Raw genomic sequence first — 121,896 nt, 5'->3', positions numbered from 1 at the left:
GTATTATCAAGACCCATTTTCTTCTAATGTTACAGGGGAGGAGGGGTATGTATAATAGGAATACCTGTGCATAATTATTATTGGAAGAAAGACACACTGTAGACCATTCAAATGTTTGGGGCAAGAGTTGTGTGAATCCACTAGGACCTACAAACATTTTCTTGAGTTTTAATTCAGTTTCATCTTCAAGGAACTATATCGTGGTCTCTGCTTTTAAAACACAATGCATATTTATTAATTCCATCTATTCGTCATTACACCATGTTATACTCGAAAATATTTCCCAGGTACAACTGTGATGAGTTCATTCAGTCAAGATACTGCGTAAAGCCACTTGGAGCTACTATGCAGTGCATGAGCGAACCAGGTCTCCGGAACAACCCTCCCAGATTTATTTGCTCCTCCAACGCTAGTATCTCATGCATTCCTTTTTTTAAATCAGAGGCTGCTGCATCAAACGCCCTAAGGCCTGAACATTTCTCTCTAAACACTGTACTTCCTTTATAACGTACAGTACCAATAAACGCACATATGAATTATGAGAGAACCATTCAGTCCCTCAAACTTGGTCTGCCATTTCATACAATTATGGCTCACCTGTTATCTCTGCTTTCATGTCTACCCCCATCTCTGGTCTGTCAATAATCTATCCAACATAAAATCAAAACACTGCACTGCTGGAGATCTGTATTAAAAACAATGTGTTGGAGAATTTCAGCAGGTCTTTGAATTGAATTTATTGTCACGTGTACCGAGGCACAGTGAAAAGCTTTGTCTTGCGAGCAATACAGGCAGATCACAGAGTTAAGTAGCTTAGATAAGTAAATAATGGGTAAACAGCGGCAAAAACAAAACACAGGTACAGGCGAATGTTAAGAGTTTGTGAGTTTGACACGCAAAGAGAAAGAAGCAAAGTTAACTTATGGAGTCCAGTATGACCCCTTTTCAGTTTACTTCTCTAACTTAGCGTTAAAAGTAATTATGTAATTTATCTTGACCAAACCTTTTGTCACCTACTCTAGTATCTCCTTATATACATATCCATATCAAAGTTGTTTGGTAATTGCTCCTGTGACATTTGGACATTTTACAATGTTAAATGTTGTATATAAACGTAAGCTGCTGTTAATTTAGTCACCTTGTTCCACCTGCCTCAAGAAATAGCGATTATGGGTGGAAATAGAGTACAGGTACACAATCCTTTATCCAAAATTTTTGAGGCCAGTTGTTTTTCGGAATTTGGAATTTTTCAGATTTTGGAATAAATTACATTTTCACAACCAAACTAAATTACCTAACAGCGGATGCATGTGTGAATAGTACGAGCGCTGAGACACAGTTGATGTCTGCCCATGCTGGGCCACCCCACCACGTCACATCTGAGTGAGGTAGTTCGAGTGGGTGTGGAGTGGGGTCACCTGTTCTCACGCCAAAATGACGCTCCACCACTGCATGAAAAATCTTTTGGATTTCAAAGCTGTTCAGATTTTGAAATTTCGGATAAAAGATTGTGTATCTGTACTGGGTACAATTGGACTTCTTTTTTGTCATTTTGTGGATAGATGGAATTTTATTCTCCAGATAATAGGTGACATGACAAAGATAATATTTATTGCCCCTTGACCTAACAAGGTTTGATGGGACTCCTCCCTTGAAGCAGGTGTATAAAATAAATATAATATATGTGGAGTGGCTTCCTCAATCATTTCATATCGTTATTGCCAGTCATCTCTCTTACTGAGATGGCTGGCAGCATATTAATGCAACCTTTCCGAAACCATGAACAGACTGCTACTAGGAAGAGAATGTATACTGGATGGCATACAGTTCCTCGTGGGCTCCAGCAACACATCCTTTCCCGTTGTGGGCTCAACAATCCATTTGAATGCACTGGAAGGAAAATACAAAAGCAAATGCAATAATTCAAACAGAAACTTGGAAAATTTAAAAAAAAACAGTCAAGGTTTATTTGAAAATTTTAATCAAATAATTTAGTTTTTTTTCAATTTAGTAAATCAAAGTATACTAGTCATATAAAATACACAAACACAGCTGTTGGAGGATGCATTTTACAATTCAACGATGACCAAATCCATTTGAGGGTAAGATTCACTACAGACTGTTTTTGCTGGTTCCTACGGCTCGTAGGTTCAGCCTCAGCCCATCATCAAAGGGGAGTTCCAAGGCCTTTGGAATACATTTTGCTTTAGCAGCTTCCTGGGGTTGGCAGGGTGGGGAAGGTGCAAGTGTCAGTTTCAGCCCAGGATTGTTTTATTTAATAATTTACTGCAAAGAGTCCAAGTTAATATCCCCAGAATCTTTTCTTCTATTAAAAGTCTGTACCAGAAACATTCAGTGAAATAGCTGTGTGCAAAGGGCTTGAACATTGGAAGTGCCTTCTTTTCCCATGTTCCTTTTCCTTCCTCACTCTTTCTGGGATGAGAGTTCTTGCCTTTAGGAAGAAGGAGCTCAACATGTAGTCAATTAAAACTCAGTGTTAATGAAAAGTAAATCATACAGAAAAAGGTCAAAATTCATTCCATCTGGGTATAATGCCACTACCAAGTGCAAAAGAAAAGTACCCAGCGAAGTTGTGCCTTGATATCATCCTATGGGATTTGTCCATCTCTGCCACAATGCAGTCGACTTGATAATGCCATCTCCTGGTGGCTGCACCCTCTCTGGCATAAGAAGATATTGCACCACAGTTGGAAAACTGACAGTCCAGTCAATAGTCATCACACAAGCAGTCAAGCTTACGAGTCCAAACTGAAGGCTGACTGGGAGAGCTCTAAAATGCAACAATGGATTTCAAAGGAAGTTGTGGAAAAATACCAAAGTTAACAGCATATCTTTTATTACGGAACTAAGAGTGGTAAGGGAGAACACTGCCATCAATGACAGATGCAGGTAAGACTAGAATGAAAAGCTGCATTAAATGAACGTTAATGTCCAATGAGAAAAGAACAAATTGCCAAACGTTCAAAGGGAACCTAAAATTGTGGCCAGGGGAGTAATTTATTAATTTAGTATAAATTTTAAAAGTGTAATGGGTAAAATAATAGGACTTTAGATAAATTACAGAAATTGAAGGAAAAGGTGCAGCAATTGGTCAGAATTTCCCAACGTAATCTAAATTTGAATATTAGTGGTTTCAATTTGAAAAAGTGTAAATCCCCACTCAACTATGTATTAATGAAACTACGTGGACCAGTTAATTGTGGAGAGATTAGTGGAATCTATTATCAGAGACACAACAAAAGAATCAAGGTGAATTGGTAAAATAACTGTCTAATTTAGATGATGTTATCTCAAGAGTTCATTATAATCATTGTCCTCTCTTTCTATCTTGTTCTTTTGTTGCTACACTGTCCCTCATGAGTAGTCCTTGTTATTTTAATTAGTCACACAAGTCATTTGGTGGTGGCTTATCAGAAAGAATAAAAGATAGAGTGTTCATTATTATGGTGGACTGCCACAAGACACTTGAAAAGATTGTGCAACATGTGTAAACAGAAATAAAAGCTCACTAAAATAGAAAGTATCTCATAGAACAGGCTGCTGGTTGGATATGAAGCAGGCGATTTTTGTATAAGGGTCTGATCTTAGGAAGGAGATATTGGCATTGGGCAGGATATAGCACACCAGAACAATACTAATGGTTGAATGATAAAGTGATTAGGAGGCATACAATCACAACCTACAAGCTCTTGAGGTTAGATAGTTGAGGGCCGATCTCATCAAGTGTTCAAAATAATTAAGGGGCAACAAAAGGGAAATTATATTCTCTGGTGGGAGAAATCAATAGCAGGGGGCAATATTAAAATTAGAGCTAGAGTGAAATCAAGAAGCACTTTTTTGTCCACACAAGAAGTAGTGGTAGTGTGGAATTCTCTCCCTCAAAAGGCCATGGATTCTAGCACAATTTATGTTCTCAAGACAGTGGACTTTTACTAAGTGAGGAAGTAGGGATGAACATTTTTAAGAGAAATTGAGGTGCACATCACCCAGGATCTAGCAGGTGGGCAGATGAAACTAAACTACTTCCTGTTCTGATACTCCTACGTAAAAGGCTTGTATTAGTCTGGTACATATTTATTTCCTAGAACTGCGATGTTGCGGCTAACGTTCAAACAAAACAGACAGAGGGGCAAATATACTATGCTAAATTAAACCACTACATTACCATTGTCATTGTTGCAAACAAACCTAAAAGACATTCAATATATACAGTATGCAGTGCTGCCCCGCACTCCATGCAACCCAACAATTTAAATCCTATGAATCACGACTTTATAAGGCTAAATGTCACAGTGTTTTAATACTTGGATTCCAGACAAATAATACTCAAACAAAATCTTTCAGGCTTGTTTAGGGATATGGGAAGGGAGGTGTTCTGATGCAAGGAGGAAGGGTTTGTGAGGCCATCATTGTCTCCCTTACCAGGTTGAAGAGAGAATGAAACAAGACAGTGGTATCCACAGCAACTCAGATTCAAAACTCAAGTTCAAAAATAAAAATAAAAGCACATCAGTGATCAAAAGGCATTTGGATTCATACACAAGAGCAATGCAACATTATAGCCATTTGGCATTGGAGAAGTGCATAGTTGCTATTGGATCAAAGTTGGCTGTCGAGTGAGACTGAGCAGACACTCACACAATGACACAGTATACAGACAGCAGGAGGAAGCTGGCAGAAGTTTCTCTCCCTGAATACACAAGGCAAATGCTCAGCTATAAGTACAAATCCAGACCATTAGCATCCTGGAGCAGAACCCAGAACATGCATGCTTAACAACTTGAAATAAAAAGTGAAAAGTTTCATATTCCACACCACCCCCTTTTCCCTCCCCATTTATCCTCCCTCCTTCCCTCACTACCCACCCAGTATATTGTACAGCTGTATACTGCTGCTGAAGTGTGCTATGCTGATCTACAAAGGTCATCCATTTTTGGTGAGACAAAATGTCCATTTGGTGTCTCAATAAAACCATTTTCCATTTGCTTAGGCCAACAGCTTGGGAATTCCCTCAATCTTACTACTTTCTTTCAGATCCTTCATAAAGCCCATCTGTTTTGACCAGACGCTTTGGTCACCTGTTTGTCTTCATGTGCCTTGGTGCTGCTTTATGTTTAGTTACACTCCTGTGAAGGGATGTTTACCTACCTCATAGACATTACACAAACACAGTTATCGAGATTGGTTGTTCAGCCAGAGAGGGAAGGTGAATTAACTCACTCTAACGGCATCTGCATGTCCATATGTTCCAGCATAGATAACTGGAATCAGGCAGGAGAAACCTGCAAAAAGCTGTTTCCCTGTCCTTGTTCAGGAACATCAAGGCCAATTGCAATATCTCGCTGAGATTACCAAATAGTGTTGAATCAAGGACAAACCCTGCGGGCACATTTTGCTGAGTGTAATTTACCATACCAAAGCTCAACTGCACTGAATAGTCTATTGGAGAAAAGCCCGGCTTGAGGTTGTTGATTTTCAGTTCAATTTAGTGAAATTTTAAAAATTTGATCTGTAAAAATACTGTGTAGCACAGCAAGAATACAGTGACAAAGGAGTGAGATTTACACCAGTATGCTTACTACAGTAACAGACGTAATGTATCTGTTCATCAACAGTGAAGAACATTTCAGCACCTCTTTACTTGCTAACTTTTCGAGGAAGCTATTGCCTCAGAGTTTAAAATAAAACTGCTTTGCCCATGTTCTCATTTATATTTGTCCCATTTCCATACCATCAGATGTGGATAAGAAAAAAAATGGCCACAAACCACTTATATAGAGACAGTGTGTGGCTTTTCCCCATTGTTGTGAACACTGTAGTGTGCATAGGATCCATCAGAAATGTGTCAGTAATCATTTTCCAGTTAATGAGAAGGTGGCAATGTGATGGCATTGACTATTTCCTCTACTCCAAATAGCCCTTGCAAGCCATTGAGTTGTAGTCAAGAATTAACTCACCACCAATTTCTCAAGGGAAATTAGAAATGAGCAATAATGTCCAATCATAAAAGGATCTAATTCCGTATAGAAGGAAATCCGCCATCTTCACCTGGTCTGGCCTACAGGTGGTTCAAGACCCAAAGCAATGTAGGCGGACTCTGAACAGTAGCCACATGGTTCAAGGGTAATTAGGGATGTGCAACAAATGGTGACATTGACAGTGATGCCCACTTCACATAAATGTGGTTGTCAGAACAAATGTGAAAGAAACAAAATTCTGGAAGGGATAAATGAAAACTTGTTTTTTTCTTGATCACTGAACAAGTCAAGTGCTGGAAATTAATGTCAGGCTTCAATGGAGGTTAATAAATGTACATAAACCAAATACCCTAATTAGCCTTCAGCTTTGCAACTTACTCCCAGGCATTCTCTACCTTAATTCTCTAATATATCACAGAAGGCTTTACTTTCTCCTTTAAACTAAATGCCATGGCATACTATGTCGCTTCCTCTGATGATAGTACTTCCCTTCAGCGTTGAACTATGGGGCTGGAGGCAAAATGTACCACCTTCACCAAAATCCACCTCAGACAGCCAATTTGATTAATTTCTCATGTATGTCTAATTTATGGGAGATAGTGAATGTTACTTTGAAGTGTAGTGTGTTTTCCTGTTGACCAGTATAAGTACGCACCTCCTCCATAATCTGTTACGTACCAAAGGTTGTAAATTGCACGACTGCCTGTTTGCTGCTTTATATTTCTGTCAGTTCATTCTCAGCTTACAATAAGACCGGTTGATTTGATATGCCTGCCAAGACTTTGGTCTTTCCTTCCCAATTTCTCCCTCCTGCCTTGAAGCGAGTGACTCTTCAACAGACAGCATTTCTATGGTTGACTTGTAAACTTTGCCAAGGTGGCCATTTTGGATTTTTAAATCATGTTTGGCATTGCTAAGCAGCAAGCATTTTATTGTCTATCATTAGATAATGCCAGAAGTGGGCAGCAAGGTGGCACAGTGGTTAGCACTGCTGCCTCACAGCGCCAGAGACCCAGGTTCAATTCCCGCCTCAGGCGACTGACTGTGTGCAGTTTGCACATTCTCCCCGTGTCTGCATGGGTTTTCTCCGGGTGCCCTGGTTTCCTCCCACAGTCCAAAAAAAATGTGCAAGTTAGGTGAATTAGCCATGCTAAATTGTTCATAGTGTTAGATGTAGGGGAATGGGTCTGGGTGGGTTGCGCTTCAGCAGGGTTGGTGTGGACTTGTTGGGCTGAAGGGCCTGTTTCCACACTGTAAGTAATCTAATCTAACTTTGTAAAAAAGGTGATGGTAATGGGGTAGTATGTCCTTAAGTGAAACAGATTGACACAACAGTCTGTGAGGCTGCTTCAGGGGCAGTCAATTGACCCAGGACTGGAGTCACACAGTGGCCAGAATGGGTAAGGATGACAATGTTCCCTGCCCTAATGGACATTTTGTTTTGCAGCTAAGTGAAATACATATGATGGCTTTTACTGATATTAGTATGTCACTATGCCTGCCCCATTGGTCTCAGCAGATGTGTGGGAAGGAAACAGGAAAGAACATCTTAACGGAATCGGCCCTCATCTGAAACCTGAACTCATTTGCTTCTGACAGGGAATCACTCAATAGTAATCCAGATGTGAAACACTGGGTGTCATGGGGCATCAAACTGTAGCCATCTACTAAAATCCCAGCTTTGATTGGCTGGTGTGAGGAAAACTTCGAGCCTTGTTCATCTGTATGATTAAGTTAGCCATTCCACAACCTCACTGTCTTTGAAGGAATTCTTATTGTTTCAGGTTAAGTTAATCCTTAATCCAAAATTGCATGGAATTCAAAATTGGAATTAGGTTTCTGATAAAAGGAGCTTTAAATTCCAATTGGAGTTGTTGATGACAGAATGTCAACTGTGCTGCGATTCTAGCATTAATCTTGATTGCTATCTTGGTAACTTTCTCACTGTGGATTAGATGAACTGCCGGTTCTCTGAAAGGATGTGAAGGTTTACTCTACCCACAACTAAAAGCAGCATCAAAATAATGACCAAAGCTTCAAATCAAATATTGTCACTGAATTTCACAGAAGTAGGAGGGAATTGTCTTCATCCAACACAATCACATAGCAACAGACAAAGACAGCTCACCAAGAAATTCTGTCAGCCTTACAGTAAAGCATTTAAAGATGGGCAACAGTTCCATAGTTACTATTCCCATTCCACTGTCTAGAAAGAAGAAAGGATCTGAAAGTATAAGGATTACTTTTGAAAAGACCAGATAATTTCAGCCAAAGTGAACAAATGCTGCATCAGCAACAACGATCTTTAAATCATTTGAAATTATAGGCTGCTAAATTAAGGGTTCATGGTGCAAAGGCCCTACACATACCTGCCTTCCCCTCCAGTTTCTTCACGGAAACAAGATTTAGTGTTGCATCAATGGCAGGGTTCTCTCTCAGTCAAACACCTACCAAGGAATACATTCAGCAATCGGTAGAATGGGCTAGCTGTGTACGATAACTCTAGAACCATCTTTCCCAGTTAAAGCTTCTCAGTAGCGCTAGTCTGATAATCCAACAGCAGGAAACTGCAGTTCTGCCTGAATACCTGCCCATTTTTCCATTACTGTTACCATAACCCAACCAGATCCAATTCTCACAGATCCTTCATTTCTTTTCCAGATCTTCTGATGAAGACCTGCTGCAGGCAAAAAAATACCTTTTTGGTTTCTCACAGCGATAATAACTGCTTAATATATAAACACACATACACACACACTCTCACATACGCACACACACATATATATATATATTTTTTAAATTAGTACAGTCCTGCCTGCATGCCATATCCTTGGCAAATCCTACCCTGACGAGCACAGATCTAGCCCCTTGTTCATGCCAGTGAAAAAATTGTGAACGTAGTGTTGCTACTTAAATACTAAATGCTTAACTGGACATCCAAGTGCATCCAGTTGCATAGTAACCCCAGTAAAAATTACTTTCCAAAGTAATGCCATTTTGGTGTGAACTGTCCCACATAAAGTGAGTGGCGTAAAGCTCAAAAAGAATTTGCAACAATGTTGTATTTTAAGCCCGACTCAAGAGCTCTGCTGACATTAAGAGATGTGACTGAGATCAGGGAATCTATCCACCTCACCACAGTCCTTGCACTATCGTGCCCTGCAAGGTTGCTTTCTACTTCATGTCTGATATTTCACTTACTGGTGCATGCTCTACTTCGCCATACAGCCATTAATTGCCATTGCTATTCATCGATGGGAATTGGTTCAATTGTCCACTGTTCCACACATAAAGTGCCATCTGAAGCACAGATACAAAAAATGAGGGGGAGTGAGTGGGAGATTTGAGGGAAAAATGTTTCAGGAGAGGAAAGAAGGAAAAAAACAGGTTAAATATCAAGAAAGTAAAAATTAAACTGATGCTGGTCTCACTCCTTGCGCAAGCAGAGATTTATGAAATGATTTTACTAACAGGTTTCTCCCTGATGAGGAATGATGACTCAATAAGAATATCTCATAGTGCTTGGCTCTGTTTCAAACATCAAACGTCTGTATCACCACTTTCACTATTATCTCAATATGGATTCAACTGATAAAAGACATAATTTTACAAACATGTCAAAAAAATTGCTCTTTGACCTGTCACTTACAAAGAGCTTCGTGCACTGAAGTGAATTCCTTGACTGTGGCAACTGCTGGGCGCTAAAAATGCAGGTGGGCACCTTCTCCTTCCTGTGTCAGTTATGTCACTGTCTATTTACAGTAATGGTGCCATGACTTACACGCACACACACATAAAACCAAGTGTTTGAACCACAGCTGCAGCCTCCCCAAACAGCATCCGATCAGTCAGAGTAGCAGCTAGAGGCAGCTTTAGGCCCCAAAAGAGTCGAAGACTTTCTTCAGCCAGAAATAAACCACAGCATCATTCCTTTTCTTTAAAGGTGCTCAACTCGCATCACTCTGCTTCTGCAACAGGAAATGGAAAAATAGCATTGTAAGAGACGCTTAACAAGGCATGCATGAATGTTGACTGTTACCAGATTTTTGGAAGTCAATGGACAATGTTTTTCTTTCTTCGTTGAGCACTCAACATCCATGAGGCTAGGAGGTGATGGCCGAATGGCATTATCTCTGGACTGTTAATTTAGAGACCTGGGAATGCTCTAGAGGATCTGGGTTCAAATCCTACCACACCAGATGGTTAAAATATTAATTCAATTTTTTTTAAGATCTGGAATTAAGAGTCTAATGATGACCACGAAACCATTGTTGATTGTTGGAAAAACCTGGTTCACTAATGTCCTTCAAGGAAGGAAACTACCATCCTTACTTGGTCTGGCCTACACGTGACTCCAGAACTACAGCATAGTGGTTGACTCTTAACTGTCTCTCTGGGTAATTAGGGATGGGCAATAAATACTGGCCTAGCCTCATCCCATGAGTACATTTTTTAAAAATGAGGACTGCTGAAGTTCAATAAACAACTTGAATAAATGTATCACCGGGTATGATGACTGTTACCAGATTTTTGAAAGTCAATGGACAATGTTTTTTCCTTTCTTGAGCACTTCCTCAACTTCTTCATCAGATCAATATAAAGCTTGCCAACTGTTCAGGATTAACCCTAACTCCAACAGATGGAATTAAAAATTGATATATTCTTTAATGGAACATGTGTGTCACTGGCAAGTCCAGCATTTTTAAAGTCATAAAAGTAATAGAAATGTACAGCACGGAAACAGACCCTTCAGTTCAACCTGACCCTGCTGACCAGTTATCATAACCTAATCTAGTCCCATTTGCCAGCACTTGATCCATCTCCCTCTAAACTCTTCCTATTCATATACCCATCCAGATGCCTTTTAAATGTCACAATTGTACCAACCTCCACCACTACCTCTGGCAGCTCATTCTCCTGTCCTGTGAGCTCTCCCACACAAGTTCCTCCAAGGTCAGCTGTGAATTTTGCTGTTCTTTAATTTTTCCTAGATGCACGCCAATATCCAGAGACACTTGGACTCAAACAGCAAAGGCAGTAGCTGTGCAGATTCACTGCTGTGTCAGACAGCAGTGCAGGTTTCACTCTCTGACCATGTGGTCGCTGCCTTTGTCTGTCTTCCTCCCTTTAAAGTGTCGTTGTTTTGATCTTTCTTCCTCAAAGTTCCAAAACAACGCAACACAATAAAACAGTAATTGCTGTTCCTGGAATTCGAGATGTCCATCCCTAACTCATTCATTGATGGCCCCTCGCAGACAACGATGACTTCCTTCCACTCTCAGGGTGAGTCCATAGGTGGGTGTACAGACTGATGCAGCTACCCCAGGCTCAGTTACACTGGAGGCAGGTGGTGGTCATGGGAAGGGGATGGGACATTGGTGTGGCAGCATACTATTAGGGGCCAGCTTCCATTTTTTCCCAACAGCAAGTCTTGAGGTGCTCGAGGCCTTCCCGGATGCTCCTCTTCCACTTTGGATAGTCTTGGGCCAGTGATTCCCAGATGTCTGTGGGATCGGCGTATTTCACCAATGAGGCCTTGGGGGTATCACTGAGAGTGCTTTCTCTGTCCATCTGAGGCTTGCTTGCGGTTTCGAAACTGGGAGAAGAGCACCTAACTGCCCGTCAATTGAGTGGCTTACTTAACCATTTCAGTTAAAAGTCAATCACATTACTGTGGTCTGGAGCCATGTGTGGGCCAAACCATGGAAGGATGGCAGATTTCCTTCCCCAACAGTACATTAGTGAACCAAACAGTTGAACAACAGTTGATGATAGTTCATATGCTCATCATTCCTTAGTCTACTTTTATTGGCCAAGCTTTATCAACTTATTTGAAATTCCACCATCTGCCATTTCGAAAACAGACCCTTTGGTCCAACTCGTCCATGCCAACTAGATATCCCAAATTAATGTTGTCCCATTTGCCAGCATTTGGCCCATATCCCTCTAAATCCAGATGCCATTTAGATGTTGTAATTGCACCAGCCTGCACAATTTCCTCTGGCAGTTCTTTAGATTACTCGGTTGTCACATAGAGTCATAAGAGTCATAGAGATGTACAGCACGGAAACAGACCCTTCGGTCCAACCTGTCCACACCGACCAGATATCCCAACCCAATCAAGTCCCACCTGCCAGCACCCGGCCCATATCCCTCCAAATCCTTCCTATTCATATACCCATCCAAATGCCTCTTAAATGTTACAATTGTACCAGCCTCCACCACTTCATCTGGCAGCTCATTCCACACACGCACCACCCTCTGCGTGAAAAAGTTGCCCCTTAGGTCTCTTTTATATCTTTCCCCTCTCACCCTAAGCCTATGCCCTCTAGTTCTGGACTCCCGATCCCAGGGAAAAGACTTTGTCAATTTATCCTAACCATGCCCCTCATAATTTTGTAAACCTCTATAAGGTCACCCCTCAGCCTCCGACGCTCTGGGAAATCAGCCCCAGCCTGTTCAGCCTCTCCCTGTAGCTCAAATCCTCCAACCCTAGCAACATTCTTGTAAATCTTTTCTGAACCCTTTCAAGTTTCACAACATCTTTCCGATAGGAAGGAGACCAGAATTGCAAGCAATATTCCAACAGTGGCCTGACCAATGTCCTGTACAGCTGCAACATGACCTCCCAACTCCTGTACTCAATACTCTGACCAATAAGGAAAAGCGTACCAAACGCCTTCTTTGCTATTCTATCTACCTGCGACTCCACTTGTAAGGAGCTATGAACCTGCACTCCAAGGTCTCTTTGTTCAACAACACTCCCAAGGACCTTACCATTAAGTGTATAAGTCCTGTTAAGATTTGCTTTCCCAAAATTCAGCACCTTACATTTACCTGAATTAAACTCCATCTGCCACTTCTCAGCCCATTGGCACACCTGGTCCAGATCCTGTTGCAATCTGAGGTAACTCTCTTCACTGTCCACTACACCTCTAATTTTGGTGTCATCTGCAAACTTACTAACTGTACTGCTTATGCTCACATCCAAATCATTTATGTAAATGACAAAAAGTAGAGGACCCAGCACTGATCCTTGTGGCACTCCAGTCTGAAAAACAACCCTCCACCACCACCCTCTGTCTTCTACCTTTGAGCCAGTTCTGTATCCAAATGGCTAGTTCTCCCTGTATTCCGTGAGATCTAACCTTGCTAATCAGTCTCCCATGGGGAACCTTGTCAAACACCTTTCTGAAGTCCATATAGATCACATCTACCACTCTGCCCTCATCAACCCTCTTTGTTACTTCTTCAAAAAACCCTATCAAGTTTGTGAGACATGATTTCCGACGCACAAAGCCATGTTTACTATCCCTAATCAGTCCTTGCCTTTCCAAATACATGTACATCCTGCCCCTCAGGATTCCCTCCAACAACTTGCCCACCACTGAGGTCAGGCTCACTGGTCTATAGTTTCCTGGCTTGTCTTTACTGTCCTTCGGAAACAGTGGCACCACGTTTGCCAACCTCCAGTCTTCCGGCACCTCACCTGTGACTATTGATGATACAAATATCTCAGCAAGAGGCCCAGCAATCACTTCTCTAGCTTCCCACAGAGTTCTAGGGTACACCTGATCAGGTCCTGGGGATTTATCCACCTTTAACCAGCACTTCCTCCTCTGTAATCTGGACATTTTGCAAGATGTCGCCATTTATTTCCCTACAGTCGATATCTTCCATATCCTTTTCCACAGTAAATACTGATGCAAAATACTCATTTAGTGTCTCCTCCATTTTCTGTGGCTCCACACAAAGCCCATCTTGCTGATCTTTGAGGGGCCCTATTCTCTCCCTAGTTCCCCTTTTGTCCTTAATATATTTGTCAAAACCCTTTGGATTCTCATGAATACAGCTGACCAGAACTGCAGCTCTCTCTGTCAAAGAAAAGGGGACGTCTCTAACCCAGTCGTACGCTATTTCAAAGCTCACACATATGAATTCCCCAACTGGCACACTGGGTAGGAACGAAGAACAGGAATCAGGGATTTTTACCCCTGTACAGAGTCTACAGATATTGAAGCCAACTACAAGGCAGTTTCCAATTCCCAACATTGAGATGTTACTTTAATAGAAATTTGGCCCTGAATCAGAGTCGATAGGACTTAGTGCCAGCATCACTGCAGATAAGAGTGCTTTTCTCTTTCAACGTAGCCATTACATTTATGGTGTTAAGCTGAATTACTACTGTCTTAACAAAATATCTCCACAGTCACCATTTGTTACACAATCAGAGTGCCAATCCTCCATCCTTAGGTCCACAGGCTTGAAAAAACTATTTCCAAGACATGGTTACCAGCAACCGAAGGGGAAGAAAGGCAAAGGTCTAATAAAACATATTTGGGCTCTTTGAACATGCTCTTTGTTTGTTGTAAGAAATGAAGGAAAGATGTTAGAGTTACTGTCAATATTCATCCAATCAGGTCATGAAGACAGCATCCACATTAGATTATCTTGAAAGGACTGTGTGAATGTGGTACAACATGTCAGCTGACCCATGGGAGGGAATGTTGTGGAAAAAGAGGAAAATGAGGAGGTCATGTAATGACCCTTAGAGCAACATATCCAACCAAAGTTGGCAATCGTAAGGACAATACTTGTCACATTCACGCTCAGAATGAATTTATAGGAAAAGACCAAGTCTCCTTGTAAATGCTGGCAGAAATGTTAACTTTTTTTTTACAAAGTGCCAATCATAACTTACTGTTTTATAAAGTGGGCACCATTCTGCATGATCACAGTGTTTTATAAACGTTAAACCTTTTTATGGCTCTGTTACACTTATGCACTCTTGGCATTACACATGGTTGACAGGAGACTCAGAGTGACTCACAACTGAAAATAAAATGCATTTGAAATGTGTACAAAATTTGGTTTAATTCATTAGCAGTAATCTAGATCGGTGCTTTCGAACTGTGTGCAGAGAGATGGTAAGAAGTGTTCCATGAAATGTCAGGGAAGCAGCACCACCTAAACTGAGCATCAGGGCCATATCTAAGCTTCTGATCTCCTCTGGAGACTCAGTGTCTGTTACTGAAGGCAATATCTGCTGACATTGGGCACTCCAATTAACAGCGCACGCGTAAACGTCCAAAGCCGCATGTGCAGATTTCTGATTCTACACATGTGTAGAAATTTGACATGTGTCCCAGAATTATTTGTTTCATTGAAGCGTGCCTTAGATCATAAGACCATAAGACATAGGAGCAGAAATTAGGCCATTCAACCTATTGAGTCTGCTCTGCCATTCAATCATGGCTGAGAAGTTTCTCAACCCCATTCTCCCACCTTCTCCCAGTAACCCTTCATCCCCTTGACAATCAAGAACCTATCTCAGTCCTAAATATACTCAATGACCTGGCCTCCACAGCCTTCTGTGGCAATGGATCCGCCATTCTCTAGCTAAAGAAGTTTCTCCTTATCTCCTTGATACTGAAAAGGTTGGGAACCATTGATCCATACTTCATGTGAAGAGTTGCATCTCCATTATTTTCCTCTAAATATCTGTACTATTGGTACAGATGCAACGCTTAACCATCCCTTAGTTGGCCTGAGAAGGTGGTGGGGCCTTCCGAACCAGAAATTATTTATCCCCATTTAGTAGATCACTACTGCAAATGCAACCCTAAAGCAGCAACCAGTGAGAACTGAAGTCATGCATTACAATACTGACGATACATCAAATGTACTTAATTGGCTGTAAAATGCCGAGATCACGAAAGGGAGTATATGAGTATGGTTAAAAGCAAAATACTGCAGGTGCTGGAAATTTGAAGAAACACAGAGAAGGCAGGAGAAATGCAGCAGCTCTGCAGCATCCGTGGGGAGAGAAAAAGAGTTTAAATTTCCAATCCGACATGACTGCTCTTCAGGAAAATTAAATAGGTCAGTTTTCATTCATTCTCAGGATGTGGGAGCTGCAGAAACCTGTCATACATTGGCCATCCTCCTAGTTGCCCTTGAGAAAGAGATTGTGAACTGTCTTCAAGTACCACTGCATTGTGTGTGCTGAGTACACTGTTACATAGGAAATTCCAGAAAATTTAACCCCCCCAAAAAAAATCAACTTAGGTATAATTTGTGCATCTTGGAGAAGAAATTGAATAGAGGATTCCCATGAGCACTATCAGGAATACCAGTCTACATTCAAGGACAGTTTGATTAGATTAGATTCCCTACAGTGTGGAAACTGGCCCTTCGGCCCAACAAGTCCACACCGACCCTCCGACGAGTAACCCACCCAGACCCATTTCCCTCTGACTAATGCACCTAACACTAAGGGCAATTTAACATGGCCAATTCACCTGACCTGCACATCTTTGGACACGTGTGAGGAAACCCACGCAGACACAGGGAGAATGTGCAAACTCCACACAGACAGTTGCCTGAGGCTAGAATCAAACCTGGGACCCTGGTGCTGTGAGGCATCAGTGCTAACCACCGTCCCACCGAGATTCTTCACCACCACTTTCCCAAGGGCAGTTAGGGCTGGGTGATGCAAGTTGATCCAACCAGTGATACCCAGCTACATTCCATGAAAGAATAATTTCAAGAAAAGGTACTCGCACAGACTTGCCACTACTCTCCTTCTTTATGATTAAGAGGTATCAGGATCTGATACCCGGAGGAGCAGCACTTGAAGAACAACAGAAGGCCCACTGGGGTCAATACAGTAGCTTCAATAGCCATTCCTCTCCTGCAAACGGCCAGTATATTGAGCTTATGTGCTGCAGCAGAATCTGTACACACACAGTCTGGTTTGCTGGTGCACTACCATGATCACTACATCACCAGACACTGCATTGCACAACTTACTGCTAGTTCAAAACTGAGAGTAAGCAAAGAACTGAGAGTAACCTGTAATTCCAAGATGCCAAAACTCCATGCAAAATGAGGAATGGATTGCTTTGTACAAACGTCATGTGAACTGTTACACACTATAATGTGGCAATTTTTTTTTACAGCAACTCATAATATTCAGCTCAATGAAAAGCCCTCAGAATGGAAGGGGACAATCTCTATGAATTTGTTGATGGCCATCTTAGATCTCCATTCTAACAGCTTGGCTAGGAAACTGATTATAACAACCTTTCGTGATCTGGAATGCATTGTGTGAAGGAATGGTGGAAATAGATTAAACATTAACTTTCCAAGAGGGGATAAACAGCAAGGTCACTGGACTCGTCTCGCTAACTTTTGTTTCTCTCTCTCTCTCCACAGCAGACCTGCCGAGTTTCTCCAGCACTGTCCGATTTTGTGCCTTTTGAGGGGCTCATCTCAGAAGCATCCCTCTCTCTCCAGTCTGGAGCCAACACCTTCATGAGTTGGTTCTATTCTCACCATGGCGAGAGACTGGGCCCTCCCCCTTGTTTTAAGTCTGCCTCAGATCATTTTGTTTTTAAACCTAGCCTGGTTTTTTTAAAAACAGTAAACCGCGCTGCTCCGTACTTCAGGCCTCACCGGAGACGATCTCGGCGTCGAACTCGTTCAGCTCGGCCTGGCCCTCGCGGGTCGACGGCACATCCCAGTTGTCGCTGTTGTCCGTCACGTCCGAGTAGGCCTCCTCCACCGCGGCAGCAGACGAGGAGGCGGCCGCCAACCGCGGCGCGCCGCGGGCCTTCTCCGCCTTGTCAGCCTCGCCGTTGGTCGACTGCTGGTCCTCGTTGCTGAAGTCGGACATGTACATGGCGTCCTCGGTCTGCTTCTCGGCGAACCAGTCGCGGACCTGCTCGTAGCTCATGCTGGAGCGCTCGCAGAGGCGGTCGAGGTCCTCCTCGTGCAGCGCACGGTGCTGCGTGTAGTACTCAAACAGCACCGCCTTCCCGCCCTTTCTCGAGGGCGTCCGTTTGGGCCGGTAACCGTCGCACGGCAGGTCAGTGATCAGGCTGTTGCTGCCCGAGCGGATGGCGTAGATCCCTTTCTTGTAGTCGTCGTACCACTTGAGTTGGCCGTTTTTCAGGGCGTAGCGCGCGTCGCCGAACCAGCGGACGACCTCCGTGCGCGGCAGCCGCGACTTGATGGCAAGCTCGTCGTACTCCTCGACGGTCGGCCACTGGGTCCGCATGAACTGCAGCTTCATCAGGTGCAGCTGGTGCACCGTCTTCTTGTTCTGGCCTTTGTACTTGACGGGGTTGGGAGGCGAGGTGCCTGGAGGCTGTGAGGCCTTGCTGGCCTTGGGCGGCTGCTGCTGCACGCACAGGCCCAAGCCGTCCCTCACGTTGATCTTCATGGGGCTCCCCTTCAATCGCTCCGGGGCCACGATCAGCCGCTTCATGTCCACCGAGCTGCTGTCGCTCGGCGTCCCCTCGCCGTCAGACTCCTCCTCGTCGTCCTCCTCCTCGTCCTCCTCCTCGTCCTCATCCTCCTCACCGGAGTCGGCGTCCGCCCGCCGCCGGGCCTTGGTGGCCCTGCTGTCCGGCTTGGCCTTCCGCCGCTCGGAGAACCAGAGGTCGATCTCCCGGCGGGTCATCTTGGTCTCGGCCCGCAGCCGGTCCACCTCCTCCTCGGGGGGAAAGGGGTTCTGCGCGTAGCTGTGCTCCAGGGCGCTCAGCTGCTCGGCCGACTTGCCCTTGAACTTGGGCGGGGTGAACTCGCAGCTGGTCTGCCACTGGCGCCGGGCCTGGGGGGCCGGTGAGGACTGGGGTCCTCCCGCCGCCGGCTGTGGTGGAGGAGGGGGGGTGGACGTCTCCTCGGGCACCGTCTCGGCAGATGTGCAGGTGTTGGCGGTGCTGGTGTCGAAGGCCTGGTTGCACTTGAGGTTCTTGTAGTTGTAGCGCCGGTCGCTGAACCACTTGCGGATCTCTTTGCCCTGCAAGCCGGTGACCCGGACCAGCCGGTCCACCTCCTCGTGCTCCGGGAACTGGGCCCGCAGGAAGCTCTGCTTCAGCGCTGCCAGCTGCTCCTTGGTTTTCTTGTACTTGTAGGTGCCGAACTCCGAGACCAGGCTGGCGGTGGACGGGTGACTGGACGAGACAGCGACTGCCCCTGGTTGGAGACCTGTCACAGAGGGAGCCGCCAAGATCTTGACACTGGACCCGACCGCTGAGCCCACCGCCTTCTGCGGCTGAAACTTGGGGGAGTTCTGCGGCTTGGGGAGGGTGGCGAGGCTGACAGCGACAGGGGTGCCCGACACGGTGGCTCCCTTCACTATCCCGCCTGGCTGAGTGACCACGATGTTCCCCCCTTGGGTCAACAGCTGGCAGGGGAAGTTGGCCTGCAGGACATGCTGGCCGCCATTGGCGTTGGTCATCTGGGTGGGCAGCACCGTGATGGTCTGCTGAGGCACGCTCTGGATGATGGTGTTGAACATGTTCTTGCGGGCATCCTCGATCTCCTCCGGCGTCCAGCTGATGCCATGCTTCAGCCGCTGGGCAGTGAACCAAATCTTGAGCTGCTCCTCCGGGTACTTGGTCACAACTGTCAGCCAGCACAGCTCAGCCTTCGAAGGGTAGGGGAACTTGTTGAAGGAGTTGTTGAGGAAGCTGTTGGAGTCCATGGCAGCGTTGTACGAGGGGATGCTGCTCAACGGGATCATGACTTTGGGCAGGGAGCTCGAGCTGTTGCTGGATGCTGACCGTTGTATGACAGGGACTATCTGTGCCATGCCTGCCTGCAGGACAGGCACAGATACCACAGCCGTTCCATTGACAGGATGGGAAGGTGCTGTCAGACCATTGGCAGACAGAACCTCCACTACATCCCCACCCTCAGTTTTTTTCACAGCTTCATCAGCCGCCCCTCCTTCATCATTGGACTCTTCCCTTCCAGCATGAGAGACTGTGATCCTCTTGCCCTCCGGCTTGGCCTTCAGCATCTTCATGATGGGCGTTTTGCTGATGGAGATTTCCGACTGCGTTTCTGCTTCCTCACCGTTTTCCTTGCCATCACTGTTTTTGGTCTCGGTGATGCTCTGCTCAACAACTGTCTGGCTGTTCTTTTTGATGACACTCACTTTCAGGTTGGCGTCATTCGGGTGGCTCAGGGTGTTGTGCACTGTCAGGGACTCCTGACTCTTGGCACTGAAGTTACACTCAACACAGACATAAAGTTGGTCCACACTTGCGTCAGAGTGCTCCGATTCTATGTGCACAGTAAACGTGTGATAGTCCTGACTTGTGTAATTGCAGTACTTGCATTCAAATCCACCACGTTCTGCAACATCATTATTATTGATCACTGTGAATGCCTCCTCGCTGGCAGAAATATCCTCAACAGGAAATGCTTGTGGAGAGGCTTCATCATCATCATTGTATTCTGGAGTAATGTCCATTTCTGCTTCGTGCATGGTCAGGGATTTGGCTGGTATCATACAAGGAGTTGTAGACTTTCTCTTACTGGCCATGATGAATAGCAACAGTGTTGAAGAGGGAAGTGGGGGCAGAAGTCTTCAACCTCTACAAAGCACCAACCCCACCCCCTCAGTTCAGAGTCCTCCTTCTGCCATTAAACTTGTGCTGTTTCCAGTGCCTCCAGTTGGGACAGTTCGCCAAACACTGGATATTCAGAACTGCTCAAGGAAGACCCTACCTGCAAGACAGAAGCAAAAAAAAAGTTAGAAATAAAAACAGAAAGAGCTGAAGAAACTCAGCAGGTCTGGCAGCATCTGTAGAGAGAAACAGAGAGTTAATGTTGAGTCCAATATGATTTTTCAAGTAAACAATGCTCAAATCTTTACACTTTCCCAATGAATTCCTTTTGTGAAATTTTCACATAGCTTCTTTTTTTCTGGAAAGGAATGGACAGTTGGCATGAAGGGGCTGTGAACATGATACAAAATATTCACTGAAATGTAAACAAAGTGCAGGAGAAATTCAACAGACCTTGCAGCATCAATGGAGAGAAACAAGAGAAAACATTTCAAGTTTAATATGATTTCTGTTCCGATCATAGTGGACTCAACATTAACTGCATTTCTCTCTCCACAGATATTGCTAGATCTGATGTGTTCCTTCAGTAATTTCTGGTTTTATTTCAGATTTTCAACAATCAAAATGTTTTGCTTTTATTAGTAAAATGTTCATAATTCTCAGTGGCTATATTGATACCAATGCAGTGGGGTGGCTAGCACTGCTGCCTCATGGTGCCAAGGACCTGAGTTCAATTCCAGTGTTGGGTAAATGTTTTTGTGGAGTTTGCATGTTCTCCATGTCTGCATAAGTTTCCACTAGGTGCTCTGGTTTCCTCCCAGAGTCCACAGATGTGCAAGTTAGGTGGATTGGCCATGCTAAATTGTCTAGAGATGTGCACACTTGGTGTATTTGTCATGGTAAATGTGGGGGTACGGGGATAAAGTAGGACACTGTATTTGGTGGGATTCTCTTTGGAGGATCGTTGCACACTTAATGGGCCGAAAGGCCTCTTTCCACACTATATGGATCCTATGATTCTACTGTTGGAAAAATCCATACTATGTTAAACTTTTTTCATTCATCACATCAATTTGCTCCTCTCCCTCAATGTCGAACCATTCAATTTAGTCATCCCTGGCCCAGCAGTAGAACATTGGTGCTGAGTAAATTAGCTGTTTGATTATCCTGCATTACAGCAATGTAATCCAAAAGTAGCAAATTGAATTTGGACATCCTCTTTTATTTTAAATATTTTGTTTTAGTTTGACCTAGCTTAAAATACTCTTTTCTGAGACAAAATCTTAACTTGTGAGCACAGAATTAGAAACTATAGAGTTGGCTGTTTCTTCCAGAAATAATTTTTCATGGATCTTGTTACATGTTACAGAGGCACTAGCAGATGAAAAATACAGCCTCAAAGCTAATTGATTGGAAAATGAGATACACACAAGAGCATTCAGGGAAAACAACAAGTACACTACCTCCAGAGGAAGAGACTCTTCATGGGGCCAGGTGTCTTTGAATGTATTTGAAAATACTCTTGTTGCCACCCAATGGTGCTACTCCATTAACTAGGTGAGCATTTAGTGCTATGATGCAGACAATACAGGGGGCACTTAGTGGCATGATATATTGGTAACATCAGAAGTGAGATGAGAATATAAAGAAATTCACAAAACACTGCAAAATAGATTGTAACATATTTGGACCTCTAGTTCACAAAATACACAACTATGAGAAATTCTCCTCGTGCCAAAGCGGGTCAGTATAGGATGACTAACAGATGTTGCTTTCTACAATCAGTGAATATCTTCATAAATATTGTATCACATAATTGGGATGGTAGACGCTAAACTAGATAGCCCTGTATCTTCTTTCATATATTTAGATTAGATCCCCTACACTATGAAAACAGACCATTTGGCCCAACAAGTCCACACCAACCCTCCAATCGTACATTTACCCCTAACACTATGGGCAATTTAACATTGGGCTATTTAACATTTACCCCTAACACTATGGACAATTCACCTGACCTGCACATCTTTTGGATTGTGGGAGAAAACCCACACAGACATGGGGAGAATATACAAACTCCACACAGACAGTCACCCAAGGCAGGAATTGAACCCAGGTCCCTGGCACTGTGAGGCAGCAGTGCTAACCACTGAGCCATCCTGCCACCCTTAAGTTCATGGAATGTCAAACCTCCAAAAGCCAAATAGATGCATTGACTCCCAACATGTCCACAAGTTGCAAGTGACATAAAATGAAGGGATCAATGACAAATATTGCATTGACAGTATACTGTCACTAGTGACTTCCCAACCATTGGGAATGAGCGGCATGGTGGCACAGTGGTTAGCACTGCTGCCTCACAGCGCCAGAGACCCGGGTTCAATTCCCGCCTCAGGCAACTGTCTATGTGGAGTTTGCACATTCTCCCCGTGTCTGCGTAGGTTTCCTCCGGGTGCTCTGGTTTCCTCCCACAGTCCAAAAACAAATGTGCATGCTAAATTGCCCGTAGTGTTTGGTGAAGGTGTAAATGTAGGGGAATAGGTCTGAGTGGGTTGCTCTTTGGAGGGTTGGTGTGGACTTGTTGGGCCAAAGAACCTGTTTCCACACTGTAAGTAATCTAATCTAATCATTCTCAAGGATTGGATGGCATACTGCTGTAACAGCCTATGAACTACATGTTAACATCCATATGCATTGGGAGAAAGTGAGGGCTGCAGATGCTGGAGATCAGAGCTAAAAAATGTGTTGCTGGAAAAGCACAGCAGGTCAGGCAGCATCAAAGGAGCAGGAGAATCGACATTTCAGGCATAAACGTCGATTCTCCAGCTCCTTTGATCCATATGCATTGGTCTTTTCTCACGCAAAGGTGTCTGAGTTCACTAACAGAGAGTTGTGTGCACTTTATTTGGTATGCTCCAAGACCAATTTGTTCCCTGCAATGTACCCACCTAATGTCAGTTACACATTGCAGAACTGGCCTCTCTCAACATCTGTTAATTGCTGTGATATTGATTCATAATCTCTTTGTTTAAACTCCAGGTATGGAAGGGCACCTATCATTAATGCTTCGGGCATGAGCCCTTCTTGGATGTTGCCTGACCTGCTGCGCTTTTCCAGCAACACATTTTCAGCTCTGATCTCCAGCATCTGCAGTCCTCACTTTCTCCTACCCATCATTAATGCTCATTATCCAGTTTCTTTTTATTACATAAGTACAGGTCATTCTGCTATAATGTGCATTTCATTAATGCAAATTCACTATAACACGATTGATGAATTGGGAACACTGTTTCTAAAGCGCAAACTTTTAAAGCATGTATTGGTTATAGCGCAATTCCATTTGTTAAAAGGGGCTGCTAGTTTGCAATGTTCTTATAACAGAAGGTTGCGTGAGAACGGAACTACCACGTTATAGCAGAACCAACTGCACAAGGTGCTATTGTTTCAGAAAGTTAGCACTAAGCAGAGATATTGTCTGTCAGTTTTCTTCTCTGTTTTGCATTGCTTTCCTCTGCATCTATGATTTGTTTAAATGATAAAGAAGGTAGTCATCCTGAACCTTGCGCTAGGGTAAGAAACAAATAACTTGTTCACTGGTTGAATAATTGGAAGGTTTTAAAAGAGAAAATTAAGTCATATCTCAAAATTTACCTGAAAGGGCTTTAATATTTTGCGGTTGCTGTGAAATTGAATTTAATTCCCTGAATCACTTGAGTTATTTGGGATATTGTTCACCACAAATAGCCTGGAATGCCAGATGTGTTATCATCATGTTGATCACCTACCAAACGTGTTTGACAGAATGGGGAAAATTCAGCAACTGAAAGATAGTGGCACCTGTTGAATTGATGTCCATTCAGAGTTGACAACAAATGTGTCAGCTAAACCCCCATAATATCTCTCTTACCAGAGTTCTCTCATTCAAAGCGGTTTGACAGCTTGTCAAGCCAATTTCCAATGCATGGAAGGTGACGATATTGATAGATTTTGCTAAAATGTCCAACTAAGCATAATGACAGACAATGCTATTTTACTCATTATGCTAACATAATCAACTTCACTTAAAACTATGTACCATTCGTTCATATTCAATGTAAAAAAAGACATTCTTTTATGTAATACAAGTAAAACAAATCAATTCATTGATTCACAATTAGCCTGGTCTCACTTGAATGCTCATTGGTTCACATTTCCAAAGAAATGAGGAATGTACATGGAATTGCATGAGAGATCATAGGATTCAGTGGACACAATGAGAGGCCTTTACTTTTAATAGCCCTTGCATCAGGCTGTTCAGATGTTGAGCAGCAACCATAAATTCCAAAATCTTGGCATTACCTGACTCACTGACAGTACAACAAATGATACGGAACTAGAGACTATCTAGTAAATATAGAACATTTGGGAAAAGAGAAATAAAACAAAAAAATAAGCACTAGAACAAGCAACCTAATTTTTCTTTGTGGGAAATTATGAGAATTATATTTAAGGACCAAATGCATGTGCAATTATTTTCACAAGTTAAGGCACATGGAGTCACAATTGCCAATGCGCTATTTGCATCATTTCAAGGAACTCTTGATGCACAATGCCAAGCTAATGATTAACACCATTTGCATTCATAGGTTTGAGTGGCAGCAGAAGCTGATGGCGTAAAAGGTCAGAATGACCACATAAATCAACCCTATCTCCAAAATCAAAAAGGCACCTTGGGCAGTTTGCTGCTGAATACAACAAGCTGCAGCAATGGGTCCCCAGACAGAAGGCACCAATCCAAGGGCAATGCAGCCAACAACTTCATTGTTATTCCTGCTTTTTCAGAGAGCTCAAACAGCAACCTCCAACAGAAATTTCTTCATCAGGACCTACTTTAAAAATTGAAAGCAGATGGGATCGTAGTATACTTTTAAAAAACGTACAGCAGAAAAAACGAAATGCCAAGTCTCTACAAATCATTTAATCAAGTTACAGTTAGAATTTACAACTCAATTTACAAGGATGTTCCAGCCTGGAACGGATACAGAAGAGATTGACAGAGACAATCCCAGGGTCAAGAGGCTTTATATTATGATGGAGGAACTTGAAAATTTTGAATATTATTCATAAGTGGGAAGTGTAAGACACTAGGACACATGGGTGTCACTGGCTAGACCAGCATTTCTTGTCCATCTACAGTTGCTCTTGAGAAGGTGCTGGTGAACTGCGTTAAAATTACTGCAGTCCATTTCACAAAGGAACAAGTTTCAGAATTTTGACCAAATAACACAGAAGTCAGGATAATGAGTGATTTGAAGGGGAACTTGTATCTGATGCTCTTGTCCTTCTGAGTCATAGTGGTTATGGGTTTGAAAGATAATATCAAAGGTGTCTTGGAGAGTTCCTGCTGTGCATCTTGTAGATGGTACACACTACCAGTACAACGCATCGATTGCGGAGGGAATGAATGCTTGTGAATGTGGTGTCAATCAAATAAACTGCTTTGTCCCGAATACTGATGAGCTTCTTGAAGGCTATTGGAGCTGCACTCCTCCAGGCAAGTGGAGAGTATTCCATCACACTCCTCAACTACTCTGTAGCCACATTATTTCCATGGCTAGCCCAATTTAACTTCTGGTCAATAATAACTCCCAGGATGTTACTTGACTCTTGCAGTCTCAAACTTTGTTATGATTAGATTAATCCCCTACAGTATGGAAACAGGCCCTTCAGCCTAACAAGTCCACACCAACCCTCCAAAGAGTAACCTACCCAGACCCTTTCCCCTACCCTATATTTACCCCTGCCTAATGCACCCAACACTATGGTCAATTTAGCGTGGCCAATTCACCTGACCTGCACATCTTTGAACTGTGGGGGAGAACCCACACAGCCACGGGAAGAATGTGCAAACTCCACACAGATAGTTGCCCAAGGCAGGAATTGAACCCAGATCCCTGGCACTGTGAGGCAGCAGTGCTAACCACTGAGCCACTGTACCGCCCATTATTATTGTGCAGGTCTTGCTACATTTGGACATTACTTCAGTTCTTGAGTCATGAATGGTGTTGAACAATATGCAATTATCAGCCAACATCCCCACTTCTGACCTTAAGACGGAGGGAAGGTCACTGATGAAGCAGCTGAAGATGGTTGGGCCAAGGACACTACTCTGAGGAACTCCTGCAATAATTATCTGCAGCCAAGATGACTGACCTGCAGGAATCACAACCATTCTTCTTTCAGCCAAATATGACTCCAACCAACAGACAGTTTTCCTTCTGATTCCTACTGACTCCAGTTTTGTGGTTCTTTGCTCCTTAATGCCACACTGTCCCATGCAGCCTTGATGTCAAAGACAATCACTTCCATCTCATCTCTGGAATTATCTCTCTTTTCTCCAGGTTTGAACCAAGGTTGTAATGAGGTCAGGAACTGAGTGGTGCTGGAGGAGCACAAACTGAGCATGACTGAGCTGTGTGCTGCTTGATAGCACTATTCATGACCCTGTCCACGTGATTGAAGGTAAAACATAGGTGGCACAGGTATTTGGCTGGGTTAGATTTATCCTGCTTTTGATGTACAGGACATACCTGGGAAATTTTCCACATTGTTGGGGTGTAGCTGTACTGGAGCACTTTCGCTTGGGATGCAGCAAGTTCTGGAGCATAGCCTTCAATACTACTGGTGTCAGGGCCGATAGCCTTTGCAATATCAAATGTACCCTGATATCACATGGCACATCACAAGTTGATTTGGCTGCAGACTGGTATCTCTAATTCTGGTGACCTCTCAAAGAGACTGAGATGGATCATCCACATGACACTTGAGCCTGAAGGTAGTTGCAAATACTTTGCCTTATCTTTTGCACTGATATGCTTATTTCTTCCACCATTGAGGATGGCGGTATTTGTGGAGCCTCCTCTGGTGAGTTATTTAATTGCTAATCACTATTCAAGATTAATGTTGCAAGGCTGTGGAGCTTTGGTCTCATCTATTGGTTGTGAAACCACTTCAGTCTGTCACTTTCTGCCTTATGCTGTTTGGCGTGCAAATAGTCTTGAGTTGTAGCTTCACCAGACTAACAGCTTTTTAGACGTGCCTGGTCCTGCTCCTGACACATCCTCATGACCTCTTCAACAATGCAGAGTTGATTCCCTGTCTTGCTGGGTAGGGTATGTCAAAGGATATGCCAGGTTGTGTTGGAGTACAATTCTGATGCAACTGATGGCCCACAAAGCCTCATGGATGCCAATCTTGAGTTGCTAGATCTGCTGTATCTACCCCATTTAGCACAGTGATTGTGCATGATGGAGGATACCCTCAAAGCAAAGATGGGATTTCACATCCACAGGATTGTGCAGTGTTCTCTCCTATCAAGACGGTCATGGACTGATGCATCTGTGGCAGGCAAACTGGAGAGGATGAGGTCAGATATACTTTTCCCTCTTGCTGGTTCCCTCACCACCTGCTACAGTCCCAGTATGGACTCAAGACATGTTGCTGCCAAGCCGCTCTTGGTGATAGATCTTGAAGCACCCCCACCCAGAATATATTTTGTTCCCTTGTCACCCTCTACTTCCTCCAACAGGTGTTCAACACAGAGGAGTACTGAAGAAGGGCAGTACTGGTAGGCAGCAGGTGAATTCGTCACCCAGGTTTGACCTGAAGCCTGTGGAAATAGGCTTCTTAAGACACAGGAACAGAAGTAGGCCATTCAGCCCAACGAGTTCGCTCTACCATTCAATGAGGTTATAGCTGATCACATAAACCTCAAATCAACTTTTCTACTTTTTCTCCATAACCATTGATACCCTTATTGATTACAAGTCTGTCTAAATCAGTCTTGGATAGATTAACAGCCCAGCCTCTACAGTCCTCTGTGGTAAAGAGTTTCACAAGTTCACTGCACTCAAAGAAAGCAATCCTCCTCAGCTCTATCTTAAATATACAACCACTTGTTCTGAGATGATGCCCTCTGGTCCAAGACTCTCTCACAAGTGGAAACAACCTTTCTCCTTCTGCCCTTCAAGTTCCCTAATAATCTCGCACATTTCAATAACATTGCCTCTTATTCTTTTTTTTATTGGGTATTGGCACAATCTAGACAACCTCTATTCATAAGATGATCCCTCCACATCTGGTATTAACTTAGTGAACTTTCTCTGGACTGCCTCCAATGCCAGTGTATCTTTCTTTAGATAGAAGACCCAAAACTGTTCAAAGTACTCCAGCTGTCATTTGACTACAGCCTTGTATTGTTTTAGCAAATTTCCCCACTTTTGTACTCCATTCTCTTTAAAATAAAGACCAATGTTCCATTTGCCTTCCCTATTACCTGCTGAGCTTGGATGCTAGCATTTTGTAATTCATGAATGAGGACTCCATGATTCCTCTGTTCCATCATTTTCTGTAGTCTTTCTCCATCTAAATAACATTCAGTTACTTTATTCTTCTTGCCAAAGTGCATAACCTCGCATTTCCCTACATTGTATTATACCTGCCAAGTTTTTTTGCCTATTTGCTTAACCTGTCTTTACCCCTCAGCAGAGTCTTTGTGCCAACCTCACCACTTGTCTTTCCACCTATCCACTAGCTTGACTATAATATAGTCACTTTCCTCATTCAAGTTCATTTATATTGTAAATAGTTGTGGACCTAGCACTGATCCTTGTGGCACAGGTTACCATCCTGAAAATGGTCCCCCATTGCAATTCTTTTTCTTTTATAGTTAACCAATCTGCAATCCGTGCTAACATACTACCTCCAACACAATGGACTCATCTTACTGAATTAACTATTGTGTGGAATCTTATCAAGTGTTTCCCCAAAAATATATATCACATCCACTGTTTACCCTTTATTTATTCACAGATCAGGGCGTTGCTGGCTAAACCAACATTTGCTGTCAATCGCAGAGGTTCAATTAAAAGTCAACCACATTGGGGTGGGTCTGGAGTCATATGTAGGCCAGACCGGGATGGCAATTTCCTAGTAAACCAAATGAGTTTTTCCCCCAACAATTGGACAATGGATCATCATTAGATTCTTAATTCCAGACTTTGTTTTTACTGAATTCAAATTCCACCATCTGCCATAGCGGGATTTGAATTTGCGTCCCCAGAACATGACCTGGGTCTTGTGTTTAACAGTCCAGTGATAATGCCAATAATCCATCACCTCCCCTTAATTCTATTTATTACTATCTCAAGGACTTCTTGTAAATTTGTCAGGCATGATTTTCTCTTCATGAAGCTATGCTGATTCTGCTTAATCATATTCTGTATTTCTAAATAGAACAAAGAACAAAGAAAATTTACAGCCCAGGAACAGGCCCTACAGCCCTCCAAGCCTGAGCCGATCCAAATCCACTGTCTAAACCTGTCGCCCAATTCCTAAGCATCTGTATCCTTCTGCTCCCCACCTATTCATGCATCTGTTCAGACGCATCTTAAATGAATCTACCGTGCCTGCCTCTACTGGCAACACGTTCCAGGCACCTATCACTCTCTATGTAAAGTACTTGCCACATGTATCCCCCTTAAAGTTTTCACCTCTCACCGTGAAAGCGTGACCTCTCGCTATTGAATCCTTCACCCTGGGAAAAAGCCTATCTCTATCCACCCTGTCTATACCTTTCATGAGTTTGTAGACCATGATTTTTCAGGTCCCCCCAATCTCCTTTTTCCTAATAAAAACAATCCTAACCTACTCAACCTCTCTTCATAGCTAGCACCTTCCACACCAGGCAACATCCTTGTAAACCTTCTTCACACCCTCTCCAAAGCGTCCACATCCTTTTGGTAATGTGGCGACCAGAACTGTACACAGTATTCTAAATGCGGCTGAACCAATGTCTTGTACAATGTTCTGCTATTGCACCTTTTACAATAGACTCTAACATTTTCTGAGTAACATGTTAAGCTAACTGGCCAATGGTTGCCTGTTTTTCTTTTGCCTCTTTCCCTTCTTAAATAAAGATATTACATTGGGAATGTGCCAATCCTCTGGAACCTTTCTGGAATCTAAGATTCCTGGCAGAATACTACAAGTGCATTCAATATGTTTGTAGCTACTTCCTTTCATATGCATCCCCTCAGGGAACCTATTGGTCTTTAACTCTTTCAGTTTCCCAAGCAAGTTTTCTCGGGTGCTTTCATGGGTTCCAGAATCAATGCTGAGGACATGTATGAAAACTCCCAGCAACTGTTTAATACAGTGCACCATCTCTAAGCTAGATTTAACTGAGCTAGCCAAATGAATAGGACATACCCAGGGATGGTAATGGTGTTACTGGTGTAAGGTGTGACTCCATGACTATGACTGCTTCAGGCTATTGCTTGTCTAGTCTGTGAGGCAGCTTTCAATTTTGGCACGAGCTCCCAGATGCTGGTAAGGAGGACTGTCAATGTGGTTCCCTGTGCATAGGTCAAAACCAAGTGATCTACCCAGTCTCATTACTTTTTTGAGACTTACTAGTAATTGGTACAACCGAATGTCATCCTACACCATTTCAGAAGACAGAGCACAGCAGGTCAGGCAGCATCTGAGGAGCAGGAAAATCGATGTCTTGGGCAAAAGCCCTTCATCATCCTGATTTTCCTGCTTCTTGGATGCTGCCTGACTTGCTGTGCTTTTCCAGCACCACTCTAATCTAGACTCTGATCTCCAGCATCTGCAGTCCTCTCTTTGGCTCATTTCAGAAGGCAGTTAAGAGTCCACCACATTGTGGTTATGGAGTCATGTGTAGGCAAGGCAGTTTCTCTTTCACAGACATCAGAGAACTAGATGTTTTTTTTATGACAATCAGTAATGATTAAGTAGATTTATTATTGTCACATTTACCGACATACAGTGAAAAGTATCGCTTTGCGTGCTGTCCAGGCAAATTATACCTTGCATAAGTACATCAAGGTAATAGAAGAGAATGCTGAATATAGTGTTACAGCTACAGGGAAGGCTCAACCTAATATCTTTATTTAAGAAGGGAAAGGTCAACTCTGATGTATATTAGTTTCACAGTCATCATTAAATTTTCAGTTGCGGGTTTTTTTTTTACAAAATTGAATTCAAATTCCATTTTCTGCCATCATGGGATTCAAACCTGACTCCGCAGGATATTTGCACTGCACCACAAGAGCCCTTTGGTTTACTCTTAGGTTGACATAAGCCTGAGGACTATCATTACATGTTTTGTGCTGTATACGTACTTCACAACCTTTTACTATCACAGTACTGGTTCATGGTTGAGAGTGTAGTGCTGGAAAAGAACAGCAGGCCAGACAGCATCCGAGAAGCAGGAGAATCAACGTTTCGGGTACTGGTTCATGTCAGTTCACAGGTTAACTAACATCTCCCAGTGGTTATAAAATCTTTAGTGTGGGGCAATGAATATAAATGCTTATTTCTTTACAAGGGATTAAGTAGTTGAAGGAAGTAAAATGCAGTGGATGGATTTTTATCTGAGTATGTTTTTAAATGAATGTATCAGTTGGTACTTAGAACTTTGTTACATCTCAGCATGGTTTCTGATATCTGCCCATAAGAGATACTGGGTGAGTTGATATTAAAGAAATAAGGGCAAAGAATTGTAGTGAGGGAGTTAACTGGCTTCAGTTGGCGTAGGGACTGTAAAGAGCCATGGGATCGGGTAGAGGGACATAGGTTAGCATATAGGACCTAAGGATCCATGTAGGTATGAGAAAGGATGGGTTGACATGGATGGGGAATGATGGTTGAGGGCTGTTTTTGGTATTTTTTCCCCAGACTACTGATCCAGACGTTTCATACATTCTTCCTCCACAGCTGGCAGCTCCTGTGTTCACCTTTGAACTCTTTGTGGGGACAGCAGCCCTTCTCCAGTTAACACTCCTTCACCCCCAGAATAAGGATTAGATTATCTGGGACCCTTCCTGCAAAGCTGCAAGTTTTCCCAACTCAGTATGAAAGTTCAGGCCCGAGTCTTTAAAGAAAAGCAAGGAATAACTCAAGCACGCAGTTTCTTTTTATTATGTGTTGTCTATACGAATGATTGAGTGATACATTTTAATTCTTGGAGACTGAGAAAAATCCTCTCAACCGTAGACAATGCTGCAAGAAGAATAGCCCGTGGCATCATGCTAGTTCATTCCAGTGATATGGGCCGCCAAGACATCAATCTATAAAGCACTCTTGGTACAGGTAAAGCTAGGATCAGTCTGGATTATATTTGATAATAGAGCATTGTTGTGGTCAGGTGTTGATTTCTGCTCAGTACAATTCCAGAGATCTACTCGTTTCTTCTGTAACAGTACATGTTAATGGTCAGTCTCCAACTAGGGTCTATACTGTAGGTTTCACCTAATATATTATTTCACCCACCACAAAGACAAAGTCTAATGTTGAAGGAGAAAGCCAGCTATAATCTTATTGACACTCTGCTTTCTGATGTCCTTACTAAGATATTTGTCAATCAGACAATATGCACTGACAACATATATTTTTGAGGGTATGAGATTGGACAAATGTTGGGCTATTTACCTGCAGTGGCAAAAGGTGGTGTGGCATCAGAACCGAACACTCTTCCTGTTCATTTACCAGTGAAACAGAATGAGATCTGCTCAGTTCCATTCTCCTAACTTCAGATTGTCAGGTCATTGAAAGGCCCCAGTACACAATCGCTAACTCAGCATTAGCTGGTAATCAAATCCACTGCGTTTGGATTCTGCCTTTCACAATGAAGCCATTGCAGGAGATTTAAATTTTTATAAACATGCTCCTGCTATTCTTTGAAGGTGGTCTACATAAAATTGTAAATACACATCTCCCTTTGATACACGTTAGGTTAGTGTGAAAGCCTTGGGGGTGGAGGGGGTGGGGGGTTGGGGATTTGAGGATTTGGGTGGGAATTTAATTTAAAACCACTGAAGTCATCATAAAACAGCTGCTGCATCGGCATGTAAATTCTGCCCAACTACATCAGGTTTGATATATTGTTTCCAACAGTGAATGCAAGAGAATTGTATGCAGATCAGAAAAAAATGCAATCGTTAAAAAAAACCTTCCAGCAGACAAGCCAGTGTTAACAGTCTCACTGTGGTCTTCACAGGCAGTGGAAGGTGAATGTGCTTTAACCACTGACTGCCTTGGGGAATTAGATTAGCAGCTTGGTACTGCACTGCTTGGTGCTGCAACAGCAGTCTATCAATTTTTTTGCTCTCTCCACTTGATTGAATTGCTGCACTTATTAATAGGTGGACAACAGCTGTCCCCAGGAAAAGAGAACACATTTCTGTTTGCAGCTTGTCTCCACATCAAGCAGCTTGATTGATGTGGTCTGTATTTATCTGAAGGAGCCAAAATAAAATAACCTCTTAATGGGCCAAACACAATTATACCTTGCTACAGTGTGGAAGTAGGCCATTTGGCCCATTGAGTCCACACTGAATTTCCGAACAGCATTCCATCCAGATCCACGACCCTACCCCATCCCTGTAACCTGCATTCCCCATGGCTAATCCACCTAGCCTGCACACCATAGAATCCCGACAGTGTGGAAACAGGCCCTTCAGCCCAACAAGTCCACACTGACCCTCCAAACAGTAACCTACCCAGAACCATTCCCCTACCCTACTAGTCTACATTTACCCCTGACTAATGCACCTAACCAACACATCCCTAAATACGATGGGCAATTCAGCATGGCCAATTCACCTAATCTGCACATCTTTGGATTGTGGGAGGAAACTGGAGCACCCGGAGGAAACCCACACATACACAGGGAGAATGTGCAACTCCACACAGCCAGTCGCCCAAGGCTGGAATCTTGGGTCCCTGACGCTGAGGCAGCAGTGCTAACCACTGAGCCATCATGCTGCCCTGGACACTACAGGCAATCAAGCATCGCCAATCCACCTAACCTGCACATCTTTGGACTTTAATTGAGATTATGTTGAAATCTGGATTTTTATTTTAAAAGAAGCTGGCCTAATAGCAACCGTGTAACCACTGTCAATTGTCATAAAAACGCATAAGGTTCACAAATATCCTGGCTGTCATGTGACCCCAGATCCACAGCGCCAGGGGGGTTGATTCTGATCTCTGCCCTCTCTGGAATTAGGATCGAGTAATACGTGTTGGCATAATTAGTCATACCCAAATTCCATGAAAAAACTTTAAGTAAGCCAACATTTCAATTAATTTAGGAGCCTGACTGCATTGGTACTTTGGGAACAGAAGAGGATAGTCCAGTATATTGGTTAGTGAGGAATCAAAACATCCAGTGGCATTAAGGAGTTTAGCAGATACAAAGTAGATGGAGAGATTGATCCTACGTTTGACATGTTCTGCATTTGATCTGGGGTGACTAATGTCAGCATGGTACAACAAGTGGAAACGTTCTGTTCCAAACTACCAGCCTCTTGCACCGTGCCAAACCAAGTTAAGGCTGAAAGGCCATATTTTTACTTTATCTGATATTTATCATAAGTAAGTGGAATAAACAAGGAAACAAGAATAGAAGGAAGCAATAATGCAACTTGAGCTCCGCTCCCAGTCGGCAATCCTTCTCAACTGATAGCACTCTTAACTGAAATCACAAGTTGCTCGTTCAAGTCCAGGGTTTGAAACTGACACTCCCAGTGCGACACTTAGAAATGCAGTACTGTCAGGGGTGTTGTCTTTCACATGAGATGTCAAACTGAGGCTCAATGCACCTGCTTTGATGGATTTAAAAGAAAAACAAAAGAGGAGCAGGGTAATACTGTACTGGCCAGCATTTACATTAAATCATCAGAAGAACAGATTATCTGGTCATTACCATTTGCAGAGTCTTGCTATATGTTAATGTGCATATTGGCTGCCATATTTCCTAAAGATATAATCGCTATAGTCCCACAGAACTATAGACTGCTGTCTCATTGCAGCCGATTGGTGATGGCATAATCTGAGGGCCACCATACCTCAGGTGAGGGGAGAGAGTCCTTCATGGTTACCTCAGCCAGTGTGGGAAATTGATGGTCACTCTGTTGACCATTACTTTACATCACAAACTGACCATCCAGCCAACTTAGCTAACCAACCCCACTTCCTCCAATACAACTCAGTAGCTCAGTGATTACACTGCTGCCTCACAGCATCAAGGACTCAGGTTCATTTCCTCCGAGTACTCCGGTTTCCTCCCACAATCCAAAGATGTGCAGGTTAGGTGAATTAGCTATGCTAAATTGCCCATAGTGTTCAGGGGTGTGTAGGTTAGGTGCATTAGTCAGGGGTAAACATAGAGTAATAGGGGAATGGGTCTGGCTGGGCCAAAGGGCCTGTTTCCATACTGTAGGGATTTGATTCTATTCTATTCTTTTCAACAGTAACTACAGTTCAAAAATATACTTCAATGGCTGTACACTGCTTTGAGACATCTGGTGACAAAGACAAGCATTGCTGACTAGAAAGGTATAGTTACACACACGCACATATGTCAGTGCAGTTAATCCCAACACCGTTCTGGGTTAATGCACTCAATAGCAGGTTTCCGTTTGCAGCTGCCGAATGGTTGAAATGAAAGAATCATAGACCGTGTAACTGTAACTGACGCTGTGTCTGTGCAGGAAATGCTCTCCCTTGTGCTGTGGTACAAATGTACACAGCCTGCAGAGAATGTTTGTGAATCTTGTGAAAATTGCACCAGAGTAAAGGAATAAAATGAAAATTGACCTCAAAGTTTCCGACCAAGTTTTGAACGCCATAGAAATGCCTGTAATCCAATGCCAAGTGCCTCATACTGGAGTAGGCCAGGGGCTTAGCAACATAGGCGTAGTAGAACAAATTCTTGAGGTACAATTGGATCTGAAAGAACCCCAAAGGGGAAGAGGGGGGAAGAAAAGACTTGTGACTAAGACACAGTTGGAGCATCTTAATGGAGCAACTGAAGATTTGGAATGAACCAGCAGATGTCACCACTGTTTTCAACATTAATAGCACAGGGTCCCATCAGACATCTGTAAAGGATATCAAAAGGAGTCAGTCAATGTGCACAGAGGGTATAATTGGATGCCCTGGTTTCACTGCACACATACATTTAACTGTGACTGCTATCTGCAGCAGACGAGGCAACTACTGACTTTGTGAGGTTTTGCTAACGCAACTGTAACTACCAACAAAGCTATGACAGGCTTACATAGGGAGCAATAGGTGTCGACAAACATGCAACCTGAATGCAACCACTGCCACATTTTTGATGGATGCCCAAAGCACATTTTCATGGAGAAACACAATCGGTTTCATTCTAAGGTAGTCAAATGTAACCCAGCTCTTTACAAAAGACAGATGAATGAGCAACTGGCTCCTTGTGCGTTACGTGCTGCCTGGTATAACTGTTGAAGACTTTGTACTTTCGCCCAACAGTATTCAATCTGTACAAAGAATAAATATTCAGAAGCGTTTCCCAGGGTGGAAAATTGACTGCAAGTATATCACTAACTTGTAATACACTGGCATAGTTCAACTTGTAGAGTCAGAATGGCCCTAAAGTAAGATCAAGAAGATTAGATATACAAAAAAAAAGCTGGAAAAACTCTAAGGTCATTGACCTGAAACATTAACTGTTTCTATAGAGGCTGCTGGACTTGCTGAGGTAAACAAAATAGAATTGGAAAACCTTTCAGATTTCCAGTATCTGCAGTATTTTCTTTATTAGTGAGTTTTGAGAAGATTTGTAGCTCAGGTTGAGGTTCTGGATGTAGGTTTTCTTGCTGAGCCAGAAGATTCAATTTCCAGATGTTTTGTCACCCTACTAGGTAACATCTTCAGTGGGCCTCAGGTGAAGCACTGTACACGATTCCTGCTTTCTATTTATATGTTTGGGTTTCTTTGGGTTGGTGATGTCATTTCCTGTGGTGAAACCCAAACATATAAATAGACAGCAGGAATCATGTACAGTGCTTCGCCTGAAGATGTTACCTAGTAGGGTGACGAAACATCTAGAAATGAACCTTTCAGCTCAGCGAGCAAACCTACATCCAGTATTTTGCTTATGTTCTAGAAGCTTAGAATATGGATTAACTGTGAACACTGAAAATATATAAACAATGACATTTAGAAGAATAAACATTAGAAGAAACTAGAGTGAAGATTGAAGTGGATGGCATTGCATTACATTGTGCACTTAGTACAAATGGTAAGAGAAGATTGGGATGTGATGCAGAGACAGTCAGAAGTAATTCTGTGAAGATGAAGAAAGTTTTAACAACACGAAAATTCCAGTTTGTCAAAAGGAAAAGTGTCATAAGTTGATGCATTTTACCCACTTTCCTCAGAAACCAGGACAAAAATAAAGATCAATGGAAGAAAAACAGAGGTCTGAAATGTGGATTCTGACATACATGCTTCGAATTCAGACCATGAAGCAAGTGAAAAGGGCTTGAAACTGCACACAGTAATTCTAAGAGGAACATCTAGAAAAGAAAATGTCAGTAATTTGATTAAAGCTGAAAAGCTACCAAGATTTCATCCGGATGGTAACATGGAGGGAACATAGAGTCACAGTCACACAGCACAGAAACAGACCCTTCGGTCCAACCAGTCCATGCCAATAGAACATAGAACATAGAACATAGAACAATACAGCGCAGTACAGGCCCTTCGGCCCTCGATGTTGCGCCGATCAAAGCCCACCTAACCTACACTAACCCACTATCCTCCATATACCTATCCAATGCCCGCTTAAATACCCATAAAGAGGGAGAGTCCACTACTGCTACTGGCAGGGCATTCCATGATCTTACGACTCGCTGAGTGAAGAACCTACCCCTAACATCAGTCCTATATCTACCCCCCCTTAATTTAAAGCTATGCCCCCTTGTAATAGCTGACTCCATACGCGGAAAAAGGTTCTCACTGTCAACCCTATCTAACCCCCTAATCATCTTGTACACCTCTATCAAATCACCCCTAAACCTTCTTTTCTCCAAAGAAAACAACCCCAAGTGCCTCAGCCTTTCCTCATAGGATCTTCCTACCATACCAGGCAACATCCTGGTAAACTTCCTCTGCACCCGTTCCAGTGCCTCCACATCCTTCCTATAGTATGGCGACCAAAACTGCACACAATATTCCAGAAGCGGCCGCACCAGAGTCTTATACAACTGCAGCATGACCTCAGGACTCCGGAACTCAATTCCTCTACCAATAAAAGCCAGTACGCCATATGCCTTCTTCACTGCACTATTTACCTGGGTGGCAACTTTCAGAGATCTGTGTACATGGACACCAAGATCCCTCTGCTCTTCCACACTACCAAGTAGTCTACCATTAGCCCAGTAATCCATCTTTTTATTACTCTTACCAAAGTGAATCACTTCACACTTAGCTACATTGAACTCCATTTGCCACCTTTCTGCCCAGCTCTGCAGCTTCTCTATATCCCGCTGTAACCTGCCATATCCTTCCTCACTGTCTACAACTCCCAAATCATGATCCCAAACTAAACTAGGCCTACCTGCCTGCTCCTGCCCATATCCCTCCAAACCTTTCGTATTCAGGTACTTACCTAAGTGTCTTTTAAACATTGTAGCTGTGCCCACATCCACCACTTTCTCAGAAAGTTCATTCCACATTTGAACCAACCTGTGTGCAAGAAAAGTTGTCCCACGTCTTTTTATAATCTCTTTCCTCTCATCTTAAAAACATGCCCAGAGTCTTGAAATCAGTCATCCTCGGAAAAAGACACCCACCATTAGCCCTATCTGTACCCCTCATGATTTTATAAACCTCCATAAGGTCATCTCTCAACCTCGTACACTCCAGTGAAAAAAAAGTCTGAGCCTATCCAGCCTGTCTTTGTAATTCAAACCTTCCATATCTGGCAACATCCTGATAAATCTCTTCTGAACCCTCTCAAGCTTCATAATATCCATACTGTAACTGGGCGACCAGAACTGAACTCCAGAAGAGGCCTGACCAATGTCCTGTACAACCTCAATATGAACTCCCAACTCCCGTACTAAAAAAACAGAAGGAGTTGCTGTATGATAATGTCTCAAAGCATTTGCAGCCTGTGTTGCAGTGGGTGTTTGAGGATGGTGAGAGACAGGCAAGTGTGATAATGTCATGACAGCAAATCTCCCTAACAGGAATAGCTTTAAACACGACGGGACTGGGGGAAGTGCAAACCTAACTGACTGACAGCACCTGTGCTCAAATCCTCAAACACGAGGAGATATCAGATACAAGAAATACAAATGAACCACGGGCAAATATTTGCCGATGACTGCAGTTTAAAAGAAATCCATTAGGTAATATCAGAGGTCATGATAAAATGGTCCAGACCGTCCGATATCCAGACAGACAGTCATTTCTGCAGCAGAGATGGGAGTTGCCCATTGGGACCTGGAGGAATCCCTGATTTAGCAGAATAGAAATTGAAGGTTCTACTTGGTTAACTCCTTTTTTGCCTGAAACCCCCTGAAAGTATCTAATCAAATGAGAAACTAAAGGATTCTGCTGCAGGGTATTGACAATTACTAGGAAATGTTAGACGATTAAAAACCTAGTCGCCTGGTATTGTACCATACATAACCCCAGACTCTGACCCAACAGCCCCTCTCCTCCTCCATTCCCTCCATCTCCAACTGGACCCTACACTATTTCCTCTCCCCTCTGGGAACTGACATATTCCCCTTCCCCCAACACCAGTCCCAGCAAACAGCCTTCCCCCTCTCAACCTTGCTGAACTAAACATGTCCCTTTACCAAACCCGAATCTCACTATCTCCCTTATCAAAAGGAGGCATCCCACTCACTGGACTGGGGGCCTAACCCCATCACTAACCCACCAATCCTGACCCACCCTACCCACTCCACCTGGCACCCTTCCCACCTTGCACTCTGGCTCCCTACCCACCTAGCACCCGAACCTCACACTTGGCTCACATGCCCTTTCACAGCAGCTGTCAAAGTGATGGTCTGTGCTGCTAGATCTGTAAAAGCACAGAATATGGCAACCACTGCCATGAAAAAGGCAGTGTGGTTCAGTTTCTCAGCCCAGCCACCCTCCACTACAAGGAACCCATTAGAGCACAGTTGATCAGAATTTCCTGTTAAAAATGCAGAACGTTAATTTAATGTTTGCCATTAAGAGCAGAGTGGGATTCGAACTGCAATTGCTACTCGTCAGAAAATCCCTCGCAATGTACCACGATAAATGCAAGTTATAAAGCCGTGCTTCAGTTACTTAAGGTGTTCAGGATGCATGGGCAAATAAAAAGGCGTTGTTGTGTAGTGGAATATGTTACTGGGGAAAGCGATGGACTGGACTACTAGGAAGATGGCTTTTGCCCGAAACGTCGATTTTCCTGCTCCTCGGATGCTGCCTGACCTGCTGTGCTTTGCCAGCACCACTCTAATCTAGACTGCTGGGAAGATGGGTTCGATTCTCACCATGGCAAGTGGTGGAATTTACGTTTAAATTAGTAGACATGCTTTGATTTCCGTGTTCCAAGTGACGATGATCATGAAACAGTTAGCAATTGTCAAAAAAACCCAGCTGCTTCACTAACAAACTTTAGAGAGGGAAATCTGACATCTTCAAGTCTGGCTTCCGTGTGACTCCAGATACAAAGCAATGCAACATGGTCACCTCCCAACAGCTTTCTGAAAACGTGGAGCAAGCCATTTATTTAGAGGGAAATTAAAGGTGGGCAACAAACATTTGACTGTTATCAAGACCCATATCCCATAAAAGAGTCAAGAAATATGCTGTGAACAATTACCTCAAAACTGGATGAAACAAAGAACGTCAGGATTGGAAATCAGATGAGGCAATGCTATGCAAAAGTCACCACCGGCTATAATGCCCCCAGAGTAAGAGAGATAGATGCACAGGAGTGTGTTAATAACTAATTGGTAATAGGATCGGACTGATCATGTTGGCAAACTAGCAATCCAGAGAGCACATACGTAAATCTGATTGTGGCAGTTACAGAATTTAAATTCAGTTTTTTTAAAAAAATCTAAAATGCCCTCAAGGTTATTATGTTTATAAAAAAAAGCAAGTTCCATGGAAATAGACCCCAGCAACAGAAGATGGAGTAGCTACATATTGAGGACCTCTGCCCATCTACAAGCAAAAATTCATCCATACCAGTACTGTGGGTTTGAAATTGCTCTTCATTTCCATCATTACATGTGTGTAACAAATGCCTGTATCGGGGATGATGTTTATCGGTGCAAGATTGGGGTAGTGTATGTAATGATGGTTGGTGCTTTCAACAACCACTCTTCTGTGGTATGCAGTGAAGGTCACTCTGTGAAGACAGAAGACAGGGTATAATGAGTACACAGACAAAATTGTCTTTGGAAACTGTGTTATTTGGTAAATTAAGTTCTGGTATACAGAATGTAAAGGACACATGGAAGGAGTTGCAAATCATAGAATCGATTACTCGTATGTCATATATCAGGTGGGTCTTTAATCTTTTTAGGATCTGTATCTTTGATAGAATGGTTATGACAAAGAAAGAGAGACCATTCAGTCTGTTATATCCATGCCAGTACTCTGCAATAGCAACTCAGCAACTCCCATCTTTTCTTATAAAATTGTAATATTTTTCTCTTCACATAATTATCTAGTTCCCTTTTGAAAGCCACTCACAGGCAGCCATTTCCAGATCTTAACCATTTGCTGCATAAAGAAAAATGTTTCTTCACATCCCCACATTTAGCTCTGTTGTCCACCTCAAATCAGTGTCCTCTAGTTTGTGATCCTTCAGTCAAAGAGAAAACTTCCATTTACGCTGTCCAAATCCCTCATGATTTGCAGCTCATCTATCAAATCTCCTCTTAACCACCACTTCTGAGAAGAACAGTAGCAAATTTGAGATAAAAAGGTGCTACAGTCTGTTCTAATTCACGGTTTTTGTTCTGTTCAATCTTGAAACAAAAGAAGTGATGTACTTTAAAGCCAGATGATTTTAAGTCATGAAAATGTGTCCTTGCAAAACATTTCTCTGTAGCCATTATGGATCATATTCATAATATGGATCATGTCATTTGCATTAAATTGGTTTAAAATTATACAAACTCACCACCTCTTCCTGACTTTTCAGTCTGTGCGGTGTTTCTTACATTTAAAATCTAAAATGCCCTCAAGGTTATTGTGTTTTTAAAAAAAAAGGCAAGTTCCACAGAAACAGACCCCAGCAACAGAAGATGGAGTAGCTGCTTATGGAGGACCTCTGTTCCCTGAAACTTCATATCTCACGCAGATCACTCATCTCTACATTTTTGTGCACACACACTTTAAAGATCTCTGCAGTGTTCAGACTTCATTCTTCACGTGACGTTCATCTGCAGATTAAGAAAGGACCATCTCACTTTAGTAAGGTCCACTTTTCCAAGTCATGATGTTGCTCTCGAGACTTCTACCCAGATTTTAAGACTATTGGGTTAGCTTGTCCTCAGTGATTTGCTACTACTTTTCATCTCCAAGATTAGTTAGCACTTTTAAAAATCCTGCTCCAGGTCCATTCTAGTCAAATCACAATTGTAAACATTTTTCATTTGGATACCCAACTGACAAAAGGTCAGGAAAGAGAATTTTGTTGTCTGCGAAAGTAGTAAGTGAACAAAAGCAAATGTTTTTCCCAATTCACTCATAGGATGCAGGCGTTGTTGTCAGGCAATCATTTATCGCCTGTCCCTAGTTGTCCTTGAGGTGATTCCTTTCTGAAATACTGCAATTCATTTGGTGTGGGTACATGTAAATTACCATTAGGAAGGGTGTTGTAGGATATTGACACAGCGACAGTGAAGGAACAGCAATAAAGTTCCAAGATTGTGACTCTATGGTTGCCACTAACCACCTAAAAGCCTAACTACTTCAACAGGTTCCAAAGAACCTGTTTTTCCAGGACCACTCAACGTAATGGGATTTACTGCCTCAATAGGTTTTCCAAATCAGCTGCCTTGCATATATTAGTTGCTCCAGCATTGCAATAACATGTAGGTCATGAGGATGCTAGGTTGTCTTGAAACAGACGGTCTTCAGGGAAGGAGTAATTAAAACTATGAAGAAAATGTAATCCTTAACTGGACGTGGTGCGTGCCAAAAATAAATAAAGCGTCCCAAGTGAGTACACTAATCGTATTAGTTAATTTTCAAATGCCTCTAAGAGTGCCCAAACTAATCCATGAAACATGCCATAGCCCAAACCATGGTCTATAGCAGCAGTTCAAAAAGTGTGATCTGTGGACCACTGCTGTCTGCAAGAGCCCAAGGGACTCCCAAGCTGGCCTGACTCCCAAATAAGGAGACAGGCAATACCACAGCCGAGAACATACATAAGAACCAGCCAGAATCCTCATTCTCACCACTCACATGACAACACACAAGACCACTCACGTGCATGGCATGTTACTGTAAGCATGAGCAGTGTAGTTATCTGGTCGGCGAGGACAGGTTGGACTGAAGGGTCTGTTTCCATGCTGTATTGGCATTATTGGCTGGGCCAGCACTAATTGCCCATCCTTAACTGACCTGCAGAGGGTGCTGGTGAGCTGCCTTGATCCACTGACTATAGTGCACCCAAAATGCTGTTTGGGAGGCAGTTTCATGATTTAGATGCAGTGACAGTAAAGGATTGTGATGAAGTTCCAAATCAGGATAGTACTTGGTTTGGAGGAAAATTTGTAGGTAGTAGTGTTCCCATCTAATAACAAGTACTGAAGGAAACTCAAAAAGCCTGCCAGCACATGTCAAGAGAGGAACAGAGTTCACATTGAGTTCAGTGAGCCTTCTTTGGTTATTTCAGATCCCCATTACCAATACCCACAGTACTTTCCTTTTATTTTATATTCCCATGTATTTGCTACCCTTGTCCATCTAGACAGGTAGATTTGGAAAGTGCTACCAAGAGATGAGTTACTGTACTGCATTTTGTAGATGTGATGTACTGCTACTCACTATGCATTAGCAGTGCAGGGAGTAAATGTTGAAGGTATTGGATGATGTACCAATCAAACTTCTGTTTCAGAGGTGGTGTTGAGGAGTGAGTGTTCTTGGAGCTGCATTCTTCCAGGCATTGCAAAGTATTCCATCACGTTGCTGGCTTGCAGCCAGGCTTCAGGCAAACAAGAGAAGAAATACTCACTGCATAATTCCTTGCCTCTGATCTGCTCTCACAGGCAGTGTTTATATGACTGGTACAGTTCAGGGTCTGGTCAGTGATCACCATCGAGAGGTTATAGTAGGCAATTCAGCAATGGGACTGCCATGGAATGTTAAGGACATAAGAAACCCTGCAGATGCTGTAATCCAAGGTAGACAAGCAGGAGGCTGGAAGAACACAGCAAGCCAGCCAGCATCAGGAGGTGGGGAAGTCAACATTTCACGTGTAACCCTTCTTCCTGATTGAATGCCAAGGGGCTTATTTTTAGCTTCTTTCTAGTTGGAGATGGTCGCTGCCAGACACTGGCAGCAGAAATGTTCCACGTCACTTTTTAAGTATAAGCCTGGATATTGTTCAGGTCTTGCTGTATGTATAAGCTGCTTTAGTATCCAAAGAGTTGCAAATTGTGCTGAACATTGTAGAGATCATGAGCAGACATCCCCATTTCAGATCTTATGATTGAGGGAAGGTCATTGACGAAGCAACTGAGAATGGTTGGGCCTAGGACACTACCCAAGGCACACTTGCAGCCATGTTGAGCCAATATGATTTGCTCCAACAACTACAAGCATCCTCCTTTGTATGAGTTTGACTCCAACCAGTGGAGAGTTGCCCACAATTTTCACTGATTCCAGGTGTTAGGGTCCCTTGATACTCCACCTGGGCAAAGGTTGTCTTGACATCAACTGCAGTCACCCTCACCTTACATCTGGAATTCAGCGTTGTGTCGATGGGACCTGGGCTGTAAAGAGGCCAAGAGTTGATTGGCTGTGGCAGAACCCAAACTGAGCATCAGTGACCATGTTATTGTGATACAAGTGCCAATGGATAGCACTGTCAATGATCTCTTGCACCAGTTTGCTGAGGTTGAGAGGGCAACAATCGCCAGGTTGGAGTTGTCCTGCTTTTGTATACCTGGGCAATTTTCCACACTGCTAGGTGGATGCCAGTATTGTAGCTGCACTAGAACAAAATGGCGAGGGGAACAACTAATTCTGTGGCATAGTACTATTGTCACAGTTAATTTGGTTTGACCTGTAGGGATGCAAGTATTAGTTTCTCAAAATAATTCTGATGATTTTACAACATGCTTGAATGTTTCAAGTACGTGTTCTACATTATTGTAGAGAACATGTAAACTTATCTGCTTTTGTTTCCAGCCTGAATTATTAATTCACTTACATTTCATAAAGAATACAGAAATTTATTACATTAGTAGTTCAAGAAAAATATTTAGAGTTTCTTTATCGTTTACATGATGGATATTCCACCCATTAACTTCGTATTTAATTTGCAGAATCAACTGTAAGAGAGCAGAGTAGGACTGGTAATAGTCAGCAGATGAATGAGTTGAGAAAGCAGTACTTCTCAACAATGTCACATGTATTAAGATTCTCTGGATTAAATATAGAATGCATCCTCAAGCAGAACAGAACTGTGGATATTGCAAGAGGACATTGAAACCTTGAACACCAATACAGTTTATATACCGTAGCCCATAATGAGTCATACAAAAAAAAATGTGCAAGACAAAAGCAACGGCTGTGGAATAATATAACACTATCACATCTGCTAGCTCTCCATATTAACTGGAGCCCAGCAGCAATTTGCATGACATCACAATGTGGTAAAGGAAAGGTCAACAAATCTTCCAGAGGCTGCTCACAGCTGCTTTGATAGATTGAAAACTGGTTTGGGACAGTGGAGATTCAGTGATAAGGAAATAAATTTTTTAAAAAGAGAGCTGAATATCGGAGGAGTGCATTCGTGTATGTTCCCTGGAATGTATCGCAAATGAGCCAAGAGTCAGTTTATTGGCGACACAATGACCTAGCAACTCCTGCACAATTCAACAGTCAGCCTTTCTCCTGTGATACAATATGAATCATCTCTCCAGCATTCAGACCCGTTCCCTCCACCAACACTGCCAGTGTATAGAGGAAGAGAGTGCAGGGAGAAAATGGGAGAAAGGAAAAAAGGCAAATATACTCACGGACAGGGAGAGAATTGTGGGAGGTAGATAAACCAGATCACTAAAGGAAGAACAAGATGGATCATAACATGAGGGGGAGTCATGGGGGGGGAAAAAAAAAGAGGGTGACAATTGATGTTGTTTATATGCTTTAGATTTCTGGATAATTCAATGATTTGAATTCAATGTGAATAAGGCAGCAGAGTAGGAAATTCAGTGCTAACAAAATTGAACGAAGAAACTTTAAATTAAGCATTGACAGCAATGTGCAAACATCAGGAGAATCTGTCATTCAAAATAATCCTCAAAACCCCCATCACTGCATTCAACCAATCCTCAAATCAGACAAAAACGTTCAACACGCTCAGGATGTCTGTACATTTTAAAAATTGCAATTCATCTGTGTGCTCAGCAAACTTCATTTATACAGTGAACACAAGTGAACAAATCCTTAATTTCAGTTTTGGCTATAGTCCTGGTCGTGAGTTTAGTGCCTTATTCACAAAAGGGGAGCATTTTCTGGTAAATTTTCTGTAGAGGGACTTTTCCACTGTAGATACTGAGGCTAATTTTCAACCACAAAGATTATCATTTCAATACAGGATCTCCTCAATGCTAACAGAAACCCTGTGATTACACAGAGTAGGTCATCTGCTTGCATAATTATAAAATTATGAAAGATGAAATAAAACTGGTAGAGGCAAGTGAGCCTTAAGGTTTTTTTTGTAGTAATTCACTGTATAAGTGTAATTTTCCAAGCACAGAGCTGAATTGCAGATTTTTAAATGAGCAGATGCCCTTGATCATGTTCAACAAGCATGCAGTTGATTCAAGGGTTGGTTAAACGCAGTGCATTATGTCAATGCAGACCTGCAGTGGATGCCGAATAAGGGACAGAGTTCTGAAGGTGATTTGAAATTATAGATTCTTTTAACATATGCACAGGAGGTTGACGCTTAAAATTGCTTCATTCAAACAACCCAGCTTTGAGAACAGTTCAATTTTCCATCTTATTTGCAATAAATTGGCTAATGATTTAAATCGAGCAAATTTTAAACACAAGAAAGCTGTCAATGATGGGCTGTGCACAAATGTCTGTGTCTGTCTCTCTCTCTCTCTCTCTCTCTCTCTCTCTCTCTCTCTCCCCCTCTGCCATTGCCACTCTCTGTGGCTTTGAAGGATAAGCTGGGGTCTGGACTGCAGCCTATACCAACCCCATGCTATCTTTGTACAGGGTGCCTGCTACTTGGAATGCTCATTGAAGACGCTGCAGCCTGAACTCACTCCCTTGAGGCCGACAAGCCATTTTGGCGCAGCTCAGTTCACATGAAAACGCTCTGCTGAGGCCCCAGAGTTGGAGAGGAAACTTCAGGCATACCACAATCCCTCCCCCATCCCCCACCAACCATCCCACCCCCCACCCCAAGAAGCTTAAAACAGCTGTCCTTGACCACAAAACTGAAGAACCCCTCTTCCACCCCCCAACCCCCTCAAACCACACCCCCAAATGGAACCTCCCCTTCCCACCAAAGCCTCCACTCCTATCCCTCCTTCTGCAACTCCTCCTAAAAGGTCACCTCTTCCCCGTATCAACTTAAACATAGAAGCCAAACAAAACTTTAAAAGCCACGTTGTACTTTTCAAAACGGAAACCAGGGTTTAATAAAACGTTTCACTACCAATCTTAAGTGATTTGTCATCTCGATACAACAGCAACTTAAAACATCCTGGGTTCTCAGGCAACTAAAGACAGTCGTGGCATTTATTTTTAATACATTAAAGAAACGCATGGCCTCTGATTTGAACACAGATGCTGAGCTGCATGGCACTGAGCTATTTCGATGTGGTCGAAGTGCCCAAATCTGATCTCTGACCGTGCAGAGATCTCTGGCACAGCGTTGACAGATGGGCCTCACCATCAGGCCAGTGGGGAATATCTGCTCAGAGTGCTGCAGTGGCTGTAACTTTAGCCAAGCATGTCATTAAAAAGACGAGAGCACTGGCAAAACAAAAACCACACACACGCGGCAAAGCATTGAGAGCATAAAAAAAAAAGGCCCAGCAATTAAAAATGAAACCACTCATGGTGCCCATTTCCAACAGCCATTCAATGTAATGGTGCTGGAAGGTGCAGGGATTTCAATTTTGGGCAGGGTCAGGACTGTAATGTCCCTACCACTACACTATACCCCTCCCCCAAACCATCAACTAAAGCCCCCACCCCCGAAGTCAATTAGTTTGCTGATATTATGTTGCCGGGCTCCAGTACTGTGGCCAATCAGTAGCCATGGAAACAGGGCACAGAAGGAGGTAGGACCTTCAGGGAGAGGAGGTGAGATATTTGGACAATGTTGAAATTTTAAAAAAGGACAAAGGAATGAGAATGCTTTCACAGGCTGATTCACGGCAAATCAGGACTTATGTTTTTTTAAAAAATGGTCTGACAGGAAAAAGGAAACTGGTTTCCCGTTTTAGAAAACCACACATTATTCTTCCGAACATGGATTGCTGGTAATTTAGTTAGCCTCCCAGTCCTAGAATTCTGAACTGGTTGCGAACCAAATCTCCTTTGAAGGAATAAAACCCAATTTCAAAAGGAGAACAGCTGACTGCTCAGTTCTTCAGTTCGAGAACAAGTTAAAATCATCATCATCAGCCATCACAGTACAAGTTTTTAATTCTGGGAACCCCATTTATATTTTCCTGTCTTTTACCACTTTGAAGCAGCGACGGAACAAGTTGTTTGATTTTTCAAAAATAGTGTTTGTCCCCCACAGGAGAGTACAATTTTAAAGTCATAGGGGCTTGTTGATAGCAGAATATGATTGTAAACCATAGGAAGACAGACTGGCATTTATACAGCACTTTTCACATGTGCTGAATACTTCAAAGCACTTGGCAACTAATTGAGTATTTTGGAAATGCAGTCACTGTTGTAATGCAGGAAATGTAGCAGTCAATTTGTACACATCCAAATCCCAAAAAACAGCAATGTGATAATGAACAGTCTGCTTGTGTATTGTTGATCAGGTAAAATACTGGACAATACTACAGATAACTGCTTAATTGTGATATCCAATTTTTATATGCACTCAAAACAGGCAGTTGGGACATCATGGGACACCTCCAACACTGTCTCAGTCTTCATATTTTTGTTCTGAAGAGGTGGGACCTTGACCCTTGTGCAGGCAAAATGCTAGCATCTGAGCTACAGCTAACCCCTACCCAAATCGTCCAAGGGTGAATTTCTCAGCAGTTGAGCACAGATCTTACAAGGGTTGATATGCTTGGGGTGAGGGGCAGGCAACATGAACACAAGACAGTATGGGCAGGCAGCAACCGAGGAGCAGGAAAATCAACATTTCGGGCTGGAACCCTTCATCAGGAATGAGGCTCCGGCCTGAAACGTCGATTTTCCTGCTCCTCGGATGCTGCCTGACCTGCTGTGCTTTTCCAGCAACACACACTCAACTCTGATCGCCAGCATCTGCAGACCTCACTGTCTCCACAGGACAGTGTGGTTTACAACGAACATCCAACACTAACTTCAGAAGTGGAAAACTCAGTCAACATTGAACGCTGTTACCCCACCCCCGCAACTGCGGAAACAACTGCTTTGGCCAAGATCAGATGACTCTTAAAGGTCTCTTCCTCAGCACTTTCTACACCCATGATCTCTATCACCCAGAAAGACAAAGGCAGTAGGAACACCATCACCTGCAAGCTCTCCTCCAAGTCACACACAATCCTTCAATATCAATTTAAGTCAAAATTCTGGAACTCTGTCCCCAGCAGCATACCAAGGCTATCTGCACCACAGTGGCTCAAGAAGGCCACCTTCTCCAAAACAATTAAGGATGGGCAACAAAAACAGCCCAGCCAGTGACACCCACACCCTGGAATTGAATAAAAAGTGGGGTTTCAGCCTGGAATCCTCAGGTGAAGGAATTCAGGAATCAGTTTCAACGCAAGCCAGCTGAAGCAATGCTTCAATAAAGCCCATTGTCCCACATGAATGCCTGCACCACTTCAGCTGAAATGGAGTGCAGTGGACAGCGAAGAGGGTTACCTCAGATTACAACAGGATCTTAACCAAATGGGCCAATGGGCAGAGAAGTGGCTGATGAATGGGTTCAGCTCAAGGTAAAGAATTTGTGTGGCTTTTCTTTTAGAGACAAAGTGTTTAATAATCTTCACTTCAGCAGATTCAATGTCCACCATACTCAAATAAAGCATCCGCTAAAAACTCATTTCCAGAACCACCCTCACCCAATTTAATGAAAGTGGCATTGTTAAACAGAAAATAAAACTGTGGATCAGACATTTGTAAACAAGGAGCCAGCTCTACAAACTGGCCAGGCCTTGCAGAAACCAGCAGCCTGGACTACAAATCAGTTCCTGCATGCTCATCTGTATGGCAGCGTCAAATAACTCATGCTTTCATGATTGAAAGCTTATCACAGTGTCGAATCAGGATGCCCACATTCTAGAATTACTTTGAAGTCTCCAGGAATGAAAGTTTTTTTTCTTTCCTATTGCATTAAATTTTTCCTCCAAAGACTCTTATCTATTAAATGATTAAAACGTTGCCCTCTTTGGGCCAGGGAAAAAGATTGTTCCCTTGGCTGAGGTAGTTGGAGGGAGGTCAGTGATGAAATCACAAGGTGTACATCCACAGTTGGCAGCCTGTGTGCTGGTGTACATGTGCACATGCATGTTGATTGTATCTGAGTACCGGAAGGTGTGTCTGCTTGCATATACACGTGACAATTAAAGAATCCCCTACACTGCAGGAGTAGCCCATTCAGCAGTCAAGTCCACATTGACCCTCCAAAGAGCATCCCACCCAGATCCACCCCCATCCGTGTAACCCTGCATCTCCTGTAGCTAATCCACCGAACCTGCACATCCCTAGACACTGAGCAATTTAGAACAGCCAATTCTCCCAACCTGCACATCTTTGGACTGTGGGAGGAAACCAGAGCACCCGGAGGTAACCTGCACAGACACAGGGAGAATGTGCAAACTCCACACAGACAGTCGCCTGAGGATGGAATTGAACCCGGATCCCAGGCACTTTGGGACAGCAGAGTTAACAACTCAGCCACAATGCCACCACAAAGAACATTTATGTAGTACCTTCATGATCGCTTGTCACCCCAAAGCGCTTTATTTACAAGTACTCCTCGCCAACAGTAAGGGCATTTAAATGGGCATTGGACATACATATGGATAATAATGGAATGGTATAGGTTAGATGGGCATCAGATTAATTTCGCAGGTTGGCGCAACATCGCAGGCCGAAGGGCCTGTACTGCGCTGTAACAATCTACAGTCTATGTACTTAATTGACTGTAAAGTACTTGTCATCACAGTTGTCAGATGGTTAATTTGCTCACAGCATGTTTCCAATAACCAGTTCTTTTTTGGCGATAAATGCTGGCCAGGTCAGATGCAATAACACATCTACCTCTTCTTCCAAAAGTGCACTAAGTTCTTCTATGTCCACCTGAGAAGGCCTTTCTTTAATGCCTCATCTGAATTAGAGCACTGGAGTGTTGGCCTTGAATCTTGCATTTAAATTCTGCAGTAGGACTTGAACTCAACTTCCTGACGCCAAAGCAAGAATGCTACCTACGTATACTAATGGAGCCAGAGTGGGCAGTTGGCGCTGTGAATGTGACAATACCAGCAGACTGGTAGACTGTGGTCAAGATAGGACCAGAAGGATAATGACGGGAATATGGAACTACAAAATGTACAATCCAAACCAATGAGTGAAATCTTAAACAAAAACAGATATTGCTGGAAAAACTCAGCAGGTCTGGCAGCATCTGTGGAGAGAAATCAAAGATGCTGAGGTTTCTAGCAATTTCTATTTTTGTTTCCAATTTCCAACATTCACAGCTCCTTTGGTTTTTTTGGGAGAGCAAAATTGTCTCCATTAGCAGCCAGTTGGCCAGGGTTCTTGTTATTTTTTAACAGATTTTTCTAAGCTACCTGTTCAAAGATGTTATTACACACCTCTGGAGCAGGTAGGACTTGAACCCAGGCCTCTCAGTTTGGAGCAGAGACTCTACCTCTGCACCACAACAGTCCCTTGTCCAGGTTATTAAACTTGCATATGAATTAGGAGAAGGAATGAGCCAATCCATTCCTGGAGTCTGCTGCACCATTCAATAAAGGCATAGCTGATCTGATTACTCCTCATTTTCATCTATAAACAATAACCTTTCACCCCCTTCCTTATCAAGAAGCCACAGAAAAAGGTGTTGCGAGAATTGAAAAGGTTCAGAAAAGATTTACAAGGATGTTGCCAGGGTTGGAGGATATCAGCTATAGGGAGAAGTTGAGTAGGCTGGGGCTGTTTCACCTGGGAGCGTCAGAGGCTGAGGGGATGACCTTACAGATGTTTATAAAATCATGAAGAACATGGATAGACAAAGTCTTTTCCATGGGGTGGGGGAGTCCAGAACTAGAGGGTTTAGGGTGAGAGGGGAAAGATATAAAAGAGACTTAAGGGGCCACTTTTGTGTATGGAATGAGCTGCCAGAGGAAGTGGTGGAGGCTGGTACAATTGCAACATTTAAAAAGGGATTTGGATGGGTATTAGAATAGGAAGGCATTAGAGGGATACGGGCCAAATGCTGGCAAATGGGACTAGATTAATTTAGGATATCTAGTCAGCATGGACGAACTGGACCAAAGAGTCTGTTTCCATGCTGCACATCTCTATGACTCTATCTCCCTTTGAGCAAGAGAGAGAGTTCAAATGATCCGTGACCATCCAAGAAAGAAATTCTCCTCATCTTACCCTTAAATAGGCAACCCCCACCATGCCCTGGATTCTCCCATAGAACAGAATAGCCTTTCCATATCCACCCTGTCAACACACCTCAGGGTCTCCGATGTTTCAAACAAGTCACCTCTTGTTCTTCTAGACTCAATTAATTTTTTTACCTGCATGCTAACCTTCTGTGATTCATCCACTGGGACCCATATATCACTCTGCATCTCAGAACTCTGCAATTTCTCACCATTTAGATAATAGCTTCTTCTGTGTCCTTCCTGCCAAAATGGACAATTTCACATCTTCCTCACTTTATATTCCATTTCCACTCACTTAACCTATTAATATCCCTTTATATCTTCTTGACAATTACTTGCCCACCTTGGGTGTCATCAGCAAAACATACATTTCAGTCCTTTTGTCCAAGTCATTGTATAAATTGTGGGGGTGAGTTGGCTGGTGGGCGATGCAGAGTGACACCAACAGCGTGGGTTCAGTTCCTGCACTGGCTGAGGTTACGACAAAAGATCCTGCCGGCCCCCTTGCCGGAGGCATGGTGACCCTCAGGTTAAACCACTTGCAGTCACCTCTCTGTTGACTAGAGAGCAGTGCTCTGCAACTATGGCAAGTTTACCTTCGTACAATTCGTAAAAAGAATTAATGCCTCAGCACAGATCCCTGTGGCACACCACTCAAACCAAGCCAAGCAGATCATTAAAACTTATTTCTGTGTACTCTCTAATTCCTGCTAGCTAGCCAATCATCTATCCATGCCAATACATTACCCTCATGAGCTTTTATTTATTGCTATAACCTCTGAATTTGTTCAAACCACCCTCCCAAGTACACATTTGATCCTGAAATTTTAATACAAGAGTACAGGCCATGAAAAAAAATCCCCCACCAGCTCTCCCTTCCTCTTCTCGTACCCTCCTCCTAATCCCCTTCCTCATCAAGAAAAGTCACAATCATTTCCCCGAGCCTTCAGTGAAGTCAGTATTTGGAACACAGCCTGGAAATAGCACAAAACATCTTTCAAGAACAAACCAGTTCCGTGGGATCCATAACAAGCATTCACCAGAAGATCAAATGGAGGCCTAGTGGTAATGTCAGACAAGTAATCTACAGCTGATACTCTTGGGGCCAGGTTCAAGGTTGTGGAATTACAATTCAATGAATAATGTCTGGATTAAAAACTAGTCTAAGGGCCAGTGATCATGCAAATATTGTCAAAAGCATCCTTCTAATGTTCTTTAGTCTTCTTTACAGGCAAAAGAAAACATGTACACACACTGTGCCTGTTTCAAATCAACAAAATAGGTGACAGCCATTGTCTGGCTCATTTCTCAGGACATTGTCCTGATCAATCGCTGTCATCCTGTCTGATTTGAAATCTTAAAGCCTGGCAGTTAACAGCCAATCATCACTAACTCTCCATGTCAACACTCGCCAATTAATCAACACTCTCCTCTCATACCATACAAATATTGTTTCCCCCCCTTTATTCTTGAAAAATGTCCTGAGGGGTGCAAGACAAAACATGTTTCTCAGCAATACTCAAGTTTGAAACGACCAAATGACTAAATGTCCTTTATGGAAGGAAGTCTTCTATCCTCACCTGATCTGACCTATAAGTAATTCCAGATCCATAATAGCGTAGTTATCTCCTTTCTCCCCTCCAAACAGCCTACCAAACCATTCAAGGGCAATTAGGAATAGAGAAATGCTTGCCTTGAGAGAGAGATATCCATATCCCCTGAAAGAATAATTAAGAAAAAGTTTAAAATTGCAATCAATCTGAAAAGTAGACCATTGTGAATAAAACTGTTCCATGTAGTTCTTGCTGTCAAATTCATCTGGACTGCCCATCCCCCTCTGGAACACAAAGACTCCCTCCACTGGGTGGACGCTGGTATGCTACAGACTCCCATTTAATTACAGACAGGATTCATCGTGGCTCACATTCTCATACATAGCATGTAGTATTTCCAAAAAGGGTGGATTTTTAATTAGCTTTCTGGAAATGATAAAAAAAAAAGAAGAACCAGAGCAGAAAATTGCCTAACAGCTCACAGCATCACAAAATACCAGCGGGAATGCGGACTGCAGAAATCAAAGTTACAGCAAAATTACAGGCTAATGGAAAAAAAAAGTGTTCAGCTGCAATATTTGCGATCTTTCCACTCAGATATAACTGTGGGACTGCATCAGCATTTGTAAAGGGTACACAGCAGCAACATGTGAAGAAACCCAAATAGACAAGTGTCAGCAAGCTGCTTAGATACACACAGTAACTGAGCCCAGTTATATCTGCCCTGTATACATTGGCACACAGAGACAGCAACCAGACACACCTGCAGGCAAGAACTGTTCTATTCTGGAAAGTCAGTTGGTGAAGAATAATGCTGAAGCCAATCTTAAACATAGTGAAACGTTACAACTATGCACCTCAAAATCAATTTCATTAGTTGCAACAAGTCAAGCTCTTTTTGTGCTCAAGTAGAAACCCCAATTAATGTTACCCCATGTTCAGACATAATTGAAAAATAATCGACGGCACTCAGACAGACAAACAGATTATGCCACACCGATGTGCATTGGCAGACGGACAATCTCACTTGAGTGAATACATTAGCCAAGTATTTCTCCTTAGTCCGGGTGCACTGTGACCAAGTGTTATCGCCATTCTTGCAGACCCTGTGCTGATAACAGCCATCTGAGATCAAAACAAACCTGAGAGATTCATGTCGTTGCAAAGCCTGTTGGGAAGAAAAACATTTCTCTGCTTTCACACACATGCAGAATAGTGAGGCAAGCTGAGACAGTTTTTAATTCTCAGAGTTACACTGCAGCAATTACACAGCTAAAAATAAAAAGTGGGGCAGCTCCCTCGTTACACAGCCTCAGAAATACAGGAAAGGTTCAAATCCCTGTCTATGGGGACCAGGCTCATCTCAGTCCGGGTGTACAATAGGCTTCTGTTCCCCCCAGGCCAAAATAGAAAGAGAATCAGCGCCTGAATTGCCAGTCACAATTATCATGTAACCTTTGCTAATATTTCACAGACAGAACAGGGGCAAATTGAGCTGTGATGCCACCACAAACAAATATCCAGCCAATATTTGGCAGTCACGCTGTAAGGCCCAAGGCCCAGTAGTTGGATAACCATCAGCAGCATTCACTTAAATGGATTGTTAGTTTTAAAAAAAACAGGAGGCATTATCAGTCAAAATCAGAAGCCACTAACATTCAAAAGGTGAGATATTACATCAAATCATAAGCTTGCTTGTTGACAGGTACATTAACAAGGAACACCTTGAGGGAGGACTTGCCAGAGTTCAGGGCCTAGGCTGCCAGTGTGAGTAATGAACCCAAGGGACCAGAATTAGAGGAATGCAGTTTTCAGAATGTCGTCAGGCAAGAAGACAATTCACAACTGGTGCAAGCCAAACAGGATTCACCTATATTTTCTAGACTATGTTGAAACATGGTGCCAGAAGGGGCCTTACAAATGACCTTATTGCTCAGAGTTAAAGTTGGATGTGTGTGTGTGTGTGTAAAATAAAACCTTTCTCAAATAATTCCCACTTGAACTGCAGGGGAGAACTTGCTACTTGCTAGCCTGCCCCAGTCAGAAATTCAGTCAATATGGTACAGAAGGAGGCCATTAGGCCCTCTGTGTGTATACAGGGATTTATACTTTGACAAGGTACCAATAGATTTCGTTGTTTGGGCTGCTACAATAACCAAAAGATTTTGGAGAATATTTCTTTCAAAAGAAAAATGCATTTTGTGCTCCCATAAACATTATTTACAGTGTTGCCATAGTAATGAAGTGGAGTATGACAGAAGAGTGTAATACAACTCTGGAGGCTTCACTAGAGGGCTGACTAGCAGAAACAAATGAATTCCTGCTCAGGCAGCTGTACAAAGTATAATCAAAATGAGCAATATCAATCTGTTCTTGATTTAGTTGCATCACAACTCAAATGGCTTTTTTTTTTAAAAAAGGAAGGGATTACATCTGGGCAAATGATACTTAGACTTGAAAGAATTATCGATTCCAGGGAAGGAGGAGGAGTCACAGGAAGGTCTAACTGCTAATAGGTTTTTATTTTTTGGAATGGGGTGGTGGAATACAGATGGCATTTAGGGTAGTGCAGCTCCATAGAATGAAGTGGGGAGAGAAACACAAACAAAAAGGCTGAGGGTAACCATAATCACAAATGGTAAATACCACGAGAAAGCAAGAAAATTCCTTTGCTTCACTCACCTCCTTTAAGATCCTTTTTAACTGCCAGCTCTTTGACCAAGCTTTTTTTCAAACCCTCCAATAACCCCTTTTGCACATTGCACAGAGGGTGGTGTGTATTTGGAACGAGCTGCCAGAGGAAGTGGTGGAAGCAGGTGCAATTACATTTAAAAAGCTATTATGACAGGTACATGGATAGGAAATGTTTAGAGGGGGTATCGGCCAAACGCAGGCAAATGGGACTAGTTCAGTTTAGGGAACCTGGTCATCATGGACGAGTTGGGCCGAAGGCTCTGTTTCCATGTTGTAGGACTATGGATTTTTGTCTAATTACACTACTGTTAAAAACCTGGATGTTTTTTATTCATCTATTCCACGGAATGGGAACATGTTTGGCCGTTCCTAGTTACCCTCGAGAAGGCGGTGGTGAGCTGTCTTAGTGAACTGCTGCAATCCTTGGGGGTGTAGAGATACACACAGTGCCAATAGGAGGGGCATATTCCAGGATTTTGACCCAACAAAGGGGAATGAACAATAATATATTTACAAGTCAGGACAGTGGATGGCTTCAAGGGGAACTTACAAGTGGTGTCCTCCTACATGAGGGATCCTCCTTGCCTTTCCCCAGGCCTGAGGCACAGTGACCCTCAGGTTACTCTCTCTAACGAGAGAGCAACCCCGGTGATCTGGTAAAACAAGTCTGGCGACTTGACAAAAGAAAGTCAGCTGTTATAAAGCACGTAGCCTGCAGATCAGAGCGGTTAAAGTGTTCTGAGGATGTGGACTCAAATCCCAACATAGCAGTTGGAGGAATCTGAATGCAATAAAAACGCATTAACTAAAATTTTGGAATGGAGAGCTAGTCTCAATAACAGTGACATGAAACCATCACTGACTGTCATTAAAAGAAAAATCTGGCTCATTAAAAGTCTTTTCTTCAGGAAATGAAATCTTTTCTTACCTGGCCTACTCCTGACTTCACCTTTGGACTCTCAACTGGGCTCTAAAAAGGTGGAGAAAGGCTCACAAAGGTGATTAGAGATGGGCAATAAACTCTGGTCTTTTCCATTAAATTCTTATTTCATAAAACCATAAATTTAATGAAAAGAAAAATCAGGGTTAATCTCCAGTGGCAGAAGGATCAGAGTGAGGGGGCAGGGTCTGTACTTTCCCATTCAGAATCATGGGGAGTGTAAAGGAACAGTTAGAATTGTCATTTATTGTCATGCATCTTTTACGAAAAAAATGCAACGTGAAGTATTCAAGATGCCATACCACAGCACCATGATTAATAACAGATGGCATTGATAAGAAAAAATTTTTTAAAAAAAATTAAAACAAAGTCAATCTTAGTTCAATTCCCAGCCCTTGGGTTTGGTAAAAGGCAGTACTGCTGCAAGACTGAAACACCAGGCCATTGGAATACCAGGTTGGAAAGCTCCACAGAAGCCACCCCAAGGACCATTCGTGTCACTGACCCAGGAAGGAAGACGTCGCAAAAGCTGCCCAAAGTATTCTCAGGCCACCAAGTGGCTACCAAACCATCTCAATGCCGGCAGCCTCCAGTGATGTAGCAGCTGATTCCAGAATCCCTGTGCTCACCCCTCCTTGACCCACAGTCCCGATCCCCTGTACTCACCCCTCCTCAACCCAGATTCTCGGATCCCCGACCCTGATTCCGGATGCCGCTCCAAGCTCACCATATGCTACCATGCTCCAGAGCCCGACAATGACTCTTTCATCCCACCTTCCACCAGAACGAAGCAATAAGAGAAAAAGAAACAGAGTAAAAAAAAAAGGAAAATAAAGCAATAGAGTGGACAAGCCCTGGGCACAGGAACCTGGATGCTGCCTGCGTCCCTTACAGATGTTGGGAGGAGCTGTGACTCAAGAAGAATTGAGAAGAACACCAGGCAACTGGAGGCAATTAAAGCTGAGACAGAGTCTGGGACAGCACCCAACATTGAAGTTGGCCACACATTGGCAGGTCCTCGGGTTGATTCGCAGCATTGGCTTTTGGAGAGCAGCCATCACTATAACAAAGCAGAGAGTCGAAGGAGAGCCAACGATGCAAATGGGTGTTAAGTCCAGAGTGACCAGTTGTTGGAAGAAAAAAAAGCAAGAGATTTGGTAGGGCTGGAATAACAAGGAAATAATGCAGGCAGGAGAAAAGAAGGTACAAGAACTTGGGCTGGGATAGAGCTGAGCTACAACCAACGTTAGGAGGCCTTGTGGAGCTGAAATACAGGCCAAATCACCAGGACAATTCTACCTTTGCTTGGAGTCTGCACTGCATGATAAGTATTTGAGGCAGGATTATATCTCAATCTGTACTTATTACTAAAGAGAGTTATCTGTTACTAAAAAGGAGCAAAAACATTCCAAAGTCAAATCAGCAAGTGAAAATACCATAAATCACAAATTACAGTAAACATAAATAGGTGAAATTTTCATATATAGTTGACATTCGGAAAGGGAAGGACTGATTAGGGACAGTCAGCATGGCTTTGTGAGTGGATGATAGTGTCCCTCAAACTTGATGGAGTTTTCTTTTGAGTTGACCAAGGAGGCAGATGAAGGCAGAGCAGTAGACATTGTCTGCATGAACTGTAGCAAGGCCTTCCACAAGATTCCACATGGCAGACTGGTTAACAAGGTTACATCACATGGGATCCAGGGAGAGCTAGCAAATTGGATAAAAAATTGGCTCGACGACGGATGGTAGTAAAGAGTTGTTCTTCAGACTGGAAGCCTGTGACCAGTGGTGTTTATTCCACTGTTGTTTGTCATTTATTGCAACGATTTGGATGAGAACATAGGATGCATGGTTCATAAGTTTGCAGATGACACCAAAACGGGTGGTAGAGTGGACAGTGAAGAAGGTTATCTAAGAGAACAACAGGATCTTGATTAACTGGGCCAGTGGGCTGAGGAATGGCAGATGATAAATGAGAGATGCTGCATTTTGGGAAGACAAACCGGGGCAGGACTTACACAGTGAATGGTGGGGCCCTGGGGAGTGTTACCTAATAGAGAGAGACCTAGGGGCACTGGTACATAATTCCTTGAAAGTAGCATCACAGGTAGACAGGGTTGTGAAAGCTGTGTTTAGTATGCTTGCCTTCACCAGGTACAGCTTGTGCACATATTACAGTGACAAAAGATATTGGTAAGGCCACTTTTGGAGTACCGCACACAGTTCTGATCACCCTGCTACAGAAAGGGTGTTATTTAACTGGAAAGGGTACAAAAATGATTTACAAAAGATGGCACCAAGTGTGGAGGGTTTGAGTTATAAGGAGAGACTAGATAGGCTGATGCTTTCTCCCCTGGTTTGAGTAGCCGGTGTTGGACTGGGGTGGACAAAGTTAAAAATCACACAACACCAGGCTATAGTCCAACAGGTTTATTTGGAAGCACTAGCTTTCAAAGCGCTGCTCCTTCATCTGGTAGTTGTCCTGATGAAAAAGCAGTGCTTCAAAAGCTAGTGCTTCCAAATAGACCTGTTGGACTATTGCCTGGTGTTGTGTGATTTTTAACTTTTTTCCCTGGAGCACAGGAGGCTAAAGGTTGAACCTTACAGAGGTTCATAGAATCATGAAGGGTATAGAAAGGACGAATAGCCAAGGCCTTTTGCCCAGGGTATGAGTGTCTAAAACTAGAGGGCAGAGGTTTAAGATGTAAGGTGAAAGGGAAAAGGGAAAAGATTCAAAAGGGATTTGGGAGGCAATTTCTTTCTCACCTAGGGTGTTGCATATATAGAACAAGCTGCCAGAGGAAGTGGTAGAGGCAGGCACAATTACAGTATTTAAAAGACGTTTGGACATGTACATGGATTAGAGGGTTATGGGCCAATACAGACAAATGGGACTAGTTCAGTTTAGGACATGGATGAGATGGCCTGAAGGGTCTGTTTCCATGCTATAACTCTAGGACATCAACCATCACATTACATGGGTAAGATTCATACAGAATTTTACCAACATGCCCATGAGCTCATTATATTTTCATGCAACTAGGCTGCTTTTATTTAAGAAGCAAATTTTGAAGAAGTTAAATTAATTTGGACAACAAGATTTTTCTGAAAGATCTTCCTTTTTCTGCATCCAGTACACACTCAGATTTCCAGCACTTTGTAGGTTTCCCTCATTATCTTCAAGTGTTAAATCTCTTCTGATCAAAACATGACAAAGTGGGTTTTGATGAGTTTGCTATCTGTGCCTCAGTCAAGCAGGATATTATCCAAACACATTGTTGTCTGAAAATTATTCAGCTCCTTTGCTAGAGTATTCCTTTAACCATTCACAGATGAGAGGCAGGATTCCTGACTGCTGCTGACATTGTTTGCTGCCAAATGTTAACTTTAGCTAGTGACAGAGTTAAGGAGTGAGAAAGGTAGAGTTCAGTGCAGCATTTGAGCATCAGAGTCAGACAAACAAAAAAAAATGGTCTCCACCATCGCACAGACAGTCAAAAGGAGTCACACAACTCAGTGCTGTCTGCACCGCGAAACACATGCTCCCCATCCCATGTAGCCGCCATGGAGACAGACAAAGAAGAAATCCTAAAAATTTCCAGGTCAATTAATGGAAGCAGAGAAGAAAATCTTCAAAGTATCCCTCTCCAATCCCTTTAGCTGATCAAAAGCCTACTATTTATAAAGTGATCGTTTCCCCAGTTGGGAGCAGTGCCAGATCTGGCATGAAGTACTTTAATGGAACAGCAGGTCTAATATTGACTGTGCTACACATCTTGACATTCAGTGGCATTACCATTGCTGAATGCCTCACTATCAATATCTTGTGGATTACAATTGACCAGAAACTTAACTGGCCTTGCCACGTAAACACAGTGGCTACAACAGCCGGGCATAGGCCAGGAATCCTGCAGCAAGAAACTCACCTCCTGTTTCCCTGTCCACCAACTACAGGAGACAAATCAGGAATGTGGCAGGGTATACCCCACCTGCTTGGTTGAGTGCAGCCCCAACATTGCTCTAGAAACTTGACACCATTCAGAACAACGCTGAATGCTTGAGTGGCACCACACCCATAAATATTCATTCCCTCCAGCACCAACACTCGGTAGCTTTAGTGCAGTAGCCCATTTACAAGATGCACTGCAAAAATTGACCAATGCTCCAATGGCAGCACCTTCCAAACCCTCAAGGTCAGCAGATACACAGGAACACCACCACCAGCAGGTTTCCCTCCAAGCCACTCACCATCCTGACTTGGAAATACAAATCAACGTTCCATCAGTGTTACCGGGTCAAAATCCTAGATTTCCCGCCGGAACAACATTGCAGATCTACCAACAGGACATGGACAGTAGGTGGTTCAAAGAAGGCAGCTCACCACCACTTTCTCAAGACCAAATAGGGGATGGGCTATACCAGCCATCAATGCCCATACCCCATGAATAAAAAGAATGAAAAAGTAGTATTAACAGATGATATTCACATTCATTTACACATTAAAGTTCTGGCTACAGGTAGAATAGTGGCAGAGCATGGCCACTGCTACTTGCGCCCAACCTCAACAACATCCTGCAATTGCATAGCACCTTCAACGTTATAAAACACCCCAAGCACTTCCCAGGAGTTTGATCAAACAAAAAAAACTTAACAGACTCAATCTGGAGTTACTATTTTGAAACAAGTAAACAAAAACTTCTTCAAAGTGGTAGGCTTTACAGGAGCAGGAAGTTGCTGAGTGCGGAGAGCTTCAGGGTGGGAATGCCAGAGTTTAAGCTTAGGCAGGCATGGGCATGGCCAATGTCAGAGCGATTAGACCCTGGGGGCAAGGGGGCAGTCTGGTGGCAGCCAGAAGGATGGCAGAGGTCTCGATGGTTATATGGCTGAGAAACTTGCAGAAATAGACTTATTGAAAATGCATCAAGGGATCCAAAATAAATAAAAGAGAATTTTTAAACTCAGGTGTTGCCAGACCAGAGACAACATAGGTCAGTGGCACAGAGGGAAGGTGGGGGTGTACTAGAAATGTTACTCGATAGTTAACATACCGGGGACGCCATGGCAGATGGCAAAATATGAACTCAAACAAAAAGAAAAGTCTTTTATATAAAAGGCTTTACATAAGGCATCTATTGTCGATGGGTGTATAAACCCAGCTGAATCACCAATGCTGTTTACATGAGGGAACCTGCCATCCTGACCTGTCCTGGCCTTCACATGATTCCAGACTTATAGCAACGCTATTGATTCTTAACTGCCTTCTGGGAAATTAGGAACTGGCGATAAATCCTGGCCTAGCCAGTGACACCCACATGCCACAAGTGAATTTAAAACATAATAACCTTTGAAAGCAAATAAGTGAATTTTAGAATCCAGTCGTTGGTGGACAAGGAATTAATGTAGTTCAGCAGGCACAGAAGGTGATCGGTGAAGCAAGGCTCGTACATTGATCAAAGTACAAATTAGGCTGCGCACCTGCACTGGAATGGTTCGAATCCCTGGCATAAAACAAGAAGTCACTTGTGAGATTCAACTTTAGTCTGGAGACCAGGGAGTTCTCAAATGTAGGTCTGCTGTGTAGAAGTAGGGGATACAGAAGGGTGTAACAAGGATAGGCCAAGCAGTTCCCAATGGGACACTAGGAAGAAGAAAAATGTGGTAAATCATGTTCCTATACTTATTAATTACTCAAAATCCAAAAGTATGGGGGATGGCTGCATTCTGGACTATAATTCAGTGTTTCCTAAATTCCTTCCCCACTAACTCCAGTTTGAAGATTGAAAAGATGCAGAGTTCCTTCAGTGAAACACTGAGGGCAAGGGGCTGTTCGAGCAACAGCGGCCTTGACAGCGGCCATTTCTGCCTCTGACCCTGTGACCCCAAAAATCTTGACTCTCAACCCCATTTCCGATTCTGCTCTTCTATAAATGTATTATTTAACATTGTTTGATTTACAACAATAGAAGGATATTAGACAGAACATGATAGTGTAATCTCTGGCTAACCCAAAGGGACCATTGTGCTGCTCTCTTATTGGACAGAGAGATGACTGGTGGCGGTTTAACCCAAGGGTCACTATGCCTCAAGTGAGGGGAGAGGTGGAGAAGGACAGTCCATCATAATAACCTCAGATGGGACAGGAATTGAACCCAACGCATTGGCATCACAAACCAGTTATCCAGCCAACTAAACTAACTAATCCACCCTGCTTCAAAGCAAAAGCTACAAAGTGTCAGTGCAGTGTGGACTCCACGCAAAACAGACCAACTGAGGCTACAACTCAATTAACACAACTCAATTAATCTCATTATGCAAAACAATAAAGCAGCGCTCACATTTCATAGATCAAATCATTTTACCGCCATCAGGATCTTTTGTATGTGAGTCAAGAATTAGATTTGAATTTGGGCATTACCTAGAGCATTCAGGCAAAGATCAGTATCACACAGAAGGCAAATGGATGAATAAATAACAATTCCAGGTGATCTCGGACTGGGTTTGATTACCCGGGGGAATCAGAGTAGGATTTTCCAGGTGCATTCTAACCTTTTACCCAATGAAGGTTTCCTGTTTTTCTCTTTATCCCAGACTGCAAGAGCAGCCCCAGCCTTCATGATGATAATGCAGGCTGAAAGTGGACTAATCAATCTTCATCTGCCTGGCACTTGTGTATAATTTGAATTTTCCTCCAAGCAATTCACAAATTGAACATCGTTCCTACTCATTGTCACCGCATGACTGAAGCGAGACCATCCCTTGCAAAACATTACAGGACTTGTATCCACAGAGACTAGCAATCCCAACCAAAACGTAATCACTGACGAGGTGAAAGAGGTGCCCCGTTCCCCACAGTGCCCGACCCCAGCCCAGGCTTGCGCACTCTGCCATACACACACTGGTCAAACTGTTTGCTGTACACAATTACCCCCATGACGTAGACAATGCCAGCTTAGCAAGAAGTCTCATCTCAACAAGGATGGGCACAGGTGCCCCTTTCTCACCCAGACAGTTCCTTAATTCAAACTTTCGGCATTTACTGTCCTCCTTATCATCTGTGAAACAAAACAAAGACCATAAGAAATAGGAGCATTCAGCCTCTCGAGCTGGCACTGCCTTTCAGAAAGATCATGATTGATTTTCTCACTCCATTCCACGTCCCTGCCTTAACCTGATTCTTTTGTTGCCCAAAACATATAATGGCTTTCATCTTAAATATCCACAGCCCACTGCAATATGGCATAATAAAAGATTTACAAAGCTTCAAAATTAATAAAGTTCTCCTCAGTACCATCATACAAAAGGTGACCCCCTCATTCTGTGACCATAACTCAGCCTGGGAACTAACCTCTTATCATGGACCCTGTCAAACCCTTCTGGGTCTCAATGACATTAACTCTCCTTCTTCGAAACCCCAAAAGAAGCATTGAGTATAGGAGCTGGGATGTCATGTTGAGGCTGTACAGAACATTGCAGAAAGTGAAGACCGCAGATGCTGGAGATCAGAGACGAGAGTGTGTTGCTGGAAAAGCACAGCCGGTCAGGCAGCATCCGAGGAGCAGGAGAATTGACGTTTCGGGCATAAGCCCTGCATCAGGAATGAAACGTCGATTCTCCTGCTCCTCGGATACTATGTGTACAGAACATTGGCTAGGCCATTTTTGGAAACTGCATTTAATTCTGGACTCCCTATTATGGGAAAGATGTTGTTAAACTTGAAAGGGCTCAGAAAAGATTTACAAGGATGTTGCCAGGGTTTGAGCTATAGACCAAGGCTGAATAGGTTGGGCAGTTTTTCCTCTAGAGTGTCAGAGGCTGAGGGGTGGCCTTATGGAGGTTTAGAAAATCACGAGGGGCATGGATAGGGTGAATAGCCAAGGCCTTTTTCCCAGTGTGAGGGAGTCCAAAACCAGAGAGCATAGGTATAAGGTGAGAGAGGAAAGATTTAAAAGGGATCTAAGGGCCAACTTTTTCACCTAGAGGAAGGTGTGTGTATGGAACGAGCTGCCAGAGGAAGCAGTAGAGGCTGGTACAATTACAACATTTTAAAAGGCATCTGGATGGGTTTACGAAAAGGAAGGGTTTAGAGGGATATGGGGCAAGTGCTGGCAAATGGGACTAGATTAATATAGGATATCTGGTCGGCGTGGATGAGTTGGACCAAAGAGTCTGTTTCTGTGTTGTATAACTCTATGACTCTGATACAGGAGATATAATTGTTCATTAGCTCCTAGACAGTGGAGATCAGAGTGAAAAGTAACCAATGGAGTAATCATAGGATTTCCTTCCCCACTTTCCCAGGGCAGGTTTGGAGAATTGCTTAATCAGATTCGAAGCTCAATGTGTGCAGCCTTGTCAAGGCGACAGCATCTAAAATGTCCTTCACTCTCAAAGTTTTCTGTGATTGGGACCCTATCTTGGGAAGCTTTTGGACAGCTGGTTTTCAGAGACTCTAGATTTTATGAAACCACAACACACTGTCAAGTGCGTTTGACTGACAGCAGGAAATAATACTTCTATTGATAACAGCTTCTTCGTGATCCCTTTGAAGTCCGGTTTCCCCACACTACTCCTTCCTGCTGTGCGGAAACACTGCCCAGGGTCAACAATCTGCTGGTTCGGATGCCGGGATTCTGAAACGAAGGGATAAAAGCTGCTCAAATATTTGTTCCTCATGCCAAGCAAGTGGTTTTAAAAAGATCCATCAGTCACCATTTGATATGATCCAGAAGGTGCTACCTAAAAATAAAAAGGATGCTGAACATGGATTCAAAAACTTTCAAAAGGAGAAAGGGGAGTGGATAAATAGTTGAAAAAGAAAGGAACTTTGTGAAGTGTGTGCCATATTTGTAAGACGAAGAGAAAATTATAGCAGAATGTTTTGGTATAAAATGGGAAGAAATGTTCGAACATTGTGGTCCGGGGGTTACTGTGATCTTGCACAGAAATATAAAAGCAAGTTGAGGAGTATGTCATTCAGGATTGAGATGAGGAAGAATTTCTTCACTCAGAGAGCTATGAACCTGTGGAATTCTCTCCCACAGGAAGCTGTTGGGGCCAGTCCGTTAGATATATTCAAGAGAGAGCTGGATGTGGCCCTTGTGTGAAAGGGATCAAGGAGTATGGGGAGAGGGTGGGAATGGGATACGGAGATTGCAAGATCAGCCATGATCATATTGAATAGAGGTGCAGGCTCGAGGGGCCGAATGGCCTACCTCCTGCACCTATTTTCTATGCGGTTTACATGATGGTAGAGCCAACAAATAGGAGGACATGTTGGTTCATATGGAACTGCCAGAGGGAGTGTTAGATGTAGGTACAGTTACAACACTTGAAACATATTTGGACAGGTGCTTGAATAGGAAAAGTTTAGGGGGATATAGGCCAATCGCAACTAGTTTAGTTCAGGAAACTTGGTCAGCATGGGTGAATTGGACTGAAGGGTCTTTTTCTGTGCTGTATGACTTTATGACTCTGTACTTGCAGGTCTGAAGAGTAGGAGAGTGGATGGCATTTTCATTGATCCAGTTTTTCATGACTCAATTTGCACAAATCATTACATTTGTTTGCTCTCTTCGCCATGCAGTAACACACCCAAAAAAGACAGGCACTTCATAGAAGTGATTTTTAAAAATTCCTTCATGAGTACATCACTGGCCAGGCCAGCATTTATTACCAGAGTCCTAGATGCCCTTGAGATGGAGGACAGGGTGTAACCTTTTTGAACCACTACGCTCCATGTACAACACTGTTGAGAGAATTCCAGGATTGTGACCCAGCGACACTGCAGAAACACCAATATTTCAAAGTCAGGGTGGATTACAAAATACAAACTATATATTAGGACTATTCTATGTTTTTAGGAGGGCATTTTGAAAGAGGTAACAGAGAGGGGAAAGAGAAAAATTGTAAAGGTTGAGATTCAATTAAAGGTATGGATACCAATGGTACAGCAATGAAAATCTTCTCATTATGTAATCCCCGGACAGTAATCAGACAGAATCATAGAATCCCTACAGTGTGGAAGCAGGCTGTTTGGCCAATTGGGTCCACACTGACTCTCTGAAGAGTATCCCAGCATCTCCCACCCTATTTCCATAACCCTGCACTTCCCATGGCTGATCACCTAACCTGCACATCTTTGGACTGTAGGAGGAAACCAGAGCACCCGGAGGAAATCCATGCAGACATGGGGAGAATGTCTGTGTGGAGTTTGCACAGAGTGGAATCAAACCCAGGTCTCTGGTGCTATGAGACAGCAGTGTGAACCAATGAGCACCCATGCTGCCCCTAATCTAGACAATGACCTAGAATTGCTGGGTGCTTGTCCAGCTAACCAGGGCATGGTGAAAAAAAAGGTTCACAAGCCCAGGGAGTGCAGTTGAGAGGCTCTTTCAGCCCAATTATCCATTCCCCGCCCCCATACACAGCCACGTCCATGCCTGGGTATCTCAAAAAGGAGGAACATGTCATCTGTCAGTATGCTCGAGACTTTCTTCATTATGTGGGCATTGGAGTGACAGGAATACATCACACTGGGAACAAAAGCCCTTTCCAAGTCTTTTTTGCTACACCATTTATGTCAGAGTCCTTTTAAAAAGTACAGTTTTAAAATTGGATTTCAGTTGGTGATACCATTGATTGGGCAATTGAGAGAGGCAAATGGGGAAGCAGAGCAACAAGCACAAAGATATTGCTCTTTTGTTAAAAAAGGAAATATCAATGCTTTGCAAAATCGATTCACAATATTTATCAATTGTTGACTCAGTCAAATAGATTTGCCTTCAATAAAACATTTAATGAGCTGCATCTGAACCATTTTGCTGCACAATTAGGATTATGACTGAGAAATTTAGGTGGATACACTTTCTTTTTAACTTCATCTCAAAGTAATGCAATAAAAAAGGCCATCGTATCAAGCACACATTACTGGAAAGGTTTTTGGTTTTTTTTTAAACCTGTTCATAGCATTTGAGCATCAATGACAAAACCCATCATTTGTCACTCTCCTTAACTGTCACGTAGATGTGGATAAATTGTTGGCGAGCCAAATCTCTTGAACTACTGTAGTCCACATGATGTAGGTGCACCCACAGTGCCCCTGGGGAGGGAGCTCTGCAATTTTGACCCAGTAAAGGAATGGTGGTGTACTTCCAAGATAGTGTGAAATTTAGAGAAACTTCTTGATGTTGGCATTCCTAGGTATCTGTTGCTATATAATTATACAGCACAGAAACAGACCCTTCAGTCTGGGTAGAGGTCGCAGGTTTGGGAGATGTTACCAAAGCACTGCATCTCATTAGATGGTATGCATGGCTGCCTCTGAGATTTGGTGCTGGAGACTGCAAATGTTGAAGGTGAAAGATGAAACGCCAACCAGCGTTCTGGGTGGTCTCTAGCTAAAATGTTGTTGGAGCTGCATTGGCAAGTGGAGGATTTTATATCTTGTGCCTGACTTATAATTGCTTGTAGATGGCTTAAAAGCTCTGGGGAGTTGCAAGGCAAGATATTTGCTGTCAAATAACTAGCTCTGACTTGCTCACATATCCAAAGTATTTACATTTAAGGGGAGATGATGTCCTACTGGTAATATTGCTGGACTATTAATCCAGAGACCCACATAATATTCTGGGGACCTAGGTTCAAATCCCACCCTGACAGATGGTGGATTGTAAATTCAATTTATAAAAAATTAAGCATCTAATTATGACCATGAATCCATTGTTGATTGTCCACAAAATCCATCTGGTTCACTATTGTCCTTTAGGGAAGGAAACGGTCATCATTACCTCCTCTGGTCTACACGTGACTCCAGACCCTTAGCAATATGGTTGATTTTTAATTGTTTTCTGGGCAATAAGTGCTGGCCTAGCCACATCCTGTGAATGAATGAGAAAAAGAATGGAGGTTGCAGTTAGGTTTCTGGTTAAAAGTAACCCCCAAGAAATTGATGGTGGCAAAACCACTGAACCTCAAGAGGAGATAATTGGATTCTCTCATTAGAGATGATCATTGCCTGGTCATTAACGTGACGTGAATTGGTGATTACAACTCTACCAATGGTGCACAGTTTGTTCCAAATTCTCTGTTGGGCTGCAACTGCAACTGCAACTTATACTACTGCTTGGAGCTACACTTTACATCTTCCTCATTTTGACCTGACCAAGCATTGAAGAGACTTGGCAATATTCCGACTCCAACAAAAATACCCTATATTTCATTATCTCTGCCATTCCTCCCTCTCCTACAGGTCTCTTAACAAATTGGAACAGCATAGGAGCAATGTCTGAGAAATAGACTATGTGATCAGTGTGCCTGCGTCTGTCTGCCAGATGCAGACTAAACTGATGACTCGTAGGTTCAATCAGATTTACAGAGAAATTGTTAAACCTTACTAGGACTAAATGGTCTGTTTCCGTGCTGTCTGACTCTATTATTGCCTAAGCAACATTATGCAACACAATCAATAACTGATCTTTAGACCAACACTGCAAAAATTCTGATAAACCTAGAAGCTTCCCTTCCCACATGCATTCAACACTGTATGAGGAGAATTGTTCCGTAAGTCATTGGGTCAGATCCCTCACGTTTAAAATCAAGTAGATTTGAGATTGCCATCTGCACACTAAAATCTCCACTATAAGCTGCTCAGTGTGATATCAATAGGAACATGCAACAGCACAATATCCTTTGAAGAAAAGTACTTTCCTCTTAAGAACCATTTATTTTAAAGAAAGAAATGAACAGATGCAGGATTTATCACAGTGAATAAAGACAAGTGCAATGCAGTGCCAACATGAAACGGCAGAACAGAGTAGGTGTCCACCATTCCAGATATTGAAGTTAGGGGGGGCAGGGAGAAAGGTCATCAAATTCATGCCACAAGAATACCAAAAAAATTAGCAAAGTTCCTCCTCAGGCTCACTCAGTTGTACTGCATGCTCTACAGATGCTCAAGGGCAGGTTCTGCACTTAACCTGGAGATATGTCCATATCTCAAAAAACAAAATCAAATCCTTCATCATGGTGGGCTCCACAGCATGAGCTTCCACACAGGTCAACCTAGCCAGGCAGGCCAGATCTTGTTAGTGAGTGATTACAGAATCCCAAAGGAGTTCTTCCACGGGGAACTGCCTGAAGGCAAATGTTACCAAGGTGGTCAATTCAAAATGATACAAGGTCGCTCTTTGAAAAAAAATAAGTCTTGTAAATGCATGTGTTGCAGACTCTCGCTCTCTTGCAAGAATATGCCAGGTGACTAGCTCAAGTGGAAGAAACTAAAGGAGTTTGGGTTAGCAAAAAGTATCAAGGGCTATTATTGTTCACCAAAATCACAACAGAGGGGCCCAGAAGATTCCCCAAGAACTAAACAATGAACTGCTGATTCCGCAGGCATCCATGTCAGACTCTTCAACTGTGACAAGACCCAGCCCAAAAATAATGAACTCACTTTGAGCTTGAAATGGTTTTCAAATAACAAGGAATATACTACCATTCCCATTCCAGTTGCATCCAAGTCTGTAGGATCAGGTGTTGGAGTAACAGGCAAGACCAGGCAGGTTTCTTAATTATTTCCACCAAGTCTGATTTACTTTCTTTAACAATTAAATACTTCTGCAACCTGAGCACATTTAAATGGGTGAACACAAATGATGATGTATGCTGAAGTGACAGACATTGTAGTTTACATGAAAAAAGGGATTTAAAATTATATTTACATAGCACCTTTCACAACCCCAGGACTTCCCAAAGAACTTGCAGCCAATCTGAAGTATCATAGTTTTTCGCCAAGAAATGGTCAGGGATGTTTGTCGCAAGTTGCCACTAACACTCACAAAATACATGACTAGGTTACCTGCTTTAATGATGTTGGTTCAGGGAGAATTCTGGCCATAACACCAGGGAAATAGGTGAGCCTTGTTTTTCCTCAAGATATGATCATTTACGTCCAGCTGAGGCAGTTAGGCCTTCTGTTTAACGTTTCATCCAAAATGTGGTTCCTCTAACAATGTAGCACCCCCTCAACTCTGCGCTGAGATGTCAGTTTGAATTCCATGCTCTAGCTTCCCAAACGGAATTCAAACCCTCAACTTTCTGACAAAGGGGCGATGGATGGCACAAGCACTATAGTTTATACCTTAGGGAACATGCCTTTTTAAAAAAAAGTTAATTTAGTTTTGATGAAAAGATGATTTGAAGGTCACATATGGTTGGGGAAATCTTGAGAAGCCAATAAATTGATCGAACCACCATTTTAAATTTACATAAGGGATAATATTCATATTGCCAGAGAACTTTAAGATTAAAAATAACAAATTTAAGATAGCACCCATGAAAAATCTCATCACACGAGGGACTGTTTTTGCAATGTAGCAATCACTTCTGTGAGCAAGCTTAATCTATCAGGAATATTCCAGAAATACTAATACAATTTACACGTTTGATGTTCTGATGAATGGTCAATGACCTGAAATATTAACTTTGCTTGTCTATCAGAGACTGCTGCCTGACCTGCTGAGTGCTTCCAGCTAGCACTGTTCTCAAATGCAATTAATGATCAGGTCATCATCTTTTAGATAGCACTGGTTGAAAGGGGAATGCTGACTAAGATATGGCCAGAAATCATCTGCTCTGCTTTGTATAACAGCTTAGATTTCCATATGGCCTCTAAAAATGTAACAAAAAGTCCAAAGCTCAATATTTTGACGGATAAAGAAAATGCCTCTCAAAACATAAACAATTAACTAAGAAAAACAAAGTTATTGATGGAGGCACATTTAGCCTTCATGCATTGCTTAACATAGGAACAAATTCTAATTTGGACTCAAATCTCTTTTGCACTACTCACCTCCCTCTCCAATTTCTCCCCAACCAACACCACCCCATCCCAGACAAACAAAGGGTTCCCATCAAGCCTAGATGGAAATTAAAGCTGGTCAGTGTCGTATAAATAGGAACTTACATCAGCTTCCAGCATATAGTCCACAGCTTAGACACTGACAGCTCATGTGAAAACAGCAGATGGAATGGTTTACTACAGTCGAATCTGTCCCCACAGTCCCATCCAGGTGGAGAGGAGGAAATCTAACAGTGGTCACAGCATTCAGGAATTGTAAATAAATCAAACCTTTAAATAGAATTGTTCATTCCCATTTTAATTAACCAGCTTCATGTAGCCGCAGCAGCTTTGAACAATTCCTCTGCTTAAACGTGAAAAAAAAACAACAAAACCAGAAAGGCTTTCGGTTTTAGGTTAATGTGGGAATAGTGTAATGATTCCACACAAACAAAAGATTGTGGCTGACACCCAGCCAGATTCCCAAGAGCCAGGGCGGCGAGCCAATCAGGAAAGACCTCTCCCATCCTCACCGTGTGCGTTCCCAAACCTGACCCAACATGACGGCGGCAATAACCACCCAGCTACAGCTCTTATTCTTCCTCAACCTCCCCAGGATATTCAAAATGCATTATAACTATGAAGAGTTATTGCAGAACTCTTGGAAAGCTTGTCCTAACACTGTACTTTGTTCAGCCTTTTCATTGTTCATGTGAAGTCATGAGGATCACAGACACCAATATTAAAAACAAAACAAAGAGCACCACATATATGTACAAGCTGTACAGTTCACATCATTCTCATCAATAAAGGCCACTGACGTTTAAACAATATGAAACTTGGAAGTGCATGGCCAAGGTATTTCAGTTTAATTTTGTTGAAAATGAAAAAGGGATGTGCACAGCCCAGAAACACACACGTGACAAAACAAACTGAAATAACTTACTTTTCTGATGACATGAATAGATGGCCATTTGGCCCCTCTAGCCTGCTCTGTCATTCAATGAGATCATATTACACCCAAAACGTTGACTTCTCCACCTCCTTACGCTGCCTGGCCTGCTGTGTTCTTCCAGCCTCCTGCTTGTCTACATTTAATGAGATCATAGCTGACCTGATTATGGTCAACTCCTCATTTTTGGTTTAATAGAATCCCTAGTGTGGAAACAGGCCATTCGGCCTGATAAGTCCACACCAATCCTCCAAAGGGCATCCCACTCAGACCCACCCTATCCCTGTAACCCTACGTCTCCCAAGGCTAACACACTTGACCTACAAATCACTGATCACTATGGGCAATATAACCATTGACTCACTTGTTAATCAGGGATCTAGCTCTGCTTTAAAAATATTCAATAACCCCACCTCAACTGGGCTCTGCAAAAGAAAAAAAAAGTGTTCTAAAGACACATATTCCTCAGAAAACGGTTTCTCCTCAACTGTTATAAGTGGAAGGGCCTCCAATTTGTAAATGGTGTTCCTTAGTTCTAATCTTTTCCATCAGAGAAAACATCCTTTCTGTATCCAACCTGTCAAGTCCATTCAGGATATTATGTTTCAATAAGATTCACCTCTCATTCTCCAAGACACGCCTACCAAATAGTTTTCCATTAGACCTCCATCCCTGATATCAGTCAAGTTAACCTTCACTGAATCACTTTAACACATTCCCATTCCTCAAGTGCCTTTAACTTGGTTATATGCTCCAAAATGCATCATAAAGAGGGCAATCAAATATGACACCAAGCCATGAAAAGGTGGCCAAAAGGTTTTAAGAAGTATCTTAAAAGGAGGAGAGATCTAGGGAAGTTTGAGAAGGAAATTCCACGGCTTAGGAGCCAGGCAGTGAGAAGCATAAGGGCTGTGCAAAAAGGTCAGAACTGAAAGCATGAAGAAATCTTGGAAGGCAGTCACAGGGGCGGAGCGGAGAAGGTTACAGAGAGGGACAGATGCTGTGGAGGGATTTGAAAACAAAAGTGGGAATTTGAAAAAAAAACTTGACTGGGGGTCAAGTGCGTGAGTGCAACTTGGTACATGCTGAGACACAGGCAGTAGAGTTTTGGATGAGTTTGAGTTTAAGGGGCTGGGGGAGGGGAGGATGATTGGAGGCCAGCCACATAAACAGGTATTGACGAATATCGTATTCCAAGAATATGCCAAGTACAGAGTGTGCTGTGATACTGAGCCCCACAAAAAAAAATGGAAAGCTTCAGGTTCCATCCCTCAGAGTTAAGTTGCTGCACCTGACTGGGTTTTCAATGAAAAGTCAGCTTCAAAGTATTAGCCTTGGCAAATCTGGCCATTGCATTTCGCTAACATCACTGTTGTTAAAGATCCTAATGTTGGGGCTCATAGCTTCAGCTGATGGGGGCCTGGAAAGAGGCTGGGGAACGAAACACAACAGCAAAACAAAAAGTACCTGAAATTCCCAGTTACCCCTTAAATGATGGTGAATGTGTGTGAAGATGATTTGTCAAAGTTGGGCAGAGGCAAAGTACAGTAATCTGCAATACCGGTCATTCCTGAAGAAGGGCTGATGCCCGAAACGTCGATTCTCCTGTTCCTTTGATGCTGCCTGACCTGCTGCCCTTTTCCAGCAACACATTTTTCAGCTCTGATCTCCAGCATCTGCAGTCCTCACTTTTTCCAATCTGTGATACCTGGAAAGTCACCTAGCCTGCTGATCTGAGTTCCATATAAATGGCTTTCTGAGTGAGGTGGAGGCCTATGGACTTGGCCTTCATGCAAATCACTGCTTTCAGGAAGACTAACGTCAGCATGAATACAAAGCCATTATTGACTATTTCAACAGAAGTTTCAAGTATTTTTTTTTAAAATGTAACCTAATTTTTCAAAGCAACCTAATACACACCTCTGGGGCAGGTGGAACTTGAACCCAAGCCTCCTAGTCAATGGGTAGGGACAGTACCACTGTGCAAAAAGAGGGCTCCTGGCGTGTGTGCAAGTCTGAGTACTGATCACTCTCAAGCAACAAGCAAGCTGAAAGAGGATTTCCTCCTGCCCTTAAAATGCTTTTCTTGCAAATTTATCAATTTGAACATATCATTGATTTACTAATGGTGGTTAAGAAATGAAAAAATACCTGGGGTGATTTGATGATGGATGGGGTTGGGGGAGGGAGGGGAGGGGAGGGGAGGGGAGAGGCAGACACTCAGTTGTGTACAAGAACACTCCTGGATGCAAAAGAGAAAAACAAGAGTCCTTGCCTATGTTCAAACCCCCAACCAACATCAATTCATAAACCCATACACAAACCAAAAACTTATTTTGAATGCAAAGGTCTAGGTTGCAGATGTGATAATCATTTCTGTTCAAGTGACTTCAGAGTGACAATGCAGGAAACTAATTGCTGTGATCCATACATTTTTTTGCCTCAAAACAACAACAGAGTCAGGAATACAATAGTACAGTACCTCTGCTGACATATTGATATTGGCTTCTGAAGTACTTTCAAGTAGGGAAAACACCATGGATATGTAGCCATGTTAAAAGTTATAGGACCCAATAACTCCAACGTATAATAAATAAATACAACCCCTGGATAACTCTCTTCACCCGTTCTGCTCAAAACGAGGCTGCAGCTGAAGGTGCACCAAATGGGGGCCTCATGTTTCCTGCCCCCATTCCCCCCCCACCAACCCAAAGGAAAAGGACAACAGGAATCAAATTGCTCACCTCCTCCCATGTCTGTTGACGTTCATCTCAAACAACAGCAAGGTCACCCAGCCATTCATCACACCATAGCCTCTGCTGAGGCTCGCAGCTGGATGAATAGCTTGCAAGCACACTCCACCATACGTCCACACATCCACAATTCCCACATTGCCAGCTGGGAATCGGAAGTGGAGCTGGGGTAGTTTTACTCCACTGTGGAACCCTGATCAAATTCTCACCCTCTCCAGCCCACAGTGAAGAGTAGTGTGTGCCTACCACCATTCCTGCTATGCTCAGCTAATTCAGCATAAAGCAGCATTGATCAGAAACTCTTTGTTCAGCTACTGCATAAAGGCTTTTCTTTTGGCTCTCCACATACTGACTGAAATTGAGAGAGAATTTGCATTTATCTAGCATCTTCTTTAGGGCTTGAAGATCAATTAATTACATTTTAAAGTTCAGTCACCACAACATAAGCAAAGGAGCAGCCAAATTACACTCAAGACAGGTCTCAGCATACAAGATTTTAAATGTTGTATTTGAATGGGAAGGACTTCGAGGGATAGGAGCCAAAATGTTGGCAAATGGGACAGGATTAGGTTGGAATATCTGGTCAGCACGGATGGGTTGGACCGAAGGGTCTGTTTCCATGCTGTACATCTCTGCAGCTCTCTGACAAAATGAAACAGGCACTCGGTCTTAATGAAGGATTTTTTTTTAAATCACTGGAGAAAACCAGGAGCTCTGCCTCAGGAAGCAATGGCCACTTTGGCCTTGATTTTAGGCAATTAGCGAGATCTGAAAGATGTGAAATGATTTTTTCCATTTTAGGACTGAACATCAAGAAGCTTTTACAATAATAGTCGCTTTTTAAAACTTGTTTATGGGATGTATATACCATAAGCAATGCCAGAATTCACTGACAATCCCAAATTGCCCTTAAGGGCAGTTCAGAATCAACCACTTCTCACAGAAGCACTGGAGCAGGAGTAGGCCATTTGGTCCTTCAATATCATCATGTTGGATCTGATCGGGGTCTCTGCTCTACATTTCTGTCTGCACCCCATAACCATCTACTCTCCCGTCTATCAAAAATCCAACTTGATATTAAACAAATGTAAAGACATAGCTTCTGCATTTTTTTTTAAATTATTAAAGCACACGATACAGGCCATTCAGTCCATTGGGTCTTCTTTGAATATTCTCCCTATCCAGTCCCCCTCAGAATCTCATGTGTCATTAAGAAGAGAGACAGACAGACACAGACAGACACAGACAGACACAGACAGACACAGACAGACACAGACAGACACAGACAGACACAGACAGACACAGACAGCCGAAGTAGAGTGGAGCTGCTCAGATTCTGTGTGGACCAGTTGGCGGAAGCATTTGCTGACATCTTTAACCTCTTCTCGCTACAATCTGAAGTCCCCAGCTGTTTTAAGATGACCACCATCATCCCAGTACCAAAGAAACACATGCACTGTGCCTCAATGTCTATTACCCAGTTGTTCTGACCTCCATACTCATGAAGTGCTTCGAGAGGTTAGTCACCGCTCACAGATTCTCGCCTGCCTCAATCCCCTGCAATTTGCCTACTGGCAAAACAGGTTCACAGCAGATGCCATTTCCCTAGCCCGACACTCATCCCTGGAACATCTGGACAATAATGGTACCCACATCAGGCTCCTACTTATCGACTACAGTTCTACCTTCAACACTATAATCCCAGCCAAACTTATCTCAAAACTCCAAGACCTTGATATTGGCTCCATGCTCTGCAACTGGATCCTCAGCTTCCTGACACACAGACATCAGTGAAGACAGACAACAGCATCTCCACCACAATAATGCCCAACATTAGCACTCCACAAGGATGCGTACTCAGCCCCTTACTGTATTCCCTAAACACAACCATGTGGCCAAAATTTCACTGAAAGCCATCTACAAGTCTGCCAACAACACCACTATTGTAGGCCGGACATCAAACAATGATAATTCAGAATACAGGAAAGAGGTAGAGTGCTTTGTGTCATGGTGCAATGATAACAGTCTCTTGCTCAAGGTTAACAAAATAAAAGAACTAATCATTGACTTCAAGAACAAAGAAGGAGGACGCACCCGTATCTACATCATCGGAGCTGAGGTGGAGAGATCGAAAGTTCCGAGGAGGGACAATCACCAACAATCTGTCCTGGATGACCCACGTTGATGCAACAGTCAAGGAGGCACAACAATACCTCTTCAACCTCAGGAGGCTAAGGAAATTCAACATGCCCTTAAGGACCTTTCCCAATTTATTTGGATTCACCATAGAAAGCATTCTATCCGGGTGCATCATGATTTGGCAAGGCAATTGCTCTGCCCAGGACTGTAAGTAATTACAAAAGCTTGTGTACACAGCCCAGGCCATCACGGAAGCAAACCTCCCTCCGTGCTGTACGTCTCTATTGACTCTATGACTCCCAACCATAAACTCCATTTACACTTCTTGTTGCCACAGAAAGGCTGCCATCAACATCAAAGATCCCTCCCACCCCAGGATACTCTCTTCCACCCTCTTCTATCAGGCAGAAGATACAGAAACTTGAACACATGTACCAACAGATTCAAGAACAGCTTCTTTCCCACTCTTATCAGACTGATGAGTGTTAACTCAATGTTAATGTTAAACAAGAATAGAAAAATTGCTGGAAAGGTTCAGCATATCTGGCAGCATCGGTGGAGAGAAATCAGAGTTAATGCTTCAGGTTGAGTGATCCTTCCTCAGATACATTGATCTTGCTTTTGTGCACCTCCTGTGCAGCCTAAACCTATATGCCTCACTATCTAAACATCCTATGATCCGTATGTCCTTTTTTCACTGTACTCAGATAGGTGCGACAATAAATCAAATCAGCCATTTGCTTAATCTGTTTCTTGTGGAATCTTGCTATGTGTGAGTGACTCTACAACATTTGACTCCATAACAGGGAGTGTATCTCAGAAAGTATATCATTGGCTTTAAAAGGTATTAAAGCCTGGATTTTCATGGGATATGAAAAATATTATTAAAAATAGAATTCCAAACACACAATCATTCAATGGCAGACTCACTTGAAGCTCTTCCATTTTAGAGCAGCTTTGTCCATCCCTGTATTTTCAGGTCTGACTTATTTATTCAGAGCTAGTACAATAAAGAAAGTAGCTTGTCCAGTAGCAGTGCAGTCGACAAAGAGTCTGGCACAACCCAGCTCCAGCAGGCTGTTTGAGAAGACTACATAGTGCGATCCCATTTGTTGACCCTCCAGCTTCCTGAAGGAAAACTCAGGAGCAAGTTGAGATCAGGGAGTGGGATTTCCAAATGCTGATGATGCAACCCTGGAAAACGAATCACTAAGCTGAATAAATAGATGGGGTGTGGTACAAGCCCTGCAAATGCGTGGGAACATCCAGCACTTGAGGAAAGCCTGGAGCAGCTCAAGTCTCTATGCAAATAAAAGCCCAGTATGATTCAATCACTACATAATCGTCACGGCTCACTTGGATTACAAAGAGTTGCATGTATGATTTTACTTTTTTTGGAAAAAAAGAGCACATAACTCTATTCTAAAAGTCACTGAATTGATCTCAATATCAGGGTATTACAGTGTACAATCACAAGACCTTTCACTTCAAATTTAAATCTTCTGGGCCTAGCAGGACGTAGTCTCCACCAGTGTTAAATGTTCACGTGGTATCCTGGGTAGTTATCATTTGGCTGGGCTTCAAGTTTTTTCAAAAAGGAGATGGAGTCTGTAACAATTCGCCCTGGTCCCGCTAAATGACACGATCCCACCTCCACCCCAAACAACCAGTGATAAAACCACATTAGGGAAGGTGGAGAGTGCGTTACCTGCCTTTCAGTTTAGCTTGACTGCGGTATAAGGGAAGACAACTACCTCCCCTTCCTGAAAACAGGGTGTAGAGACATGAATTGGTAGCCTTGTTAACCAAAGGTATTAAGGGGTATGGGTCAAATGCAGGCATATGGAATTGGGTCATCGATCAGCTATGATCTCATTGACTGGTAGAACAGGCTTGAGAGACTGAAAAGCCTACTCATGATCTTCCCTCCACATCCAGCTAGTAAAGAGATTTGCAGTCAGCACAGGGAGTGGTTGAGTTGTGGGCGTGATTTGGAGGTGCTGTTGTTGGACTGGGGTGGACAAAGTTAAAAATCACACAACACCAGTGTATAGTCCAACATGTTTATTTGGAAGCACTAGCTTTTGTAGCCCTGCTCCTTCATCAGGTAGTTGTGGAATAACCACCTGATGAATGAGCAGCACTCTGAAAGCTAGTTGTAGGTGAGCATTATAGATTTCTCAGATTTAAAAAAAAAAGAGAGGGAATGAGCTCTGTGCAATAAAGGTTATATGTGTCATAGACTTAATTTTAACTGCTTAACAATAGAATTGCCACCACCAAGATACACCACTTCATAAAATATTTCCATGCACTTGATTAGAATAACTCATCTTGGCTCATCCATTTAGAAAGAGACATTCCAAACTTCTTGCCCATTAACCTTATCTTTCCTATCCGTTAATTCAGGTTTAAAACAATTTTGCTACCAGTCCTAAGTTTGTATTTGTATCAGTTCTCCTTGGTCTCAATATTATAACTTATCCAAAAACAGCAGCCAGTGATATACATTTTCTATATGTTTCCATACAGCTGAGAGCATAAAAGAGACTATTTGGCCATATGGTTTGTGACAGCATTTATACCTCAAGTGAGTTTGCACCCAGTCTACTTTATTTGACCCTACCCAATTCCTTTATCCTTCATGTACTTAAACAATTTCCCTTTAAATGCATCTAAGTGGTTTTCTTCAACTAGTCCTTGTGGTAGCAATTTCCACAATCTAATGAATCTCTTCAGGAAAAGGATTCACCTGAATTTCTTATTGGATCTATAAGTGAAAAAGTTTGGAAACCTGCTGAAGAGGACACATCGTGTACAAGTGCCAATATTTATTGAAGAGCCCCACTTAGTTGTTCCTTCGAGCCCATGTTTTTCCAGCCAGTTTTGAGAAGTATTCGAAATTCACCACACAGACTATTGTTACCACAAGGGGAGCAACAAACGCAAAGGCACACCTTGCTATCTCTAACAGCAAACACCAAGTAGTTGGGCGCAGAGTGTGAAACAGCTGGAAAATGGACACAGTATAAAAAGGAGAAATACATGAAGTTGAACAAATGTCTTCATGGCTGATAATCAGCATTGTTAGAGCAGCATACAACTTTACATGGACATTTGAGAAAGACATTTAACAAACATAACTTGAAATTTATCAATCATAAATTGACAGAAATGCTCGCATCGAACAGCTAGAGGGAAATCAGAGAATGTGTAGCTTTTCCCTGATCAATGACACAGAAAGGCAGACACCCTATCCTGTCCTGTCCCCAACCCATGTCCCACTTCCCTTCCTATCCAGCTCCAAGCCTGATGCTCAGTAGCCTCTGCAGCACCTAGTTCTTGGCCAAGTTTAAAGTACTGTAACATTTAATACAACAAGCAAAAGGTAAATATTTTTACAATTGGTTCACTCATTAGTAATGTAGCTGGTTGAAGATATTTGGCATAATTCCCATCTTCAGGGCACAGTATGACCCTGTGTACCTACAGGATATATTTTGTACAATAACAATTTATACATGGTTAAAAATTTACAGAGCCCTGGCCAGAATTGCCTTGAATAAAACACAGCTGTAAATGGGCTCTTTCACTTAATAATAGTGATTACAGGAAAATAATTACTTCAGTGAACATGGTTAAAGATTTCAGCCTATATTACAGCAAGTACATATAGCATCAACTGCATCAAATTGAATACTAACAGATGTCTGACAGAGGAAATCACAGAAACTGGGGGGGCAAGGGCAATCTGAACTGAGTATCGTGCTCTTAACCCTCCCAATGGAACAAGTGTTTCAACTCATTAACATTGGCTCCTTGGCTATTTAAGATCCTGACAATTTTTAGCCAGAGGCACACGCGAAACAAAGCATCTCCAAAAGGTTGTCACTAACCTCTTGAATGGATTGATGGATAAATGAAATACAGGCTCCACCATGGAGTAAAAAAAATCCAAGCCTCAATCCATGGTCTGTGCTGACTTGAACTCATGACAGCCAGAGGGACAATGGAGGCAACACAATCAGCCAGTATCCCCAGAATGTACTGGGGCGGGGGAAGGGGCCAGGGAATCGGCCTGTTAGTTGTTGTCCAGTCATTTCCAAGTGGACATGATCTGACTGGGGCAATGAGGTCGGCAAGGTGGCTCAGTTTCGCACCACTGCCTCACAGAACCAGAGACCCGGGTTCGATTCCCACCTTGGATGTCTGTCTGTGTGAGTTTCTTCTGGGTGCTCCCCAGTTTCCTCCCACAGTCACAAAGATGTGCAGGATAGGTGGATTGGGGAATTTTAAGTTGCCCCATAGTATGGTGGGTTGACTGTAGTAAGTGTGGGATTGCACATATAGGGTGGGATGCTGTTCAGAGGGTCGGTGTAGACTCAGTGGACTAAATGGCGCCTATCTGCACTGTAGGAGTTCTATGACTCTAGGAAAAGCTTGACATATTCACCACCAAGGCTTGTAAAGTGAAGACTTGGCAGTGCTATGTGATAGTGAAGAGCAGGCAAATAACCACAGCAGATTTGAGGTAAACCAGCAAAGCAGAGAAGAATGAATAACTCTCCCCCAGAAATGAAACACATTATTTTCTTAAAATCAAAATGAAGGCCCTCCTCTTTAAAAGTCTGAAAATCACTACTGGCAAAGCAACAATTTGCTTTTTTTTTCCCCCGATCATTTGCTCAGTGATCTATAATGCTTCACAAAATGCAAAACAGCTGGAAGTGTGTTTAATTAAGTCACTGGAATGCGTCAGTAAAAACTACATTAATTGAAAGGACAGCGTGGTTTTGTTTGAAAGACAACTTTTGTTTTCGATTCAAAACCAGGCCACAAAAGCAGGTAATAGGCCTGAAAACAAAACAAATGCGTTGCAACAGTGCGATTTTTCAGAAAAGCCTGAAAAAGACATTGTAGCATTTTGGAGGAATTACATAGTTAATAGCGTACTCAGCCTAGCTCAACACATTTGAGATTCTCAAAGAAGCACATTAAAACAGTGCCTTTGGTATGCAGGTAGGGAGCCGAAGGAATGTGACCCAGACATAAGCAGCCAGCAAAATGATTCAGTTCCTTAAAGTCATTAAAATCCATCACATCAGGTTGACAGCAAGTCATGAGCCAGATATACCTGTATGCACACAGTTCACCTACCCACCTTATCATAGGTTTTATGGTTCACCAGCACTTCAAAAATAAATCTGCTAATCAGAGGCAAATTAGGACCAGATATTTTGGTCCAAATCCTCTGAATGGTGGTATTGTGCAGTTCTGTTCCAGTAGGAATATCAACCCAAGGGCAGGGTGGGAAAGGGAGAAGCTGCCTATAGCAGGAATCCTGCACAATGCCACTGTCAGTGAGGTGGGGGGGAGAAATGGAGGAGGAAGCCTAGACCCAAAACAGCCACCCGTAGCTATCCCAAGAATAGCCGATATAAAGCACTATGTGGCAATAACAATAGAAATGGACAGAACTGTATTACTGCTTATAAAAACGTACAAGCATGTGGGCAGTGTCGCTGAAACCCATGACTGAATACAGGCGCAAGGCACTAAATTATTTAGGATTCTGCAACAGCACAGAAGGTGCAAAATTCAATGAGCCACCACACCACTGATGTCCAGGTTTATCACCTAAAAACTGAAAAAGAAATCCGAGTTGCAAGTGAATTTGCAGTACATCTCTATCACTCTAAAAGCAGTTGCTCAACGCAATAGGACAATCACAGCCACCAGAATCCTGGGTTGTCAAGGCATCCTATTGCACAATCACTGCTGGAACTTTATTAAGGGTCTCAGAGGCTTCACCTGGGAGTCATGGGTGGGTGGGTGGGTGGGTGGGGGGGGAGTGGGGGGGGGGTGGTGGTAACAGAGGAGGGTGTGGGAAAGGGGGGTTCAGAGAGGGATCAGGGAGCCTGGGGTGTGAAGGGGGGGGGGGGGGGGGGGAAGAAGAGCGGAGGGGGGGGTGGGGGGGGGGGGGGGGAAGGAAGTGAAGGAATGGGTGGGGAAGGGAGTGAAGGACTGGGGAGTGATGGGGGGGGAAAAAAAGAGTGAAAGATGGATTGGGTGGAGGGGGGGTGAAGAATGGCGTGGGTTAAGAGTTGGGGGATGATGGGAGGTGTGAAGTGAGGGCGATGGGGGTGGGGGGGGAAGCAGCGTGTGGGACGTAGAGGCAGAGAGACAGAGAGAGCAGTGGACCATATCAAGAAGCACACGCCCCTTGTGCCAGTGGAATTGCAGATGCACTGTAATGTGGTCAGTGAGTTTACAGCAACAATTATGCTGTAAGTTTTAACAATGTAATGCGAGAAGCTGGCATACAGATGCTGCTCTCCTGTATCCAGCCTATGAAGCATTAATGATAAAAGTGCTGCTGTAGTGACAGAGATGCAAAGAGAGATGTTAAAGGCAAATCAGTGCTCCTCCTTCAGAACAGAGGTTGTAGTTTGGACTCTTGTGAACTCTGAAGTGTACTGCCCTATCCACAAGCTGCTGTCTTTATACTACATATGAGGTAAGGCAGAGGGAGGGGGCGAGCTGGGAAGAAGAGTCGGGGGAAGGGGGAAGAGAGAAAAGAGAAAAAGGCACGAGTGCTGAGATCGTCATGTACAAGGAACAGCTGGTTGGTGACTCAGAAAGCTCGGGTGGCAAGTGGGGGGGGGGAAAAAAAAGAGAGGGAAACAGAACAAAGCAGAAGTGAAAAGGCATGAATGGAAAGGAAAGAGGAAGGACAGAAGGTGTGGGAAGTCAATGGACATAAAAACCAAGGAATACAAGCAGAATGAGACAAAAAAAAGCATACGGTGGTGAACGGGGGGGGGGAAAAGAGAGAGAGAGAGAGGGGGAGAGAGAGAGAGAGAGAGAGAGAGAGAGAGAGAGAGAGAGAGAGAGAGAGAGAGAGAGAGAGAGAGAGCCTCCTTCCAGGAAGTCTTGGAGAACTGAAGGAAAAGAGATGCCTTAGAAAGTGCACACTACTTTCATTAGCTGCTTTCACTTATTCATACAGAAATGACTGGAGATGGGAGAAAGGCTGGTAGACCAGGAGAAGTGGTTGGATGTAGAAGGTCATGTGATAAGAGCTTCAGGGATCAGTCAGCTAGAGTAGGCAACACCACATACAAAAGACTGCAGCGTAAATGTAATAGACAAACACATTCACAGAGCGAAGCGAAAGAGAACTTCAGAAGCAAAGACACTGGCAAAGGAAGTAGGGTGGTATATAAAAGGCGCAAGAGGAAGAAGAGACCAAGACCTATACAAGTGATGGAAAGGTTGGAAATTTTATAAAAGGGAAAACAAAACCATACAGAGACTCAATGTGGCATCGATATATTCACCTGTACCAAAACCACCTTTATTCTGCCAAGCTTCAAAAAAGTGGAATTATCCCCTCCTCTATACCACCTTATACACACCGCTGACTAGAAAGCAATTGAATGGAATCTGGAAAAAAATTACATCAGGTTAAAATTTTCCAATGGAAACAGGCTTGGTTTTGGGAATGAGATCAGCAATCCCAACCACTTCCCACAGACACAGTGTTTTGTTACTTGCTCCTTAGCTGAATGGGTAGTGGTAGGGTGGGGCTGGGGGTTGGTTGGGGGAGGGAAGTGTGAAGAAATACATGATGAGAGGCAAGCTTGTCAAAATCAAGTTCCCAACAGCTCCACATCCCCAAAACTGTAACAATTGGCCAATGTTGCATTGCCATTCTGCCTGACATGTTTGGGGGGGGTTAAATTATGCAGTATAGTATGGAGTGGGATGGCCAAAAAAAACTTTAAAGATCGTTAAAACTTTATCCTTCTAAATGTTAACACATTAATGACGGCAAAATTAATTACTCTCTCCTGTGTAACTCCATGTTATTGCCAATCTCTAAGATCTATTGGATGAATCAGAGCTGGTACTTTGATGAATTCAAAATAAAACAAAAGGTGTTTCTGAGAAATAGGAAACATTGGTTAACAGCAAATAAATGCATTTTCAAAAATTTTAAGCTCCACATTTTAAACGATTGCAGAATTGCAATCGTTTCCGAAAGCCTTTGTACAAGTCATTAAAACAGTATGCCTTGTCATACTTCAAATGAGAGTTCCAATCCTATTGCCAACATCCGCTCTCAGGCTTGTTTCCAAGGCTCAGCGTCCCCAGTCTACCAAACACCCATGTGAGTCATTCGTGCTTTAAGACGCATGTGCAGTCAGGAAATCCTTCCTAGTCTTGATTTACAGTAGGCCAGACGCAAACAGAAAACAAAGAAACAGCCCTGTCCCTTTAAAAAAAAGTAGCAAATCGGATGCCGTCTATTTGAAACATTTACGGGAACAGGCCTCTATTTTTAAAGTAAACAAATTATGCCCAATCTAACAATTTTTATTTGCATTTTTAAAAAGATTGAATCGTTTACTTTTTTTGAAAGGAAATGACAAATGCCTAGATTAGAGCTACGGTTGTTTTCATAGCCCCTGTCATCCAACTATTACAATGTTAAACAGTAACTGTAGTTTGTTAGATGGTTGCGATTCCGTTTAAAAACACACAGTGTTGGATACAGCAATATAAATGACATGTGTGCACTGGAACATGCTAATAAGCCACAGACTGGTCCCTGCAGGGAAACGCTGAACGGACAGAGTCAGCAGAGCGCTGCTTGGTTCCAGTGTGGTCAGCTGCAGCCTCAATCAATATCAGTGCGATCTATTTCTCCCCTCAACTCCATTCACCTATCCCAATTCCAAGAGGTGTGGTGAGGGGAACCAACACTTCTCGGACAGTCAGGGGTAAAGTCAATTTACTTCGATAACTGCGATTTAATCTATTATTTTGCTTCACCACCACCCCCCCCCCCCTCGTTTTTGAGTGGGCAAGAAGAGGTTGGAATAGAAGTCAGTTGTGTTTTGGGCTCCCTGTGTCAAGTTAGAGGGTAATGGGAGGGCGAAGGAGAGAGCACCGTGCTCAACAGAGTGGTTCCCTAACACCACCAGCACCCCCCACTTCCCATCCACCACCCCCAAATCATTTCACCCCCAATCCCCCCTTTCGGATCGTTACATACACCTCCGGTTGTGGCTGTGCCGCCATTTTTATTTGGGTTACTTTTCTCCTTAGGTCTGGGTCGCCACATTTTATGTTTTTTTTAAAAAAGTGGATTGAAGGCAGGAGATATGTGTGTGTGTATGTGTGTGTGTGAGTGAGACACACGGAGCCAAGTGGGACTGGGACTAGGGCGCAGGCAAAACTGGCAACATTGTAGCGCCTTCTAGAACGTGACAACAGCCGAGTATCAATGTTAAAGTAGCAAAGCAGCTCTCGCGGCTCATAACACAACTTACCCCCTTCCACGATCCAGTTGCAGTCTCCTCCTCCTCCTCCTCCTCTTCACCCAGCACGGACTGCCTGTCCTACAGCTATATCTATAATTAACTCGCTCCTTCAAACACCGAGAGAGAGAGAGAGAGAGACAACCCCTTTTTGCACAATCGTTGCTGAAATTGCTTCTTGCCTCTGTGTGTGTGTGTGTGTGTCTGATCTTGTCGTGGGAGATGAGTAATGGCTTTCCAATGCTACTTTTTTTTTCAAAAAACGGGAAAAAAAAAACCCTCCAAATGTAAAAGCACATACACACACAGAACGAAAGACGAAACGAAAACGATACGGATTTACATATACCACCAAAAAAAAACCATCGGACGCCAGAACGCTGACACACGTGATGGATAACGTCACCAACCCTTACGAACGATGCAAAACACTTTGGAAGTTGTCTGCACTTTCGGGGGCTTTAAATAGAGGAGGAGGAGTCGTGGGCTCTACTCACTGCTCTCAGGGGTAATTATAGGGGATAAGGGCACAGTGTCCTGGAAACCAACACCTGCCTGTCCATTATATATAGGGGTTCAGTGTTTCAGGGCTTTTAAACCCTGAAACACTTTTTTTTAAAATTGTCAATGATAAATACAATCCACTACACTTGCCACCCAATCATATACATAAAACATCACAACTGTCCTGGCAGATGTTCCTTTCCCAGTACATCTTTCTATGCTCAGACGCATCAAATGTTGTGGAAATCTAGTGTTTTGTTTTGGAAAAGTAATGTCACATTTTTAAATAAAGACAGACGGAGGGGGGGGGGGGGGTTGGTGTTTCTGGGGGGTCGGTCATGAATTCTGACGGCATCCTGCTTTCTGTACGACCAGACCAGAGCCAAAGGCTGTGTGTGTTTGTGTTTAAAATGAGCGCCTTTGTACCTGATATTCTTGCTCCTGTTGGTCCCTTTCTGCTGAGTGGCTGCTGATCGCTTTCTCTCCAAGTGGCTGACGGTCATGTCTCTCTCTGGTTGCCAGGGTATTGTTTATTTCGAAGGGATTCCCCCTCCTCCTGTCTTTAAAAACCTCTTACTAGCCTTGGGAATTCCCTCTCACACCCTGATCGTCTTACGCATTCCAGAGCGTAAAACAAAAACACAGAAGTAATCTCGAATATTGAGTGCATTTGCGTTTCGCGGTTGAGAGGTCCCTGAGATATCACCCCCCCCCCCCCCCCCCAGTCGCTCCAGTTCGCTTCGCTTCCTGCATTAACCTTGTAAATTGTATCTGTTGGTGGAAAGGGCCAGGAAATCGTTATCAGGCGGGAGAGAAAATAAAATGTTGTCATAAGCTTGTTGTGTGTCAAAGTAAACACATTTAGTAAAAGCGAGAGTTTTGTTATATTTACACAAGACTGAGATTTTGAGATAAACGACTGTACCTCAGTGCCTGTTGGTTAATTACAATGTTATTGGCAGTGAAATTAAAAATAATAAAGTTAAAGAGCGGAATAGTAATTGGCTAATATTGAGCCACAACGCGATTATCTGATGCCCTTTGCCCCCATCAGAAGTACAGAGGAAAAGTAGGCGACTTTAATCAAATCTTAATATGGCAATATCGCCTCCTAGCTTTGTAATTCCCTGTGCCGAAGTAGTTTTGCTGTTTCAACACCAATCCCCTGCGGATCTGAAATAACAACAGCTAGTGCTAGAATTGCTCGGTATCTGTGAACGACCAAGCTTAATGTTTTAGGTCAATGACCTTTCACTTAGAGTTCAATTTTTCAAATTAATCCTTGTTTTCCTTTTCAAGTTACAATTATTCAGCGCAACACAGAACTGTGGACGCTGAAGATCTGAAAGAAAAAGAAACAGAAATCGCTGGAGAAACTCAGCAGGTGTGGCAGCATCTGTGGACAGAAGAACAGTTTAAACATTTCCAACCTTTAACTCTTTTTTTGTTCTCTCCGCACATTTTTCCCCCCCAGCAATTTCGCTTATAATTTTTTAACTCTTGGGATTTTACATTTCGCAAGTTTTGCCTAGCCCATGGAAGCTCCCACCACCATGATCAACTGGGAAGTTTGGTTGTAGTTTTATAACGCCATAATATGTAGGACACACTGCTCTTTGGGACTGCTCCATCGTTCGATGACTTGAGGATAACCCTCAATTCCATTTTCCTGCCTTTTCCCATAAGCCTTACTGATTGAAAATCTGTTTTATCTCAGCCTTGAATATGCTTAATGGGCCAGTCTCAGCAGGAAAGAATTCCACCAATTCACTATCTTCATAGAATCCCTACAGTGTGGAAGTATTCGGCCCTTTGAGTCTGCACAGACCCTCCCAAGAGCATCCCACCCAAACCCACCCTCTCCCCATAACCCTGTATTTTCCATGGCTAATCTACACATCCCTAAACACTATGGGCAACCTAACCTGCCCATCTTTGGAAATCAGAGCACCTGGAGGAAACCCACGCAGACACTGGGAGAACATGCACACTCCATACAGACGGTAATCTGACGCTGGAATCAAACCCAGGTCCCCAGTGCTGCAAGGCAGTAGTACTAACCACTGTGCTGCCCACTGAGAAGAAAACCCTCCTCACCTGATCCAGGACTCTCCCACATGAGAAACAACCTCTCCACATCTACCTTGAGAAGGCCCCTAAGAATCTTATATGTGACAATAAGGTTACCTCTTACTAGCGTAAACACAAGTGCACGTATGTATCCTGTCCTCACAATAATATCCTTCTATATCTCAAATCAACGTAGTGAACCTCTAATGCCCATTGTATGTTTTCTTAAAAAAGAGGACCAAAATTATTCTGGTTCCCAGGGGTAGTCTGACTAGTGCGTAGTGTATTGTTAGCAAGACCTCTGTATTTTAAACTCCAATTCCTTTGAAATGAAGCTAATGGTCCATGTGCCTTCCCTATTACCTGCTGAACTTGGATATTAACTTTTTATAGTTCATGCACAAGATCTCCTAAATCCCTCCTTGCTGCATCGTTCTGCAGTCATCCCCCGTTCAGATAATTTTCAGCTCTCTATTCTTGCCAAAGTTCATAACTTTATATTTTCCCACATTATATTTCCCATCCACTTAAGTTTGTGTCAGCCTCGATACTTGCCTTTCCACCTTTTTTATGTCATCTGAAAACTTGCAATAGTATCTTCACTTCCATCATCCAATCAATTTTTTTTAAGTAATTGTAATCCCAAAATTGACCCCATGCCACCCCACTTGATACAGATTGCCATTCTGAAATTAATTTGCATATAGCTCAAGTTGTTAGTTGCTGATAGATCACTGGAATACCCTCCCTAAACCTCTCTGTGTCTCTCATTTAACTTGTTGCTTGACACCCACCTTCATGATCAAGGTATTGATCGCTCAAGATTTGACCCTTCCATCCTGCACTGCCGTTTAGTATGATCATGGCTGCTTTGGTTATGGTCTCATCTCTGCTTTCCACTCTGTTCCCAGAAGGCTTGCCTCCTTTGTTCTACTGTCACCTATCCTAGAATCTCTTTATCTAACTCAGTGTTAGATTTAGTGTGATTCTGCTCCCAAAGAAGTAAGTTTTGTCATGTTCAAGGTGTTATACAAGTGCACATTATAGTTGTTGTGCTTAGATTTAAGGCAACAACATTTTCTGCAAGATAACAGCACTTTCCAACACTTCCCACCTCCCACCCAAAAGCAAGCCAATCTAAGTAAGAAACATGAATGTGAATGGTGCCTGGGCTTTCAGAGCTAGTCTGCCAGGGCTTGTGAGCAAGGGTCATCTAGATGCCAGAATCTGAAACACTGGGTTCTTACGTCACTGACAAAGAGTAACACATGCTGAATGAACATTCATTGTCATGGCTGGGATGTTGACCAAACAAGGTTGCTGCGTCCTGGATGGTTCTGTGCATCTTGAGTATTGGAGCTACATTCATCCAGACAAGTGTAGAGTATTCCATCACACTGATAAATCGTGACTTATAACTGATGGATGAGCACTGGGAAACCAGAAGGTGTATTACCTTCCACGGGACTCCCCTCTGAGCTGCCCTTGTAGCCACAGTATGTACAACGACCAGTGCAGTTCATTTGCTCAATGGTAATGCCCAGGGTGGTGTTCAGAGTGATTCATGAACAATACAAATCATTTATTTAAACTCATTGATTTTTTAAAAAATCATTTCTGGGATGTGGGTGTCACTGGCTGGGTGTCAATAGCATTTATTGCCCATCCCTAATTGCCCTTTAGAAAGTGATGGTGAGCTTCCCTTCTTAAATCACTGCAGCCCATTTGCAGTAGGTAGACCCACAATGCTTAGGGAGGGTGTTCCAAGACTTTGACCCAATAATACTGAAGGAATGGTGATATAGTTCCAAGACAGGAGGGTAAAAACAAAGGGTTAGAGAAACACAGCAGGTCTGGCAGCATCTGCGGAGGGAAGGACAAAGTTAATGTTTCAAGTCTGATATGACTTTTTGAGATTTGCTGCTGTGCATTTTGTAGATCGGACAATCTCCTACCACTCTGCACTGGTGGTGGAGGGAGTGAATGTTGAAAGTGTTAGGTGGGGAATAAATCACAACAGGCAACTTTATTCTGAATGGTGTTGATTTTCTTGAGTGTTGTTGGACCACATTCAGTGAAGAGTATTGTGAACTTCCTGACTGGTGCCTTCTGGATGTTGGAGAACTTCTGAGCAGTCAGGAGATTGTATTCCCTTCAGACTGCCCATCCTTTGACTTCTCTTAGAGACATTGCATTTTTGTGGCTGACCCAATACAATTTCTGGTCAGTGGCAACCCCCAGGATGTTGATATTGATCATTGATTTCCTACTCCTGACTGTTACCTAGTGACTCATCCATGATACCATAGATATAGAACAGAATTAGGCCATTCAGCCGATCAAGTCTTTTCTACCACTTGATCATGACTGATATCATGGCCAACGAATAATCCAGCAGGAAAATATACACCTGGAAGGTAGGCAATGATAGATTTGGGTTCTCACATAATCTGCAATTCCCATGGTCAAATAACTAGCTGACAAGAAGACTGGCATTCAGAGAGACTTCATGAAGTGTAGCTTGATGAATTTGGAAATATTAATGCATTTGTTGACAAATTTGAATTTGCTGATCATTGGTAATATTTAGTTTGTGCTCTAGAAAGAAAACATATTAACAAATTCTGGAATTTCAAAACCTTCGGTGGATATTTGAAGCCAGAAGATCAGCCACCAAATATTTGCAGAAATGTTATTTGTTGATTTAATTAACTTCTAGTCTATTGATATATCAATGGAAGTAACTGGCATTTAAAGCATATGAGCTTGTTTTTAATTGATACAGAGATTTTATTGATGTACTGTACTTACATAAATAAAGTTGTCCAAATCCATTACACAATGTTATTGATATTTGAAAACTGGTACCTCTATTGACACAAAAGTAGCCAATTCATAATTACACCTTATGACTATTACCACCAAAGCAGTATATTGTGTCTAAATGAGATAAACACAACATAGTAAGGGAAGTAACTTTGATAATGGCCTTTGGGGAAAAAAATTCACAACAAAACTCTGGAAGCTTGTGACTTCATCTGATTCTTCATCAGATCTTCTTTATAGATTGGAAGTTACATCTGGTTTAACCAGCAAGGACAGAGTTACAACATATGACCCTTACTCCAGATGGACATTTTATGAGAAAACTTCCAAATTGAAAACTCACTCCATCACTCAATTAATAAAGGTTTGTTGGGGAACTGAACCACACAGGTTAAGATCTTCCTGGTCACGTAGGTCATCCAAAGGGGCACTATAAGAGGTTTAAGAGGAAAAATAACATGGATAACGTGGGAGGAGGCCATTTGGCTCATCATAATTATTTAATCCCACCATTCATCTTCTACCCCATTACCCCACAATTTAATCCAATTCAAAAACATGTTCAACTGCCTTTTGAAAGTCTCTGTAGAATTTGCTTCAGAGCTTAACAGCCCCCTGTGTGGAATAAAAACCCCTTTCCATTCCTGTTCCTTTTGCTGATGATTTTAAATCTATGATTTCTGAGTTCTGACACATTTGCTAAGATAGACAATTCTTGCTCTATTTGTTCTATCAAAACCGCTCACAATTTAAAAAATTTTCTTGATGTTTGGCAGTCCCTCAGCATTAAGAATGACTCGATTTCATTCTGGTTCATTGGGTTCTGCAATGGTTGATAATTTCAATGTCCAATCTGCAGACTTTGCCACAGGCAGAGCAGTCGGTCCTTTAAGCTTTTGGGTAGATAGGTGTTTGGAAGTCTACGTGCACTCACTGGTGCCTTGACTTCACTTCTGCATGTTCCTCCTGATGCTTTTTGGTGCCTTCCCAAGTGAACATTTTCATGATTTTAACACCACTGTTAGGCATCCTGTAACCTTCTCTGCTCTAAAGGAAATTATACCAGTTTCTTCAACCCATCCACATGAGATCAGCCAATATTTCTCTGCTAAGTGCAGTGACTTCTAGCAACTGAGTAGGTAGACACAAAGTATGGATACGCAGGGATTGATTAGATTAGATTACTTACAGTGTGGAAACAGGCCCTTCGGCCCAACAAGTCCACACCGACCCCACCGAAGCACAACCCACCCAGACCCATTCCCCTACATTTACCCCTTCATCTAATACTACAGGCAATTTAGCATGGCCAATTCACCTAACCTGCACATTTTTGGACTGTGGGAGGAAACTGGAGCACCCAGAGGAAACCCGCACAGACACGGGGGGAATGTGCAAACTCCACACAGTCAGTCGCCTGAGGCAGGAATTGAACCTGGGTCTCTGGCACTGTGAGGCAGCAGTGTTAACCATTGTGCCACCTTGGTTTTCATATTCCATGAATTAATCATTGTAATTTTAATATGCTGGTCTCAGTTATGACAGATAATTTGATAGAACAGACCAACATACAAATGGACAAGGAGTATGACTAGGCCATTCAGCCCCTCGAGCCTGCTCTGCCATTCAAGGAGATCATGGCTGATCTGATTGTAACCTCAAATTCACATTCTCACCTATTCCTGATAACCTTGCTTAACAACAATCTATCTACCTCTGTCTTTAAAATACTCAAGGACTTGGATTCCACCAACTTCTCCGGGAGAGAGTTTTAAAGACATGATATTCCATTTGAAATGGGTAACCCTGATTTTCAAACACTGATCTCTACTTCTAGATTCTCCCACAAGAGAAAATATCCTCTCCACGCCTGACAATATCACACATGATCTTATATGTTTCAATCAAGTCCGCTTTTGCTCTTCTGAATTCCAGCGTGCAAATGCTTAGCCTCTCCAGCCTTTCCTCATAAGACAATCCACCCATTCCAGGTCTGAGTCTAGTAAGCTTTCTCTGAACTGCCTCCAACACATTGACATACTTTCTTAAATAAAGTAACCAATACTGTTTAGAAAGTGAGGACTGCAGGTGCTGGAGATCAGAGTTGAGTGTGGTGCTAGAAAAACACAGCAGTTCAGGCAGCATCTGAGGAGCAGGAGAATCGATATTTCAGGCATAAGCCCTTCATCAGGAATGATACATAACTAATACTGTGCACCATACATCAGGTGAGATCTCATTGGTGTCTTGTATAATTGAAAGCTTAATCTCCCCATTTTTGTATTAAATTCCCTTGGCAATAAATAATAACATTCTATTAGCTTTCCTAATTACTTGTTGTGTCTGCACTCTAACCTTTTGCAATTCATATTATTTGCTTCAATACCTTCAGTTTCAGAAAGGAACTAAAAATACCTCAAGGTTTTCTGAAAATCAAAAAGAGAAAGAAAGACTTGTATTTATATAGTGCCTTTCTTAATCAGAATGAGAGCACATTAAGCATTGTTTGAAGTGTAGTCACAATTTGGAAAAGGCAGCAGTCAGTTGCCTCATAGCCTCTGAACGAGTAGCTATGCGATAATGACTAGATAATCTATTTTAGCGACATCAATTGATGGCTTAATCTTGACCAGAACACCAAAGGGAACCTCCTTCTTTTTCTTCACAATGGGAGCATGGTTTGGGCAAGCAAGGGCTCAGCCAGAAGACAAGCACCTCTGATAGGGCAGCACTAGACCTTTTTTATTTGTACTTAAGTCCTGAAGCAGGACTTGAACATGGAACTTTCTGAGTCAGATAGGAATGCTCTCAACAGAACCACAACCAACACAATCAAAACAGGATCTCCTCATTGGATTGAGCAATGTCTGTTGGGAAGTGGACCTCCCCTCTTCATCCCCACAGAAGGTCACCACTTCTACACAAATGGTCCATCTTGATTTACTCGTATTCTTTCACAAGTCAAGGATGCCTCAGCCCATCCTCAATTGGGCATGGTAAGTTGCTCTCTTGAACGACTGTAGACACACACACACACACAGTGCTTTCATGGGGTTTTGACTGAGCAATTTTGAAGGAATAGCCCAATGTCAGAATGGTGTGTGGTTTAAAAACAAAACATTTGGAGGAACTCAATTGGTCTGGCAGTATCTTTGGAGAGAGGAACAGAGTTAATGTCTTGAGTCTGATAGACTCTTCTTCAGAACCAGAAGAGGCTGGAAAGTGATGGCTTTTATATTTTTGTCAGAGGCAGAAGGGGAGAAAGTGGAATGAATGGCAAGGGCGACCTGAGCAAAAGTCAAAGGCAGTGCTAATGGTGGTAAAGGAGCAATCGAGGTACAAGATTGGTGTAAATGAAGATGTGAAAAGAAGAACATAGTTCCACTCTGCTAAGATTTGGTCTGTGTTTTGGAGAGAAACTTGCAGCCAGTGATGTTTCCATGAATCTACTGTCTTTGTCCTTCTTTATGGTAGGGGCCATAGGTTTGTAATCTCAAAGGAGCTTTATGTGTTTCTTCAATGCATCTTGTAATTATAACACAATATATCACCTGGGAGAAAGTGAGGACTGCAGATGCTGGAGATCAGAACTGAAAAATGTGTTGCTGGAAAAGCGCAGCAGGCTAAGCAGCATCCAAGGAGCAGGAGAATTGACTTTTCCAGCATAAGCCCTTCTTCAGGAATGAGGAGAGTGCGCCAAACAGGCTAAGATAAAAGGTAGGGAGGAGGGACTTGGGGGAGGGGCATTGGAAATGCGACAGGTAGAAGAAGGTTAAGGTGAGGGTGATAGGCCGGAGAGGGGGTGGGAGCGGAGAGGTCTGGAAGAAGATTGCAGGTCAAGAAGGCGGTGCTGAATCCTCCCACCCTGCCCCCTGTAAAAACGCCATCCCATATTCCTATAGAGGAGGCAGATATTTGGAAGATACCTTGTTCAAGTTGTACTCAGGTCTCATCTCTCTCTTCCTTGCCAGGTACATTAGTACAGCACTGTATCATTATGTTATCAATCTGCCTTATATCATTGTTGCAGTATATACTGTATCGTTATTGTATCTGTGTACATTGAATCAGTGTATTTACTACACTCATCATGAACTGAAAAGTTTCAGTAACATTGGTCCAATTTTTAACCTTCCTTTTGTTCTGAAACAGACAAAACCCCCTCAAGATATATTAAGAAGATAGCATAGAACCTAACTTTTCCTTATTTTAAAGGTAAATGTAAGATGTTGCATTCCAGATGCAACTCAGTTGGTCAAACTACTCAATTTTAAGCAAAACACCTTTTATTTTTACACAACAGTTAAAATACAGACAAAAAAAAGTTTAACTGTAACTCCAGTGAAATGCTTGACAAAATAATATGTATAAACAACTGTGTCAATATTAACAACATCCCATAAAGACACCCTTGGCAAAAGCAAATTCAGTAAAATAGATTGTCTCACATGCAATTCTAGCAGCTTTTAGCTGTAACAGAGAGAGGAATAAGAGCTTCCACATCCAGTTTCAAGGCCCAGCAACTACAGAAAGCTAAAACTAAAAGTCCTGTTCTGTGGGAGCTTGACCCCACCCATTCAGGCTGCTTCTATTGTTTCAATTTTAAAAAACCCTAAGGCCTCACAAGCTTTACTTTATTGGCTTTGAGCAGACTGCTTGACACCTCTGTCTCAGCCTTTCTTTATAAAAAATACTAGAACAAAATACACTCTTAAAGCCATTGTATTGTCACACCTCACCTTCACATTATCCAGGTCTGACTCATAGAGTCATACAGCATGAAAATCTTTTGGTTCAACTTGTCCACACTGACCAGTATCTCAATCTGACCTTGTCTCATTTGCCTGTATTTGGCCCATAATCTTCTAAATCCTTTCTATTCGTGTATCCACGCTGATGTCATTTTAACATTATAATTGAAATTGAATTGAATTGAATTGAACCTATTGTCACGTGTACTGAGGCACAGTGAAAAGCTTTGTCTTGTGAGCAATACAGGCAGATCACAGAGTTAAGTAGCATAGATCAGTAAATAATAGGTAAACAGCAGCAAAAACAAAAACACAGGTACAGGTCTCCACCACTTTAGAGTTCAGGGCCACCATGCCCCTGTGAGGATGAAAGACAAAGATGGCAAGATTTGGGAACCTTAGATAACAAGATATTGAAAGCTTAGTCAAAAAGAAAGAGGAAACATATGTAAGATTTAGGAAACTGAAAACAACAATATCCCTTGAGGGTTATAAAGAAAGCACAAAAGAACATAAACAAGAAATTAGGAGAGCTAGAAGGGGCAATGAAATGTTCTTAGTGAGTAGGATTAAGAAGAATCCCAAAGCATTTTATATTAAGAGCACTTGGGTAAATAGGGAAAGGTCCACTCAAGAACAAAGAAGGGAATTTAGGCATGGAGTCAGAGGAAGTGGATGAGATCCTTCCCATTGGTATTCACTGAGGTGGAGCATATAGATGACAGTAAGATTAGGGAGAGGTATGTTGATATTCTGCAGCATATCAATATTAAGAAGGAGGAGCTGTTGGGTGTCGTGAAAAGTATTCAGATAGATAAGTCCCCAGGGCCTGATGGGATCCACCCCTGGATACTGAAAGAGGTAAGGAAGGAGATTGCCAAGGCCTTGACAGAGATCTTGTATCCTTCTTAGCCACAGGCAAGGTCACAGAAGACTTGAGAATAGCCAATGTCATTCCTTTGTTTAAGAAGAACAACAGGGACAATCCAGGAAATTATAGGTCAGTGAACCTTAAATCAGTGGGAGGGAAATTATTGGAGAAGATTCTTAGGGACAGGATTTACTCACATTTGGAAAAGAATGCATTTATTTGGAGTAGTCAGTATGGCTTTGTGTGGGAGATGTCTTAACTCACAAATCTGTCTGAGTTTTTAAAGGAAAAGATAAAGATGATGGATGAGGGTAGGACAGTGGATGTTGTCTACATGGACCTTACTAAGGCATTTGACGAGGTCCGCCACGGGAGGCTGGTCCAGAAGATTAAGTCACATGAAATCCACGGTAAGTTGTAAAGAACAAAGAACAAATAAAATTTACAGCCCAGGGAATAGACCCTTCGGCCCTCCAAGCCTGAGCTGATTGAAATGTACTGTCTAAACCTGTCGATCATTTCCTAAGCATCTGTATCCCTCTGCTCCCCATCTACTCATGCATTTATCCAGATGCATCTTAAATGAATCTACTGTGCCTGCCTCTACCACCTCTGCTGGCAACGCGTTCCAAACACCCACCACCCTCTGTGTGAAGTACTTGCCGCGTGTATCCCCCTTAAACTTTTCACCTCTCATCTTGTAAGCGTGACCCCTCATTATTGAATCCTTCACCCTGGGAAAAAAGCTTGTCTCTATCCACCCTATGTATACCCTTCATGATTTTGTAAACCTCAATCAGGTCCCCCCCTCAATCTCCTTTTTTCTAATGAAAATAAACCTAATCTACTCAACCTCTCTTCATAGCTAGCACCTCCCATAGCAGGCAACATCCTCTTAAACCTTCTCTGCACCCTCTCCAAAGTGTCCACATCCTTTAGGTACACAGTATTCTAAATGCGACCGAACCAATGTCTTGTACAATGTTAACATGACTTGCCAGCTCTTATAGTTAATACCCTGTCCAATGAAGGCAAGCGAAATATATGCCTTCTTGACCATGCTATCCACCTGTGCAGCAACCTTCAGGGTACAATAGACGTGCACTCCCAAATCTCTCTGCCCATCAACTTTTCCCAAAGCTTTTCCATTCATTGTATAATTCGCTCTAGAATTAGTCTTGCTGAAATGCATCACCTCACATTTGTCTGGATTGAAAATCATCTGCCACTTTTCTGCCCAACTCTCCATCTATCTATATCCTCCTGTATTCTCTGACAGCCCCTTATGCTTTCTGCTACTCCACCAATCTTCATGTCATCTGCAAACTTGCTGATCATACCAACAGTGCTCTCTTCCAGATCATTTATGTCTATTACAAACAACAGTGGCCCCAACACAGACCCTTGTGGAACACCACTGGTCACCGTCTCCATTTTGAGAAACTCCCTTCAACTATTACTCTCTGTCTCCTGTTGCTCAACCAGTTCTTTATCCACCTAGCTAGAACACCCTGCACATCATGTGACTTCACTTTCTCCATTAGTCTTCCATAGGGAATCTTATCAAACGCCTTACTAATGTCCATGTATATGACATCAATAGCCCTTCCTTCATCTATGAACTTGATCACTTTTTCAAAGAACTCTATTAAGTTGGTAAGGCACGATCTCCCCAACACAAAACCATGTTGGCAATCACTGATAAGCCCATTCTTTTCAAAATATAAATAGATCCTATCCCTCAGTACCTTCTCCAGCAAACTTCCCACCACCGACGTCAGGCTCACTGGTCTGTAGTTACCTGGAATATCCCTACTACCCTTCTTGGACAGGGGGACAACATGAGCAACCCTCCAGTCCTCCGGCACTTCATCTGCATTTAAGGATGCCACAAAGATATCTGACAGGATCCCAGCTATTTCCTCTCTCGCCTCCCTCAGTAACCTGGGATAGATCCCATCTGGTCCTGGGGATTTGTCATCTTAATAACCTGTAGCCTACCCAACACATCTTCCCTACTTATGTCAATGTGATCCAGGCTAATCAAATTTCTATCTCTAATCTCAATATTCATCATGTTCCTCTCCTCAATGAACACTGATGCAAAGCAATCATTGAGAATCTCACCCATTCTCTCAGGTTCGACACACAGCCTTCCTTCGTTATCCTTTAGTGGACCAGTCCTTTCTCTAGTTACCCGCTTGCTTCTTATATAAGAATAAAATGCTTTGGGATTCTTTAAAATGCTTTGAGCTGGCAAATTAAATACAAAATTGGCTTTGTCATAGAAGACAGAGGGTAGTTGTGGACGGGGTAAATTTCTGACAGGAAGTCTATGATCAGTGGTGTTTCACAACAATCAATGCTGGGACCTCTGTTGTTTGTAATACAAGAAAATGAGTGAATGATTGAGTAGGTAGTCTGATTAGGAAGTCTGTAGATGACATGAAAATTGGTGGAGTTGTGGATACTGAGGAAGGTTATCAAAGGATACAGTAGGATATGGATAAATTGGCCGTTTAGGCAGAGAAATGGCAAATGGAGTTTAATCCAGACAAGTATGAGGTGATGCATTTTTGGAGGTCAAATACAGTTAATGGCATGACCCTTGGGAGCATTGATATACAAAGGGATCTTGGGGTCCAAGTGCATAATTCCCTGAACACAAATTATTACGACATTAAAGAGTGTGCACAGCTTGCCTCCATTGATATGGGCATGGAGTGTAAGAGTTGTCAAGTCATGTTAACGTTGTATAAAACTTTATTTTGACCACATTCAGAGTATTGTGTGTAGTCCCGGTCCCCATGTTATAGGAAGGTTGTGGAGGCTTTGGAGAGGGAGCAAATGAGGTTTGCCAAGATTTAGCTTGGATTAGAGTGTATTAGCTACAAACTTGGACTGTTTTTGCAAGAGAATTGGAGGCTGAGGGGCAACCTTAGAAGTATATAAAATTATGAGAGGCATGGATAAGGTGAATACCTAAAGTCTTTTACCCAGCTGGAAATGTGGGCATAGGTTTAAGGCGAGGGGAAAGATTGTTTACAGAGAGGATTGTCAGTGCCTGGAAAGCTGTGCCAAAGGGAGGTCAGAGAAGCAGATACAATAGCAAAGTTTTGGAGGCATTTAGCCAGACACATGACAGGCAGAGAATAAAAGACTGTGGATCATGTGCAGGTAGATGGGATTAGTTTAGAATGGCATTATGGTCAGCACAGTCATCGTGGGCCAAAGGGCCTGTTCCTGTGTAAGTACTGTTCCATGTTCTATGAATGGCAATGCCACATTGCATTGCAGTGTTTTAGATATGATTGTTTTTCCTCAGTCAAGGATTTCTCTTCACTGCATTTGACATGGCCCTTGACCATGTCTGGGCTATTTCCCTCACATCTGATCCCACCCCTTACACAAAAGGGCACCCTTTGTCCTCACCATCCATGATGCCAGCCTCCCTATTTAAGGGTTATCACCCACCATTTCAACCACTTCCAGCATAATTGTGTTACCGCTAAATACATCTCCCGTCCCCTGCCCTTTCCATTCCAAAGAAACGCTGTCCTCTGCGATAACCTGCGATGTTTTTTGAATACCCTCCAACACACACTTCACTTTCTAAAGCAACTTCCTAACCAAGCCCACAGATGCAAAACCGTCAATATTCCCAGGTGAATAGTCATTTAGGTATACGTTTTAAAATTCGGTATAATGCATTCATCACTTATAATATAACCTCTTCATGGAGGTGACCAAACTCAGATTGGGCAATCACTTTGGTGGTCACCTTCACTCAATTCCCAAGCATGATCCTGTGCTTCTGGTCTCCTGTCATTTTAATTCTCCAGCCATTTGCTGTCTATGTCCTCAGGCTTTGGACTGCTCTAAGAAGTTCAACATAGGCTTGAGGAAAAGTACTTCAACTTTTGCTCAGGAGGAACCCCGTCTCTTATGGAGTGGTTGGAATGAATATTGTCAGTGCATTTAGTAAGAACTTGTACATTTGAGGGAGAAGGGGAAAGTGTGTTCCAATGACAGGAAGATGGGAGTAGGCTGAAGCAGAGCATAAATGATAGCATGTATTCATAGGGCTGAATGGCATGTTTTATGTTATATGTCCTAAGTAACTCTGCATTTCCAGACTTCCAGACTCAACTATTTTGGTCATAATCACTGTTACCATTTTTTCCAGAGAGGACTTGTTCGTCATGATTCTTCAATTACCATTTGCATCTCCTTTAAATCCACCCCTTGGTCCATTCCTCAATCCATTACCATCATCCATTTTGCTATTTATCCTCTCCTCCCTCCACGATTCCACCATCTTTGCTCTGCCTCTGCAATTCCTTAATACATGTCATAACACCAGCTTTTTCCATTTATAGAGTCATAGAGATATAAAGCATGGAAACAAACCCTTCGGTCCAACCCGTCCATGTCAACAAGATATTCCAACCCAATCTAGTCCCACCTGCCAGCACCCGGACCACATCCCTCCAAACCCTCCCTATTCATATACCCATCCATATGCCTTTTAAATGTTGTAATTATATCAGCCTCCACCACTTTCTCTGGCAGCTCATTCCATACATGTACCACCCTCTGTGTGAAAAAGTTGCCTCTTAGGTCTCTTTTATATCTTTCCCCTCTCACCCTAAACCTATGCCCTCTAGTTCTGAACTCCCTCATCTCAGGGAAAAGACTTTGTCTACTTAACCTATCCATGCCCCTCATTATTTTGTAAATCTCTATAAGGTCACCCCTCAACCTCCGACGCTCCAGGGAAAACAGCCCCAGCCTGTTCAGCCTCTCCCTATAGCTCAAATCCTCCAACCCTGGCAACATCCTTGTAAATCTTTTCTGAACCCTTTCAAATTTCACAACATCTTTCCAATAGGAAGGAGACCAGAACTGCATGCAATATTCCAACACTAACCTAACCAATGTCCCGTACAGCCGCAACATGACCTCCCAACTCCTGTACTCAACACTCTGACCAATAAAAGAAAGCATTCTAAACACCTTCTTCACTATCCTATCTACCTGTGACTCCACTTTCAAGGAGCTATGAACCTGCACTCCAAGGTCTCTTTGTTCAGCAACACTCCCAATGACCTTACCATTAAGTTTATAAGTCCTGCTAAGATTTGCTTTCCCAAAATGTAGCACCTCGCATTTATCTGAATTAAACTCCATCTGCCACTTCTTAGCCCATTGGCCCATCTGGACAAGATCCTGTTATAATCTGAGGTAACCCACTTCACTGTCCACTACACCTCCAATTTTAGTGTCATCTGCAAACTTACTAACTCTACCTCTTATGCTCACATCCAAATCATTTATGTAAATGACAAAAAGTAGTGGACCCAGCACTGATCCTTGTGGCACTCCACTGGTCACAGGCCTCCAGTCTGAAAAACAGCCCTCCACCACCACCCTCTGTCTTCTACCTTTGAGCCAGTTCTGTATCCAAATGGCTAGCTCTCCCTGTATGCATTGAGATCTAACTTTGCTAACCAGTCTCCCATGGGGAACCTTGTTGAACACCTTACTGAAGTCCATATAGATCACATCTACCACAGTAGCACCACATTAGCCAACCTCCAGTCTTCCGGAACTTCACCTGAGACTATCGATGATACAAATATCTCAGCAAGAGGCCCAGCAATCACTTCTCTAGCTTTGCACAGAGTTCTAGGGTACACCTGATCAGGTCCTGGGGATTTATCCACCTTTACACGCTTCAAGACATCCAGCACTTTCTCCTCTGTAATATGAACATTTTACAAGGCATTACCATCTATTTCCCTACATTCTATATCTTCCATATCCTTTTCCACAGTAAATACTGACGCAAAATACTCATTTAGTATCTGTCCCATTTTCTGCGGCTTCACACAAAGGCCGTCTTGCTGATCTTTGAGTGGCCCTATTCTGTCCCTAGTTACCCTTTTGTCCTTACGTATTTCTAAAATCCCTTTGGATTCTCCTTTATTCTATTTGCTAAAGCTATCTCATGTCCCCTTTTTGCCCTCCTGATATCCCTCATAAGTATACTCCTTCTGCCTTTGTCCTCTTCTAAGGATTCCCTAGATCTATCCTGTCTATACCTGATGTATGCTTCCTCCTTATTCTTAACCAAACCCTCAAATTTCTTTTGTCATCCAGCATTCCCTATACCTACCAGCCTTTCCTTTCACCCATTATCTTATTCCTGAAGGCTTCCCATTTTCCAGCCGTCCCTTTACCTGCGAACCTCTGCCACCAATCAGCTTTTGAAAGTTCCTGCCTAATACCGTCAATATTGGCCTTTCTTCAATTTAAAACTTCAACTTTTAGATCTGGTCTATTCTTTTCCATCATTATTTTAAATCTAATGGATTTATGGTTGCTGGCCTCAAAGTGCTCCCCCACTGACACCTGTCATCTGCCTTATTTCCCAAGCGTAGGTCAAGTTTTGCACCTTCTCCACTAGGTGCAAATTTTCTTGTACACACTTAACAAATTCCTCTCATCTAACTGTCTGTGTGGAGTTTGCACATTGTCCCCGTGTCTGCGTGGGTTACCTCCGGGTGCTCCGGTTTCCTCCCACAGTCCAAAAATGTGCAGGTTAGGTGAATTGGCTATGCTAAATTGCCCGTAGTGTTAGGTGAAGGGGTAAATGTAGGGGAATGGGTCTGGGTTGGTTGCTCTTCGGAGGGTCGGTGTGGACTTGTTGGGCCGAAGGGCCTGTTTCCACACTGTAAGTAATCTAATCTAATCTAATCTAATCTAATCAGTATGGCAGTCCCAGTCTATGCTTGGAAAGTTAAAATCCCCTACGATAATCACCCTATTATTGTTACAGATAGCTGAGATCTCCTTACAAGTTTGTTTCTCAATTTTCCTCTGACTATTGGGGGGTCTATCATACAATCCCAATAAGGTGATCATCCCTTTCTTATTTCTCAGTTCCACCCAAATAATTTCCCTGAATGAATTTCCAGGAATATCCCCACTCAGCACAGCTGTAATGCTATCTCTTATCAAAAACGCCACTCCCCCTCCTCCCTTGCCTCCCTCTCTGTCCTTCCTGTAGCATTTGTATCCTGGAACATTAAGCTGCCAGACCTGCCCATCCTTGAGCCATGTTTCTGTGATATCCCAGTCCCATGTTCCTAACCATACCCTGTTCTGAAAAAGTCACCAACCTGATGCTTTATTTCAATTGTCCCTTTGTAGGTATTGTCAGACCTATTGTGATATTTCCAGCATTTTCTAAGTTTTTCTTTTATTTTAGATTTCCAGAATCTGCACCATTTTCCCTCTGTGTAGATTAATCTGATCCTCATCAAACATGTGCTTTCCACTTGGGTTCACTGGATAGGAATCACAAACAGTAATCCTGGTGAGTATCTCCCCTCCACAGATAGTAGACCACATTGTACAGCTGGCACCTTGGCACAGACAGGGAATTAAAACTGGGAATTCCAGTATGTCTGGCTTTGGTTATTCCTTTAAATCCTTCCCTTCCCTGTGTTTCTCTTCTGGTCAACTGTTCCATGTGCTCATCCCAATTTCTAAGAGCCTCACTATGATCGAAATCCTCTCCATATCCACCGTAACTTTGGAACGTTGTTGCAGTTTGCTGAATGACCATTAGTGTCATTATGGAACAACGTTAAAGAACTTTGCAAAGTGCCATATTACTCACTGATATGAATCAGAACATTAACTTGGATTTTAATGCTATGACAGTACTCACTGTTCCTCAATTGTTAGATGAGAAACTTTTAATTTCCCCTACTGGGCTGTTGAATGGACCTTTGTGGCCCTCCAAACTATTGCCTGCACATTGCTACATATACAAAGGACAGCTAACTACAATGTCAATTTACATTTTATTCATTCCAGGTTCTCTCAACACACTACTGAGGCAGCGGGGCTGCCAGGAAACTGTGATAACTTTAATTAGAAAATTAATTCTTTCAATTTGTTTCAATTAAAGTTGATGGCATAATGTGAAGAATAATAAGACAGTATGACCAAAAGTGATGAGTGAGGAAATATAACCGAAATAAAATGAGTCTCGTTCTTACTACTTGTGCTCGATAGCTTGAAAATGAACAACCTCTTAAGTATAATGGGATGTGATGTCAGAAGCACAACGTAGCCAGAAGCTCTCTGTGAATCTTAGTGGCAGGGCATCTTGTTGTTTAAAGCAATTGGCTTATTAAATCACTTCACATGTTCTTTTCATTGTTCACAGTAGACAGAGAAATAGATCATCCTCAACCAGTCCTCATTTGCAAAGCCTGAAACAATGTAGCTGTTAGATGTGATTCTGTTCTGCCGTCTTTGTCAGCTGTAAAAGATCTTGTGGCACTATTTTGAAGAGAAGGGGGTTTATTCTTGGTATATTGGCCAACATTTATCCCCCAGTCGACAAACACAAACTGCAGATTATCTGCATTGGAGGGTAATGGGCCAGGTGCTGACAGGTGGGGTTAGATTGGGTTGGGATATCTGGTTGGCATGGACGAGTTGGACCGAAGGGTCTGTGTCCGTGCTGTACATCTCTATGATTCTGTGACTCTAAGTAATTTACCTCCTGACTCCTCAGACTCTCTCCACCATCTAGAAGGCATGTACCAGCAATGTGATGAAATACTCCCCATGTGCTAGAGTAGGCACAGTCCAACAACAATCAAAATGATTGACACTATCCAGGACAAAGCTTGATTGGCACCAAACTACATTCACTCCCTCCACCACCGAAACTCAGGAGGAGGAGTGTGTGCTAGCTGCAATTCGCACTACAAAAATTCACCAAGGGTCTTTAGTCAGCATCTTCCAAACCCATAATCACCCCCATCGGAAAGGACACAGGCAGCAGGTGTAAGGAAACACCATCAACCGCAAGTTCCCCATCAAACCATTCACCATTCTGACTTCGAAATATTCCCATTCTGTCAGTGTCACTGGGTCAAAATCGTGGAACTCCCTGCCTAATAGCATTGTGGGTCTACCTACATTAAATGGACAGCAGCAGTTCACCACCCCCTTTTCAATGGCACCTAGGGATAGGCTATAAATACTGGCCAAAAAGGGATGGGCATATCCCATAAGTGAATTAAAAAATGGTCTTATTGTGGGTTGGAGCATTCCCACAACCGGTCAGGTTTGGCAGGTTCTACAAACCTTACTATATCCTTTTGGAAACAAAAAGAGAACTGGGGATGCTGGAAATCTTAAAAAGAAAACCAAGAAATTGCTGGATAAACTCAGCAGATCCAGCAGCCTCTGCCAGGTGAGTTTCTCCTGCAATTTATTTGTGTTTTATATTCTTGTGGAGCGGAGGCCAGTAAAATTGCTGGCTGATGTGGACTTGGGTTTTGTAATATACCAATGTGCCTAGCCATTGGAATCCTGTGTGCTGGCTGCAATATTAGAACAAAGGCTTTGGACAAACTTATAGTCATCAGCCCGTGTGGTGACCTGCCCTAACCCAGTCCTTTTCTGTTTCTTTTAGCATTTTCTTCTTGGGAAGTGGAGGGAGTTTTTAAATCCTTGCAGAGAATGATTTCACAGACCTTATTGTAAATGGTTTCTGTCCTAAGTGCTTATACCCAATGGTCAAAAGTACAGTGTTTAAGACTTTTAATTCTAGGTACCTCTGGTCAGCTCGGTTTCTGAAAATGGAATATTGGATATAGAACAGTACACTCCCAGCACTAATTGTTATGCAGTAAAGTTAGCCCTTTTTCACTCACTTGTAATCAGAGGCACTTGGCTCAGGCAAGAGGGAGTAAACTTTTTGAGCTTTCCCCAAAAGCTTACTCTACAGTAAAAAGGACCAATATTCAACTGGCCGTTTAACAACAGTGCCACCTGCTCAAAAGAGATAAAGAAAGCTTTTATCTTTGAGTTCCCAAACCTAGGAATTAAGTGGGTAAACTGATTTGTCACCATCCTCCAATCTCGTAAAGTTCCTGCTCCTCGGCATGAGCTATTTTAGCTCAAACTCCTTTTTTTCTGAACTTCTCTCTCTTTCCTCCAAGCTCTTCCCCATTACTCTCTTTCTTGTTCCTTTTCTTTTTCTCAAATTCAAATCTCTGCTGTTCTAATTTTAATCTCTCTTTTGTTACTTGATCCCTTTCATTAGCTTCAGTTTTCACCTGTAAACTGTTGGCCACTTTTTAAAATTGTGGGTTTTCTGCCTTTTAGGCCATTTTTATTCAGCTGCCCCTCTGTTGGTTGTGATAACATTAATTTGAAAACAGTCCTGTTCCTTGTGAATACCATTTCCCAAGACCCAAACCAACTTATGTTTTTAAAGAAGCCAATTTAACCAGGCTTTCTTGAGTTAACAAAGAATGAGGTTATTAACTCTTAAACACCAGAAGAATTAGTAACGTAACACGTATACGCATGAATTACAGGTAAGTCCAAACGGTAAGTTTTTTTTTAAAGTATCAGTCTCTGAATTGTTGAATGTTGTGGCCATTTCAGTACATCTACTGGGTGATATTGACATTGGTACTTGTCAATAGTTGTGAACAGTCAATTTCACGGTCCTTGGTTTTGAGGATGGGTTGCCATTCCGTAGTTTTGATTCCTTTTGATGGTGATTGAATTCCAGCATTCAGAGGGAGAGAGGGCCCTTTTGTTATCCTGATCCCTTTTGTCTGATTTGCAGCACTTGGAATGACAAAAGGTCTTCCATAACCTGCATCACGCTGGCAACTAGGAGGATAGTTATACATAACCTAACGTGAAATCACTCTCTTATACACAAGAACATTCAACTTCATTAGTGGTCTCCAAAAGACTCGAGTCAAAAAGTGGTGCTGGAAAAGCACAGCTGGCCAAACAGCATCCAATAAGCTGGAGAGTTGATGTTTCGAGCATAAGCTCTTCATCAGGAATGTGCGTGTGTGTTGGGCGGGGCGGGGCGGGGCGGGGCGCAAGAGGTGGGAAGGAAAATGGACAGGTAGGACAGTTCAAGAGGGCGGTGCCAAGTTGGAGTGGTTGGTCACAGGGCGGTGAGGTTGTTTAGTGTGTACGTGTCCCAGAGATGTTCAGGACACATGCATTAAACCACACAATAGCTGACCACTTCAACTCCACCTCCCACCCAGCCAAGGACATGCAAGTCCTGGGACTCCTCCCCTGCCATATCCTAGCTATCTAACGACTGGAGGAAGAATGCCTTATTTTTCGCCTTGGGATCTCCAACCACATGGGATCAATGTGGATTTCACCAGTTTCCACACCTCCCCTCCCCCCACCTTATCCCAGATCCAACCCAGCACTGTCCTCTTGAACTTTCCTACCTGTCCATCTTCCTTCCCACCTATCCGCTCCACTCTCTGCTCTGACTTATCAACCCTCACCTTCATCTACCCATCGCCTTCTCAGCTACATTCCCCCCCAGCCCCACCCCTCTCCCATTTATCTCTCAGTCCCTTTGGCCCTTCCCCTGCACCCCACTTGTGATGAAGAGCTTATGCTCAAAACATCGATTCCCCTGCTCTCAGATGCTGCCTGACCTGCTACACCTTTTGACTCTGATCTGCAGCCCTCACTTTTTCCAAAAGAATTGAAACTGGCTTATTTCATCTCCTGTCCTTGTGTACTCTTCAAAGGGGAACACAAAATGATTCTGCAGTCTAGGCCATAACCCACAGCAGGCTGCTCGCAACAAAGCAAGGCACCTGTACTTGTGACAATCTGGGTTTCCCTCTCTTTGAAAAAAATTTATGTTCACAACCATTTTTGGCCGTAACAGCCCTACCTTAAAAACATGCTTTGGAATTTCATGTTATAGTTGAAAAACGTGGTGCTGGAAAAACACAGCAGGCCAGAAAGCATCTGAGGAACAGGAGAATCGACGTTTCGGGCATAAGCCCTTCTTCAGGAATCCATGTTATACACAACCACAACACTTTAGGATTCTGAACATGGTGATGAGAGTTTAGAAAATGGTTGATGAATTTCATCTAATTTGGTTCCACAATCGTTAATTATCTTGCCTAAATAGAATCTATCAATTTCAACTTAAAACTTTGACTTAGCCCTCAGCCTGAATGACCTTTTGAAGTTGGGCAAGTTCCACTACTGTTTGCATAAGTAAATGCAATCTGACACCACCCTTGAATGGTCAAGCTTTCATTCTAAGGTTGCACTCTCCACGTCTAGTTCTGGGCTCTCCCAATGAAGAAAACTATTTCTCTTTGTCTCCAATGTGAACTCCTTTATCATATGAAACATTTTAGTCAGATAACCTTTTTTTATCCTATTGCAGATGAGGATGTCCCTAGTTATTCTTGAGATGGTGATCTGCCTTCTTGAACCACTGCAGTCCATGTTCTGTAAGTCAACCACAATGCCCTCAGAGAAGGAATTCCAGAATTTGCACCCAGTGACACTGAAGGAACAGGAATATATTTCCAAGTTTGGATGGTGAGTGGCTTGGAGGTGAGCTTGCAGATGGTGATGCTCCCATGTATTTGCTACCCTTGTCCTTCTACATCGAAGCGGTCATGCGTTTGGAAGACACGAAGGATCTTTGTTGAATTCCTGTAGTGTATCTTGTGGATTGTACACACTGCTGCTACTGAGTGTCAATGGTGAGGAAATGGATGCTCGTGGATGTGGTGCCAATCAAGCACGCTACTTTGTCCTGGATGGTGTCAATCTTCTTGAGTATTGTTGCAACTGCACTCGTCCAGGCAAGTGGAGTGTATTCCATCACACTCCTGACTGTGTCTTGATGGACAGACTTTGACGAGTTCGGATGTGAGTTACATGCAGTGATGATCTTCCAGAGAATGGGATGGATGCAAGTATAATTACAACATTTCAAACATTTGGACGAATACATGAATAGGAAACGTGTGAAGGGATATAGGTCAAAAGCAGGCAATTGGGGCTAGTTTACATTGGCAACATGGCTGGCATAGACTAGTTGGACTGAAGGGTGTTTCTGTGCCGTATGACTCTCTGAGTCTGAACTTCTCTTAAAGCCACTGTATTTATATGGTGAGTCCAGTTGAGATTCTGATCAATGGTATCTCTGAAGACATTGATAGTGAGGAATTAAGTCATGGTAATGCTATCGAATGTCAAGGGGCATTGGTTAGATTGTATCTTGTTGGAGATGGTCATTGCCTGGCATTTGTGTGGTGTGAATATTACTTGTCACCTGTCAGTCTAAGCCTGGATATTGTTCAGGTTTTGTTGCATTTAGACATAGATCATTTCAGTATCTGAGGAGTCACAAATGGTGCTGAATATCTTCTACACTCAAGTAAATACAAACCTAATCTCTGCAATTGTATTCATAATTTAATCCCTGATATCACTCTGGCAGATCTGTACTGTATATGACACACAAAAGAAACCTCAAACTGAACATAAGTATAACTTTTCATTTATGAAACTGTTAATATATAGAATATACTTGGAAGAAACGCTTTGAAAATAAATTAGTTGAGCCAAGATTCAACTGGAATACAGCCCTGTTCTTCTGCCAAGAGTGAGATAAATATAACCTAAAGTGATTTTGAACACAGATCAAAATAACAGGGTAAGCAGAAAAGACTCAATACCTCATTCCAATTACCTGTCTCTTTCAGTGTGATGCTTTGTTCCTCTTTTCAAGTGAAAAGAATTCAATTTAACAAATTCTAAACCAAATAACAGACTTTTATTTAATGTTGTGATGAAGGATTTTGTGGAACATTGAACAGAATGTTATCTTCTGACGCTGTGTGTCAAGGTGGGTCCAAAAAATGTGTACTTCTCAGGGACAGGTTGGGTTTTCTGTGCAATTATGTTCTTCTCAGCTCATTACATATGCACACTCTTGCAAAATGTTAAGTTTATTGGCAGCAAGATCTGAAGCTCACTGGGATCTTCCAGACTCCAACTTCCGGGGACTGTATTTAAAACGCATTCCTATAGAACTTTACTCTCTAAACCCAGGATCGTCGCTCAGTGTCTGCTCCACACCCTCACTCACACCTGGGAGGTGTCAGAAACTAGGCAAAAATACAACAGAAGGCTTCAACGTTGCCTCCCTAGGTGTTCTCCTGAATGCTGTCCTGAAGTGAAGTTCTGGCAATAATAAAAGATGGCAACAATAAAGACATCCTGACTGACAAAACGCAGCCTGGACAGAGGTGCAGAGGAGACCAGCACCCAGGGACAGCTCAAGTGATCCCTGCCTCCAGTGCTGCAAGATGATGAATTATCTACTGTACTCTGCCAGGACACAGCCCTTATGGAAATTAAGTCTTCACACTGACGATATTATCTATCGTGATGTGTGACATTATTACTGACATAAATTGAATAGACTTTGAACAGACTTGGCAATGCCATTGAATACCGTGGAACATCAGCAGAATTGTATTCAATCACATATCCCTCTCACTCTGCCATTACCATGAAGTCAGGAGATAAACTCAGGTTAAATGAAGAGCGTAGGAAGGCACATCAGAAGCAGGACTAGGCACACTTGAAAATGAGGGGTCAGCCTGGTGAAGCTACAACACAGTGCTGCTTGCATCTCAAACAGCAGAAACGGCGATCTCACAAACAGCAGATCAGATCAAAGCTCTGCAATCCTGCCACATTCAGTCATGAATGGTAGCAGCCAAGTAAATAACTAATAGGAGGTAGAAGCATCACAAATATCCCGATCCTTAACGGTGGATAGCCCAGCACATCAACATAAATGTCTAGGCCGAACCACACGTGGCCACCTACAGCCAGAAGTGAGGGGGAGACTCTCCCTAGGAATACTAGGAGGTCTTCTTAAAGTCTCCATCATCACAAGGCCAATCTTCAGCCAATTCTGTTCATTCCACGTGATATCAAGAAACAACTTCAGACACTGTAAAGGCTATGGACCCTGACAACATTCCAGTAATGGCACTGAAGACTTGTTCCAGAACCAGCCGCACCTCTAGTCAAGTTGTTCCAGTCCAGCAGCAACACTGGCATCTACCCTACAATCCCCAGGTATGTCCTGTGCACAGAAGATAGGACAGTTCCAACCCAGCCAATTATAGACAATAGACAATAGATGCAGGAGTAGGCCATTCTGCCCTTCGAGCCTGCACCGCCATTCAATATGATCATGGCTGATCATTCCGAATCAGTATCCTGTTCCAGCCTTATCTCCATACCCCTTGACTCCACTATCTTTAAGAGCTCTATCCAATTCTTTCTTAAATGAATCCAGAGACTGGGCCTCCACTGCCCTCTGGGGCAGAGCATTCCACACAGCCACCACTCTCTGGGTGAAGTAGTTTATCCTCATCTCTGTCCTAAATGGTCTACCCCGTATTTTTAAGTTGTGTCCTCTGGTTCGGCATTCCCCCATCAACGGAAATATGTTCCCTCCTGCCAGAGTGTCCAGTCCTTTCATAATCCTATACGTTTCAATCAGATCCCCTCTCAGTCTTCTAAACTCAAGGGTATACAAGCCCAGTCGCTTCAGTCTTTCCGTGTAAGGCAATCCTGCCATTCCAGGAATTGACCTCGTGAACCTACGCTGCACTCCCTCAATAGCCAGAATGTCTTTCCTCAAATTTGGAGACCAGAACTGTACACAGTACTCCAGGTGTGGTCTCACCGGGGCCCTGTACAGCTGCAGAAGCACCTCTTTGCTTCTATACTCAATCCCTCTTGTTATGAAGGCCAGCATGCTATTAGCCTTCTTCACGACCTGCTGTACCTGCATGCTTGCCTTCATTGACTGGTGGACAAGAACACCCAGATCTCTCTGAACAGCCCCTTTACCTAATTTGATACCATTGAGGTAGTAATCTGCCTTCCTGTTCTTGCCACCAAAGTGGATAACCAGACATTTATCCACATTAAACTGCATCTGCCATGCATCTGCCCACTCACCTAACTTGTCCAGGTCACCCTGTAATCTCCTAACATCCTCATCACATTTCACCCTACCACCTAGCTTTGTGTCATCAGCAAATTTGCTAATGTTATTGCTGATACCATCTTCTATATCATTTACATATATTGTAAAAAGCTGCGGTCCCAGCACGGATCCCTGCGGTACCCCACTGGTCACTGCCTGCCATTCCGAAATGGAGCCGTTAATCACTACCCTTTGTTTCCTATTAGCCAACCAATTCTCTATCCAATCTAGTACTTTGCCCCCAATCCCGTGCGCCCTAATTTTACTCACTAACCTCTTGTGTGGGACTTTATCAAAAGCTTTCTGAAAGTCCAGGTACACTACATCCACTGGATCTCCCTCGTCCATCTTCCGAGTTACATCCTCAAAAAATTCAAGAAGATTAGTCAAGCATGATTTCCCCTTCATAAAACCATGCTGACTCTGTCCTATCCTGTTACTATTATCCAGATGTGCCGTAATTTCATCCTTTATAATAGACTCCAGCATCTTTCCCACCACTGAGGTCAGACTAACTGGTCTATAATTTCCTGCTTTCTCCCGCCCACCCTTCTTAAAAAGTGGCACAACATTAGCCGCCCTCCAATCCTCAGGAACCGACCCCGATTCTATTGAACTCTGGAAAATAATCACCAGCGCATCCACGATTTCCCGAGCCACCTCCTTCAGTACCCTGGGATGCAGGCCATCAGGTCCCGGAGACTTATCAACCTTCAGACCTAACAGTCTCTCCAACACCAAATCCTGGCAAATAGAAATTCCCTTAAGTTCAGGTCCTTCAGCCACTGTTACCTCAGGGAGATTGCTTGTGTCTTCCCCAGTGAACACAGATCTGAAGTACCCATTTAATTCCTCTGCCATTTCTTCGTTCCCAGTAATATATTCCCCTGCTTCTGTCTTCAAGGGCCCAATTTTTGTCCTAACCATTTTTTTGCCTTGGACATACCTAAAAAAGCTTTTACTATCCTCCTTTATATTCTTGGCAGTTTACCTTCGTACCTCATTTTTTCTCTGCGTATTTCCTTCTTACTAATCCTCTGTTGTTCTTTAAAAGCTTCCCAGTCCTCCGTTTTCCCGCTTATCTTCGCTAAGTTATACTTTTATCATCCTAGTCTACTCTCAATCACCAGTAAAAATGATGGAAGGGGCCACTGACAATGCTATCAAACACTTGAAAATAAATAAGCTGCTCACTGCTGCTTAGTTTGGGATCAGCCAAGCCACTCGGTTGTTGACCTCATTACAATCCTTGGGCAAAGCATAGAGCTCCAGAGGTGAGGAGAGAATGATTGCCTTTGACATCAAGGCAGCATTTGGCATCAAGGAGCACTGGCACAACTGGAGTCCATAGGAATCAAGGGGAACACTCTCCATTACTTGGAATCATACTTGGCACAAAGGAAAATGGATGATGCTGTTGGAAATCAGTCACCTCAGCGACAGGCTTTCTTAAAGATTCCTGATGAAGAGCTTATGCTCGAAACGACGATCCTCCTGTTCCTCAGATGCTGCCTGACCGGCTGTACTTTTCCAGCATCACACTCTTCAACCCTTTCTTAAAGATAGTGTTCTTGGCCCAACCATTTTCAACTGCTTCATCAATGATCTTCCTTCCATTATAAAGGTCAGAAGTGGGGATGTTTGCTGTCTGTGCCAATGTGCAGCAAGACCTGGGCAACATCCAAGTATGGGCTGACAAGTGGCATGTAACATTCGAGTCACTCAAGCATCAGACAATGAACATCTCCGACAAAACAGAATCTAACCAATGCCTTTGGCATTCAATGGTGTTACCATCGCTGAATCCCCTACTATTAATATCCTGGAATCACCACGGAGCAGAAACTGAACTGAAGCAGCAATATTAGTACGGTGGTTACAATAGGTTAGACACAAGGAACCCTGCAGTAAGTAGCTCGCCTTTTGTCTGTACACCACAAAGCCTGTTCACCATAGACAAGGCATCAGTCTGGAGCGTGATGGATTATTCTCCATGGATGAGAACAGCTCCAACAACACTCAAGCAGCTTGACACCATCCAGGACCAAGCATCCCACTCGATTGGCATCCCATCCATCACCTTTAACATTTACTACCAACATAAATTGGCAGTTGTGCACACCATCGTCACGATTCACTACAATAACTCACCAAGTCTCCTTCAACAGGATCTTCCAAAACTGTAACAATGCTATCTTGGAACTACAATACCATTCCTTCACTGTTGCTGGATCCAAATCCCGGAACTCCCTTCCTAACTGCACTGTGGGCATCCCACACAGCAGGAACTGCAGCAGTTCAAGTAGTTAGATCATCCCACCTCCTCCAGGGCAATTACAAATGGACCATAAATGCTTGCCTAGCCAGCCGTACCCACATCCCACTAACGAATTTAAAAAGTATTGCTTCGGTGCAGCTATCAATGTCGCACCACTGGCACACTTAAATCTTAAAAGGGTCTACAACATTTAGCAGCTCATGCACTGTTACGACTCAGACCTCTCATCACAATAAAGGAGAACATATGCATCTGACAGCTTCTGTCCAAAGACTTGCCTGGGACAAGAACACAACTGTAAAAGATGGCCTTCTGAGTTGAACCCCCTTTTGAGTTGAGAGCACCGTGCCTGTCCCAGTCAGGTTTGAAGCTGTCAGGCATCATCCCACCACATTATACAGTGTGCGACTGAGACCAACATTAAGAGTCTGCACTCCTAGCTGTGCAAGCATGCGTGCAAAGAAACACTCTGGTTACTATGCAGCAAAGTGATGTATGATGCTTGTACTCACTGAAGCTTGGAAGATGACTACCACATCAGGTACACATCACGTGTTTATAGTCCTGTTTGTGAACAGACGTGTTTCCCATTTCTGGCTGACAAGATAGCACCCGTGAATGTCGTCCAGCGGGCTGGGATGTTTATGAGGGAACATTCATATTCATGTCATTCTTTTTTTTGTTTCCTAACTGATTAAGATTCCCACCTTTAACCCCGTATTTTAAAAAACACTCCAGGCAAGCCTGGAAAACATTGCCCATTATCAAGCTTTATGTCAGATGCTAACTGATTCCCATATGACCATTTGTCTATTTCCTTGTATATTTCCAGCACTAATTGCATCCTTTCTGGAATTCAACTGATTTCCTTTCATGACTTTCCCAGAGCCGCTTTCCTTTCAAAGCTGAAAAGGAACGTGACTCCTACCTGCTACTGCAAGTGAAGAAATTATACCTGTCACAGAGGAAACAGCAGACAGCCAACTACTGATTCTAATTTGGTTTTCTAACAGTTATGATACATCTTTCATTAGGTACCCGGAGGAAGAAAAGAAAACTGGTCCGAAGAGAAACTTCAATCAGGCCAGGCATGCCAAACGCAGTGAACTTGGTGGAGTGGCTGCCGACAAAAAAAAAAAGGAGAACTTGAACTGGGGTAGTCAAGGGGAAATCCTGGAGCCATTCTTGTCAGAAGCCATGCTCCAATCACCTTGGGTCAAGTGAGTGAATTAAGTTTATATTTAAAGCTCTGCAGGAAAGAGATCGCATTTCAGGGTAATAAGGTTGTTGGAAGAATGTCTTAACAGCAGAAATTCCAGCGTTTGAACCGAGTCAGATTCAAGAACAGGGTGGTTCTTTGCACTAAAATACTCGATCAGCAACTACAGACAAACTTCACAGAACACAGATATAATAGACCACAACAAATGGACCAGATTTGAGGGAATACTCACACTCTTCCAGAAACTTTCCCAATATTAGCCTGCAGGGCCTGTCTCCATCCAGTAACTGGAAGTTTTGCAATGTGAACAGCAGCACTTTGTTCTCGAATTTCTGTAACATTCCTTGGCAAAAGGGGAGGCAAACAGTCTAGATTCCTATGAATTCAACCCTATAGCAAGTTTCTGGAAATGAGAGAACAATTTTTTGTCTTTTATTAGTTTTTTATGGATATAGGTATTCCATCTTGTTCAGGATGGGAGGGGAATATCAGTTTTGGATAAATTCAAATTGAACTTTGAATTCTAAAACCACAATCTCAAATGTTTTGTATATAACAGACCCTGCTGTCCTGATTCAACATTTGCCCAAAAATAAGGCAATTTTACTTTTTGTAAAAAGAACCCTCTCAGAACCTCCTAGCACATTAAAGACAAACAGGTCAAACAAGGAACTGGACTATGATTTAAGGGGCGTTTGTGTGGGAACAGGCCAATATTGGGACACCAGGAAACACCCACACGGGCAATTCTATTGCCAACCTGACGAAGAATGGAACTTTTTATGGGCTGGAAGGAAATGGGCCTTGAACTCCTGGATAGTGTGAGTACACTTAAACAAAAAATCACTTAATAAATTGTACAGAGGACACAGACCCACTTATGAATTTAAGGCATGGATTTATTTTGCTATATTAAAAAAAAACACTTTAGAAAGGAACACATCATCACCACAAATGCTTACAATGTGAAGGTACCAAGACAGCATACTCATTCACAACTGTTGTTGAAAGCACTATTCTTCATAGAAGAAGGTGAAGATTAAATAATGAACAAGGAAGTGTGCATCTATTGTGACTGTTAACACCCACGATCACTCTGGAAGCCCAGATTTCAGCAGCCGAGCATAATTATTCCATAAGAGATATTTTTGTAAGGTACATTGCACTGGAGTCTATAATGTTCTACCCTCCACAACTTGGACACTGATGGCATCAGTTTGAGACTATGCACATTGTATATTAGATAGGTTAATCTAAAAATGCATGTACAAGTTTATTGTCCTGTTGACTAACTAAGTGTGCACCATGGAAGCTTAGGGACCACATATCAAGAGAATTTACATCCATGCTTCCAGTTAATTTGTATATATCTCACTTTGCTGATACAAGCAGATCTTGGTATTATGATTTAGAACTTAGGCTCAAGTGAGGCAACAGTGCTGAAAACAACCCTCTCTAAACCTGCAGACCCAAGAAAATCAAACAGGACCAACCAGCAAATTAGAGATATAAGCGTAAATGCAACTGAATGCCTTGCCTTTGGTGGCTCAATTACCAGGGCTCTGTGCCTGCGGACTAGACATCTCAAAATGAATGCCGCTTTGTAATTTTATTCAATAACTAATCTGATGGTGTGAGCTGCAAAATTCATTCACAAACAGATGAAGAAAACAAACTGAATTTGGCTTTGCAAGTAGCTGTTTCACCCATCACTCGCAGGCGTGAGGAGATTTGCATGATCAATCAGGTAACTCGAGCTTTCTTTACTCTCTGAGAAATGGACTGAAACAAACAGTAAAAACAGAAACAAAATTAACAACCAAGGCTTACTTCCTGAAAAACAAACTGACTATAACAATAAAAACTCATATTTATGTTACCGCTTTAGAAAACAAGAGCAGCTCACATTTATATTGTTCTTTTATCATAGCCAAATATCCTAAAATGCTTCACAGCAGCATTATAAAACAAAATCTGACAAGGACAACCAAAATCTTGCTCAATGGTTTCAAGCAGTGTGTCATTCAGGGGAGATACTTGATTTGATTTGGTAATATTAGGTATACCAAGATACACTGAACAAATGTTGTCTTACATGCTGTACAGGCAGATTGTACTATACAAGTGCATTAGGGTAACAGCACAGAGTGAAAGATACAATCTTACAGCTGCTAAGAAGGTGCAGACAGATACCAGAATTAATATTTGAGAGGTGAGTTTGTAAGTGTGCTAACAGTGGCAAAGAAGCTGTTCTTGAATCTGTTCATACGTGCATTCAAACTTTGTATCTCCTGTCTGACCGAAGAGGGTGGAAGAGAATATAACCAGGCTGGGAGGGGTCTTTGATTATGTTGGTTGCTTTCCCGAGGCAGCAGGGAATATAGATGAAGTCAAATGGATAGATGGCTGGTTTGTATGATGGACTGGTCTATGTTCACAACTTTCTACTTTCTTGCTGGGTTGGGAAGAGCAGACAGGATGTTTTCTGTGATGCATTCTATGAAAATTTTAAAGAGCTTTTAATGGACATGCTGAATTTCCTTAGCCTTCGGAGGAAGTAGAGGTGTTACTGTGCTTTCTTGATTGTAGTGTCAACATGGATGGACATCAGATAGATAACAATGTTCCCTCTAAGATTCACGGCGGTGCACTATCGGATTCTGCAGATTCCAATTGGCATACCAATGCCTTGACCTTGATTTCACTGCTGCATGTGGACCTTGGAGGTCGATATAATGGTAGCAAAAATGCTGAGGAACTGAGGTAGGGAGGCTCAGAGCAGACAAAGGATTTCAGAGTTGGAGTGTTGCAAATGGACAGTGCTGTCAGCAGAGGGGAACAAATTAAAATTAAGGAGACTCAAGAGGCCAGAAATAGACGAGTATATTGGACAGCAGGGCTAGAGAAGGCTATAGAATCACAGAGGAGCACAGCCAAGAAGGGATGACAATGTTAAAATCAAGACATTACTTGACCAAG

The 121,896-nt window shown here is 42.8% G+C and overlaps 2 protein-coding genes across 7 annotated transcripts in view; both read right to left on the bottom strand.

The window, feature by feature from the left end:
- Positions 1 to 229: 229 nt before the first annotated feature.
- Positions 230 to 88,855, bottom strand: zhx3b (zinc fingers and homeoboxes 3b). 6 transcript variants are annotated; one of them, XM_072556334.1, is made up of 4 exons: positions 88,483 to 88,855; positions 41,453 to 41,615; positions 17,457 to 20,522; positions 230 to 1,890 (listed from the first exon to the last, which is right to left on the bottom strand). In XM_072556334.1, the coding sequence occupies exons 3-4, from the start codon at positions 20,335 to 20,337 to the stop codon at positions 1,703 to 1,705; spliced, it is 3,069 nt and encodes a 1,022-aa protein (XP_072412435.1). In that variant the 5' UTR covers positions 20,338 to 20,522; positions 41,453 to 41,615; positions 88,483 to 88,855; the 3' UTR covers positions 230 to 1,702. The 6 variants fall into 6 exon arrangements, with proteins under 6 accessions (XP_072412435.1, XP_072412434.1, XP_072412436.1 ...); XM_072556333.1 differs by lacking the exon at positions 41,453 to 41,615; XM_072556335.1 differs by lacking the exons at positions 41,453 to 41,615; positions 88,483 to 88,855 and adding an exon at positions 59,131 to 59,150.
- A 30,940-nt stretch (positions 88,856 to 119,795) lies between these two features.
- Positions 119,796 to 121,896, bottom strand: part of dhx35 (DEAH-box helicase 35) — a 65,432-nt gene continuing 63,331 nt past the window's right edge. Inside the window, exon 22 of the mRNA XM_072556332.1 lies at positions 119,796 to 120,699. Coding sequence (XP_072412433.1) covers positions 120,661 to 120,699 — 39 coding nt within the window. The 3' untranslated portion in view covers positions 119,796 to 120,660. The remainder of the gene's footprint in view (positions 120,700 to 121,896) is intronic.

This window comes from Chiloscyllium punctatum, chromosome 37 (genome assembly GCF_047496795.1).
Source record: "Chiloscyllium punctatum isolate Juve2018m chromosome 37, sChiPun1.3, whole genome shotgun sequence".
In the NCBI taxonomy this organism is placed as follows: Eukaryota; Metazoa; Chordata; class Chondrichthyes; order Orectolobiformes; family Hemiscylliidae; genus Chiloscyllium; species Chiloscyllium punctatum.
Note: the sequence above shows the minus strand (reverse complement) of the source record. Positions and strands in the feature narration are given on the sequence as shown.

Coding starts and splice junctions, on each gene's coding strand:
- zhx3b (XM_072556334.1), bottom strand. CDS start 20,337: ATGGCCAGTAAGAGAAAGTCTACAACTCCTTGTATGATACCAGCCAAA. Junction 1,891..17,456: donor CGACGCCGAGATCGTCTCCG/GTGAGGCCTGAA, acceptor TTTTCCTTCCAG/TGCATTCAAATGGATTGTTG.